Genomic DNA, 144,179 nt, shown 5'->3' with positions numbered 1-144,179 from the left:
AGCCGCTGACGCGGCTGGGTATGACATAGTTATGGGGGATCTGTGGAGGGTGCTGTTATATGGGGGATCAGTGGAGGACGCTGTTATATGGGGGATCTGTGGAGGGCGCTGTAATATGGGGGATCTGTGGAGGACGCTGTTATATGGGGGATCTGTGGAGGGCGCTGTTATATGAGGGATCTGTGGAGGGCGCTGTTATATGGGGGATCTGTGGAGGACGCTGTTATATGGGGGATCAGTGGAGGACGCTGTTATATGGGGGATCTGTGGAGGGCGCTGTAATATGGGGGATCTGTGGAGGACGCTGTTATATGGGGGATCTGTGGAGGGCGCTGTTATATGGGGGATCTGTGGAGGGCGCTGTTATATGGGGGATCTGTGGAGGGCGCTGTTATATGGGGGATCTGTGGAGGGCGCTGTTATATGGGGGATCTGTGGAGGGCGCTGTTATATGGGGGATCTGTGGAGGACACTTATGGGGGACCTGTGAATGGCACTGTTATAGGGGATGTGTGGAGGACACTGTTATATGGGGGATCTGTGGAGGACACATAGGGCCATGAGGGGGGCCAGCTTAAGACATATAGCATCTTATGCTGGTCCCCCTCATGTGTCCTAAACTGGGCACATAACTGCCTTTTGCGTGTAAAGTGTTTTACTAGTGTGTGTGTGGGTGAAACAATCTCTCTCCTAACGTCACTTAGTAACGCTCCTGCTTCCTGAAGTGGGAGGAGCGTTACGAGGAGCGTACTAAGTGACGTCAGTCACGCGCCGGCCGGCCACCTCGCTGCCGCTCGCTGCAGAGCATTGCATTCATAGTGAGTACAGAGGCCGGACCTGTTAGGAGAGAGATTGTTTCACCCACACACACACTAGTAAAACACTTTACACGAGCTGGCCGGCCGGCGCGTGACTGACGTCACTTAGTAACGCTCCTGCTTCCTGAAGTGGGAGGAGCGTACTAAGTGACGTCAGTCACGCGCCGGCCGGCCACCTCACTGCCGCTCGCTGCAGAGCATTGCATTCATAGTGAGTACAGAGGCCGGACCTGTTAGGAGAGAGATTGTTTCACCCACACACACACTAGTAAAACACTTTACACGAGCTGGCCGGCCGGCGCGTGACTGACGTCACTTAGTAACGCTCCTGCTTCCTGAAGTGGGAGGAGCGTACTAAGTGACGTCAGTCACGCGCCGGCCGGCCACCTCACTGCCGCTCGCTGCAGAGCATTGCATTCATAGTGAGTACAGAGGCCGGACCTGTTAGGAGAGAGATTGTTTCACCCACACACACACACACACACACACTAGTAAAACACTTTACACGAGCTGGCCGGCCGGCGTGTGACTGACGTCACTTAGTAACGCTCCTGCTTCCTGAAGTGGGAGGAGCGTTACTAAGTGACGTCAGTCACGCGCTGGCCGGTCACCTCACTGCCGCTCGCTGCAGAGCATTGCATTCATAGTGAGTACAGAGGCCGGACCTGTTAGGAGATTGTTTCACCCACACACACACTAGTAAAACACTTTACACGCAAAAGGCAGTTATGTGCGCGGGGCCCCTTTTATATATAATCGCGGCATTTTCCGGTCGGCCAAATCGCCATATCGCATTTGCCGATTATCGCGATTCGATTATTTTTTCGATTTATCGTGCAGCCCTACTCCAAAGATGTTCTATTGGATTTAGGTCTGGAGACTGGCTAGGCCACTCCAGAACCTTGATATGCTTCTTAGGGAGCCACTCCTTGGTTATCCTGGCTGTGTGCTTCTGGTCGTTGTCATGTTGAAAGGCCCAGCCACGACCCATCTTCAATGCTCTGACTAAGGGAAGGAGGTTGTTGCTCAAAATCTCACAATAAATGGCCCTATTCATCCTCCCCTTAATACAGTGCAGTCGTCCTATCCTCTTCGCAGAAAAGCACCCCCAAAGCATGATGTTGCCACCCCCATGCTTCACAGTAGGGATGGTGTTCTTGGGATGCAGCTCATCCTTCTTTTTCCAACAAACACAACAAGTGTAGTTTAGACCAGAAAGTTCTACTTTTGTCTCACCTGACCACATGACCTTCTCCCATGCCTCCTCTGGATCATCCAGATGGTAATTGGCAAACTTCAGATGGGCCTGGACATGTGATGACTTGAGCAGGGGAACCTTCCGTGCAATGTATGACAGCGTAGTGTTCTACCGACAGTGACCTTTGAAACTGTGGTCCCAGCTCTCTTCATGTCATTGACCAGCTCCTCCCTTGTAGTTCTAGGCTGATTCCTCACCTTTCTTATCATCAGTGATACACCAGGTAAGATCTTGCATGGAGCCCCAGTCCGAGGGAGACTGACAGTCGTCTTTAGCCTCTTCCATTTTCTAACAATTGCTCTAACAGTTGATGTTTTTTCACCTAGCTGCCTGGCAATTCCCCTGTAGCCCTTTCCAGCCGTGTGGAGGTACACAGTTTTGTCTCTGGTGTCTTTTGACAGCTCTTTGGTCTTGTCCATGGTAGTAGTTGATATCTGACTGACTGTGGGGTGGACAGGGGTCTTTAAATAGCTCAGGCAGGTGCTACTAAGTTATATTAATGAGTGGAGTTGAGGTGGACTTTTTAAAGGCACAGTAACAGGTCTTTGAGAGCCAGAATTCTTGCTGTTTCTCAGGTGTTCAAATACTTATGTTCAGCAGTGCAAGACAAATAAATTCTTTAAAAATCATACTATGTGATTTCCTGATTTATTTTTTTTATTCTGTCTCTCAGAGCGGGAATGCACCTACAATATGAATGTCAGACCCCTCCATGATTTCTAAGTGGGAGAACTTGAAAAATCGCAGGGTGTTCAAATACTTCTGTTCCTCACTGTAAACAAGACGAGTTACAAACTGGTACAGAAGGAGAGAAGGCCCTGCCCGTGAGGGCTTACAATCTACATGGTATGGGAGAAGGACACAGTAGGTGAGGGTGAAGTTAATGATGGCGGTATAGAGGCAGCAGGGTCACTGGTTGTAGGCTTGTCTGAAGAGGTGGGTTTTCAGGTTTCTTATGAAGGATTCCACTGTATGTGAGAGTCTGATATGTTGTGGTAGCGAGTTCCAGAGTGTGGGGGATGCACGGGAGAAATCTTGGAGGCAATTGTGGGAAGAGGTGATAAGAGGAGAGAAGGAAATCTTGTGAGTATCGGAGATTGCGTGTGGTGATGTATCGGGAAAGTAGCTCAGAGATGTAGGGAGGGGAGGTGGGGACAGGTTGTGGATGGCCTTGTATGTATTTTGTATTTGTTAGTATTTTGAACTGAATTCGCTAAGCAATGGGGAGCCAGTAAAGGGATTGGCAGAGGGGAGAGGCAGAGGAGTAACATGGTGAGAGGTGGATTAGTCAGGCAGCAGAGTTGAGGATAGATTGGAGGGGTGCGAGAGTGCTAGATGGAAGGCCACAAAGGAGAGTGTTGCAGAAGTCTAGACGGGAGATAATGAGGGCATGTACAAGCATTTTCGCAGATTCAAAGTTAAGGAAAGCGCGGATACGGGAGATGTTTTTGAGTTGGAGGTGGCAGGTGGTGGAAAGGGCTTGGAGGTGCGGTCAGAAGGTGAGGGCAGAATCCAAGGCCACTCCAAGGCAGCGGACTTGGTTGACCAAGGAGAGTGTGCAGCCATTGATCGTGAAAGATAGGTCTGTTGGGGGGTTGAGCAAGATGAGGGAAAGATGATGAATTTTGTTTTATCCATGTTAAGTTTTAGAAAGCGAGAGGAGAAGAAGGATTATATAGCAGATAGACATTGTGGGATTCTGGATAATAAGGTGGTGAAGCCTGCAACAGAGAGGTAGATTTGTGTGTCGTCAGCATAAGAGTGATACTGAAAGCCATGGGACTCTATGGAGAAGTAGAGAAGAGCAGGGGTCCTAGGACAGGGCCTTGCGGGACACCAACAGAAAGGGAATGAGACGCGGAGGTGGTATGAGAGTGGGAGATGCTAAATGTCCGGTCTGTGAGGTATGATGTGATCCAGGAGAGGGCCAGGTCAGTGATGTCAAGAAATGAGAGAGTTTGCAACAGAACGGAGTGGTCGACAGTGTCAAAGGCAGAGGACAGGTCAAGTAGAAAAAGGACAGCATAATGTTTTTTGGTTTTGGCTGTTAGTAGGGCATTGGTGACCTTGGTAAGGGCAGTCTCAGTCGAGTGGTTGGGTCGGAAGCCAGATTGTATCCGATCAAAGAGGGAGCAGGGGGTGAGGTGAGAGGACAATTCTGAATGGACATGTTGTTCAAGTAGCTTTCAGGCATACAGAAGAAGTGATATGGGGCGATAACTGGACAAAGAAGTTGGGTCAAGTGAAGGCTTTTTGAGGATGGGTGTAATGGTAGCATGTTTAAAGGAAAAGGGGAAGATACCAAAGGTTAGTGATAGGTTTAAGAGATGAGTTTGGACTGGGATAAACACTGTGGTGAGGTTAGAGATGAGGTGGGATGGGATTGGGTCAAGTGTACAGGTGGTGAGATGTGATCTGGAGAGTAGAGTGGAGAGTTTTTCTTCTGTAATGGTGGAGAAGCGGGTTTTGGGAGAAGAGGACCGAGCAATTGTGTAGAGGGTCTGTGGGGACCATGTACTGAAGCTTTCTCTGATGTTGACTATCTTTTGTTTGAAGTATTTGGCAAAGTCCTCAGGCGAGATGATTGCAGAGGGTGGGGTCGCTGGGGGACAGAGAAGGGAGTTAAAAGTGTTAAAAAGTTGTTTAGAGCCAGGGAAGATATGAGAGATGAGAAGAAGGTCTGATTTGCATCAGCGAGTGAGGATTTGAATATGAGGAGGGATTGCTTGTATGCGGTGAATTGATCTTTAGAATGGGATTTCTTCCATTGCTGCTCAGCAGCCCTGGAAGCTTGTCTGAGTTTTTTGGTCAGGTTGGTGTGCCAGGGTTGTCTGTTGATTTTTCGGGTTTTGTTGTGTGTGAGGGGGGCAATGGTGCCCAGAGCTGTATTTATTGTGGTGTTATATAGGGTGGTGGCAGCATCTGGGTCTTGGAGGGAACAGATGGTAGAGAGTGGAAGAAGAGAGTCAGAAAGCAAACAAAAGTCGAGATTTTTAAGGTTCCTGCGGGGGTGTGCTAGTGTGTGGACTGGGGGAGCAGCAGAATGTGGCTCTTAGATCCCCTGGATGTGATTTACAGCTATAGAAACGTTTCAACACTAGCAGCACCAAGGATGCCATAGCACTCAGTCCTTGGATCAGATCACATCAAGGAAGTTGTCAGGACACTATAAAATACCTTGCTAAGTCTACAAAGTTGGGGACCACTCTACTACAGGAAGTTTGTGGACTTATGTTGGCAGTTTATATAAACAAGTACTGTAATAAAAATGCATTGCTTAGTTTATAGACGGGTCATAGACCTTCTGGAGGCACCCAAAGGGTTCTTATCGCAAGCGACTACAGGGACAAATATCCAATCATCTGTTTGGGTGAAACATTTTCACATGCCTTGTCATGGCCCTAAAGTTGGTAAAGTAAGTATTACCAATATGAATGTGACTTACTGTACATGCCATTTATTTTCTTCAGTGATGGCAGGTTTTTGTTTCTACCATCTAGGGCTGCAGCTTCTGCTGCATTGTAAAATGGAAGCCCAGGATCATAGTAATCCATTTGCGGCCTCAATCACATTATGGAAGCCAGCTATCCTGCAACTAGCCAGAAGTGTGGACCTCAAGCAATGTGGATTGTGTGCCTTTCCACTCTTCCTCCAAACTCCTGGACCTTGCTTTCCAAATTAAATGCAAAATTTACTTTAATCGGAAAACAGGACCTTGGACCACTGTGCGACAGTCCAGTCCTTTTTCTTCTTATATGGGGGTTATTAAAAATAATTGACCATCCATATTATGTGTGAATGGTCTGGGGCCGCTAGAGCTAATGACATACAGGTGCATCTCAATAAATTAGAATAGAATCAAAAGGTTAATTTATTTCAGTGAAGTAATTCAAAATGTGAAATATATATTATTCATTGCACACATAGTGATCTATTTCAAGTGTTTATTTATTTTAATGTTGATGATTATGGCTTACATCTAATGAAAACCCAAAAGTTGGGGTACTTTCACACTAGTGTTTTTCTTTTTTGGCATAGAGTTCCGTCACAGGGGCTCTATACTGAAAAATAACTGATTAGGCATTCTGAATGGAGAGCAATCCGTTCAGGATGCATCAGGATGTCTTCAGTTCAGTCATTTTGAAGACTTGCCTGAATGCCGGATCCGGCATTTTTCCCTATAGGAATGTATTGGTGAAGGATCCGGCATTCAAAATACCGGAATGCCGGATCCGTGTGAAAAAAGATACAAGACGGATCTGTCTGTCCGCATGACAAGCGGAGAGACGGATCTGTTCTTGCAATGCATTTGTGAGACGGATCCGCATCCGGATTCATCTCACAAATGCTTTCAGTCACATCCAGATCGGCGGATCCGGCAGGCATTTCCGACGACGGAACTGCTTACCGGATCACAATGCCGCAAGTGTGAAAGTAGCCTTAGTATTTCAGAAAATGTGATTATATAAGAAAAAATATAATTTATTTTTAATACAGAAATGTTGGCCTACTGAAAAGTATGTGCAGTATATGTTCCTTTTGCAAGAATAACTGAATCAATGCAGTGTGCCATGGAGGCGATCAGCCTGTGGCACCGCTGAGGTGTTATGGAAGCCTAGGTAGCTTTGATAGCGGCCTTCAGCTTGTCTTCATTGTTGGGTCTGGTGTCTCTCATCTTCCTCTTGACAATACCCCATAGATTATCAGGAGTGTTTCCTGGCCAGTCAAGCAAAGTGATACTGTGGTTATTAAACCAGGTATTGGTAATTTTGGCAGTGTAGGCAGGTGCCATGTCCTGCTGGAAAATTAAATCAGCATCTCCATAAAGCTTGTCAGCAGAGGGAAGCATGAAGTGCTCTAAAATTTCCAGGTGGATGGTTACACTGACTTCAGACTTGATAAAACACAGTGGACAAACACCAGCAGATGCCACTGCTCCCCAAACCATCACTGACTGTAAAAACTTCACACTGGACCTCAAGCAACTTGGATTGTATGCCTCTCCACTCTTCCTCCAGACTCTGTGACCTTGATTTCCAAATGAAATGTAAAATTTACTTTAATCTGAAAACAGGACCACTGTGCAACAGTCCAGTCCTTTTTCTTCTTAGCTCAGGTAAGACGCTTCTGACATTGTCTGTGTGTCATGAGTGGCTTGACACAAGGAATGCGACAGTTATAGCCCATGTCCTACATATGTCTGTGAGTGGTGGCTCTTGAAGCACTGACTCCAGATGCAGTCCACTTCTTGTGAATCTCCCAAAAGTTTTGAATGGCCTTTTCTTGACAAAAATCCTATCAAGGCAGTTGTTATCCCTGTTGCTTGTGCTTTATTTCTACTACACTTTCCACTCAACTTTCCATTAATATGCAACATCTTTCAAGTGCAACTCTTTAAATGCACATACCGAATTGAACCAGAAGGGGACCACAGGTTAGTACAAAGATAGTTCCTGCAAACAATGTTTAAATTTTTCATCTTACTCTTCCCACTTTTCCACAACCTCCTGAAATACCCCCACATCTATTCACCCAGCAAGGAACTATTCATCTCTTCCTCCATCTTACCTTCTCATCTGACCGCTTGCACAAACCTGTTTGGCAGCATAAAACACTTCCTTCCCAAACACACACAGATACCTCCTGCTCTCTCTTATTCTCATCTAGTAACACTTTCTCTGCTTCTCCTTACTGCTGGTGATATCTCTCCAAATTCAGGCACCACCATCCCCAGCAAATCCCCACTATCACCTCCATGTCCCACTACAAATCTCAGTCTACAAATTTATGCAACCCCTTAAACCTAATAACCATTCCTCTGACCCCTGCTCCTTTGGTTCCTCTTGCAGGAGCATTATGGAATGCACGCTCTGTCTGTAACAATCTGTCCTACATTCATGAACTTTTCATCTCAAAAACTTTCCTTTCTGGGTCTCACAGAAACATGGCTAACACCCTCTGACACCTCCTCCCCTGCTGCACTCTCATATAGTGGATTTCAATTCAGTCACAACCCCCGCCCCGGCTTCAAACATGGTGGAGGAGTTGATCTTCTCCTATCAGACACCTGCTCCTACAGTCCAATTCCATTGCCACCCTCCATTACGCTCACCTCATTTGAAGTACCCTCTGTTCGCATCTACTCTCCCTCCAACTCTCAAGTAGCTGTTATTTACCGCCCCCCAGGCCCAGCCACCATCTTTCTTGACCACTTTAACACCTGGCTACTACACTTTCTTTCTGCCGACATCCCCACTATCATCATGGGTGACTTCAACACCCCTATTGACACCTGCCACTCGGCCACCTCTAAACTCCTATCACTCTCTTCCTCCTTCAGCCTATCACAGTGGTCTTCAGCTCCCACCCACAAAGATTCTCACACTCTGGATCTTATCTTTACCCTCCTCTGCTCCCTATCTAACCTTTCTAATTCGCCTCTCCCCCTATCGAACCACAACCTACTCAGCTTCTCTTCGTTGGTCTCTTCTGCTGCTCCCCCGATCCACACACTAGCACACCCCCACAGGAACCTTAAACATCTCGACTTTCGCTTGCTTTCTTACTCTCTTCTCCCACTCTTTACCATCTGTTCCCTCCAAGACCCAGATGCTGCCACCACCCTATATAACACCACAATAAGTACAGCTCTAGACACCGTTGCCCCCCTCACACACAACAAAACCCTAAAAATCAACAGACAACCCTGGCACACCAACCTGACCATGGAAGAAATCCCATTTTAAAGATCAATTCACCGCATAGTCAAATTTCTCACTCACTGATGCAAAACAGGCATACTTCTCATCTCTCATATCTTCCCTGGCCCTAAACAACTTTTTAACACTTATAACTCCCTTCTCTGTCCCCCAGCGCCCCCACCCTCTACTCTCATCTCAGCTGAGGACTTTGCCAAATACTTCAAACAAAAGATAGTCAACATCAGAGAAAGCTTCAGTACACAACTGCTCGGTCCTCTTCTCCCAAAACCTGCTTCTCCACCATTACAGAAGAAAAACTCTCTACTCTCTAGATCAGCTGTCCCCAACCGCCAGGCCGCGGCCCAGGACCGGGCCTTGGAGGATGGTTTGCCGGGCCGCGGCGATCAGGGCCGTCTTTAACGCTGTACTAATGAAGCGCTTCAATTATGGAAGCGCTTCATTAGTACAGAAGGACCAGGAAGTGGTGAAGGATCTGTACTCACCACTTCCTGGTCCTTGGCTCGGCTATCGGCTGTGCAGGGCTGCGCACAGCGTGAGGTCGCTCTGTGACCTCACACTGTGCGCCGCGATACACAGCCGACAGCAGAATGAATGAAGAGGATCGCGATGGTGACTAGGAGCAGGAGAGGTACGTTTTATTTTATTTTATTTGCACTGGGGGCTGATAGCTGACCTGGGGGACATTGGGCAGACATGAGGGGCTAATGGGGGACATTGGGCAGACATGAGGGGCTAATGGGGGACATTGGGCAGACATGAGCGGCTAATGGGGGACATTGGGCAGACATGAGGGGCTAATGGGGGACATTTGGCAGACATGAGGGGCTAATGGGGGACATTGGGCTGACATGAGGGGCTAATGGGGGGCTTATGGCTGTAATGGGGGGCTTATGGCTGACATGAGGGGCTTATGGCTGACATGAGGGGCTAATGGGGGCTTATGGCTGACATGAGGGGCTAATGGGGGCTTATGGCTGACATGAGGGGCTAATGGGGGACATTTGGCAGACATGAGGGGCTAATGGGGGACATTGGGCTGACATGAGGGGCTAATGGGGGGCTTATGGCTGACATGAGGGGCTAATGGGGGCTTATGGCTGACATGAGGGGCTAATGGGGGCTTATGGCTGACATGAGGGGCTAATGGGGGCTTATGGCTGACATGAGGGGCTAATGGGGGCTTATGGCTGACATGAGGGTTAATGGGGGCTTATGGCTGACATGAGGGGCTAATGGGGGGTTTATGGCTGACATTGGGGAGGTTTATGGCTGACATTGGGGAGGTTTATGGCTGACATTGGGGGCTAATAGATGGCTAAAGGTTTGGGGGTCTGATTGCTGGTTTGACCTGAGGTGTAATGAAAAAAATGTTTTTCTTATTGTTCTCCTCTAAAACTAGGTGCATCTTATAGGGCGAAAAATACGGTACAGTGCAGCAGAGACCAGTGCAGCAGAGACCATAGTCAGTTTATATAGTCGTTATATAGTGTTATATATTTTAATATGCACCTTGTGTTTTGTTATGCGCGTGAATCGGTCAGCCCCGCATTATCTTGTTGAAAAATGCAGGGTCTTCCCTGAAAGAGATGACGTCTGGATGGGAGCATATGTTGTTCTAGAACCTGAATATATTTTTCTGCATTGATGGTGCCTTTCCAGACATGCAAGCTGCCCATGCCACACGCACTCATGCAACCCCATACCTATCAGAGATGCAGGCTTCTGAACTGAGCGTTGATAACAACTTGGGTTGTCCTTGTCCACTTTGGTCCGGATGACATGGCGTCCCAGATTTCCAAAAAGAACTTTGAATCGTGACTCGTCTGACTACAGAACAGTCTTTCATTTTGCCACACTCCAATTTAAATGATCCCTGGCCCAGTGAAAACGCCTAAGCTTGTGGATCTTGCTTAGAAATGGCTTCTTCTTTGCACTGTAGAGTTTCAGCTGGCAACGGCGGATGGCACGGTGGATTGTGTTCACTGACAATGGTTTCTGGAAGTATTCCTGAGCCCATTCTGTGATTTCCTTTACAGTAGCATTCCCGTTTGTGGTGCAGTGTCGTTTAAGTGCCCGGAGATCACGGGCATCCAGTATGGTTTTACGACCTTGACCCTTACGCACAGAGATTGTTCCAGATTCTCTGAATCTTCGGATGATGTTATGCACAGTCGATGATGATAGATGCAAAGTCTTTGCAATTTTTCGCTGGGTAACACCTTTCTGATATTGCTCCACTATCTTTCTGCGCAACATTGTGGGAATTGGTGATCCTCTACCCATCTTGGCTTTTGAGAGACACTGCCACTCTGAGAAGCTCTTTTTATACCCAATCATGTTGCCAATTGACCTAATTAGTGTTAATTGGTCTTCCAGCTCTTCGTTATGCTCAAATTTACTTTTTCCAGCCTCTTATTGCTACTTGTCCCAACTTTTTGGGGATTTCCTTTAAAATTATACATTTACTCGGATTAAACGTTTGATCTGTCATCTACGTTCTATTACAAATAAAATATTGACATTTGCCATCTCCACATTATTGCATTCAGTTTTTATTCACAATTTGTTTAGTGTCCCAACTTTTTTGGAATCCGGTTTGTAGAACATGTGACTGTCCCAGGGATCCTATATTCCTGCTGTGTGTTTGCGCATACCTCTGGTTGTGACCTACAACCCACAACTCGTGGTACTGAGGAAAACTGCCCAAAAATGAAATCATGTCCTACGTAAGGATGAACGAATAAAAACAATCTTCCCAGACTCCCCCTTACTACTTACCGAAAACCTCCAAATCTAAGGAACATTCTGATCAGATCAAGTTCAAGGCCATGTACCACAGAAAAAGGAACCCATCCCTGTAATATAAGAAGATGCAAAACCTGTTCCCATATAATGACAACAGATAAGATCCGGATCCCAAACACACAGCAAGACTATAGGATCCCTGGGACAGTCACATGTTCTACATGTAATGTTGTTTATCTGATTCTCTGCACTAAATGTCCTGTTGGAGGCTAGTGATGAGCGGGAGGTGCCATATTCGATTTCGCGATATTTCGCGAATATTCGAATGAATATTCGTGTTATATTCGTCGAAATCGAATATTCGTAATTATTCCAATTATCGCGAATAATATACGAATTTTTTTTCGCGTATTGCGATTATTTATCTTGATAGTATAAGGCAACGTTCCTATGCTAATTGACTATGGCTAGGCTAATATGTGTATTTTACGAAATTTCGTGATTTGCTCTAACTTCGTCTCTTAGAATATTACGAATATTCTAAAAGACGAAGTTAGAGCAATATTACGAAATTTCGTAAAATACACATATAGATTGTAATTTAGCTAATATACTGCTATAATCCCTTTTTTTGCCTCTAATTTTTTTTTTGCCTCTTCTGAACTTAAGTTTTGTAAAATATGTACACTATTAAAAAATAATACTATAGCAGTATATTAGCTTAAATACAATCTATGTGTATTTTACGAAATTTCGTAATATTGCTCTAACTTCGTCTTTTAGAATATTCGTAATATTCTAAAAGACGAAGTTAGAGCAATATTAAGAACATTTGCAAAAGCCGAAATTGCGATGCGAGTAATATAATACGAAATAATCGCATGAAGATTTCAACTTAGCACTGCTATATTCCATATTCTAGCCTAATATGGAATATAGCTGTGCTAAGTTAGCACTGCTATATTCCATACTAGGCTAGAATATGGAATATAGCAGTGCTAAGTTGAAATCTTCATGCGATTATTTCGTATTATATTACTCGCATCGCAATTTCGGCTTTTGCAAATGTTCTTAATATTGCTCTAACTTCGTCTTTTAGAATATTACGAATATTCTAAAAGACGAAGTTAGAGCAATATTACGAAATTTCTAAAAGACGAAGTTAGAGCAATATTACGAAATTTCGTAAAATACACATAGATTGTATTTAAGCTAATATACTGCTATAGTAATATTTTTTAACAGTGTACATATTTTACAAAACTTAAGTTCAGAAGAGGCAAAAAAAATTAGAGGAAAAAAAAGGGATTATAGCACTATATAAGCTAAATTACAATCTATATGTGTATTTTACGAAATTTCGTAATATTGCTCTAACTTCGTCTTTTAGAATATTCGTAATATTCTAAAAGACGAAGTTAGAGCAATATTAAGAACATTTGCAAATTTCGCAAGTTGCGATGCGAGTAATATAACACGAAATAATCGCATGAAGATTTCAACTTAGCACTGCTATATTCCATATTCTAGCCTAGTATGGAATACAGCAGTGCTAACTTAGCACAGCTATATTCCATATTAGGCTAGAATATGGAATATAGCAGTGCTAAATTGAAATCTTCATGCGATTATTTCGTGTTATATTACTCGCATCGCAACTTGCGAAATTTCGTAAAATACACATATAGATTAGATTGTAATTTAGCTAATATGGAATATAGCAGTAAGTTGAAAACGCCACTGACTGGAGCAGCCAGGAAGCCAGGAATCCAAAGGACAGGTAAGAACAACTTTAGAGAAGTGGGAAAGAAAAAAAATATTATAATAAAAAAAAAAAATACGAATATTCGAATTCGCGAATATATAGAACGATATTCTAAATATTCGCGAAATCTCGAAATTGCGATATTCGAGAAAAAAATTCGTAATTCGAATATTCGCGCTCAACACTATTGGAGGCCTCTACGTTGGAGAAACAGGACAGAGCCTCAATGCAAGGATGAGGTCCCACGGCCACACAATTAAAGAGAAGAAGCTACACTTTCCTGTGGCTAAGCATTTCTGTAGCCCAGGACACAATGTAGAACACATGAAAGTTCTCATATTAAAAGGTAACTTCAAATCCCAAAAAGCTAGAATTTGGGAATACAAATTTATAACACTGCTTGACACTTTGAATACTGGACTGAATTTGTCCCCGGGATTTATGACACACTACAAGATGTAAAGAGTCTTCTATAGACATAGTCGGGGCACCAGGTCTCTGAGATAACATCAATTTAGAGACCATAAAACTATCACACACCTTATCTGTAAGATAATTAAGGACTCATTCTCAAGATCTTTAACTTGGCTGGCGAATGGCACCGGAATAAATTTGATTCATATATGGTATCCAACAACAGACATTCCATATCGCATCTGTACAGCAGTTTGCGGTCCCTTTGGCAAGAGTCTGTTTCGCAGGGATTGTTTCAGAGATGGGGGAACAAATTGGATCTTGTAGAGATACAACAGACTGTTAGAAGTGGCATAGCAGCCCTACATAAAGCAGTGGTAAACAAGAAGATGAGGGAAACACATTTTAAAATCATACACCATGCATTGTATGGATTTGATCTGCCAGTAACTGGGGCAAAACCAGATAGGATAGTAGCTTGTCCAAAATGTTCTATACCTAAAACTGACCTTCTACATGGTTTGTGGAGTTGTGCAAAATTGGAGGAATATTGGAAGATAGTGGGTCAGGTTTCACGGGATGGTAGTAATTATAGGGAAGAACTTAATATCCAAGTAGCAATATTTCATGCAGAAAAGCAGGAAGTGTTGACTGAGGGGGGAAGTAGAACGAGCAGAGGCCTCACAGCAATGGGGCACAGGATAGTCTTGGAGGCTAAAAGGTGCCTGCTATCTACCTGGCTGGAGCCAAGAATCCCATCAAAAGAAGAGCTACTGAGACATTTACGCCATATGTTTAATTTGGAATGACTCGAAGCTATTGGTAAAAAGGAAACAGCTGGGAAAAAGTTCATGTTGAATTACATGGAGGAGGCAGAAGCATTTGTGGCTATGAAACCCTTTACTCTAACAGCCTGGTATCTGCAGGAGGACATTAAGGGACAGCTGGGAAGCCTTAAGGTCTGTGGTTGTTAGTGTCTTAAGAAAGGGTGGGACAGATGAGGTAATGGCATATCACGACCAGGGGGTAGAGATAGAGGGGAATAAGAAAAAGAAGCCCAGAGAGATTTGAATTCCCTTGGAAGTTCTGTTTTTGGTTCATTTTTGTTATTACTCTTGCCTATATAAAAGGGGGGTGGGGGGGGGGGGGAGAATGGGAGGGAAATAAAATAAAAAATGTATTGTGCTGAAATATCTTAAAGGTAACCTGTCACCAAAAAATCGCTCACTAAGCTGTTAATAGTACCTTATAGTGCTGCATAGTAGTGTCCTAATGCACTTTTTCTTTGTTTAGCCGCATTTAGCCTTCTTGAGAAATCAATGTTTTATTCAGCCGCTGCCCCGTGCTTTAAGTCAGGTTTGAAGTTACGGGGGCAGCGGCCTAGGCGTCTCCAATCCTGCTCTCCCCGCCTCCCGCCGCCTTTATTGACACGCCGTATCTCAGTGCTGGGACCTCCCAGCCCGCATGCGCAGTAAAGGGCTGCTGTTACGCGATCCCAGCTCGTACACTCAGCCAACTTCAGTTTCGCTACTGCGCATGCGTCCGCCAGCCTTACATACTAGCGCAGTTACAGAAGATGCCGGGCGCATGCACAGTAGCGAAACTGAAGCCGGCTGAGTGTACGAGCCGGAGCCGGGATCGCGCTACAGCAGCCCTTTACTGCGCATGCGGGCTGGGAGCGCGGTCCCGGCACTGAGATCCAGTGTGTCAATAAAGGCGCCTAGGCCGCTGCCCCCTTGACTTCAAACCTGACTTGAAGCAGGGGGCAGCGGCTGAATAAAACATCGATTTCTCAAGGAGGCTAAATGCGGCTAAACAAAGAAAAAGTGCATTAGGACACTACTATGCAGCACTATAAGGTACTATTAACAGCTTAATAAGCGATTTTTTGGGTGACAGGTTCCCTTTAACATTGATGTGTCATTTACTGTGTATGGCATGTAATTTGTCTCAGAAGGCAATGTAACTAATATGGAAATGTGAAATATGGAAAAAAAAATATTTCCTATGTGGTGAACGCCATAACAGAAAATTAAAAACGCATGATGATTTGTTAGTTTTTAGTCACCTCGGATAGGATAGGACTGTACTATTATGGGCCGAACGTTCCATAAAATATGGATTGCACACATTTTTTTTTGTGTTTTATTTTTTTCGCGTGGTTTCGAATGGTATCAAGTATTGCAATACTTTTTTATGGTATTGAAATTGAATAAAATTTTTGGTATCTTGACAACCCTATACTCATACAATTGTTGAACTTTTTTGCTATGCCAGTTTATAATGAGTAACAGGAGCTGTCTTACAACTACAGTCCCTGTCCCTATGTGTACTATGACTAATGGACAGAATGGTGAGGGGGCAGGGAAATGTATGGGCACTTTCTTTTATTTTGTGTTGACCTTGTGAAACATGCCATTAACACATACCAGTGAATAACTTTTTCTCACCTATATCATATAAGAGCAATTTAGTTTACATAGAATATTGCAATTATATGGGAGATAAATTATAAAAGCTCTTGAGAAAATTCTTTTGTTGACCAATTGTTTTTAAGTGGTCCTTTTTTAAAGGATGACATTACCAATGTCCAAAAACATTTGCTTATTTAAAACAAAATATATTTTTTTAGGGCCAGGGGAGGAACTGCTCCGTGTCCTTCATCAAGAAATGGAATCCTGGCTTTCTCCCCAACTGAAAATCGGAACCATGCCGACTGACAAAAGGAAGAACATTGTGTCGGTGCTGCGTCAAGAAGGGCTGAGACATGTGCCCTGCATGGCACACGTGTTCGATCTGGTTGTCAAGTGGTTCCTGAAGTCTTCCATCCATCTGCAAGCCATCCTAAAAATGGCCAGGAAATTTTGCATGCACTTCAGCCACTTGTACACTGCAAAGCACACCCTCCTTGAGCTGCAGCGGCAGAACGGCATCCCCCAACATAGGCTGATTTGCAACGTTTCCACCCGTTGGAATTCCACTCTCCATATGTTGGACCGACTATACGAACAGAGAAAGGCCATCAACTATTTCTTTATGATGCAAGCGGATAGGAGTACTCCCCTGTGTAACATTGTGACATTGGAGTACAGGCGATGTGTAGCAATATGGTTTTTCTACTTAGGTGACAGGAGAGGAGGAGCAGGAGCAATAGGGTGATGAGGAAGACAAGACAGAGGACCCAGACACACCGTGGCAGTATGCAGTGAAGATGGAGGCAGGGAGTCACTTGCATAAATGGCCCAATGCATGCTCACTTGCTTGCGTAGTGACAGCCGAATTGTCACCTTTCGGCAGAGGGATGACTTCTGGCTCGCCACCTTGTTGGACCCTCGCTACCGGTCCAGAATGGGGGCCTTTTTTACACCCACTGAGAGGGAGGACAAACTGAACTACTACAGAGACATCCTATGTAGTCAGTTAGCCGTTGCCTATCTGAGCCATCATCCATCCTCTCGCAGGTCTGACCAGGGGGGCCCTGTGTGCTCACGTTTCACTGCCATGGCTGCTGGGGTGGGGTGGCAGGAGCAGTACCAGCTCCATCAGCAGCAGTCTGAGTCTACAGTCGCTGATGAGTAGGTTTCTTCACCCGCATGGTGAGGAAACTACTCACCAGCAGCAGCAGGTAGACCTGGAGCAGGACCTGAACCAGCAGGTGGTGGCATACTTGGACAGAACCCTACCAACCCACATTGAAGATCCGCTGGACTACTGGGCAGCCAAACTGGATTTGTGGCTGAAACTAGCAGAGTTTGCCCAGGAAAAGCTGTCCTGCCCGGCAGTAGTGTGTCATCACGGCAGGTGTTTAGTGCGGCGGGGGCCATAGTTACCCCAAGGAGAACTTGCCTGTCCACTGAAAATGTGGACAAAAACTGACCGTTGTCAAGATGAATCAGGCATGAATCAGCCAGGATTTCCACCCACCAATGCCTGATGCATCTGATTAGATTATCCATGCAGCCTCACCCAAACCTTGAAAAAAAGAGACCAGTTTCTTCTGGCTACCTGCCTTAGCTACTACTCTGATGCTGCCACCTGCCTGATGCCACACATCTGATGCCAAGTGCTCCTTTTTTCACCAACCTTTATCAGCAGTTACTGGTATTGTCACCCACCGCCCTACACTGTTACCGGGTCACTTTGTGGTCTCCTGATGCTGCTACTGCCATCTCCACATTATATCACCTTGCCACTCTGTGGTATCCTCCTGATGGTGCTGCTGCCGCTACCTCTAGACTCTGTCATTTTGCCACTCGGTGGCCTCCTCATACTGCTGCCATCTCCAGACTCTTTCATTATGCCACTCGGTGGCCTTCTCTTGATGATGCCAACTCCAGATTCTGTCATTGTGCCACTTGGTGGCCTCCTGATGCTGCTGCTGCCATCTCCACACTATGTCACCTTGCCACTCTGTGGTATCCTGATGCTGCTGCCATATCCACACTATGTCACCTTGCCACTCTGTTGTATCCTCCTGATGCTGCTGCTGCCGCCATCTCCACATTATATCACCTTAACACTCTGTGGTATCCTCCTGATGCTGCTGTCGCTACCTCCAAGCTCTGTCATTGTGCCACTCGGTGGCCTTTTGCTGATGCTGCTGCCGCCACCTCCAGACTGTAATTTTGCCACTCAATGATCTCCTCATACTGCTGCCAACTCCAGACTGTGTCATTGTACCACTCGGTGGCCTCCTCATACTGCCATCTCCAGACTCTGAGGTAACGGCCAAAGGGTGAGAGAGGCGCTCATAGGGTAAGTAAATCAAGGTACAACAGCTTCCTTCAAAGAGCTCACCTGTTTTGGTTGCACCGGAGTTAAGTGCAACCTTATTGTAGGTGGGCTGTGAGGTATAAAAGTCGCAGGTCGGGGCTGCCAGATGCGTCAGGAGATCCCTTGGGGCGAAGGCCAGGTCGCAACTTGGGTATATATAGGAAAATGTATCTCAGCTTGTCACTAAGGAGTGATCCAGCTGGTAGACAATCATAGGGCGCAATTGCCACAACCCGGAACAGGCTACATAAAAATGTATTATGAGAATGCGTTTCGGGGTCTCGACGGCCCCTTTATCAAGTCTGTTTCACCCAAAACGCATTGTCTCATAATAAATGTTGATGTATCCTGTACCGGGTTGTGGTAATTGCGCCTTATGATCGTCTACCAGCTGGATCACTCCTTAGTGACAAGCTGAGATACAATCTCCAGACTCTGTCATTGTGCCACTCGGCCTCCTCATACTGCTGCCACCTATATATGGAGTATGATTTCATTCCTGCCATTTGCTCCAGGAGTGGCAGAGGAAATCAAACTCCACAGGGGGGGGGGGGCCCTGCTTCAAAGTGCAGCCAGATAGCAGAAAACTCCTAGCAGGCTACATTTAGTTACATTTCACACCTCCATTCAGACAGACGGATCCTGCAGGAAAACGTCCCTGCAAGGGGTCTAACTCATTCCTCAGACATTATGGAACCGGCCATTCATAAAGAAATATGAATCGCCCGTCTATCACAGGCATAAACCAGATATATATTTGCGACTCTGTGGCCAAGATGGAGACTTCTGCTCGTAGTTGGGTGGTAGGATGCCAGGTAGGGGAGATACGGAGATCTCCCCACAGAAACCTAATAACGCTACCATGTGTGGACTCTACCTGTAGCCCGACCCGTTGGTACCAGAACCATCTCCGTGACCTTCTGGTCTGGAGCTATGGGCCCCAATCGGTTTTGTGGGTAGTTTGGCTGCCAGGACCGGGAGGGAGGGGGGACCCCTCCCAGAGGCAGGAAGGGAGGTGGTCAACTACAGGTGAAAAGACCCATGCAGGCAAAGTCCAGAATCTTTTCTCTGAAGGGGGGGGGTCACGCTGAGCTCGTGTTTGGAGGGACCTTTAAAACTGCTGACATCACTGCCTCCCATGTGACGACAGCTAAGGATTACAGGAACCATTATTCATCAACCCAAAGGACTCATCCATCTGGTAAACTGACTTTTTGCTCTGTTTAATCCAGTTTGTACCATACCATCTGAACTCTGCACATCGGACCACTGTATATATTCTCTGTTATATTGTATACCGTCTAGTGAGCCCTTAAGGTGATTAAATATATAATTTAATCCTGTGCTGTCCTGTATCTTGATTACGAATCCCCACATCCGGGTTTCGGCATAGTTATATACTACCGTGGGTTGGTTTCTCACTCTATATAATCCCGTTAGCAGACCGGGCTTATATCAAACGAGAAACTAGTGGCAGTATACCCAGGCTGAGGAAGTGCTGTTTCACTGGGGCAGTGAAAAGGATTTCTCAGCTTGTCAGGGTTGTGAGCAAGTGTCTCTAACCCTCTGCCTCTCTGTGCCCGCGTGGACAGGAGGAAACTGTGTAAACTGTACTAAGCTTACATTACCTGCTCTTCTTCTGAAACGAAGTGCAGTGTAATGAAGAGGAAGTGGTGCTCGCATGGAGCACCACCTCATCTTCAAACAGCTGATTGGCAGGGGTGCCAGGTGTCAGACCCCCACCGGTCAGATATACTTAGGATAGGTTATCAATATTAACGGCGGGACAACCCCTTCAATATGTTGTATAAGCAATATTTTTCATTTTGTTCCAAAATAGACCAGTCTCTCTATTTGGAGTCCTAACATTTTGTCATGTAAAATCCAAATTTCATGTGTTTCAATGCCCCTCTAAAGAAGCCATTTCCATCCTGATGGAATTTAAGGTCATCTGATTATCACTGAGTACCAAGGTTGGTCTTAAAACTGTATCAAAAATGTATTTTCTCTGGTCTTTATGTGTGATGGCCATGTGTAACAAATTTCTGTAAATTGTTACAGCTCCCAGCAAACCAACAGCACTGAATGCAACCCCTGAATCTCCTCTACCGGAGAATATCTGCTAGCAGAAAGCTTGACTAAGAACTCTAAGTACGGGTAACTGAGTCCACAAGTCTAATATGACGTCTCATGGATATTGCATTCTGGAGAGGACATTGTGGCTGACATCTCAGTTGCCACTCCTGCTTTTTAGTGGAGCCTACATAGTGTATGAGGACAACCTCAATCCAAGGAAACCTGGAAGGAGAACATTGTGAAACTGAGGATTTTGTAACTAGCCGATAATTAATTACACTTTAGATGAACAATCCAATTTGCCTCTTATGCAAAAACAATGCTTTAATGAAGGAATATACCTTCTGCTTAAAGTAATCAATCTTTGTATAATGTCAGCTTTTCAAATTTGTAAACTACCTATTCAGATCTTTACTATTTTCAAGATCTATGTGCAGTCATTGAATGGAAGCATTCTTGTTTACCGCAGCATTTACATGCTTGTCATAGGGGTGGTTGCAATTCTATCAAATCTGTGCACTATATAACCCCCAGGCTGATCCATTTTGCCTACACTGATATTTTGTAGCAAATGGCCTCAAAGGGATGACTGAAGCCGCTTTTTATTTTATTTATTATTTAACTGTGATATAGATAAAAACAGAAAACTAACAATTTAACTTTGTGAAGCAATACGAAATAATGGGGGCCAGTTGCGTAGTTTTAGCTGCCTAAGAAAGAATAGACAGTAACTGCTATGGCTCAAATATGCAACCCAATGTTCTCTAACACTAGAGGATAATGAACAGTTTCGACTTATTTGGGGAAGCCTTACTGCAGCTGACGTTATTGGTCATCCTGTTATGTAGATTTTTATACAAACTATTATATTAATTTTATATCTTCTGAGTTAATAAAGATTTCTTCTGTATTGTTGTGTGCTAATAGGCTGTCTGCACAAAATCCAATTTTGGACAGTCTCATTCACACGGCATTTCTTGCTTCTTACTTTCTCATCTGTTTGATATACAGTGCATTAAAACCATGGGGGAGGCATTTATTAAAAAAATGGCATTTTACACACTGATCTTAATTTATCCCCCACTGATGTGTGATGCCCTATAATTATTAAAAGGCACATGCCTCTTAATATCTGTGGAACATTGGTGCAGGTCTGTGTGCTAAAACTGAAAAATGCCAGTAGGGGAGCTGGTGTAGAGTTGAGATATAATATACACCAGTTTCCTAGTGTAGTATATAATATGCTGTGCTATACCCCCTACCCATTCCCCACCCACATTTGGAAGTTGTGAGTGGATCTGAAGAACCCCAAACAGTTGCACCTCTCTCCTATTATGCAGGTCTTCTGTTGGACTTGAAGTCTCTTGAAGCAATACTTTTCTCTACCCCCCAAGACAAAACTTCAAGTTCACGTAATTCAGACATAAAAGATTGGAAGGCGGGGATGGTGTCTGGCCACTCTATGTTAATAATCATACCACCTTTTTCTTGGTATTGGTAGGAGTCCATGACTTGTAGTTTTCGCATTACTTTGCATAAAGTGACTAAACTTCTAATATAGCTTATCAGAGAAAAAAAATGTTGTGTTCTAGAGTTATCAGCTGTTACCTCCCTCCCTTTTTCTACAATGACCTTGTCTCTGAAATATAAGATGAGGCCAGGATGACTGTCAGCTAACTGAAGGATCAGATTATATTATCCCATACAAGTCTATGGAGAGGAAAAGAGACTGCTGCAGCTAAATAGGGAATTTATATCTCAGCCCAAGTAATTTATTCACATACATACAGGTCAGTGCGTCTTTGTAATGTGCTCCATGATCCTGGGGCTGCTTCTGCATGAGAGAAAGTTAAGAAGCAGATTCTCCTCTACTTTCTGCATGCAGTGGATGCCAGCTAGTCTCTCCTCACCAAATTTGGAAGACCTGCAAACTAAAAGATGTAGCATACAGAAGAACAAAAATGCCAGCTACAAGTCATAACTGCCAGAAATATAGTTGTTCTTCATGTATACATACTATACTATTGTACTGTAAATTAATGCAAAGTTTGTTGAAAGGTTAGGTCGGCATCCTTCTGACTGTTAAAAAGTGTGCATGTGCATCCAAAGTTAGTTAGGAATAGCGTTTTGCTGACAGCTATTAAAAGGCACATGGGTTGCATTTATGCTCTGCGAAAATCACGGTCTATCCATAGAACCCATTCAACAATATATTCTAATTTTGAATCGATTTTACTATCAAAAGAGAGCAGAAAAATCAAGATCCATGAAACTTTCTGGCAGCTGCACAACAAAGTCTATTTGTGGACAGCACAAGGCTTAATTCAGACAGCAGTGATGCAGCCACATTTTGTATAAAGGATGCAACACCCGGGCTTGTGTAATGACCTGCACTAACTGTATCAGAGATCCCTGTGATGCTCCGAGTGCTAGGCTTTAGACCCACTTTTGGGTCATTATTATTTGCAGCTGTAATAGGGATGCCAAAATGTGGTTGCATTGCACCTGTCTGAACTAAGGCTAGGGCTGCAAGATGACATGTCACAGAAAAGTCATGTAACTTATTTTTTTTTATAGTGATAACCACACACGTCGCAAAAAATCCATCCAAGTTTTTGTGCGACACCATTCACTATAATTACAAAAAAAGTCTCACATGTCAGTGTAGTTGTACCCGATTTGTTACGCAACTTGTTGTTTGCAGTGTAGCCCTAGCCGCACTGGCTCTGGATCTCTACTCCTCTTCAGCAGGAGCCAGATCAAAATGCATGAAGGGTAACTACCTACATCTGTTCTGAAAAAAGAAAAACAAAAAAAGGGCCAAAATAATTATAAAAACATTAACAGTCCAACCACATGAAGGTGCATCATTCCTGGTCATTTACAAGACATTAATAAAATATATATCAGCAGTAGATTTAAAAAGTAAAAGCCAGTAAACCAGACTGTGGTGCCACAAACACAATTACAATCCAGTATACAGACGAAAGGATGAGCACCTCTGCAAGGCACCCCTAAACTGCTCATCCTTTGGTCTGTATACTGGATTGTAATTGTGTTTGGGGTACCATGGTGTGGTTTACTGGCTTTTACTTTTTACATCTACTACTGATATATATGTTACTAATGTTTTCTTAAATTACCAGGATTAATGCACCTTCATGCGGTTGGACTGTTGATATCATGTATTTGTTTTTTCTTAAACTGTGTAAATTGAATAAAGTACCTACTTTATAACCTTTTAAGCAGTTTATTATTTATCTGTGTTATATACAGGTGAAAATTAGAATATTGTGCAAAGTTAATTTATTTCAGTAATGCAACTTAAAAAGGTGAAACTAATGAGATAGACTCATTACATGCAAAAGGAGATATTTCAAGCCTTTATTTGGTATAATTTGGGTGATTATGGCTTACAGCTTATGAAACCCCAAAGTCACTATCTCAGGTCCCCTTCGCTCAGGGGGTATGGATTATTAGCTGACTAGAGGGTGACACTTTGAGCCTAGAATATTAAAACTTTTCACAATATTCAAATTTTAAGTTGCATTACTGAAATAAATGAACTTTTGCACGATATTCTAATTTTTCACGTTTCACCTGTAGTGGAGGCTAGAAGGTAAAACTTCCTATGTGTTTCATGGAAGGTTACAATTATTCAATTATTTTGTTCTTCACAGTTTAAATCACTTCAAATAATTTTAAACCCCTTAATTTATTATTGATTTATTGTAGTACAGAGTATACAAATATTTTATGAAATTTGTTCTAATACCACTTATCCAAGATTAAGGCAGTAATGTATAAACTGTTTAATGCACAACACTGTATTTGAGAGTTAATGTATTAAGCATCCACGTGCAAGTCTTTGGCCACCAGCATTTCAGTCACTGGATGCATGGAGGATCTATTCTTGAGGAAAGTGCTTACTGCTTGATCCTGAGCTTTATCAAAGTTGTACAGGTCCCTAAAGAATTCACACAAAGTAAAAGTTAGTTTCTTAAAATTTCCTTGTAGCAGAATATAAAGTATAACATGTCGTCTATTTTGTGAGGAAGAAGGTATGCAAGCTCTGCCCCTGATGCCACCAGATGTAAGGCAGCTATCCTAAAAGGCAATGTTTGACCCTTTAACAGATGCTACTACCATTTTTCTTTCTCACATATTAAAAAGGTAGTCTCACCAGCAACTTCCTTATCCAAATGTTTGCATAGACACGCCATACAGATGTTAATAAGTCAGTAGATAATTTCAGATCAGTTAAAGAAATCAAATGGTGTAAGGCCACACGCACAAAGCAATGTATTTTATGCACCTTTTCTGTCGCATTATCTGATCCGTTACATGCTGATTGCAAGGAATATCCTCACAAATAACTCATGCTATGTATTGCTAAATTGCATCGCAGGTCCATTTCCGTGCAGAAAATGTCTGCACTGTATTGATGAGGTTTTCAAAATCTCATCTACTTAGCTGGTACAGTATCATGCTGTGGATTTTTCTCATAAAAATTCACGCTTAATATTAACAGTGTGCAGACACCCTTAAAGGTTGATGATCACTGATGCTGGTAATACTCTCCAAGTGCAACAAGCACAAAACGTTGCCATTTCCAGATTTCAGGTAATTGCAGCAGAATCATTATATCTTACCGATACAGAGGACGAGTAAATTTCATCCGGCCCTGCTCTGTTGCCATTTTTAAAGCCAAAGGAATAACTTCTTCCCACTTAGAACGAATACAAAGTCGTAACCACCTACATGTGAGGAAGAAAAAAAAACAATCAAAATGTTTGTAAGAATTCGATAAAGTATTCCGAAGGGAAAAATTAGTGTAATTATATAAATCCAGATAGTCACAGGTATAAGTTTTACATCAGCCTTGCCACTTAAAAAAAATGTCAGTAAGATAGCAGGTAAAGGCGATAGACAACAGTATATTAATGAAATGACAATCTCTCTGGACAGAAAACTATAACCACACATTTTTAATTGTCCAACCGCTGGGGAAAGAATGTTAAAAATGATCCCAAAACACATTTTGCCATCAAATTTTGGTATAAATTAAACCAATATATAAACTACAAATTGGCGTGGTAATGAAAAGCAGGAATTGCTGAACCCCATATGCAGTGGCGCATCTATACCGGGGGCAGGGGGGGCAGATCCTGCACTTGTGGTCCGCTGCTAACGGCAATCCCCAGCAAAAATGCATAAAAGAAGGATGACCACAAGTACCACAATAGACATCCTACACAGGATAGTGAATGTGATAAATAATAAAACAAAATAACAATAACTTTCACAAAGACAGGTGCACACTGCGGTCTTACTAAACCCTCTGATTTAAAATTGATAGATTAGCCAACATATCCTGCTTGGAGGACCTGTCTGAGCCTGAGCACCGCGCCAAGGTTTCTCAAGTAGCTCGGGACCTAACGATAAACATACCTGTGCCGTGTGGGCAATACCAGGAGCCAGTGGGCAAAATGAAGGAGCGCAAGGTCCGACTCACAGCAAACTCCCAGTTACCTCCAGCATGCAGCCATGCTTACAATGGGAGGAGGGAGAGCACTCTGAGTCCCACCCAAGACTGGCTGATATAGCCCAGGCCTCACATGTGCACCAGAATGCTGCCTGTGGATGGAAATATAGGCGCATTCAGTCTAGGAGTTTTTACACCTCTAAATATAAAACTACAAATTGGCGTGGTAATGAAAAGCAGGAATTGCTCAACCCCATATGCAGAGGCGCATCTATACCGGGGGGGATCCTGCACTTGTGGTCCGCTGCTAATGGCAACACCCAGCAAAAATGCATACAATGGAGGATGCCAGCAGCGGACCACAAGTACCACAATAGACAGTAGGATATGTTGGCTAATATCAGTATGAGGGTTTAGTAAGACCGCAGAGTGCACCTGTCTTTATAAAAGTTATTGTTATTTTATAAATTAAACCAACCAATAGGTGGAACAGCACAAAATACTGATAAATTTGGTACATCTTCAGACTGCCTGGTCCAAAATCTTGCATACTGCCACTAGGGCTATAAGATATGTCAAATCTAAAGCTAAAAAGTTACCAGCAGATGGCAGAATACCTTCACTAGCATAACAACTGTTTTTGAACGGCTACATTATGAACAAATTGTAGGTCTTTGTCTTACATACCTAAATAGAATTTCAGAGTTCTTGACAGCATTGAAGTTGTACACCTCTTGCATACGCTTCACATGAGACACAGGCAATGGATCCTGCACAGAATGAAAATGTAAATGGAGTCCATATTCTATCAATATAGTATTTGATGAAAAATGTATATATTCGGACACGGGTCATTTTAAGAGTATACAGTTTGCTAACCAATGCAGAAAATCAAGAATCTGTCCTTTAAAGAGTTTGCTCCACATTTAAAAATATGACCTAGGGGATAAATTATCATGGGGTCTGACCTGGAGAACAGGGATCCTGTATCTTTCAGGACATACAAATGACATGCATGAAATTTTGTTACTTTCGGTCTAACAAAAAAACCTTTCAAATGTTTAAAATGCCACAATATTACAAAACATACATTTAAAACATAATAAAAGCCATCAATACAAAAGGTTCCATTAATAAATACTTGTAAATAAGACTTGAGAAATGATGGGATTTTTTTTCGTTATGGTGCTTAGCACCAAGGGATGCTACTCCAGTAAAAAATAAATTTAAAAAAAAGGTGCATGTGCCGTCCCCTGCCATAACTAAGCAGCAAGAATGGTGGAATGGAAAAGTTGTGTGTGCACAGTCTCTGCTGCTGTAATAGCAGATACACGGTGTTCTGCAACGTCACCCTTTGCCCCTATATCTGTATTCATGGTGGAGTGCATCACATATTTTTTATTGTTTGTTGACTATATATTGACCTTAGAAATCCAGCTTGTCTGTTCTAGTGGTGACATTCCTGAGGACCTGCTCCCACAGAAGCATTATAGCCAGTGAATGACCTTGTATGAGTACCTCACCTACAGTGAGGAGCAGAAGTATTTGAACACCCTGCGATTTTGCAAGTTCTCCCACTTAGAAATTATGGAGGGGTCTGAAATTCACATTGTAGGTGCATTCCCACTCTGACAGACTAAAAAAAATAATAATTATATACAGAAAATCACATTGTATGATTTTTAAAGAATTTGTTTTGCACTGCTGAAAATAAGTATTTGAACACCTGAGAAAATCTGTGTAAGGCCGAATGCACACGGCTGTGAGCGGGTAGTGGAATCCCGGCCTGGCATCCTGCTGACAGCAGAAGCGCACAGCGTCATTGGTTGCTATGACGCCGTGCGCTTCATGCCGCCACTGCACTACAGTAATACACTGGTATGATCTATACGAGTATTACTGTGGTGCAGCGGCGGCATTAAGTTCACGGCGTCATAGCAACCAATGACGCCGTGCGTTCCTGCTGTCAGCAGGATGCCAGGCCGGGATTCCACTAACCACTCAAGTCCGTGTTCCACGGCCGTGTGCATTCGGCCTTAATATTTGGTACAGAAGCCTTTGTTTGCAATTACAGAGGTCAAACGTTTCCTGTAGTTCTTGACCAGGTTTGCACACACTGCAACAGGGATTTTTGCCCACTCCTCCACACCGATCTCCTCTAGATCTGTCAGGTTTCGGGGCTGTCGTTGAGCAACATGGAGTTTTAGCTCCCTCTAAAGATGTTCTATTGGATTTAGGTTTGGAGACTGGCTAGGCCACTCCAGAACCTTGATATGCTTCTTACAGATCCATTCCTTGGTTATCCTGGCTGTGTGCTTCTGGTCGTTGTCATGTTGGAAGACCCAGACACGACCCATTTTCTGTGCTCTGACTGAGGGAAGGAGGTTGTTGATCCTCTTACTTTATACACGATAACTGCGTATAAACAGAAGGTCTACCCCTCAAACGTCACAAAAACTCCTTCGAATAAAAACCTAGGCTGAATATATAGAAGCCGAGTACATTTAAAACATAGCTTTTACTAGTAATAATTAAAAGATTAAACCCACAAAGTGCTCAAATAAACGGTGAGAAAAAGTATAAAAAATATTAGGTACTTTATTACACATGGATTCATAAAAAAAAAAAAAAAAAAAAAAAAAAGAAGGTTTGCCAACATGCTATTGACAGATTCCCTTTAATGCCCTAACCATTGGTTGGGATAGGGGCTACGACATCCCTACCTAGCAATACGGAGCACCTGCCCCGATAGGGACGAACCCCGCCCGGAACCTTTCCCTTATAGGGGCCTAGTCCCTAAAAAAAAAGAAAATCCCTCAATCTCATGTCCCAATATGACATGTTTCATCCCTCTCTGGGGCATATCAGGGGATGGGTATACAAATGGAGGGTAAACAGTTTGAAGATCAGAGGCGTCTTGATGAAAAAAGAGCATTCCTCAACTGACGGACATAAAAGACGCAGGTCATGTTGAGACCGGAGATTGAGGGATTTTTTATTTTTTTTAGGGACTAGGCCCCTAAAGGTTCCGAACGGGGTCATCCCTATCGGGCGGATGCTCCGTATTGCTAGGTAGGGACGTCATAGCCCCTATCCCAACCAATGGTTAAGGCATTATTTGAGCACTTGGTGGGTTTAATCTATAATTATTACTAGTAAAAGCTATGTTTTACATGTACTTGGTAATATATATATATATATATTTTTTTATTTATTTTTTCAGCCTAGGTCTTTATTCTAAGGAGTTTTTGTGACGGTTAAGGAGGTTGTTGCTCAAAATCTCACAATAAATGACCCTACTCATCCTCTCCTTAATACAGTGCAGTCGTCCTGTCCCCTTCGCAGAAAAGCATGCTTCACAGTAGGGATGGTGTTCTTGGGATGCAACTCATCCTTCTTTTTCCTCCAAACTTGATGAGTAAAGTTTAGACCAAAAAATTCTACTTTGGTCTCATGACTTGGGTAGGGGAACCTTCCGTGCAATGCATGATTTGAAACCATGACGGCGTAGTGTTCTACCAACAGTGACTTTTGAAACTGTGGTCCCAGCTCTCTTCATGTCATTGACCAGCTCCTCCCTTGTAGTTCTGGGCTGATTCCTCACCTTTCTTATCATCAGCGATACCCCACAAGGCGAGATCTTGCATGGAGCCCCAGTTCGATGGAGACTGACAGTCGTCTTTAGCCTCTTCCATTTTCTAACAATTGCTCCAACAGTTGATCTATTTTCACCTAGCTGCTTGGCAATTCCCCCATAGCCCTTTCCAGCCTTGTGGAGGTCCACAATTTTGTCTCTGGTGTCTTTTGACATCTCTTTGGTCTTGCCCATGGTAGTAGTTGGCGTCTGACTGTGGGGTGGACAGGTGTCTTTAAAGAGCTCAGACAGGTGCTACTAAGTTAAATTAATAAGTAGAGTAGAGGTGGACTTTTTAAAGGCACAGTAACAGGTTTTTGAGAGCCAGAATTCTTGCTGTTTCTCAGGTGTTTAAATACTTATGTTCAGCAGTGGAAGACAAGTAAATTCTTTAAAAATCATACAATGTGATTACCTGATTTATTTATTTTATTCTGTCTGAGTGGGAATGCACTTACAATGTGAATTTCAGACCCCTCCATGATTTCTAAGTGGGAGAACTTGCAAAATCGCAGGGTGTTCAAATACTTCTGTTCTTCACTGTATTACATCCATTATCCATTTTTACTAGCTGTCTAACTTGGGATATCCTCTTTAGTCTTGATAGACAAACAATAGCACTGTAATGTGCTGTAAAGAAGAGTTCAATAGATAATTTTTATACCCTGGCATTAGGTGAAACATAACTTAGAACACGATGTGGAGAGAGGAAGGTAACAGAGTTGCGGCACTCACCAGGATGGAGATAGTTATCTTTATTGAAGCTTCCTTGGAAGTCGATACATTAAGGATCCAGGGGCGGACACAGTGTTGCAGGCGGCGACGGCCGTTTCGCGCGTAGGATCACGCTTCCTCAGCGGCCTGAGGAAGCGCAATCCTACGCGCGAAACGGCCGTCGCCGCCTGCAACACTGTGTCCGCCCCTGGATCCTTAATGTATCGACTTCCAAGGAAGCTTCAATAAAGATAACTATCTCCATCCTGGTGAGTGCCGCAACTCTGTTACCTTCCTCTCTCCACATCGTGAACTTCTGCCTGACGTTTTCTATTGCTGAGCACCACGCTTTGGATACTTTCATACCGCACGTACGCTGACCTGGATACCTAAACGGTTTCATTAGTGGGGGCAGTACCGCCGTGTTTCTTCTTCTTCTAGCGTTTATAACTTAGAACACCCCTAGCTTCTAACTTCCTATGTCACTCAAGAAAGTCTGGCTGACTGTTGACCAGATGCAAGAAAGTCTTCCCAGCTATCCAATTAAAAATAGCTTCCAGTCTAAATAGATTCAAATTTCTAACTCTTCTTGATCTAACAGCTGGAAATGTGAGTGTGCCCTGGTCCCGCTGCTCTGAATCAGGAGAAGAAAAAAAACAAAACAAAAAAAAAAAACAAAAAAAAAAAAAACACAAAAATATACTATTAAAGTTTACCTTTACCACAAGTGACTTGTTACAGTAGGTAACAATGAAAGAAAGAGGGGCAGATGGAACTTACCATTGCAGACTGTAAAGGCCCCTGTACACTGCCTGATGGAGCAGGCGATTGTCGGGAAGGAACACTCACCTGCTCGTCGGTGGAGGAGAGATGCATTTACATGCTGCGATCTCATCCCCATAGAGAATCATTGTTTGTGGGCAGCAGATTGTGCCGTCTAAACAGTCTCTGCTGTCCACAAACAATTTAGGTGATCACACAAAAAAAATTAACTATTACCCGATGGACTAGCGTTTCGCTTATTCATTGGGTAATCAGCAGCACCTTTAAACGGGCAGTTTATCCCTAATGAGCACTTGTACAAACGCTAGTTAGCAATAATTTGTCTGAATACTGGGCAGTGTAAAGGGGCCTTACTTTTTTTTTTTTTTTTTAAGACACATTTTTGCAAACTCCCCTCTTTTCTATGCAGTGGTGCTACAATTCCTGACAAAAACAATGGACTCATCACACTTAGAGGATGTTCACTCGCTTTTCGCTTTTTTGTAACTTTGTTTTGTAAAATCTGCGATATGCGTTTTTGCCATGATGTTAAAAAAAATGAACATTCTGGCTTCAGGGAACATTTCTTTAAAGCAATGAAATTCTATAAAAATTGTATATTTGTATATTCACATTAGTCTGGGGTTAAAAAGGAATGCTTACAGATCTCATCGAGCTGTTGGCCTTGATAAGAGAACTGTCAACTGAACAAATGGAATGAATTCTAAAACTCCTTCAAGATGGAAGTGTGACAAGAGATGTTAGTTGTTCCCGTACACCTCTGTGCAAAATATCCAGCAAATATAAACAATATGGGAAGGTTATAAAAGGATAATATACGGGCAGACCAAGGAAGACCTCAAAGCATCCGGATGGAGAACTCAAAAGACATACGCCTTGAAAACAGAGAACGCACAACAAACAAATTAAAACCGGAGTCTGTGTTGTGACAGAACTGTAAGGTATGGACTGAATGATGGTGCAGACTTTCACTTGGCTTTTCTACATTAAAATCCCATAAAATCACTAGTCCTAGAGTGTGAATGATTGGATTAAAGTGATATGCAATAAACTATTATAATATTGTGATGAATCAGGTACAATGCTGGGATTTTTAATTTGGTGCCATTCTAATGACACATAATGATGACTGCCTGAAGAAACCAATAACATTTTCCCACTGTTATGATACTGGGTTGCATGTTAGGTAAAGGACAAGGGAAGATCACAAACAGAAGTTTTGGATGCTTTTATGATGCCATCATTATTCAGAATGATCATACATCTTGCTACAGAGCAAAGAGTTTTACAGTTTTAGTGTCCATTCACACGTCTGCAAAATTTGTACAGTCCGCAATTATGGGGAACAGATGCGGACCCATTAATTTTCAATGGGGCCGGAATGTGCCATCCGCATTTGTGGATCCGCACTTTCGTTCCACAAAAAAATAGAACATGTCCTATTCTTGTCCGCAATTGCGGACAAAAAAATAGAACATGTCCTATTCTTGTCCGCAATTGCGGACAAAAATAGAACATGTCCTATTCTTGTCCGCAATTGCGGACAAGAAAAGGCATTTTCTAGGAGAGTGCCATATTGCCGGTGTCTGTGTTTTGCGGATCCGCAAAACACAAATGGACATGTGAATGGACCCTTAGGCTAAATGCACATGAACACAGTTTATTTCCGTGTCCGTTCCGTTTCTTTTTGCTGATAGGATTTCATTTCAACGGGTCCGCAAAAAATGCGGATTGCACACCAATTGCTGTCCGCATCAGTATGTCCGTTCCGTAGCCCCGCAAAAAATAAATAAAAAACATGTCCTATTCTTGTCCGTTTTAGGCAATGTTACAATAGATCCACCCAAAAAAAAAAAAACGGATGTCATCCGTTAATTTTTTTTTGCGGACCGTAAAACACATACGGTCGTGTGCATGTAGCCTTATTCTGGAAAGGCATGGCCAGCAAACTGCCTAGGTAGCGAACTGAACTGGCCCATAATACGGCTCCATTTCCCAAAACTGACCTATCAAACCCCTCTAAGAGAACATTGGAACCAGCTGTTATAATCAGTGGATGCGGAACCACTGTGTCAACTAATCAGTTTGACTTTGGGCGAGACCTAAGGGTGTTATCCTGGCAGTCCCCTAGTATTCACCCTTTAACCCCGTACAGGGATCTGAATGTCGCTGCAAGGGAGCCACCAGGCTGCTACCTCCTAGCTAAGTCCCAGGGTGGTCGACAGCTGACCCACCAGAAGAAGACACTGATGCAGAGCACTGAGGGATCAGGCAAAACTTGGGACAGTGAATACCGGAAAGAGGTCCAAGTTCAGAGCTGGCAGCAGAGAGTTAGAATGTCAAACACGCAGTACTGCAGAATTAGGTAAGGTTTAATGAAGAATATTCCTAACAGACACACAGGAAACGGTGCCTCGTGGGCACAAGCTGCTGACATAACATCAGCTTGACATTGTTTATCATTGGTGACGTCCTTGCTTCTAAGAATTCATGCCACCATTAAAGCCCAAGGGGGAGCCACAAAGTATTAATTAGGAAATTTATGTTGATAATTCCATCATTTTACCTCTACTTGATCTGTAAGACATATGTCATCAATTAAAACAATTTACTTTTATTTGTTGAGGTATTTTTCAGAAGCAAGAATGTTCAGCTTTTAAACCACCATGGTTTTGTGTCATATCATAAACCAAAAAACACATTGTCTAGGTGTAGAGATTCCATAGTTTTGACAGGGGTTGCGCAAAAATCTAAAGAGTAAAAGACTGATTAAAGGGGTTTTCTGGGATTTTAATATTGATGATCTATCCTCAGGATAGATCATCAATATCAGATCGGAGGGGTGCTTGGTGTCGGACGAGAGAAGGCTGCGCAATACGGATACAAGAGAAAACACTTTGCATAATAGAATGTGACCTTATCTCCATAGCAAAGCAGAAACAATTACCTTAAGAAGCAAGATAGTCAGAAACTCAATTTGCTGATGAGATGATAATTCTTTCAGGTCTGCTGCAGTGAATGAACTCAGATCACTCTCCTTAGCCTAAAGAAATGGCAAACAGGATGCTCAGTTTTGTGTTAAAATAGTGTTAAGAATATAATATACATGACACACAAAAGGTCAACATGGATTAAAAATAAATATAATCATTGTCTCTAATATTGCATTTTTTAGGTCTACTGATTGTTCTCAACCAGTTTATTTTAAAGACACTTTTTTAGGAGAAGTTTTAAGGGATTGTCCAAGCACTAAAAGCACATTTACACAGGCCGTCTTAGCAGGCAACTATTGGGAAGATGTATGGAGATGTGTGGTCACTGCTGCAACCACTCGTCCTCACACAGTTAGTTTCCGGGCAGCAGACCACCACTGATTACCAAGCATGATCTGCTGTCCTTAAACGATCATTCAGGTGTCCGCACCAATGATACTTTCAACAGAAGAATGAGCATTTGCTTGTTCATTGGGTGATTAGCGGCAGCTTTATACTGGCCGAGCACTCGGATGAGTTCCCAGGGCCAGGACCACCCATCTGTCACCCAGAGTGATCATAGATTGGGTACCACTAAGGCTACCTTCACATTAGCGTTAACAGGGTCCGTACTAGCGATAGCCCATGTGTGCCGCTTGAAGTCTGCTCCAGCCCCATTCTCTATAATGGGGGCGGCCCAGAGGTCCGGCCGCAGCACGGCAAACATGCAGAGAGGCGGCCGGACAAAAACTCCAGCTGAAACAGACCTGGGTGATCAACGGGTCATCCAGCCAGTCATTTCTAGAAGGGGAATATCTTCATCAGAACTGTTATAAAATTCTTGCCAAAATTCCAGTGGCGGCTGCATGTGTTCGTCCTCCCATTGTTTTCAACAGAGCGCTGGCATTCACAGCCTGGCAGTTAAAAGCTGGGACCGCACCAAGAAGGGATGTGTCCCTCCTTGGCATGGTGTGTGGACAGCTGCCGCTTGAGGCCACAGCAGCTGTCTGCTCATGGCTTATCTCTATTTAATGGAGCAAAGTAGCAAGTGGGTCCATGGTCCGTGCACAAAAGCAGCAGACACCGCTGTTTCTGCCGCAGCATACTGTACATGGTGGATTTTGACAGTGTCAAAGTACACCATGTGAACAGTCCCTGAGGGCACAGCCAACAGAGCATATGTCGCAGTTGCAGCGTGGTTGCGCTGTGGTCGAGTACTGAAGAGCTGCAGCAGGTTGCCATTGTTAATGGATGAGCAGCACCGGCGATACCTCATACCTTGAACCTATTAATACAGACCCTCTAGAGCAGGCATGCTCAACCTGCGGCCCTCCAGCTGTTGTAAAACTACAACTCCCACCATGCCCTTCTGTAGGCCGATAGCTGAGCTGTCCAGGAATGATGGGAGTTGTAGTTTTGCAACAGCTGGAGGGCCGCAGGTTGAGCATGCCTGCTCTAGAGAGTGTGGTCCTACTTTGTTTCATTAGAGCAGTCGAGTCACAACCACGACAAACCTTGCGGTTTGGTAGTATCATTATCTGTTCTATTTAAAGCCAAGACCAGAAAGGATCTGCATCTCTTACCTCAATCCATCTGTCCGCAAGTTTGATGCAGGCATTGGCAAGAGTCATATCATACCTGCAGAAAGTTCAGAGGGGAAAACTGTTAATTTTATGTCAGAATGATGCAAAAAGAAGCAGAAATGCATTAAACTGCATCAGGACTCAGGCTCAAGGGAAACACAAAAGAGTTGCATATGGCACATTTTATTATACTGCTGCATTTTAATTAAAGGCTTTTTTTTTGCCAGTACCCTAATCTAATTTTTGAAAATCGTCCTTCCCTACCTCTAATCTAATTCTGAACAGCTCCAAATACGTGCTTATTTTTTTATCCAAATTTACTGTGCTCCCCCCCCTATTCCCAATGTCACATCCATTTGGCCTAGTGCTCATTTCCAACCCGGCTTATGATTATTTGCACTGACTGCTGGTCAACCAATCCCTGAGCGCAGTACATGGCTGTTACTGTGCATGCATCAGGGAAAACGCTGTTTCTTCCGCTGGCGCTTTCATCCAACAATGTACCAGATGTCGGTGATGATGCCCATACATTGTCCAGCAGGAAAGGAACCAGAAAGCCAAAAACTTGAGTCATGTAACCAGATCAGAGATGCAACAGTTGGTGGAGTATCAGGAAGGTACGTATATTAGAAGTACTATTTCGTCAATGGGTTACAGCCATTTTTTTTTTTTATTGTTCCTAAAATCGACTTTATTATGGATCTTACTTGGGCAAATTTTAATGGAACATCCATGTATTGATAACAGGGTTTTCCAGAACTTAAAGGGGTAATTCCCATCTTGTGAATCAGGTGTAATTAAATGCCAAATAGCATAAATGATAACTTACAAAATATATTCAATTTTCAGTCTTCGATCCTTTTTCAGATATCTGGACTTTGATTTTTGTTGTGTTTACACTTGGTAGCCTATAGTTATGGCCACCACATCGATACAGCAGTGGTGGCCGCGATTGCGCAGTTTCTTGTAGCTGTGCTGTTTTCCCATGGGTGGCTGGCACCTTGGGAGCGTGCACATCAGAGCTTTCTACCCGGCCACCTCTACTCAGCTGCATAGATGTCTATGGAAGGCTTCAGGGCAGGGGCGTAGCTAAAGGCTCATGGGCCCTGGTGCAAGAGTTTAGCTTGGGCCCCCCATCCCTCATTGCTTTGTGGCCAGGGGCAGGGAAGCACTTAGCCTTCCGGCTGCCTGAGGCAAAAATTTAAACTGCACCCCCCCCCCCCCCCCCCCAACCATGCCAAATTCTTGACCTAACACCTTCTCTCCAGCCAGAGGTGTAACTTGACCAGCATGCACCTTCTATAAAACAGGTGTCTTCTCATGTGGTACAAGGGTCTTTGGGGCCCCTCAGGCTCCTGGGCCTGGTAGCGAATGCTACCTCTGCACCCCCTATATCTACGCCTCCGCTTCAGGGCATGTGCTGATGCTGTTCCATAGAGTTATAGATCTGCTTGCCGCACCATCCTCCACTGATCAAAGAGCACGTAACTGTAGATAAGATCCCGCAGTGAGTCTGTCACTAAATTACTGTTATAATAACAGCGTTTAGTTCAGAGACTGCTCACTCTCGGACTTGGCAGCACCTCTGCAGGGTCGGAACAATATAACTGAGTGATCGCGACAGCCACACTTTTCAACGCTGGTTGTCACGATCCAAAACCTGCTACACTATTCTTGTTTTACCACATACTGCTACACTACCAGCAGCAGGAGCATGCACGATCTGCCAGACAAACTGTCAATCAAAAGCAAACATCCTGCCCACAGCACAAGTGCAGGCAAGAGGAGGATGCTGGAAGAGCAGGGAAAACCCCTTTAAAATATTGGGTATGGAAATGGGAATAGGAAAAGACTGTACAATACTACAGGTGGAGGGGTTGCTTATTGCAGCACATTGGGTCACTGCTTACATTTTATATCATGCACTAGAACAGAAAGGACAGCTGCAATATGCCTGGATACCTTTCCCCTGCACTAGATAGCACAGATTATCTGCATTAAGATGTTGTGTAAATTAAGTAATGTCATAGTAAGGCAAGTTCACACCACATTTGGGTGAACTTGTTCACCATATGAAAGCACATATGCCAAGCACGGTCATAGGCAGCAATTACCCTGTCGGAGGCTAAAGGTGTGTCCTTTATGACTTTTTATTACAGTAGTGGAAAGTTCAGCAGTGACTTTTTAAAATATATAAGTAGGGGTCTTTGGTCACCTCCTGAGATGATGCTTGTTTATAGCTTCATGTCAGAACTCCACCTCACAGGGCCTATTCATAGGTTGCATGTCCTGGGCTACTGTATTTTTATTCTACAGCTACTGCGCATCTTTCAGGTAGTGTACAAGGGAAGCAGAGCAGCTGTATTGTACCCAATGGGAACACGTCATGCTATAAATGTTTGGACAGAGAGAGAGAGAAAATCAAATTAAAGACGCAACAAGCAGAAACTCACTTTGGTTGCACTGGTGGCATGCCAGGCGTGTGCATCCACCCATTCCAGTCAACTTTATCAAGAATCTCCACCTAGATACACACAAGCCAGATACATATCGTTAGCCAGTGCACAAAACATAAAACACCATGTAAACAGTGCAGGCAATACATTTACATTCATGTGATCTATGATTGTTATGTCAAACTAATGAAACAAAAATATATCTGCATATACCTTGTCTGAGAAGTATGAATAGAGGAACGTTTTCCACTCCTCAGTGGTTACAGTCTTATAAGCAAACACCTGGATGTACGCTTTCAAGAACCCCAGAAACACATCTATAGAATACAAAATGCAAAAAATGCAATGAAAAAGATCTCACAATGTGCAGTCAAATGTCATAAAAAACACATGTTCAACTCAGAGCACTAAGACGAGATAAAGTGGTCAGCTCATCCTCCACTGCTCTGGACTTGGCGCGATCGGAACTCCTGGAGTAAGGCAATTGTCAGGAGCAACAAACTTCCAGCATCAACCACCATCCAGTAAAAACTTATTATCTTTTAAGAAAATTCTAATAAAAATAAGTCTAATAAGCAGTGCAGTAAATCCAAGTTTATGTGTTTCGGCTGAGCCCCTTAATCATAACCGGACCTCACATGGATCTCGAAAACTCCCCATTCATTGCTCCACTTGTTCTGCTAGATCTATTTCAACCTGTCAGCTAAGGGGATGTGACCTTTCTGCTGCAGCTGGTGGCAGTTGAAGGATGTAACTAAGCAAGTGCTTCCATCTCAGTGAGCAGGACTGAGAAATTATAAAAAGAGCAAACAGCAGATGGCGCTATACAGATAGTTTTTATTAAATAACTCAGTAGCTAGAATACATATTTAATTACATGCAATTACAAGTATCCAGGTGCTGGTTTGAACTCTGTAGAATATTTTTCATGGGACAATCCCTTTAAGGGCCACATATTATAAAGGACAGCTTTGCTGTACTGTTAGCCCAAACAACACAGAAAAATATTGTGCATTTTGGCTAATAGCACCTATGGGCTCTTTCACACGAGTGGATACTGTGCAGGTAATCCGCTGCGTGAATGACAGCCAAGCCCCGCTCCTAACAGCGGAGACACGGAGCAGTAACATGACTGATAATGCTCCGTGCCTCTCTGATCTTTTTACTACAAAATCTCGGGGACAACTTTATCTCACCGTGATTTTGTAGTAAAAAGATGACTGATAATGCTCCGTGTCTCTGCTGTCCGGAGCAGGGGTTAGCTCTCTCTCACGCAGCGGATTACCCACACTGCATCCGCTATTGTGAAGGAGGCCTAAAAGTTCCTGTACACCTTGAATAGCAGTGGATGCTGCCTTTAAATCCAAAAATTATGTTACATACCTGGTCCTCCAAGAAGCTGCTCTAAGTAGAACAAAAGGGCAAATCCTTTTTCATAAGGGACAGAGGAGAAAGCCGCATCCACATCAACTTCATGTAGATTGGGGACCAAGTTTGTGAGAGGATTAGTGGCACCAAAGGTGTTAACCTGCATCCAAGGCAAAATGCACAGAATATTAAGAGAACTCTCAACACCATGATAAGCATTGGTATAGATAAATGTGTCATGTGCCAGCTATATACATGTCATCACTGCTGGCCAATCAATGACCACAGTGATGACGCGTTTAGGCATGGCACATAACTTCTGCCTCTGGCTGTGGCTAATGTTTGACTGGCGGAGGTGACGTGCATGTACATGGCACATTACACTTCTGGTGTGACGTCACAAATCCAAAGGAACCGGAAAGGGAGCTCATCGCTGGATTTTGTTTTTTTAAACTTTTGCACCCTGCCAGACCATCTCAACAGGGATTCCCTGTCTTGGAGAAAAAATTAGATTTTTGTAAAACTTACCAGTAAAATCTTTCTCGCTCTTCATTGGGGGACAGAGAGACTGTGGGTATCGCTATGTCCTCTAGGAGGCGTTGACACTAGTAAAAGCCGTTAGCTCCTCCCCTGGCAGCTATAACCCCTCCAGCCTGGAGAGAGAGCTTCAGTTTGTGAGAAGCAGTAGGAGAAGCAAGTAAACCAACAAAAAACGTGGAACAGCAACAATGCCAAGAACCGAACCAGGTTCTAACCAGCAACAGCCACACTGTGGCCGAACAATAATACTGTGTGGGTGCTGTGTCCCCCAATGAAGAATGAGAAAGATTTTATTGGTAAGTTTTACAAAAATCTCGTTTTCTCGCCCATATTCATTGGGGGACACAGAGACCGTGGGACATCCTAGAGCAGTCCACAGGGAGGGAAAACCACAGACCCATGGGGCAAGCACCCCTGCAGACAACTAAGAACTGCTGCCTGCAAGATCATGCAGCCCAAGGCGGCACCTGCCGATGCATAAGCGTGCACCTGGCAGAATTTAGCGAATGTGCATAAGGAGAAGTAGCCGCCCTGCACAACTGTTCAGCCGAACCTTGAATCCTCCGAGCCCAAGAGAGCCCACCACTCTGGTGGAGTGAGCCATGACACCGAAGGGCGGAACCCTGCCCCGGGTGCAGTATGCTTAAGCAAATGCAGACGTGCAATTGCCACCCTGGAGGCCGCCAATGCCTAGCGAGGACCCTCCGGGATGACAAAAAAGGAGAGTCCGTACGCCGGAAGGAACTGGAAGCTGGCAAATAGATCGCCAGAGCCCTGACAACGTTCAAATGACCCAACTCCCTTTCCCTAGGGTGTGAAGGGGAGGGACACAGTGATGGAAGGAGTTTCTTCATTGAAATGGAAACCAGAGACCACCGTCGGGAGAAAGGAATGAACGGGCCGGGGAACCGTATATGCCTGTCAGAACTAGAAGGTTCCCTGCAAGAGAGCGCCCCAACCCGGACACCCGTCTGATGGATGCGATAGCCACAAGAAAAAAAACCACCTTCCAGGATACATAGCACCAAACCTGACACAGCAGTGAAATAATGGCCAAACCAAAAACCTAGGACCGCAGGATCCACCCCTGCTAAAGGGAAGCGCTCAACGGAAATAAGTGGTCCACCAATGTCCCCCGAGCTGAAGAGGCTTGTGGGAAGACTGAAGCTGGCTGATAAGCCACTGAGAAAAAAAAATGCCTGAATGAGGCATGTTCAACCACAAGCCAAGTAATCAACACATTGGAAAGGTAAAAGTAGAGACAATATGAGAATCACCGGCGGTGGAGTTCCGTCAGTGACCGTGTTTTGACGGTGTAACACTGCTCGACGGAAATTTCGACCAGACCAAGATGAGAGAAAAAACTCCTGCCTCGAGGAGGAAGAGCAGAAGGGGTGTTCCGTTCCAGGAACGAAACTTCATCAACAGTCGTGACAGCACCCCTGCTCATCCTGGCGTGGAGAGTCTTGTAGTCTAGCCACGGAATGTGCAGTGAAAAGTCACGACTACATCGGACTGACATGGCAGTCACTAGTCAAGTAATGAGAGAGGTAGTTGTAGATGTATAAAAAACACATGTTCAAATCAGAGCACTAAGACAAGATAAAGTGGTCAGCTCATCCTCCCCTGCTCCGGACTTGGCGTAGTACACCCAGGACCGACGGGTAGGATTTGAAAGAAACGTCATAGCCCAACAGTCGGGCCCAACAGACTTGGAAGAAAAAAAAAACACAGAACCAATACCGTGCATCAACATAGATGAGGGGAAGTAGTAACGTAGAAGCTACCAAGGTTTGCGGAGTGGCCGTGAACCCCGAGCCCAAGGAAAAAGTGCCAGGGCGAAGCCCATTCCTCATCCGAGACTGGCACTACACAGAAGTAGCCACCGGATGATAGTGGCGGTACCATACTCCGCCTAAGGAGGAGGCCATACAGCATACGCCACCGAATTCGGCGGTAGAAGAATCAGTCACCTGACGAAGGAACCGTGCAGGAGGAGCCAGAGTATGTAAAGGCTACTCCCGGACCTCTGTACCGTAGGAGCCGCAGCATGCCTCGCCAGCACAAACTGAGGGGCAGACTAGGAGTCCAGTAAAAGTCATGGTACCATACTGCCTCAGGGAAGGAGAGCTCATCTTAAACCCTCCACCTGAGAAGGGCGTTGAACAGGAACAACCGCCAAGCCAGCATCAGGGTAGAGCGCCTACCTGATGGAATGCCACACTGCAGCGACTGCGAACGCACTAGCAGAGGAGAAAACGCTGCAAAGCTGAACCAGAGTGCCAGCACAACCACTTCCCACATCAGGACTGGTGGATAGCAGGGCCGTCTTTACCAAGGGGCAAAAGGGGCAGCTGCCCTGGGCCCAGTTGCTCCTGGGGGGCCCAAGGCAGCTGCCTCTTGAGCCCTGCTAGCTACTGCCCCGGGTGTCAGGCTGTCGGCTACACAGGCATTATGATCGTACTGTGCTAATGATCTTAATTCTAGGACCTTAATGAGTTTTGATCTAGGACCTTAATGACATCATTACCATGTGACCAGTAACCTAGCAATTACTGGTCACATGGCTATGAGGTCATCACAGGTCCTACAGAAGTTAACTGTGGAGCTTTTTTGTGTAAAGATTACATCAGAAAAAGGTGACAGGGGCTGTTATGTTAATATACTGTAAACTACTGTATAGTGGGGTGCTGTATACTGTGTGGTGGGCTGTATATTGTGTGGTGGGCTGTATATTGTGTGGTGGGCTATATATTGTGTAATGGGCAGTATATTGTGTGGTGGGCTGTATACTGTGTGGGGGCCTCTATACTGTGTGGTGGGCTGTATACTGTGGGGGGCGTGCTATACTGTATAGTGTGGGGGGCTGTATCGTGTATAGTTTGGGGTGCTGTATACAGTGAGGTGTTGTATACTGTGAGCTGCTATACTGCTCTACTATATACTGTGGGGTACTGTATAGTGTGGGGTGCTAAACTGCATACTGTGTGGTGCTGTATACTATAGGGTGCTATACTGCATACTGTGGGGTGCTGGGGTGCACTGTAACAGTAGGGTGAGCCGAGCCCTGGTCTCCTTCCTGCAGAGCGGTGCCCACTTCCAGCCCAGAGCACTGATCCTGAGCCGCTGGAGTCTGTAAATACTTCCAGTTCTGAAGTCATTCACTGTACTCTACCAGATATGTGGATTTTTTGTGTGTGTGTTGTGGTGGAGGGCGTGATTGCCTGCTAAGGTGTGGGAAGGCGGGATCCAGGGGGCCCAAGTAAATTTTTGCCCGGGGTCCAATCAATATTAAAGACGGCCCTGGTGGATAGAGAATAAAGAGTCAGTGCAATACTCAACTCGCTGAGACGTAATCACAATATTATGTGCCATGATGTACGCACTACACATTGTTGAAGACACATTGGTTCAATGGAGGACCCTGGAGATAGGGGACGCTAGGACACATGAGTGGGGCTGGGCAACCCAGTGAGGAGAGAGGTTGTCATATTCATGCCCCAACCGACACCGAAGGAAAAGGACACAACGTGGAAACAGCCACAGTATCCACTGGTGGAATACTAATAAAAGGAAGAGTACAGGGCACCAGCGTGTATTGATACTCGCTACGCTCCACTTGTAGAAGAAGCTAATGCCTATATAGCCCAGGATTAGTTGAAGTGCAACATCCAAGATGTGTACTCATTCCCCACAGGAGTGGATCACTGTGGAAAGGGCAATGTTGCAATTATCCCACCAATGAAGGAGGGTAATGCTTAAGGCAAGCACTGCACTCAGTGGTAGTGCAAGTACCCCACCATGAAGGGTGGCAATGCAGTAATGCATCTAGCAGGAACTGAATCCAAGTAGAGAGAATACGCCCCTTACGGAAAGGGCAAGGCATATGGAGAGTCTTGTAACAATACCCCATCTACATAAGGGGGTAAGATATACAGTAAACACTGAAGCAGGGACAATGCCATAGCGTCACCTATGGAAGAGACTAATGCATACAGTCAGTACTGCCCCCAGTGGGAATGCAGTTCCGCCACCTACTAAGAGGGGGAACGCCGACTGCCGGCTCTGAAACAGCTCTAGTGCGGTTAGACCCCATGGAGGGAGGTAATATCCAAGGGAGTACTGTATCCAGTAGTAGTGCAAATACTCTGCCTAAGGAAGGGGGTAATGCATACGACAAGTACTGCTGTCTACCTCGGACGCCACCTTGGAAGATTGCACCGGAATCACGGCAGAGACTGAACCCCCCCTTCAGACCAAACCTCTCCAGGGAGAGGAGGGTGCGTCTGAGCGTGACCCTAGGGAGGAAGGGTGGGGGTGTGGAGGTGACCAAGAAGGAAAATATGCTGCTCTGGCCCGTTGTGTGCAGTCTTAACTCTGTGAATGTCGTCCATGGCGGTCGCAGACTCGCCGGAGGGAGTTAACCAATCTACTCGGGGGTGGAATGGAAACTTCTAGAGGTTCACTCACCGGATTGCGTAGTAGGGCGGCAAGAATTTGCGCCAGATGAAGCCTTCACCCCCATCCCCCCACCCCCCATACCCGGGGATGAAAGATTGCGGCCTAAGTCATGGACACGGCCGACCGGAATGCATCACGCTCTACTGACAGGCGGGCCGGGGCACAGACGGGGAAAGTACGCCGCCCGGGACGTAGTGACATTAGAACCGCCCTCCGGCCGTGAGATGCATCACGAGCCGGGGGAAGGAAGGAGTAGGCCCAAAGTGAAGCCGGGGCCTAAATTTAACGGCGCCCGGACACAGTGCTGGCACCAAACGATCCCACGGTTCTCTTCTGGAGCAGCGCGCTTAGTGCCCGCTCCCTGGAAGGGCGGATTATGGCGCTGGGGAGCGGGAACCTCCTCCGCTCCCCTCCAGTAGCGAGGTAAAAAGAAAAAAAATTCAGAGCACAGTGCTGTGCTCGGCCACCCGCTGTGCCTAACAGTCCCTGCAGGAGATGGTGGCAGTTAACCCCCTATGTGCCTGTGCAGTGTCGGCACATAGGGAGGGGGGAGAGAATCCACCGGAGGTCCAGGGCTAGGATAAATGAAGCCTGGTGCCTAGCCCAGAGGGAGGGGGAAGGAGGGAGCCCAGTGAAAGGGGTTTTGAACACAGAACACTGGGTATGAGGCAATTGCTTTTACCACTGAGCTATCAGCTATGTGCTCCTTTGCCAAATAGGGAGGAAGGGAGAGAGTTAACATACTCACCTAGTCCCGTGTACCCACCTTATCTTCCTCCTCTTCTCTTCACCCTCCCTAAGTGGGCCCATAATGGTACCTTCTCGAGCAGGGTCACCGCCTCAGCAGCTGGCACCGGAGTGGCAGGAGTCTGGCAGGAGGGTCTCCTCTTTGGTGGACCTAGGTGACCCCTTGGCTGGCGGGAGCAGGGGAGCGAGGCTGCCCTGGTCCACCTTGTCTTCTGTGGGGGAGGCAGCAGCAGTGTGGATGACCGACACTGGCGCAACTCTACCCTGGGAGAACAGGGAGGCGAGGTGACCACTGTTGTCCCATCTGAAAAAGAAGGAAAAAATAATAAATAAAAAATCTTCAGGAGATCCCTGAGGAGAAAAAAACTGAAGCTCTCTCTCTAGGCTGGAGGGGGTATAGCTGCCAGGGGAGGAGCTAACAGCTTTTACTATTGTCAATGCCTCCTAGAGGACATAGCTATACCCACGGTCTCTGTGTCCCGCAATGAATATGGGCGAGAAATAGGCACTGATCCTGCACCTACAAAAATAAATTCCAATCTTTATTTATGCCAAATAGGAAGCGCCATGGACTATAAAACTCTAATGCAATCATCTATCTATCATTATCGAACTACATATAAACATATGGTAATTTGCCCCGTCCATTTCAAATGTCAGAAAAAGCCGAGGAGTAAAACGTTTTGGGGTCTGAGGTGCAGGTTACTACCATCATGCTACAACATATAGGTTGGCAACTTGTAATATTTGTTGTCCTGGTATGTACTCTATTTTGCCCATTGTGGTTGTGTAACCAGTTATCAATACACGTTGCCAGTATTAGTGTATATATTTTGATGATATTTCATGTTTATTTATGATTTAAGTCATTAAAACATGTTGCAGATCACAATGGTAAAATGCGAACTGAAACGAGTGTGGTGGCCCACATTAGATACACGGAAAGGATGTGGTTAGCATATGCTATTTTTCTACCTGGATTAAATGATAACTGCTTATATCTACATTACCAGGTGTAAAATTACCACAACTCCTAATATACACACATCTAAAAATACAGTTTTCTACATACTGAATTCTGAAGCTCTTTCCATCCCCCCAAAGCCTTGAACTGTCGGAACTGCTCCCCATAAAGAAGTCCATCAATTCTCCTCTCCAGATAGACTGTGTGACCTTCATTTAACCTGAAACAAAAAAGCTGCAACTAAAATATATTCTTGAAAATATTACAGAGGTTTTCCGTAATTCGGTAAAGGGGGTGTTTTTTCCCCCCAAAACAGTGCCACTCTTGTCCATGGGCTGTGTCTGGTATTGCAGCTCAACCCCATTAATTTCAAAGAAGATGAGAGTCAATATCAGGCAGTGCAGCGACAGATGGGTCCCTGTTTTTTAGATATAGCACCACATTTACTGATCCTGGACAACCCCTTTAAAAAGACAGACAAATAAGAGTGTCCATAACTTAGAGACACAATGCTATAACAAGGGCATGGCCAGGAACAAGAAAAAGGTTTATGCAAGTGTTATATCTTGCCGTATAATTGAAACACCTACAATAAGCTCCTTTTTTATTCAATCAGCCCACAGATTTCACACAGGCACCATGCCGAATTTTCCAGCCTATGGAAATATCAAATCAGTCGCCAAAAATAAATTATCCGCGGGACCTAAGTGAATGTGATCAGTAGGAAAAGACCGGATAAAATACTAGTTATCTGGGACAAACACTCATTTTTATGAGCAAGGCGGAATTCCCTTCGATTTACTACCTACAGAAAGTGAGTCAATATAACTGCAGTCCCATAAGGTAACATGGAAGTTGATATACTTTCCTCAGCTAAAAACTAGTTGCCAGGGATGACAGAGACAACCATGTAAGGAGATAAATGAATCAGAGAAATGTACATACCAGAAGTTTTCCCAGGTTCTGTTTGTAACCAAGTTTCCTGTCCAGCTGTGTGAAATTTCATGTGCAATGACCTACAAATTAGACGGGCAGGAGCTACGTTACTGACGTCCGGTAGAATAGACATTTGTACATATTACGGAGTCATCACTCAACAAAACCTCCGTACACTGGAAAAAGTTGATATGTTCTGGGGGAGACTATAAAGCTTAATCATTGAAACCCATCATAATGCTTTTTGTTTTTCAATATTTGTTTTCGTGGTTGCAATTTTTCAAAAGTTACAATTGTAGAAAAAAAGGTTATATCTGCAACTCCAATGACAATTAAATGCAATGCATGAACCTTTAACGCACTGCATATGGGGTTATAACGAGTTCTTGTGCGTTATGAATTTTAGAGAGCTGGAGAATGAATTTAAATCCAGAATATAGTAACTACAGTTTTTGATATGTCATAGGGACAGAAGTGTTGATCGTCTGGGGTCCCAGCTCTGAGACCCCCCAACGATGACTAGAACAAGCTTATTCTCGCTGCTGAGCGCGAGACTGTAGTTGGTTTCAATAAAAAAAGTCTATAAGCTCGTCTAGAGTCTCTCGCTCAGCAGAGATGAACACTGGAGCAGTTTAATATTGTATTTATGAGCTCCTGGCTACTTCCGCCAGATAATGAGGGAGGGGGGGAATGCCACACCCTGAGCATGCTGCCTAAACGCAATGCAAATGAAGAAAAAAAAAAATATATAATACATTTGACTTTAATCTTCATAGGCTTCCATCTAATGTCTGTATTAAAAATGCAGCAAAAAATAAAAATAAAAATAAAAAATGGCTGGAAAAAAATAAAAATAATAATTACAAACAGGAGTGAAAAGTTGCAAATGTTGGGTGTACCATAATTTGTGACCTTTTTACACAGGTGGTGCAATTCATTTGATCCATTCCCCCCTGACATTTTTTTATGGCATTAGGATACTCACACTTGCTAGAGATCGATCACCAGCCTGAAAACAGAATACAAAAAACAGACTCAGAATGATCACCATTATGGTCAGAAAACAAAAAAAATAGCTGCTAACCAGAGAAAAAAAAAAACAAAGTAAAAACCTTAACCACGGTTTCCAGGACCAGTATATTGATGATCAGTAATAAATATAAAATCAGTGGGGGTCTGACACCTGGCACACCCAAAAACCAGCTGTTAGGAACATCTGCTGCAGTACCCAAGAATAGCCACTATTAGGGCTCATTCACGTGACTGTATTTAAATGTCCGCATCTGTACCGCAATTTTGCGGAATGTATGCAGACCCATTAATTTCCATGGAGCCAGTGAGCTGCCCGCATCCGTACTTCCATTCCACGGCCCTGCTAAAAAGATAGAGCATGTCCTATTCTTGTCTGTAATTGTGGACACGAGGCATTTCTATTGCAGGGCTGGCCGTGCAAAATGCGGAACGCACATGGCCGGTATGCAGATCGCAAAAAACACATACAGTTGTCTGAATGAGACCTTAAAGTGAATGGATCGGAGCTGCAAACCCAGACACAACCCAAGGGCAAGAACGAAAGAAAAAACAAAAACAAAAAAAAAAAAAAAACACCCTCTCTCATTTCTAGGTGTTCAATGGATTTACTCAGTTAGAAAAATCAAAACCAGCAAAAAATTTATCCAAATGGAGATGTGAAAAATTAAAGACTATGTAAAAGAATATAGAGGGCAATTACAGGGCAATAGCCTGGCACTCATTTTGGCATGTTAAAGGGTCTGTCTCACTTCAGCAAATAGTATTCATTATATAGATTAAATTAATACAAAACACTTACTAATGCATTGTGTGTCCATATTGCCTCCTTTGCTGGCTGGATTCCATCACAATACTACCTTATGTGCCCTCCTACAGTCCTGGCCACCACAGAAAGGCAAGCACTATTTTCTATAGTGTGCAAGCACAACCACCACTGATGGATTGCAGGGTGGTAGAACCATAGAAACAAGCAGTGTATAATGTGATGGAAAAATGAACCCAGCCAGCAAAGGACGCAATATGGACAATCACAATACAGTACATTACTCAGTGCCTGGTATTCACTTCTTCTACATAATAAATGCTATTTGCTGAAATGAGACATCCCCTTTAAGTAATTTTCCTTGAAAGTCAGCAGATTTGTACCTATGAAACTGGCTGACCTGTTACATGTGCACTTGGCAGCTGAAGGTATCTGGGTTGGTCCCATGTTCATATGTGCCCGGATTGCTGAGAAAAATGCTGTTTTAATATATGCAAATGAGCCTCTAGGAGCAACGGAGGCGTTGCCAGCCGTGATGACGCTTACACCGCCAGCATTGTCGGTGGATTGATTTGTCTCATTAGCCAGAGTTCTACACCTGTAAGTGGCTGTCCTGATAGGTGAAGAAGCACCCACTTGCCTGTTGATTGACAGGGCTGGACATATCGCCCACCCCAGACTATCTGGGCCCTACACCGCTTCTCTGAGTAGTGTAGCAACACATGCGCATTTGCTGCTCCTGAAGACAAATGCAGACTTCTGCACCCGAGCCACTACTCTGAGTAAGGGCTCAGGCCCACGAACGTAAGGGCTCTGTGCCCGTGCTGCGGACTACATACGGCTGTTCCGCAATACACAGGTGACTAGCCGCAAATTCGGAGATGCGGTGCAGGAGCACGGATTGGAACCCCCACGGAAGCACTATGGAGTGCTTTTGTGGCGTTTGTCTGTGCCTCCGCACCGCAAAAAAGTAGTGCATTCAAGTGAATGGGTCCGCAATCCGCATGCGGCTGCCCCATGGTTGGTGCCCGTGCATTGCGGACTGCAAGACAGGCACGGAGCCCTTACGTTCGTGGGTATGAGCCCCTCCAGTGAAGGGCTCACATTGTCAGGGCCAAGCGATATGTCCAGCCCGATCTATCAAGAGACAACTGAGCGAGGACAGCCACTCACAGGTGAAGAACTCTGGCTAATGAGACAAATCAATTCTCTCATCCTCACTTCAAACCACTGCTACCAGATCCTAGAGATTTCATAAAGTGACATACAGTTAGGTCCATATATATTTGGACACTGACACAAATTTTGTTTTTATTACCCGTTTACTAAAACATATTAAAGTTATATAATGGACATTGACATAAGGTCCAGACTTTTAGCTTTCATTTGAGGGTATCCACATTAAAATTGGATGAAGGGTTTAGGAGCTTCAGCTCCTTTACATGTGGCACCCAGTTTTTAAAAGGGACCAAAAGTATTTGGACAATTGACTCAAAGGCTATTTTATGGGCAGGTGTGGGCAATTCCTTCATTTTTTTTCATTCTCAATTAAGCACATAAAAGGCCTGGAGTCGATTTGGAGGTGTGGTGCTTGCATTTTGAAGATTTTACAACCCATCCGAGAAACTGCTACACTATTAGGAGTGGCAAAATCTACAGTTTGGTACATCCTGAGAAAGAAAGCAAGCACTGGTGACCTCAACAATGCAAAGAGACCTGGACACCCACAGAAGACCAGTGGTGGATGATCGCAGAATAATTACCATGGTGACGAGAAATCCCTTCACAACAGCCAACCAAGTGAACAACACTCTCCAGGATATAAGCATATCAATATCCAAATCTACCATAAAGAAAACTGCATAAAAGTAAATACAGAGGGTTCACTGCACAGTGCAAGCCACTCATAAGCCTCAAGAATAAGAAGGCTAGATTGAACTTTGCTAAAAAAAAAAAAAAAAAAAAACATCTTAAAAAACCAGCACACTTCTGGAAGAACATTCTTTGGACAGATGAAACCAATAATAACCTCTACCAGAATGATGGAAATAAAAAATAATGGCTAAGGCATACTACAGTGTGATGCCTTGGGCATGCATGGCTGCCAGTGGCACTGGGTCCCTAGTGTTTATTGATGATGTGACACAGGACAGAACCAGCCGGATGAATTCTGGGGGTTTCAGAGACACTGTGCTCAAATCCAACCAAATGCAGCCAAACTGATTGGTCAACGTTTCATAATACAGATGGACAATGACCCAAGACATAAAGCCAAAGCAACCCATGAGTTTATTAAAGCAAAGAAGTGGAATATTCTTGAATGGCCAAGTCAGTCACCTGATATGAACCCAATAGAGCATGCATTTCACTTGTTAAAGACGAAACTTCAGACAGAAAAGCCCCACAAACAAATAGCAGCTTAAAACCGCTGCAGTAAAGGCCTGGCAGAGCATTAAAAAGGAGGAAACACAGCATCTGGTGATGTCCAGGAGTCCAAGACTTCAGGCAGTCACTGCCAACAAAGGGTTTTCAGCCAAGTATTAGAAATTAACATTTTATTTACAATTATTTAATTTGCCCATTACTTTTGAACCCCTGAAATGAAGGGATGGAGTTTAAAAAATGCTTTAGTTCCTCACATTTTTGTACAATCATTTTGTTCAACCCACTGAATTAAAGCTGAAAGTTTGAACTTCAACAGCATCTGAATTGTTTTGTTCAAAATCCATTGTGGTAATGTACAGAACAAAAATTAGAAAAATGTTGTCTCTGTCCAAATATATATGGACCTACCTGTATCTTATGGCACCTACATCTTCCAATTAATATGATAATGTACAGTTTTAACACAAGGACCACACAGTACACCATTATAGAAGTAAATGTCTGCTATACACAAAAGGACTTACCAGCACAGTCGGAGTCACAAATGTAAGGCAGGGGTTCTCCATCCCACCATATGGGAATGATGGAGGCAAAATGAGCAGGTCATATTTCTCCCAGACATAAGGGCCGACCAGAGATTCTGCATGTTTAAGCATTTTTTCTGTCTGTAACACACACACAGAAAAGATATAATAGATTACTTAATCTCTATACAATTATCATATAAAAATGAAGCAGCTCATGTTGGTCTTCCAATAGGCCTACCATTTGACCAAAGCTACCTCATGTGTAGGAATTTATCAAACTGGTGTTAAGTAGAACTGGCTTAGTTGTCCATAGCAACCAATAAGATTCCTCCTGTCATTTTCCAAAGGAGCTGTGAAAAATGAAAGGTGGAATCTGGTTGCTATGGACAACTAAGCCAGTTCTAGTTTACACTAGTTTGATAAATCCCTCCTTGATATTTACTTTCTTGTCTTTCTGGAATTTTAATACAACTATGAGAGCTTTAAACCCCTCTTTTACAAAAAAAAAAAAAAAACCAAACACACACTAGTAAGACCCACCTCAGCAAATTCATAGACAGAAGCCTCCAGGAGCTCTTTCTCAGTCCATACTGTGGTCCTAGGACCGATCTTCCTAAAAAGAAAAGAATGCAAAACGAAATAAAAATCATGAATATAGCATTAGCATAGGATTGTTAGGTTACAGAATTTCACAGTACAAAAGGGTAAAATCCCAAAAATTTGGTAGAAAAAAAAAAATGAAATGGAAAAATATATTTTTTTTGTCATCGCTACAGCATACTCTAAACTTCCACATAGAGCTTTGTCCACATGGTGTGAATGACACATTTAACCACTTGCCATCTGGGCCATTTTCCCCCTTCCTGACCAGGCCTAATTTTGCTAAACTGACATATCTCACTTTATGTGGTAATAACTTTGGGATGCCTTTACTTATCCAAGTCATTCAGAGATTGTTTTCTCGTGACACATTGTACTTCATGATAGTCATAAATTTGAGTCAATATATTTCACCTTTATTTATAAAAAAAAAATCCAAAATTTACCAAAAATTTTGAAAAATTCGCAATTTTCGAAATTTCAATTTCTCTGCTTTTAAAACAGAAAGTGATACCTCAAAATATTTATTACTTAACATACCCCATATGTCTACTTTATGTTGGCATCATTTTGGAAATGTCATTTTATTTTTTTAGGACGTTAGAAGGCTTAGAAGTTTAGAAGCAATTCTTAAAATTTTTAAGAAAATTGCCAAAACCCACTTTTTAAGGTCTTTAGTCACTTTGTGGGGCTTACATAGTAGTTACCCCCATAAATGACCCCATTGTAGAAACTACACCCCTCAAGTTACTTAAAACCGATTTTACAAACTTTGTTAACCCTTTAGGCGTTCCATAAGAATTAAAGGAAAATGGAGATAACATTTTTTAATTTCACTTTTTTGGCAGATTTTCCATTTTAATCCAATTTTTTCTTTAACACATCGATGGTTAACAGCCAAACAAAACTTAATATTATTACCCAGATTCTGCGGTTTACAGAAACACCCCACATGTGGTCATAAACTGCTGTATGGGCACACGGCAGGGCGCAGAAGAAAAGGAACTCCACGTGGTTTTTAGATGCCATGTCCCATTTGAAGCCCCCTGATGCACCCTTACAGTAGAAACTCCCAAGAAATGATCCCATTTTGGAAACTAGGTGATAAGGTGCCAGTTTAATTGCTACTATTTTTGGGTACATATGATTTTTTGATCATTCATTATAACACTTTATGGGGCAAGGTGACCAAAAAATGGGTTGTTTTAGCACAGTTTCTATTTATTTATTTTTACAGCGTTCACCTGAGGGGTTCAGTCAAGTGACATTTTTATAGAGCAGATTGTTACGGACGTGGCGATACCTAATATGTATACTTTTTCTTATTTATTAAAGTTTTACACAATAATAGCATTTTTGAAACAAAAAAAATTATGTTTTAATGTGTCCATGTTCCGAGAGCTATATTTTTTTTATTTTTTGAGAGATTTTCTTATGTAGGGGCTCATTTTTTGCTGGATGAGGTGACGGTTTTATTGGTACCATTTAGTGCGACATACGCATTTTTGATCACTTGGTGTTGCACTTTTTGTGATGTAAAGTGACAAAAATTGCTTGTTTTGACAGTTTTTTTTTTTACGGTGTTCACCCGAGGGGTTAGGTCATGTGATATTTTTATAGAGCTGGTTTTTACAGGACGCGGCAATACCAGATATGTCTATTTTATTATTTTTTTTTTTTCCTTACTTGGGGAATTTTGTGAAACCTTTTTTTTATTTTATTTTTTCAACACTTTATTTTTTTATTTTACACTTTTCGTCCCCCATAAGGTCATACAAGACCACTGGGGGACATTTACTTCACTTTTTCTATTTTTTTTCACTGTTGATTTCTCCTGTAACTGGGGCTGACATAGTAGCCCCAGTTACAGGAGAAATGCACCCCCCCCCCCCAGAGAGGCTGTACAGCGTAATACAACGCTGTACAGCCTCAGTGCAGGGCTGATCGAGGTCTCTAAAAGACCTCACACAGCTCCTGCACTCTCTGGTCCCAGCGGTCACATGACTGCCGGGCCGGAACAGGAAGCACATAGCGCTTCCTGCTCTGCATACACAGCGCTCGGTGAGCGCTGTGTATGCAGCGATCTAGAAGGCAGGGACACCTGGGAACTGTCCCTGCCTTCTCTCTGGGTTGCCCTGCTGTCACTGACAGCGGGCAACCCGATCAGCAGCTGCACGATTAGCGTGCAGCTGCAGTTTCTGAACGGACGTTCAGAAACGTCCGTTCAGAAATAGAGATCCACCCATAGGACGTTTATATCCTATGGGCGGACGGGAGGAGGTTAAAAACATTAAGACCATTTACTGTAAGGGGCTGTGCACCTTTTATTAAGTGATGACCTGTCCTAGGGGGGTTGCCAGGAGTCCAACATTCCTTGGTCAGCTGTTCGGCAGTAGCTCTGGTGCCAGAAGCAAACAGCTCCATCTACCGAGTTAATGTCCAATGTCTGTACTGTCCAATCTGAAGTCAGCAGTAACTGTCTTTGAATACTGATGTAAAGTGTGCATTGGTTAGGGCTCATGAACACAAACATATTTTTGTTTCATTCTTCTCGGACAGTATGCGGAAGCATTCATTGCAACGGGCCGCAAAAAAAAAAAAAAAAAAAAAAAAAAAAAAAAAGAAGAAGCAGTTGCCTAGTATGCATTCTGTTTCCATATGTCCGTTCCGCAAAGAACTAGAGCATGTCCTATTATTGTCCGCATTATGGACAAGGATAGGACTGTTCTAATAGGGGTCATCCGTATTTTTTCAGATCCGTTTTTTTGCTGACCTAAAAATACATACGGTCGTGTGCATGAGGCTTTAGTGTGAGAAACAGGAATGTCATCCTAGAAGAGAGGCCTGTTGTGCCTTTTTCACAGGTATATAACATTTATGTCTAAATATCATAATTATAGTGGATTTGATAACATAAGAGGCCCTATTGTGATATATTCACCATTTTGTACGTATTTTAAATTCAGCTAAGAGAAGTTCATAGAAAAGGACAATGTTCATAAGGTTTCTTCTCTATAGATGTACCAGTCTCAGAAGAGTCATTCTTGTCTCCTTTAGAGAATATCCTTATCTCAGTCATAAATCTAGATGTATCTGGTACTAATTACCCCTACAGTTGATCAGAATCAGAAAATCTGTGGTGTCTGTATACACATAAAAATGAACCCTAGTTTTTTTTTTGTATAAGATAATCAATAGGACATATGTATTGTTTTATATTGTTAAATATTATGAAGGAAGTCAATGCATCTATTATCTTATATATTTCTCACTAGGAACGCATGTACTCCTAAAATATGATGAGAAGAATTTTAAGTATAGATTTTGTTAATAAGTTTCCGTTCAGGGAAAGCGGTGTTATTTTAACTAACAATAAATCACCCGTTGAAGTGACAGGGGAGACACACATGTCTGTGATGGTACAAGGTCTATGTTATTCTTATCGGTACCATAAATTTGATAGTTTGTGAGATGTCTAAACTGGTACCTTAATGTCTATGCTTTAATTAGTATATGTGTCAAAGTCAATCCCTTTAGCTCTGATTTAGGATTTCATATGTTATGTGTATGGAATGTAAGATGAAGTCAGACCTGGTCATTTAACCCTTACTATAATAATGCTGTTAGTAGCTTATGCAATAGTGCCACCTAGGGATGAATAAGTAACCTTACACTAACAACCGAAATGCATTCTGGGTGATACAGTGACATCACAGTCATTATCATATGTACACGCCTAACCGGCAATGATTGGAAAACTTCAAGCTAAGAAGGTGTGTCTAAACCACATACAAGGGGGGGGGGAGAGAGGAAAAGAGAAATAAAGAAAGTAGGGACACCCCAGGAGAGAAATCCCAATGATCAGAACGGACATTAGAGCTGGAAGATGATAGAACAGGCGGCACTCACCAGCGTTGATGGACGGTTCTTTTTTGTTACAAAAGTTTAAAAGAAAGGCACTTCAGGCTGGAGCGTATGGTGCGGTAAAACACACCTGAGTTCAGGACTTTAGAGCCGACTTCCCTTAGACTCTGCATGCCATCTGCATTCTCGGGTAACTTATAACTTTATTATGTGTAGTATTGATTGAATTAATTGGCCTGATATTTAGTAACTTCCCGCTTTAGTGCAGATGTATAATATTAAAAGTGCTACATCAATATTATCACTATTCAGTAAAGATGCATATTACTGAATAAAATATCAAATATTGATATCGGACAAACTCTCCGATTGGAATATTCACATTCTATAGTCAATATCAGGCCTGATAATTTATAAGTTGTGTAGCAATACTACCCGATATCAGAGATTGGTCATAGTTTGAGCAGAGCAAGGGTTCGTATCTATCCTTATTATTAAGTTACTGTGTATAGTCAACCGATAGTATATCTCATAATTGTGGTCGAGACGGTTTCATACATTATATGTTTGAGAGTTAATATGGAACGCTGGTATTTGTGTTAGAGCCATCTAGTGGCAAATTTAGGGCATTGCATATCACTGTGTACTATTGCGTTTTATATTGATTAAGCTTTGATTGTATTTTAAGTTATTGTATAATAAATCATGTATATTTTTGCATAGACACTTGTACCAGGTTTTACTGATTGCACAATATAATCAAATTAACGACAAACTCTTTTTGAGAGGTTTTATATGTCCACCTTTAGGATCGATTCCCTTTGAAATTTTTCCTTTGATCCTTTCTTTTATATAATGCATTTGCTTTATAGTTCCGACAGGCCCAGGAATCAGTGGCTAAAAAGATGTTCACTCCATTCCCCAGTTAGGGCTCGCTCACACGACCGTTGGTGTCCCGTGCCTATGCTGTGAACCGCAAATTGCAATCTGCAATGCACGGGCACCTTCCATGGGGCAGGCGCATGGGGATCGCAGACCCATTCACTTGAATGGGTTCGCGATTCCTCGGTTCCGCAAAAAGATAGAACATGCTATTTTTTGCGGTGCAGAGGCATGGAACGGAACCCCAGAAGCACTCCGTAGTGCTTCCGTAGTGTTCCGTTCCGTATCTCTGGATTTGCGGACTCATTGAAATTAATGGGTCCGCATCCGTGATGCGGAATGACAACGGAACCGAGCCTGTGTATTGTGGATCCGCAATACGGGAATGAGACACCAATGGTCGTGTGAACGAGGCCTTTTTGCTAATTTTACTTCTTGAATCAGGGAGTGCGAGTGACTTTAGAAGGGTATTCAGGTAAAAAAGAAATGATCCCCTATCCACTGTATAGAAGATAACTGTTAAATCACTTTATGTCTGACCACAGGACCCCATAGCAAACTTAGTATATGAATTTACCATTTTTATTTTTATTTATTGAACTGCAGTCGTATCCCACCTCACGCAGTTTACCCAACTTATATGTCATCCTCTGAGTTGTCTTGCCAGGTATCATTAAAATGGTATGGCTAGTTTAAATGCAACGACCAATTTGCACTAAAATGTGTATGACTGTTGCCAAAATGATCATTCAGCAGATATATATATTTTTTTTAAACAGGTGTCCATTAACCAACTTCTGTCTAAAGTGTATGACCATCTTTAGACCAAAGGTATTGCTATTGCCATTTATTAGAGCATAAGGTTTAAAAAGGACAGGTGATTGCACTGGCACAAATGCCATGCCCACATAATGACTGCACCTTGTAAGTCCCAGCTACCAAACAGTTTTTTTTTTTACTGGCAACTACCCCAATTTTAGCCTTTGCCCTAGATTATACCCCCATTGTGAATAAGTTAACAATGAATGTACCAGAGGATAGAACAGTAAGTGTTTATAGTATATTTGCAGCCCTCGGCTCCCTTTCAGAAGGAAGAAAGGAAAATTGTTTGCATACTGGCCTTGATGATAAGCGCGGTCCGAACTCTATACATTTTTACCTGCCTAAAGCGTGACTGATCCCACAGCACTTTTCGGACCTGCTGCATAGCATTGTTGCGGACTGGTGATTAATTTCTTTTATATAGGTCATATAGAATAATGCGAGGACCTGGTGGGTTTTCGCTTCATGAAGGACAGCTAAAGTCTGATGATCGTATAGGTCGAGACATGGTGTACTTCATTCCCATACGAACCAATCATACACATCGCTAGTGCAGTAAAAATAAAATGTTGGAACTTTAGAGGAGTTAAGGAAGCTAATAAGAGAAAGGCAGTAATGGATATTGTGGGGCAGTATCAACCCTTGATTTGCTGTCTCCAAGAGACCCACTTGCTGTCAGATCAAACTGAAATTCTTACACCGAGATTGCCTGGGCATTGCTTTCACGCTACAGGGGTGAGCATTTTAGTGCATAAGTCCATACCGTTTAATTGTATTTCCCAGAGAATTGATAGGGAGGGGAGATACATCTATTTACATGGTACAATTTACCCAGTTTAATGTGTTATTATTGGTGTTTATATTCCCCCGCCATATTCCTCTCATGTGATGAAAACGATAATCTCCTCGATAGCAGAACGACCAAATATCCCAACGATTATTTTAGGAGATTTTAATACTATACCACGTTTGGCATTGGATAAATTTAAGGCTTCTTCACAGGTTGTCAGCAGAGATCTCACTCCCTTTGGCAGACTGCTATGGGAAGCTACTGGACTTCTGGAGGTTGAGGTACCCCAACACTAAACAGTTCTCCTGTCGTTCCAGTACATATGGTTCCTTGTCCAGAATTGATTTTATTCTGGGCAATGAAGAGAGTATTAGATATCTGCCTAGGCGGATATCGGACCACTCTCCGGTGGTGGCAACTTTCCAATTGTTGCCATCCGTGTCGCGCAGATCCAAGCACTGGAAATTCAACCCATACTGGCTGAATGTCCTAGTAGATATGTCAGATATGAAAGAGCAACTCCGTGAGTTTTTTGACCGAAACTTAGTATCTGCCCATAGGCTAGTAGTGCAATGCAATGAAAGCCTTTTAAAAAAAAAAAAATGCAAAAAGCAAAAATCAATGGTCGGAAAAAGGAAAACAATGCAATGATTAGGAAGATGATATTGGAAGTGGAGGCAGCTGAGAATAGATATGTAGAGACCCCATCATCAGAATATGAAACTCGGTGGAAAGAGGCGCAGCAGCTAGATGAACGTCTACTCCTAAATGCACAGAATAAAAGATTTTTCCTGAAGCAAAAATATTATGAGGAAGGGGAAAAGGCGGGCAGATTATTAGCTTTAATTACCAAGGCTCAGCAGCAATCCAACTATATAGCGGTGCTGCGTGACGCGGATGGCAGGGTACAGGTGACCACAGAAAAGATATCTGAGATTTTGAAGACTTTATCAACGCCTATATATTTCCAAAACTAAAGCCTCAGAGACTGACATTAGGGATTTCCTCAACCCCCAACAACTTCCCACTCTAGATCAAGAACAGAGAACTCTTTTAGACAGTTACCCTCAAGGAGCTAGAAATAGCGCTAAGTGCAATGGCCAATAACAAAGCCCCCGGGAAATGATGATTTACCGGCCAAAATATATAAACAGGTTGCTTCGGTTCTCTTGCCCCAACTGTTAGAAGTGTATAACAAGGCTTTGCTGATGGGCAAACTCCCTGACACTATGAATGAGGCGATTATAGTAGTCATACCAAAGCCGGGGAAGGATGCGTTAGAGGCGGAATCCTACCGACCCATTTTGTTGCTACAGGCTGATGTTAAGATGTTGGCGAAAGTTTTGGCAAATCGTTTAAACTCTGTCATTGCGTTGCTAATTGGCATGAATCCAGCCTGATCCGTGTTTAACATGTCAACGGCTGTGAATATCAGGAGACTGTAATTGAATGTCCAGATGGGCCAGAGTCACGCCTTGGATGCGGCGGTCGCGTCCCTAGACGCGGCCAAAGCATTTGACAGCATGGATGGCAATACCTACTAATTGTATTAGAGGAGATGGGGGTGGGGACGATCTTTATTAAATGGATAAAATTGCTATATGCCAGTCCCAAGGCCAGAATTCAGGCTGAATGGGTACCTTTCCGACTCGTTCAGATTGCATAGAGGCACCTGACAGGGCTGCCCGCTGTCGCCGCTTCTGCTTGCAGTGGTGATAGAACCCCTGGTGGAGGCTCTTCGTAAAGACAACGCAGTGCGGGGACTCAAATATGGGGTACTGAAAAGGTAGCTCTTTACGCGTATGACCTGATCCTGTTTTTAGAGGAGTGGTCGTCTTCCCTACCAGCTGCAATTTCAATTATTAATCTGGTTTAAATATCAACTGGACAAAATCGGTCCTGATGCCGCTTGACGGGTCAAAGCAGATAGATCCCAATTTAGCTGGGGGACTTCAAATAGTATCGACTTTTAAATACCTGGGGATACAATTTTCTAGGAATAGCAAGGATTTCATAGACCTGAATCTGATGCAGTTACTAGATAAATTCAGAAGGAAAGTCCAATTATGGACAAAACTGTCATTGTCCATTGTGGGCCGCACAAACTTATTAAAGATGATTCTTATGCCTCAGCTCCATAACGCTCCAATCTGGATACCTCTTAAATTGTTTTACACCATTAACGCAATATTTAGAGACCTGATTTGGAAGAAGGGAACCCCTCGTATAAAGCTGGCTACTCTGTGTAGACCTAAAACGCAAGGGGGATTGAGCGTCCCCGATTCCTTGGCATACTATTTGGCAGCTCAAATGCAGCACATTAGGGGTTGGGGTGAGAAAGATAAGATTAATAAGACAGGCAGGATAGTGCAAAACCTATTGACTAGGAAATGTCTCCTGTCGGCTTTAGAAGATGGTACGTTTAAAGAAGGACAGAAATATGGGGTACTAGGTATGATACATGAGGTATGGTGGAAAAACAAAAAATGGCAGGAATCACAGGATATACGAAATTCATCCCGATATGGCCAAATATTATGTATAAGGAAATTAATAAAATCTCCAGTGTTATGGCATGGAGGAAATTTGGATTGGTAAGGATATGTCAGATATTTGATGATGCGTCCCTCAAAGATTTTACTAAGTTACAACAAGAGTTTGGATTGCCCAAATCCCTATTCTATGTATACCTACAATTGAGACATGCAATACAGGTGCAGGAATGACAGGAGAAAATGGTGACTGCTCCGAGACACCTAATTATAGACCTCACGGCCACTGGTGGTGGTTCCGGGGGAGTGATATCGCTGCATTATCTAAGCCTAATGGAACCCCTGCATAAAAATAATCCACTACGTCTGCAAGATAAGTGGGAAAAAGATATTCCTGGATTGCAGAAAACCCAATGGGAAAATGTGCTTGCCGACTTCCCTGTCATAGCGGTGAGCGAGGCACATAGAGTGTCGCAACTGCTACCGCTTCATAGAGTGTATAGAACCCCAACATTGTTATATAAGATGGGATATCGTACTGATGACAAAATGTCCAAAATTTAGATCCACATCTGCTGATCTCATTCACTCAATGTGGAATTGTCCACGTTTGCGTAGATATTGGAATGATGTGGTGGCCCTTATTACACGGGTCTATGGGATTGCAAAGTTCTCCATTGATATGTATTTTAGGTTACATTCGTGAATTAGCGGGGACACGAGATGTTAAAATAGCGATTCAGCGTATCCTTCAAGCTAGGAAGCGGATAGCATATTACTGGATCGCACCGGACCCCCCAGAAATACAGGAACTGGTGGGCAAAATACATACATTAGTGCAACTGGAGGGATATGTATACCAGAAAAGGGGAAATACAATTTTACAGAATATGGTACACTTGGATTGAGCATTTTCATATCATGATTTAGAGGTATATACTGTGAACGGAAAACGGATTGTGGTTGAAAAATACGGGAATATGAGCGCAGGAATAAGATGGAGTATACATATTCAGGAGTGAAAGGAGTATTAATAGTGCCTGGGATGTATCATATCATGTCGCACAAACTCTTTCCATAGCGGATGGTAACCTGGACTGCAGAGCTGAAGGGGGGAGGGGTATTTACTATGTTATTTGTGTTGTAAAAAGCAAAAAAAAAATAGATTTGATTTAAAAAGAAAAGAACAGTAAGTGTTGTCATACACAAAGGGCTACATAAAATCTGTAGGCACAGCAACAGTTTTTTTTTTAATATGGATTTTGTTTGACAATACGCTTTGCTGGTGACATGTCTCATAATAGTATTTGTCGTATGTACATGAGGTCTGACAAAGAGTACACTTACCTCCCCTCCAAAGCGCCAACCACTAGAGCAATTAAATAGCTTGGTATTGGCACCTATTGAAAAACAAATTAATTTTTTTTTACAACGGCTGATTTGTCCTCACAGAAGTCATGATAAATGTTTTTCTTCTAGTTTCCATGTTTCCATTATGTATAGCCACGGACTATATCATCTTGCAGAATTAATAAATGGTCTTTCTACTTTATGACAACTTTGCATAAATCAACAGTACAAGGACTATAGGAAACTTTGTAATGTATACCATCATAGAAACATGCCTTGTTCCAGAGTTATCAGCTGTTTCTTTCCTCGTGCCCCCCCCCCCCCTTTCTAAATTTTCTCTCTGAAGAAGACTACCTGCTCACTGAAGGATCAGGTTACCTTGTCCCATTGAAATCTATGGATAGGGAGCAGTGAGCAGGTGAGACTAAAGAGACTGCCAGCTAAAAAGACAGTTTCTAGCTCAGCCCAAGTGCTTTATTCACATCCATAGAGGTCAGTACTTCTCTGTTATGCCCTCCATGATCCCGAGGATGCTTGCGAGTGAGTGTAAGAAGGTTAGAAAGCAGATATAGCAAAGAGATGAGAAAACCACTAAAAATGCTAGATACAAGGGATATAATGGACAATGTACACACACACACTGCACTAATGATTAATGCATAGTCTGATATTGTAAACCAGGGTCCCAGAAGGGACATCTGTGCTGCAACTTATAAAAAAAATGTTATATATATATATATATATATATAATTAATTAAAGAGAAAACCTACATTTTGCTTAAAGCGAAAGATCTTCCTTTTGCAGTCCTGTGGGTCAATAAAATCTCCATCACTCAATGCGCTCATTAATGCCACCAGCTCCTTTGGAACAGACACCTAATGGGGATAAATAATAATTCAAGGATATTTCTTATGCATCAAAAACACACCAATTGGCATAACATGTCACACAAAAAGATATTACACACACATATATATATATATATATATATATATATATATATACACACATACATATATACACATACATATATACACACACACACACACAGTACATACACATATACATACACACACACACACTACAATGCAGAAAAACAAAACACAGCATTTTCTAAAGCCTATTCAAAAACACAGGATTTAGTCACTAAGGTAACATGGGATTTACAACTGGGCTGCACATTGCCGCTGTCAGTGTCCACGGATCCGCAAAACACACACGGATGTGTGAATGGACCCTAATTTGACACTCCATGGAAGCGTAGCCTACATACAATGACATTTAGTCAGCATTACCTACGAAACAAAAACAGATGCATGTTTTTGTACTGCAGCACAACGTATGTGCACATTTATATGGTTTGTTAGGATGTGCTAATACTGACTTTTTTGCACTGTACATATGGGGAATGGCTGATTTTAGTGCAGACTACAACTGGATCTCACTTTCCCCGAGTTAATTTAGAAGCCTAGATCAAAGGAGACAAGTCATTTTAGTACAATTTCCAATCTACTAAAAGGTTGCCTTGCTGGCACAGATGGGCAAATACACGTTAATCAATGATAAAACCTAAAATGTATGTCTATAGTGAATATAGCAATACAAGGGGTTATCTGTCTAGGAGCCTACCAACCCAATTCTCAGAACCAGTGCCCAATTTACCCCTTAAGGATCTTCGCTGTACATCTACGGCAGAAATCCATGTTTTAAACATAGCGTCCGCTTTGAAGCTGAGCAGGTGCTGGTTTAGACCTAGTTCACACAATTGTTTTTTTTGCGAGTGTACTGTTTTTTTGTGTTCCGTATACGGAACCATTCATTTCAATGGTTCCGCATTAAAAAAGGAATGTGTTCCGTAAGCATTCCGTTTCCGTATTTCCGTTACATTGAAAGATAGAACATGTCCTATATTTGGCCACAAATCACATTCCGTGGCACCATTCAAGTCAATGGGTCCGCAAAAAAAAGGAACACATACGGAGATGCATCCGTATGTCTTCTGTATCCGTTGCGTTTTTGCTGAACCATCTATTGAAAATGTTATGCCCAGCCCAATTTTTTCTATGTAATTACTGTATACTGTACATGGCATATGGAAAAACGGAACGGAAGCGCAAACGGAACAACGGATCAGTGAAAAATGGACCGCAAAAAACTATAAAAGCCATACGTTCGTGTGAACTAGGCCTTACACAGCAGATATCCAGAAGAATTGTCAGTGATCGGTAATAATGCTGATCACAGGCTTTTAACCCCTCAGAAGCAGTGGTCATTTGTAACCACGGCATCTGAGCAGTGAGCCCCAGAACGGCTCCTGCATGCAGAGATTGAATGAGCTGTTTGGTTGCGACGGCAACCACAAACCTTCTGAAGGCTCCAAAGGCCTGCCACGATTGCAAGATAAAGTCCCCTAGGACGACTTAAAATACGTGAAAAAAGTCCTGAAAAGTTTTAAAAAAATATATATAAAAACCGAATCTAAGATCTTTGGTATCGCTGCATCCCCAAATCCCCGTACTATTAAAATGTAAAAGTATTCAACCCGTACATCCTGTTCTCAGCTGCTTCATGTCCCCACCTAGCAGTGACATAGAATTCTATCAGATGTGACCGCTGAAGCCAGTGACTGGCTGCTGCCATGTCCTGCAATCAGCAAGGATGTACTGAGATACAGTACTGTGCAAAAGTAAAAATAAATAAAAATGAAAGCATTTGTGAGTCGCATCCGGATCCGGATCAGTCTCACAAATGCATTGCAAGAACGGATCGGTCTCTCCGCTTGTCATGTGCAGACCTGAAGGACGGATCCGGCATTCCAGTATTGGCACTAACACATTCCTATGAGGAAAAATGCGCATAGAGATAAAACCGTTGCATGCTGTGGTTTTATCTTTTGCCTGATCAGTCAAAAAGACTGAACTGAAGATATCCTGATGCATCCTGAACGGATTGCTCTCCATTCAGAATGCATTGGGATATGCCTGATCAGTTCTTTTCCGGTATTGAGCCTCTGTGACGGAACTCTATGCCGGAAAAGAATAACGCTAGTGTGAAAGTACCCTTATTCCTTTGAAAAGTGTAGACTAAACTTTTTAATCCACTGGGTTTTCCACAGCCAGGTGACTATGTTCATGTCATTTTTTAAAAGGGGACCTAGAACTCCGAAACATGTCGTCTAAGAAGTCCTTTTGTAACAATACAGAAATTCAATCATTCCAAGTTGGTCATGGTTTTGCTCCCCAAAAATGTCCACCTATGGTCAGACCATCCAGTTCTAATCACTCCTGATGATTTCTATATGGTCTTCTATTTCTCCTGTTGGTTGGCTACTACTTGTGGAATACACTAAGGCTACTTTTACACTAGTGGCAGGACGGATCCGACATGCTTTTCACCCTGTCGGATCCGTCCTGCCGCTATTTCGCCGTGCCGCCGCTCCATCCCTATTGACTATAATGGGGACTGGGGCCAAGCTCCGGCGCAGCACGGCAGTTAGCGGTGAGAGGCCACCGGATTAAAAAGTCGGACATGCAGTACTTTTAGTCCGGCGGCCTTTCGCCGTGCTGTGCCGGAGCTCCGCCCCCGTGCCCATTATAGTCAATGGGGACAGAGTGGCAGCACAGCAAAATAGCGGCAGGACAGAGCCGACAGGGTGAACAGCCTGTCGGATCAGTCCTGCCGCTAGTGTGAAAGTACCCTAAAGGACATTGGCTGTACTGACTAGTTTATTCAAGCCATCTGCTCCCCACAGTGTTCTGACCTATATTTGTACAACAAACTGATGAGCACAATTCATCTCATTGGGGATCTTTATACCAGACTATCTTGCTCTACGAACAACTTTCTTTTCATTTGCCACTATTGCTCTCAACATCAACAAATCTGTCTGGCATTAAATAAAGAGACAGAAGGATTTGAGCACGCCTACATCCACAGATAATCTGTGGTTAGGTTGTTCCAAACATCTTGGAGAACTATCTACAGGAGTTCCTTAACTCCTTAAGGACACAGCCTATTTCACCTTAAGGCCGAATGCACACGGCCGTGAGCGTTCCACAGACCGCTTACGGCCATGAACAACGGCCGTGTGCATTCGGCCTATGGACCAGGCCATTTTTTGCAAATCTGACCAGTGTCACTTTAAGTGGTGATAACTTTAAAACACTTTGACTTTTCCAGGCCATTCTGAGATAGTTTTTTCGTCACATATTGTACTTCATGACACTGGTAAAATGAACAAAAAAAAAATAAAAAAAAAATTATTTATAAAAAAATAAATACCAAATTTACAAAAAATGAAGTAAAAAATAGCAAATTTACAAGTTTCAATTTCTCTACTTCTATAATACATAGTAATACCTACAAAAGTTATTACTTTACATTCCCCATATGTCTACTTCATGTTAGGATCATTTTGGGAATGACATTTTATTTTTTGGGGATGTTACAAGGCTTAGAAGTTTAGAAGCAAATCTTAAAATTTTAGGGACCAGTTCAGGTCTGAAGTCACTTTGCGAGGCTTACATAATAGAAACTACCCAAAAATGACTCCATTCTATAAACTACACCCCTCAAGGTATTCAAAACTGATTTTACAAAACGTTGTTAACCCTTTGGCCCCTTTCACACGGGCGAGTAATCCGCGCGGATGCGATGCGTGAGTTGAACGCATTGCACCCACACTGAATCCCGACCCATTGATTTCTATGGGGCTGTTCACATGAGCGATGATTTTCACGCATCACTTTTGTGTAAATCGCAGCATGCTCTATTTTGTGCGTTTTTCACATAACGCAGGCCCCATAGAAATGAATGGGGTTGCGTGAAAATCGCAAGCATCCGCAAGCAAGTGCAGATGCAGTGCGATTTTCACGCACAGTTGCTAGGAGACGATTGGGATGGAGACCCGATCATTATTATTTTCCCTTATAACATGGTTATAAGGGAAAATAATAGCATTCTGAATACAGAATGCATAGTAAAATAGTGCTGGAGGGGTTAATAAAAAATAATCTACCTCACCTTCTTTCTTTGCTTTGTGCAGGAACAGGACCTGTGGTGACGTCACTCCGATCATCACATGATCTTTTACCATGGTGATGGATCATGTGATGGACCATGTGATGACACCACAGGTCCTGTTCCTGCACAAAGCAAAGAAAGAAGCCAGAAGAGATGCCGGCTGCGCGATCAAGTGGATTAAGGCAAGTTAAATTATTATTTCTTTAACCCCTCCAGCGCTATTGTACTATGCATTCTGTATTCAGAATGCTATTAATTTCCCTTATAACCATGTTATAAGGGAAAATCATACAATCTACAGAACACCGATCCCAAGCCCGAACTTCTGTGAAGAAGTTTGGGTACCAAACATGCAGATTTGTAACGGATTACAATTTTTTTTGCGCTCCCGCTGAAAAATCGTGCATGTTCCTGCAACGCCCGTCTGAAAGAGGCCTTTAGGTGTTCCACAAGAATTAATGGAAAATAGAGATACAATTTCCAAATTTTCACTTTTTTGGCAGATTTTCCATTTTAATGATTTTTGTCCAGTTACAAAGCAAGGGTTAACAGCCCATATGTGGTCGTAAACCGCTGTACGGTCACACGGCAGGGCGCAGAAGGAAAGGAATGCCATACGGTTTTTGGAAGGCAGATTTTGCTGGACTGGTTTTATTGACACCATGTCCCATTTGAAGCCCCCCTAGAGTAGAAACTCCCAAAAAGTGATCCCATTTTAGAAACTACAGGATAGGGTAGAAGTTTTGTTAGTACTAGTTTAGGGTACATATGATTTTTGGTTGCTCTATATTTCACTTTTTGTGAGGCAAGGTGACAAGAAATGTTTCGGCACAGTTTTTTTTTTTTTTGTTATTTACAACACTCATCTGACAGGTTAGATCAGGTGGTATTTTTATACCGATACCTAATATGTATATATATTTTTTTATTTTTTTATTTATGTAAGTTTTACACAAGGATTTCATTTTTGAAGCAAAAAAAAAAAAAAAAAAAAAATATAATAATAATAATAATAATAATAATAATAAATCATGTTTTAGTGTTTTCATAGTCCGAGAGCCATAAGTTTTTTCTGTTTTTGGGCAATTACCTTGGGTAGGGTATGATTTTTGCGGGATGAGATGATGGTTTTATTTGCACTATTTTGGGGTGCATATGACTTTTTGATCGCTTGCTATTACACTTTTTGTGATGTAAGGTGACAAAAAAATGGTTTAGCACAGTTTTTATTTTTTACGGTGTTCATCTGAGGGGTGAGGTCATGTGATATGCTTATAGAGCCGGTCGATACGGACGTGGAAATACCTAATATGTATACTTTTTTTCCCCCTATTTTTTTTTTTTTACTGTATTTTGGAAAATTACGTTTTTGTTTATTTTTACTTGAAACTTAATTTTTTTGGGGGGGAAACTATTTTGTCAACTTTTTTTTTCACTTTATTTTTGTCTCACTTTGGAACTTTAATCCTTTACAATGCATTCCAATATTAGAATGCATTGGCTGTTTGAGCAACACTGTGTGTATTACTCATACAGCTTCCGGCCTGTGAGATCCAGGGAGCATTGCGCTGCCTTCCATGCCATCGGGTCCCCCCTACAGCCGTACGGGTAACCGAAGAACGCGCACCGCAATAGGTAAAAGCCGCAAACCGCAGGTCTGAATTGATTTGAGCAGGCGGCGCTGATCAGAAATACACAGGGCGTACTGGTATGCCCTGTGTCCTTAAGTACCAGGACATAAGGGCGTACCTGTACGCCCTGTGTCCTGAAGATGTTAAAGGGAGTCTGTCACCTCCATATGGCCATATACAGTCGTGGCCAAAAGTTTTGAGAATGACACAAATATTAGTTTTCACAAAGTTTGCTGCTAAACTGCTTTTAGATTTTTGTTTCAGTTGTTTCTGTGATGTAATGAAATAGAATTACACGCACTTCATACGTTTCAAAGGCTTTTATCGACAATTACATTACATTTATGAAAAGAGTCAGTATTTGCAGTGTTGGCCCTTCTTTTTCAGGACCTCTGCAATTCGACTGGGCATGCTCTCAATCACCTTCTGGGCCAATTCCTGACTGATAGCAACTCATTCTTTCATAATCACTTCTTGGAGTTTGTCAGAATGAGTGGGTTTTTGCTTGTCCACCCGCCTCTTGAGGATTGGCCACAAGTTCTCAATGGGATTAAGATCTGGAGAGTTTCCAGGCCATGGACCCAAAATATCAACATTTTGGTCCCCAAGCCACTAAGGCTACTTTCACACTAGCGTTCGGGTTTCCGTTCGTGAGCTCCGTTTGAAGGAGCTCACGAGCGGACCCGAACGCAGCCGTCCAGCCCTGATGCAGTCTGAATGGAGGCGGATCCGCTCAGACTGCATCAGTCTGGCGGCGTTCAGCCTCCGCTCCGCTCGCCTCCGCACGGACAGGCGGACAGCTGAACGCTGCTTGCAGCGTTCGGGTGTCCGCCTGGCCGTTCGGAGGCGTGCGGATCCGTGCGGATCCGTCCAGACTTTCAATGTAAGTCAATGGGGACGGATCCGTTTGAAGATGCCACAATGTGGCTCAATCTTCAAGCGGATCCGTCCCCCATTGACTTTACATTGAAAGTCTGGACGGATCCGTCCCAGGCTATTTTCACACTTAGCTTTTTTTTGCTAATATAATGCAGACGGATCCGTTCTGAACGGAGCCTCCGTCTGCATTATTATGAGCGGATCCGTTCAGAACGGATCCGCCCGAACGCTAGTGTGAAAGTAGCCTTAGTTATCACTTTTGCCTTATGGCACGGTGCTCCATCGTGCTGGAAAATGCATTGTTCTTCACCAAACTGTTGTTGGAAGAAATTGCTGTTGGAGGGTGTTTTGGTACCATTCTTTATTCATGGCTGTGTTTTTGGGCAAAATTGTGAGTGAGCCCACTCCTTTGGATGAGAAGCAGCCCCACACATGAATGGTCTCAGGAAGCTTTACTGTTGGCATGACACAGGACTGATGGTAGCGCTCGCCTTTTCTTCTCCGGACAAGCCTTTTTCCTGATGCCCCAAACAATCGGAAAGAGGCTTCATCGGAGAATATGACTTTGCCCCAGTCCTCAGCAGTCCATTCACCATATTTTCTGCAGAAGATCAATCTGTTCCTGATGGGGTTTTTTTTGGAGAGAAGTGGCTTCTTTGCTGCCCTTCTTGACACCAGGCCATCTTCCAAAAGTCTTCGCCTCACTGTGCGTGCAGATGCGCTTACACCTGCCTGCTGCCATTTCTGAGCAAGCTCTGCACTGGTGGCACTCCGATCCCGCAGCTGAATCCTCTTTAGAAGACGATCCTGGCACTTGCTGGACTTTCTTGGACGCCCTGAAGCCTTCTTCACAAGAATTTAACCTCTTTCCTTGAAGTTCTTGATGATCATATAAATTGTTGATTGAGGGGCAATCTTAGTACCACAATATCCTTGCCTGTGAAGCCATTTTTATGCAACGCAATGATGGCTGCACGCGTTTCTTTGCAGGTCACCATGGTTAACAATGGAAGAACAATGATTTCAAGCATCACCCTCCTTCAAGTCTGCAATTTTAACCCAATCAGCCTGACATAATGATCTCCAGCCTTGTGCTCATCAACATTCTAAACTGAGTTAACAAGACGATTACTGAAATGATCTCAGCAGGTCCTTTAATGACAGCAATGGAATGCAGTGGAAAAGTTTTTGGGGGATTAAGTTAATTTTCATGGCAAAGAAGGACTGTGCATTCATCCGATCATTCTTCATAACATTCTGGAGTACATGCAAATTGCTATTATAATAACTTAAGCAGCAACTTTTCCAATATTTATGTAATTCTCAAAACTTTTGGCCACGACTGTACAGTGCTTACATGGCTCTGTAGCACACCTATACAGGATTGTAACGGTACCTTTGTTCTTTTCTCTAGACTTGCACCATCAGGAAAAACGAAGTTTAATTAATATGCAAATGAGCACTCGCAAGTGTATAGGTGTGCTGCAGAGCCATGTAAGCACTGTATATGGCCATATGGAGGTGACAGACTCCCTTAAAAAAATGTGCGCAAGTGTACTTAGAAGAACTGATGCTGTGTTGAAGGCAAAGGATGGTCACACCAAATACTGATTTGATTTAGATTTGTCTTTTGTTAATTCACTTTGCATTTTGTTTATAAAAAAAATATTAACACATATCTTTGATAGCATTCTTACTTTGAAGCATTTTTTCCACCCATAAAATTTGCACAGTACAGTACAACCTTGGCTACTGAGGTTCATCTGACAGATGGCCTTGCAAGGAAATAATTAATAACATTTAAAAAAAAATATAAAATCATATATTAAATGCTCGATGAATACCAAAAAAAAAAAAAAAAAAAAAGGGTAATATTATAATTTAATATACCATATAATCCATAGCAGGACTTGGTAATTCCATAGATGCAAGACAGTGATACCATGGGCTATGGAATTCTGTTATCCTACTGGTAATTTGTTCTCTATGGATTGTCGCTATGGGGTTATCTTTTCTAAATTAGTAACTGGGGATTAGATATAAAATATTGATAATGGTAATAACAGAAATAGAATATTTTAAGCATGATATCTTTAAAATAAAATAAAAAATATAAGTATCTTGAACAGTGTAAGCCCCATACTGAAAATATACTCAGGAGAATAACCCAAGGAGGTGCCACAAACAGGTTTTTGCGGCAGTTTTTTTGAGTGGGTTGGAAGGGAATGAGAAATATAAAAGGAAGAATTTATACTTCGTGCTGGAGCCACTTCTGGCAGTGGCTCACAAATCTGAATCGAAAACATATGGTGCACTATTCTCCACCAGGTACACGAGGGAGATTCCTATTAAGGAATTGCAGATTCCCTAAATTGGGAGGAACTTGACGAATGGAACCCTAGGAGACGTTACGACAACAGAAATTCCTCAGCTCATTGTTCCGAATCAGAGTGCAGAGACTGCTGTTTGCTTCTTCCAAAGTCCCCGACAAAATGACAAGCGATTTAGGTGGACAACCCTGTCAGTAGCTGCCTCAATCGGTAGTGCACCTTAAATGCTGTTCAGTATTTCGAACATGACAGCAGCACTTTAGCAGCGATATAAAACACACGAATATTCATTCAACGGTGTAGTTTACTTTACAAACTAGTGCCATCATGAGGCAATTTCTAGAAGCACCTTCAATACCAATCCTTCTAGAAGCACCTTCAACACCAATCCAGCTTCTACTCTATATCACTTCTTTCCCTGACAAAAAAGAGGGTTAGTCAGCACCTCCCAGTGCGCAGGTGCACGCCGCCATGGCAAAGACCTAGAGGGAAAAAAAAATAAAAAAAAAATAAAAAAAAAAAATAAAAAATGCAGCAGCACCCTTCTTTACCTGACAGTAATAGGTGAACTTCACTGATGGAGTATCTTGACAAGGAACTATAGTTCTGCAGTGTGTGGCCTGGAAAACAAAATATCAAAAGGTTATTGTTACTCATTGTAAAGCATGCTTCGGCTAAGGTCTACTTATTGATAAAAAACTGAGTACAAGTGGACATTAGATCTGGTGAGAAACCAATGTGTTCCGTCCAGATTTATCGGCAAAGTCATATCAGAAGGGGAGAGTCACCGATGAATGATTTATAGCATGGGTCTGACAGCAGCCTGTTTAATACAAGCTGTAGACTCTTTCCACATAGAACCCTTTAAAGATTTGCTGTAAAAGCAATCAGATTTTTATGCAAATTTTCAAAACTCAGGATGTATGTGAAAGCTGCAGCAAATCTATGGCAGAACAGAGCATCTGCTGTGAGGCCTTCAGCTTGCTCTCAAGTCATTGTGGATTTTTTACACTGCACATGAACAGGTTTTCTAAAAGTAAATCCAATTTACAAGCATTGTTTCACAAAGTCTAAATGTGAATGTTTCGGCTTGGTTACACCTAAAACTGTTGTGCTCACTACTGCATTACATTCAAGTACAATGTACATTGGGCCTCAAAAATAATAAAAATAATGCAGAACATAGGAGCTAGATTCCAGCTGAGCAATAGTGATACTTTTTGCCTCCACCAGATGAGTACCAACATCCGCCCAAAACGTTAGAGCATCTCCTGAAGCACAAATATTTGCCAAGAGCTCGAAATGTAAGAAGTTCATCTACTTACCTGGCATTGACTAAACAGATAAGGGTGGCACTTCCCTGCAGTCTGTTCAGGGTTAAGCCACTGAAGAGCTGATGATTTTGGGGAGGTTTCACAGCAGATTTTTAAAATGGCTTCTTGTCCTCTACGAAAAATCCACCAAAAACACAATTATTGATTGTAAATTATTAAATAATGAGCTTACAAATGTCAGGGTTTGACAGTGCAATTATAGACTTAATATGCTAATATCATCAAAGCATCTCCATAATGTTCGAGAAGTGCCTGCAGGAGCTTCATTTATATCCTGTAGACCTCATACATGGTGGAAGATCCCATCTCAGGGACTGAAGAAGCACTGCCAGCTTTCCTATTATACAGGCTTAGGGTCCATTCAGACGTCTGTAGGCGTTTTGTGTGACGCAAATTGAGGTTCCGTAAAATACGGACACCCGCAATGTGCGTTCAGCATTTTGGCACTATAATAGAAAATGCCTTTTCTTGTCCGCAGTGGCGGACAAGAATAGGACATGTTCGATTTTTTTCGGGAAAGGAATTGCGGATCCGGAAGTGTAGATCCGTAAATGCGGATGAAAATGAATGGGTCCGCACCCATTGTGCAAAATCTCTGAACGGAGCCGGACCCAAGTTGCAGACATGTGAACGGACCCTTACTGTGTGGTCCTCCAGCTGCTGTCAAATTGCTCGGCATTCTTTTTTTTTCTTTTTTTGAGGGAAAAAAAAAAAAACGACAACCTGCCATCATATTGACTGCCACTGTCTGATATCTTAAAAATAGTGAGGATCTGAAATGCAGAGGATGTGATGTTTTTTGTAGGCACCGATTACAATCAGAGGACACCTTTAACTCATGGGTCACATTGTGGCTATGTATTTTTTTATTTTTTTAAAACATAGCAAAAAAGGTACACTCCATGCAGTCCCCTCTACAGCCCGATATGCTTTGAATTGGTTGTCAAACTTTTAGATATTGATTGTCTATCTTCTGGATAAGTCATCAATATCAGATTTGTTAGGTGGGGTCTGACACACGCCAGGTGTGCACCTAGCCTTTCTTGCTGCTTAAGGCGAAAACTGAAACGTTGTACCTCCTTCCCAATGCCAATTTCTTAACCTAACCCCTTCCCTTCAGCCCGTGGCCCTTCTGCTGCCCCCCTGCCCCTACCTGGTGCTGCCTGAGGCGATCGCCTCACCTGGCCTCATTGATGGTGCACCCCAGGCTGGCACCTCCACCGATCAGCTGTTTTCGGCAACCACCAGCGCTGGAAACAAAACAGTGGATGAAGCTGGAAGAAAAAGGCTCTGTCCACTGTGTAGTGGCCATGCTGGGGTACTGGAGCATCCAAAACAATGGGAACTGAGCAGTACACTGACACGGCCACCACACAGTGGACAGAGCCTTCTGCTTCCGGCTTTTTCCACTTATGTTTCTGGCACAAACACCTTCCTAAAACAGCTGATCAGTGGAGATGCCACATGTTAGACAAGTGCCCAGGGGCGGCGTTTGGGCTGTAAGTGCCCAGGCCGCTCTTCCTTCTTCTCACATAACCCCTCCTAAGCCTGTTGCTTGGCCCGCCCTGTATGCCTCTTAAGTCATCCAGTGTACTGGCCGATATCCTGCCCGCGCATGCGCACTTCATGGAATGATGCTGCTGCCCACAATGGTCATCTCAGTGTGCATGCGCGGGCGGGATATCGGCCAGTACACTGGATGATGTAAGAGGCATACAGGGCGGGCCAAGCAACAGGCTGGGGAGGGGTTACGTGAGAAGGAAGAGCAGCCTGGGCACTTACAGCCCGAACGCCGCTCCTGGGCACTTGCGAGCCCTCATTTACATATGAATAAAACTCAGAATAAAACCCCTGGTGAACATCCAAACAAAAAGACAAAGGTACCATTTGACTGATCTATAGTTATGCTATAGTGCTATGTAAGTGGTCTATAAAGGGCAAATTGTGGTGACAGACTCCATTTAAGGATAGTGTGTTACAAGGAAGACCGGCACTCGCAATGGATAGTAGTGAATTTATTGGTTACATATATCATAGTGACGCGTTTCAGCACCAATGTGCTTTCATCAGACTGTGGATATACATCTCTACTTCAATTCTTTAAATAGACAAGTGATATACAAGGGAACTGACGTCATGGGTAAGGCACCTCCCATTATGCAGGTAAAGCAAAAGAAAAAGCGGTAATATACAATACAATGTAAAGTATGAAAAAAAGGATATAACCCAATTCATCGGGTCATTCAATTCCGCTGTAAAGGAAAAAAAATAAAAATTTAAAAATCGATATACTCAGTTATAGTCAATAAACGAACAGGATATAATCAGAGGAAACAAGATACATTGTATTCACAGTTAAGGCCCCTGGGCTCCATCGTTTGTAAACAATGGATCCAGTGGGCCTCTCTCTTTAATAGCAGTTTGTTTCCATCACCCCCACGGCGGGGTAACGGAACACCCTTAATAATTTGATAGCCCAATTATGCGATATTATGTTTCTGTTGGTGAAAGTGATTGAGACTTTTGTGAATTTAGTTCAGCGAGACGTTGACACGTTGTTGCAACAATGTAAACAAGGAATGTTCCATATACAACATAACTTAACTGAAAGAAAAATAGGCCCTTGACCATCTGTTAGAGGAGAGATCACTGATATTAAAACCTGCTGATAAGGGGGGCTATTGTTGTCCTTGAAAAAGAATATTATGTTACTAATTACAGGACAGTAGTACTTACCCGATATTACAAAATGACCCTGTTTATTGTATTAAAGAGATTTTACAGAGGGTGATTGATGAAGCAAAAAGGAATGGAGTTATAGATGCCAAGTTGGGCGATTTTCTTATTAATCAACATCCGATTACTCACGTTTTTTATACTTTACCGAAAGTGCACAAGTCACTCATAAAACCTCCAGGTTGCCTTATGGTGGCATCTACAGACTCCATTCTCTCTCCTCCTGCTATTCTTCTTGAGAAGATATTAACACCTTTAACTCAACAAACACCATCGTATATATACGTGACACTGGTCACTTTCTGTCTGAAATTGGCTCACTCCAGGTGGATGATGGCTGCATACTTGTCACTCTTGACGTATGCAGCCTTTATACATCAATTACACATGAGAAGGGCATTAGAGCGGTCGCAGGTCTCCTAGACACTACTAGCTTATACAAAGAAAAAAATCTTTCTCAAATTTTTTTAACACTTCTGAGAATAGTACTTGAGCAGAATTATTTTTTGCTTCAAGATTCGTCCCATCAGCAGTGCCACAGGACCGCAATGGGACCGAACATCGCACCGCCGTACGCAAACCAAACACCTATATGGCGCAATTTGAGAGTCAGTTTATTCTAATTTAATGTACCAGCAACATTGCATTTTTTGGCATCGTTTTATCGATGATATTTTTTGCGTATGGCGGGGCGACGTTCGATCCCTCACGGAATTTATCACATATCTGAATTCCATCTGGGAGGAGTTACAATTTACAGTACATTAGGATGTAGACAGAATTTCATTTTTGGACACCCGGGTGACAAAGGGGGGCTGACGGTAGGATACATACTGACCTATTTTCTAAAAGCACGGACAGGAAAAGTCTATTCACCTTCTCTAGTAGCCATCCAGCATCTATAAAACAATCTATTCCCTATTCTCAATATCAAAGGGTGAAACGTATTGTTGGCACATGTCAAAAAAGATTAGATGAGATGACTACGAAGTTTAGAGAAAGAGGTTACCCCTTAGAATTATTACAGACAGAGAGAGATAAAGTGGAGAATTTACAGGTGGCCAGAGACAAAAAAGAATCACGGATTCCTTTAGTGGTTAAATACCACCCATGGACCCAACGCCTGAGGACTATTGTTAAAGGGGTTGTCCGGGTTCAGAGCTGAACTCGGACATACCCTTATTTTCACCCAGACAGCCCCCTGAGGCTAGCATCGGAGCAACTTCCGCCCGGCAGTGTGTTCGGTGACATCACCGGCTCTGAGGGGCGGGCTTTAGCTCTGCCCTAGCCGTTTTACTGGCTAGGGCAGAGCTAAATCCCACCCATCAGTGCCGGTGACGTCACCGGGGTTCCTGTCAGCCCTATGGAGAGCCCTGGTATGTCACCGGAACTCCTAAAAATGCCTTTGCCCTGCGCGATTTAGCGCAGGGCAAAGGAGAGCATCGGAGCATGAACTCCTCTGATGAACTCCTCTGATGCTCAAGTCAGGGGGGCTGCCCAGGTGAAAATGGAGGTATGTCCGGGTAAAGCTCTGAACCCGGACAACCCCTTTAATAAACATTGGCACATTGTATCCAAATTGTATCCACAGATAGGTGGTCTATGAAATTCACCTATGATGTGTTTCAAACGAACTGATAACATCAGAGATAAAATAGTTCGGGCTGATGTGGGGAGTAAGGCTACTTTCAAACTAGCGTTTTTCTTTTCCGGCAGAGTTCCGTCACAGGGGCTCTATACCGGAAAAGAACTGATCAGGCATATCCCCATGCATTCTGACTGGAGAGTAATCCGTTCAGGATGCATCAGGATGTCTTCAGTTCAGTCATTTTGACTGATCAGGCAAAAGAGAAAACCGTAGCATGCTACGGTTTTATCTCCGGCGAAAAAAAACTGAAGACTTGCCTGAATGCCTGATCCGACAATTTTTTCCATAGGAATGTATTAGTGCCGGAATGCCGGATCCGCCCTTCCGGTCTGCGCATGCGCAGACCTTTAAAAAATGAGAAAAATAAATAAATACCGGATCCGTTTTGCCTGATCACACGCGAAAAACATCCAGTATTGCAATGCATTTTTCTGACTGATCAGGATCCTGATCAGTCTGAAAAATGCCTGATCAGTCTGAAAAATTACATGCGTTTGCATACAGTTTGCCTGCCGGAATCAAACAACTCAAGTGTGAAAGTACCCTAAGGGAACAGAAATGAGACAAAGTGCATTGTCTTCTCCTAGACAAGGTACATTTCCCTGCCTTAATTGTGTGAATTGCTCTAGTGTCATCAAGGGCTCGTATTTTTCTCACCCACATTCAGGTGGAAATATTCAAATAAGGGGCACATTTACATGTGATAGTAGATTTGTGATTTACATTCTTAAGTGTCCGTGCCGTTTGTTATATGTGGGGGAAATCTCAATGAGAATGAAGGACAGACTGAGTTAGCACAAATCTACTATCAGAAAAGGTAATTTACTACTCCCTGTGCCCTTTCCTTTTCACCAACAGAAACATAATATGGCACAAATGCGCTATAAAATTATTGAGGGTGTTCCGTTACCCCGCCGTGGGGGCAATAGAAACAAACTGCTATTAAAGAGAGAGGTGTAATGTTCTTTGTGTTTTTATTTTATTTTGTTTCAAAATTGAAGCATAGTAACATACGGCAACACGTGTAAACGTTTTCGGCTATGCAAAGCCTTCCTCAGACACTGTGCCGTAGAGTGATGTGGATTTGGTGAAAAAATGGTGATAATTGGTCCAGTAGAAACGAAGCTATGCTCCAAATACACCAATAATGGGTGTATTTGGAGCATAGCTCCGTTTCTACTGGCATAGCTCCGTTTCTACCATTACACGTATTGCCGTATGTTACTATGCTTCAATTTTGAAACAAAAGAAAAGAAAAACACAAAGAACACTACATTTATCTGCTGTGATTTTTGTAAAAATATTACCTGGGGTGGGAACCCTATGCACAGCAGCAACCGACTGTTTACGAAACAAATTTTTGTATAAAATTAAAGAGAGAGGCCCACTGGATCCATTGTTTACAAACGATGGAGCCCGGGGGCCTTAACCGTGAATACAATGTATCTTGTTCCCTCTGATATATCCTGTTCGTTTATTGACTATAACTAAAATATCGATTTTAAGTAATTTTTTTCCTTTACAGCGGAATTAAATGACCCGATAAATTGGGTTATATTCTTTTTTCATACTTCACATTGTATTGTATATTACCGCTTTTTCTTTTCCTTTACCTGCATAATGGGAGGTGCCTTACCCACGACGTCAGTTCCTTTGTATATCACTTGTCTATTTAAAGAATTGAAGTAGAGATGTATATGCACAGTCTGATGAAAGCACATTGGTGCTGAAACGCGTCACTATGATATAATATGTGACCAATAAATTCACTACTATACATTGTGAGTGCCGGTCTTCCTTGTAACACAGTTTCCTTGGACGCCAGCCCACTGACACGTGCACCGCATATTGAGAAATACTGAAGCAGTGCCGACCAGTTATCTACTTGGACAATCTTAAGGATAGGTCATAAATATCTAAAACGTGGGAAATCCCTTTTTTAAAGTGGACCTGTCAGGTGATTTCTGCTGCCTGGAATGCAGAATATACGGGAGGGATGCTGCATGATAAATAGCAGTGCTCCAGACAAAAAAACAATACCTAGTAGACATTGGCTCCTAAACTGAAAAATGTAGGAGTCAAATTACATTTTTAGTCGCCAAATCGAAACAGAATCAAAATGTTGGTATTGTGACAACGCTACGCCGATCAGATGGGCGTAGGGTTGTTTCGATACCAAAATTTTGATTTGCTTTCGACACCATAAAAAGTATTGCGTTACTCAATACCATGCAGAAAAACCCCCCACCAAAATTATATTTTTTTTTAAACGTGTGCATTCCTCATTTTATGAAACGTTCGGCCCATAATAGAACAGTCCTATCCTATTTTTTGGGGTGACAAGGTGACTAAAAAAAATGGCGTATCGCATGGTTTTGATTTATTTATTTCTGTTTCAGCGCTCACCGCATAGGAGATATTTTTAAATAATTTAATAGTTTGGACTTTTTGGACGCAGCGCTATGTAATATGTTTACATATTTTATATGTAAAATTGGTTAGGCGGGGATTTAAAACTTCATATTTTAGAGTTTTTTTTTTACTTACTATTAGCCCCCTTAGGCTGAGTTCAGACGGGCGAGATTTCCGCACGGGTGCAATGCGTGAGGTGAACCCATTCATTTCTATAGGGCTGTGATCACTTATGCGTTGCGTGAAAATCACATCATGTTCTATATTGTGTGTTTATCACGCAACGCAGGCCCCATAGAAGTGAATGGGGCCGAGTGAAAAATCGCAAGCAAGTGCGGATGCGGTGCGATTTTCACGGTTGCTAGGAGACGATCGGGATGGAGACCCGATCATTATTTTTTTTCCCTTATAACATGGTTATAAGGGAAAATAATAGCATTCTTAATACAGAATACATAGTACAATAGCGCTGGAGGGGTTAAAAAAAAATAAAAAATGTTTTAACTCTCCTTAATCTATTTGCTCGCACAGCCGGCATCTCTTCTGTCTTCTTTGCTGTGTACAGGAAAAGGACCTGTGGTGACGTCACTCCGGTCATCACATGATCCATCATCATGTGATGGACCATGTGATGACCGGAGTGACGTCACCACAGGTCCTTTTCCTGTACACAGCAAAGAAGAAGACAGAAGAGATGCCGGCTGTGCGAGCAAATAGATTAAGGAGAGTTAAAACATTTTTTTTTTTTTTTTTTTTTTTTAACCCCTCCAGCGCTATTGTACTATGCATTCTGTATTAAGAATGCTATTATTTTCCCTTATAACCATGTTATAAGGGAAAATAATACAATCTACACAACCCCGATCTTGGATTTGGGTACCAAACATGCCGATTTTTCTCACACGCGTGCAAAACACATTACAATGTTTTGCACTCGCGCAGAAAAATAAATCGCGCATGTTCCCGCAATGCACCCGCAACGCCCGTGTGAACCCCTATTCACTTTAGGAGAGATCCATCAGGGTGAATAGGGCATCACACTCTCCCCTGCTGCCGTGCTTTGTGCACACGGCAGCAGGAAGCCGACTATGGCAGCCAGGGCTTCAGTAGAGTTCTAGCTGCTATGGTAACTGATCGGAGCCCCGCAATTACACTGCTGGGGCTCCGATCGCAACTGCCACTGAACCACCAATTACTTTAATACTGAGGAGTTGGGGGGGGGGGGGGGCGCACTGCGCCACCAATGTTTATTATATTGGGGGGGGGGGCACTACGCCACCGATGTTTATTATACTGAAGTGCTGGGGGGGAAGGGGGGGCACAGCGCCACCAATGTAGATAACTGACCTGTTAATACAAATACAGGAGGCGGGTGCCAGAATCAAATAGCCGGCACCCGACCTCTATGACAGGGAGCTGCGATGCGCTGTAGTTAACTGCACCTGAGGGGTTAACTGCAGAGGATCGCAGCTCCCTGTCAGAGGTCAGGTGCCGGCTATTTGATTCCGGCACCCGCCTGCTGTATTTGTATTAACAGGTCAGTTATAGTCATTGGTTATGCAGTGGCCACAACCCCTCCCGTCTCTCTTCTCATTGGCGGCAGCAGCACAGAGGGCGGGAGAGACTCCTTCTCCACTGCGTTGCTGAGAAGAACATTGGCGGCAACGGCAGAGGGTCTAGTCACAAATGGCGACAAGACTAAAAAGTCTTGTCGCCATTTGTAAATTCTAAGTCGCATTGGTAACCATTTTGGTCGCCATTTGGAGCCCTGAATAGGTTTATATAATTTGGAGCAGGATTTAGTTATTTTTATTCCAAATCATACACAATATAAAATTGAGCTCAGCATCATATATCCCGCTTTTAGAGCAGGAGAACTAACCTGATTATTTCACTTAAAAAGGTTGAAAGGGAATCTGCTACCCCAAGTTTGGACTATTATCTACACTAACACATGGATAGTACTGCAGATAAGGAGTCCAGATCACTATGTTTTATTCTCCTACTGCCCCCTACTGTCAGTGCTCAAAACTGCACTGAAAAACACAGTCTGGACTGCTGTGCATGCACAAATAGTGGAGAAGACTCCTGTGCACACACACAGCAGTCCTGACGATGTATTTCAATGTAGCTCTGAGTGCTGACAGCGGAGGAACAGGGTGCAGCAGGAAAACAAACAATAGTGATCTGGACTCCTTATCTGCCATACTAATCATGTATTACTGTAGATAATGGTCCAAAATTGGGGGTGACCGATTCCCTTTAAATGTTACTTATGCTACAATAAATGCACTGAACCTTCTAGAAGCACAAGTCCAAAAAAAAGATATATATAAACTGCCAAGCAAGAAGCACCTGGGTCTTCGTACTTAGCGCAGTCATTAGATATACCTTCCAGAGAACTGCGATATGAAGCCAAGCAATAAAACTGGTCAGAGTCTTCACAATGTACAAGGTTGCAAAAATGTAATCATATTTTCAAAGTTTCAAAAGTCAATGAGCAACAAGGATCTGAAGTCCAACCAGTTATCAGGATTTGCTACCGTGCATGAACTGAAGAACCGGTCTGCCAAGACCATTCCGTGTCACCTCAGAGGTGGAGCAGATGATCCCCACCATGAATGGAGCTCACAAATGATGGCTGTTACCTGGTCAGGGGGGAAGGAAGAGTGATTTCCAGTGGTGTGCCTTTAAAACTGTGAGCTGCCCCAAGGGAGAATTTGGCCTCTTGTCCATTTAGAGAAACTTTCTTGATTGTGAGGTCTTTGGTATCCAAAATCTATGGAGAATCAAAAGTACATCAATAAAAAGCCATCTTTCCCACAAAATATCTGCTCTTGCTTCACTATTTTAAAGATTATGACTAGAAATAGCATGTGTGAGCATGCTACATGCAGCACATAATGTGCACTACACGTGTTTGTAGTCATAGATCTATCCAGCTACCTACCAGTATAAGTGCATATCATCAGTGACCAAGGAAGAGAAACTAGGGCAATAACAAGAGACATCCCGCACTGAACGATTAGGAAACTAACCTGCTCGAGTTACCTCCAAAGTGTTACATTACACGTTCCTGGCCAGAGGCGTACCGAGGCACTCACTAAAATAATGTCATAAGTTATACCGGTGAGAGGTCTTTATATAGGTCTGTAAGCCAAGGAACAGCAAAATGTGCACGGTTTTTTGTAGTAAAAAAACAAACAAAAAAAAAACACTAGCGCCACATTTTAGCTGAAGGTGTGTGCAAAATAAGAAACGCAGGACACACAAGTGTTATTTTATTTTTTTTGCTACTGTTTTTTTTTTTTTGTCTTTCTAGCATCTTTTCAAAATGGCAGCTTGCTGGAACTTTTGGCGTTTTTCAGGAATTTATAGAAGAAAACACCAGTGGTAGGACACACTGCTTGCAAAAAACGTACACAAAAAAAAAAAAAAAAAAAACACATGCGGTTAGTCGGTTCCTTTTTCTTGCACACATTGTGGATTATGCATGTTTTTTTGGTGCGGATTCTCTTGCGGAAAAGCTGCAGCGTAAAAGAACCAGCAAAGTAAATGAGATCAGACAAATGTGATGTACACTTTGCCTTCTTCTTTTGAAAACCACAGCATGTCAATTGTTTGGGATCTGCAGCAAAACCGCATCAAATCCACACCAAAAACTGCAAGTAACATGCGGTTTTTGGCATGAAAACATACTGAAATCAACATAGAGATTTGTGCCAGACACAGCGGTGTGCAGGTAGCCTAACCGGTAACAGAGAATGCATGCCTCCTGGAAAGGAACAATGCAGCCCCATGCCAGCTACGTATTACACAGTCCTATGTAGGATGGATGGGGAGACAGAAGATAGATATGAGAGAGAAGAGGGATAGATAGATAGATAGATATAGGAGTGATAGATAGAGAGATAGATATAAGGAGTGATAGATAGATATAGGAGTGATAGACAGACAGAATGTGAGTCTAGGTGGCGGTGAGAGATGTGGGGGTCCGGGTGGCAGTAGGAGGGGTGAGGCTCAGGTACCAGGCTGGTGAGGGAGTCCTGCAGGCAGCGCACAGTCAGGGCGGTGGAGGCGGAGATGACTCGGGCAGAGAAGTCCACTCTCAGGTGCAGGTTCAGGTGCCTGGTGGTGAACTGCTCCGCGGAGCAGAACGAGCTGGGGTCAGACATGATGACTGAGATCCTGGAGCTGCGCACACCGACCGCACTGACGGCAATGTGACGGCTCACACACCAGAGAGATTAGAGAACCAGCAAATGCCTGCCTGCAGACGGAGCCACGTGACCGCGAAAGCGCTTGTGGGAGATGTAGTTTACTCTGACGCAATCCCAGCATTGTGCATTGCCCCTCCAGGAAGTGCGCGTAGTTTATCCTTGCAGCATATCTGGAGCCAGGCACAGCCTGGAGGTGAAGCAGCTCCAGTCATCCGTGTGCTGCAGACATTACACCAGATAGATGGGGAACTGAGACAAATGTATTTACTTATTTATTGGGGGGGGGGGGGGGGGGACAAAAGAATGTCTTTTTTGTCCACATCTGATCTGCATTTTCTGCGGTCAGATGAGGACACATTCATTATATTAGTCACTAAAAAGAATTATTTGAAGAGGAACTCATAATGTTGCATAATAGTACCGTTTTGTCGGATTAGCATTTAGGGTATGAGGCAATTAGGGAATACATAAAGTTGCAAAACAACATCTATATCAAAATAAAAGGAACAGGGCGGTTAGGTTAGGAAAAAAAAAGTTTGTTGAAAGACTATAAGAGGACAATAGGGGACATTTATTAAGACCGGCGTTCTCCACACTGGTCTCAAGTCCCTCTGTATTTCATGTCTCCTCATGAACTCCATTCCTACAGAGATTCATCGGAAGTTCTTATCAGCTGTATTCAGGATCATAATCCATGGCAAGTAGAGCAGAGAGGAGGCTGAGGCAGCTCTTTACCTCAGTGTTGTGAAGTAACTTGTCCTCCTGTGTTATTAGGACAGGTCTTGTGTGCACTAATAGGATGGCGGCCATTTTATTTCTCCTAATGATTGCTTCCTAGACAAAACATACCAATATAACAAATGAAAGGTATTTGGAAATATATTTATAATAAAGTAAAAGTTAAGCATTTTCATTTTATTAATTCCCGAAGAACCCCTTTAAGTGGAGGTGAAGCACTGCATTTACGTCCAGCGATTACCTCCACGGTATGAGGACGAGTGATGGCTGCTGTTGGTAGATGGCTGCTGCTATCACTCGTCCTCATACAGCTGCACTGTTTCCTGGCAGCAGAGTGCTGTTTAGATGTGTTTCGACCTGATATGCCAGTGATGGCTAACCTTGGCACTCCAGCTGTGGTGAAACTACGACTCCCAGCATGCTCCATTTATTTCTACAGAGTTCTGAGAGCAGCCAAGGAAGGGGGGCATCTTGGGAGTTGTAGTTTTACCACAGCTGGAGTGCCAAGGTTAGCCATCACTGTGATATGCATTACTCATAGCATGTTCATTTCAGAGGAGATTCCTGTTTAAAACACCTCAAACCACAAGTTACACAGGTGATTGAAAATAACACAAATACCCAGTTAACTCTTCATGGGTGTTCAATGTATTAAACAGAAACACACAATGCAAAATGAGGAATTATAAGTTTTTCTTTATTACACACATAATGGGTAGATGCCCCTAAAAACTCATATTGTCTGTAATGGACTGCAGCAGTGCTCTTCAACCAGAGGCTCAAGAGCCACATTATTATTTATTATTAAAGCGCCATTCATTCCATAGCACTGTACATATGAAAAGGGGTATACATACATAATACAGACAATTGCTCTAAGCATACAGTGAGGAGCAGAAGTATTTGAACACCCTGCGATTTTGCAAGTTCTCCCACTTAGAAATCATGGAGGGGTCTGAAATTCATATTGTAGGTGCATTCCCACTCTGACAGAATAAAAAATCAGGAAATCACATGATTTTTAAAGAATGTATTTGTCTTGCACTGCTGGACATAAGTATTTGAACACCTGAGAAAATCAGTGTTAATTTTTGGTACAGAAGCCTTTGTTTTCAATTACAGAGGTCAAACGTTTCCTGTAGTTCTTGACCAGGTTTGCACACACTGCAACAGGGATTTTGGCCCACTCCTCCACACCGATCTCCTCTACATCTGTCAGGTTTTGGGGCTGTCGCTGAGCAACACAGAGTTTCAACTCCCTCTAAAGATGTTCTATTGGATTTAGGTCTGGAGACTGGCTAGGCTACTCCAGAACCTTGATATGCTTCTTACGGAGCCACTCCTTGGTTATCCTGGCTGTGTGCTTCTGGTCGTTGTCATGTTGAAAGGCCCAGCCACGACCCATCTTCAATGCTCTGACTGAGGGAAGGAGGTTGTTGCTCAAAATCTCACAATAAATGGCCCCATTCATCCTCTCCTTAATACAGTGTAGTCGTCCTGTCCCGTTCGCAGGAAAGCACCCCCAAAGCATGATGTTACCACCCCCATGCTTCACAGTAGGGATAGTGTTGTTGGGATGCAGCTCATCCTACTTTTTCCAACAAACACGACAAGTGTAGTTTAGACCAGAAAGTTCTACATTTGTCTCATCTGACCACATGACTTTCTCCCATGCCTCCTCTGGATCATCCAGATGGTAATTGGCAAACTTCAGACGGGCCTGGACATGTGATGACTTGAGCAGGGGAACCTTCCGTGCAATGTATCACAGCGTAGTGTTCCACCGACAGTGACCTTTGAAACTGTGGTCCCAGCTCTCTTCATGTCATTGACCAGCTCCTCCCTTGTAGTTCTGGGCTGATTCCTCACCTTTCTTATCATCAGTGATACACCACGAGGTAAGATCTTGCATAGAGCCCCAGTCCGAGGGAGACTGACAGTCGTCTTTAGCCTCTTCCATTTTCTAACAATTGCTCCAACAGTTGATTTATTTTCACCTAGCTGCCTGGCAATTCCCCTGTAGCCCTTTCCAGCCGTGTGGAGGTCCACAGTTTTGTCTGTGGTGTCTTTTGACAGCTCTTTGGTCTTGCCCATAGTAGTAGTTGGCGTCTGACTGACTATGGGGTGGACAGGTGTCTTTAAAGAGCTCAGGCAGGAGCTACTAAGGTAGATTAAAGAGTGGAGTAGAGGTGGACTTTTTAAAGGCACAGTAACAGGTCTTTGAGAGACAGAATTCTTGCTGTTTCTCAGGTGTTCAAATACTTATGTTCAGCAGTGCAAGACAAATAAATTCTTTAAAAATCATACTATGTGATTTCCTTATTTTTTAATTTTTTTTATTCTGTCTCTCAGAGCGGGAATGCACCTACAATATGAATTTCAGACCCCTCCATGATTTCTAAGTGGGAGAACTTGAAAAATCGCAGGGTGTTCAAATACTTCTGTTCCTCACTGTAAACAAGACGAGTTAAAAACTGGTACAGAAGGAGAGAAGGCCCTGCCCGTGAGGGCTTACAATCTACATGGTATGGGAGAAGGACACAGTAGGTGAGGGTGAAGTTAGTGATGGCGGTATAGAGGCAGCAGGGTCACTGGTTGTAGGCTTGTCTGAAGAGGTGGGTTTTCAGGTTTCTTATGAAGGATTCCACTGTATGTGAGAGTCTGATATGTTGTGGTAGCGAGTTCCAGAGTGTGGGGGATGCACGGGAGAAATCTTGGAGGCAATTGTGGGAAGAGGTGATAAGAGGAGAGAAGGAGGTCTTGTCAGTATCGGAGATTGCGTGTGGTGATGTATCGGGAAAGTAGCTCAGAGATGTAGGGAGGGGAGGTGGGGACAGGTTGTGGATGGCCTTATATGTATTTGTTAGTCTTTTGAACTGAATTCGCTGGGCAATGGGGAGCCAGTAAAGGGATTGGCAGAGGGGAGAGGCAGAGGAGTAACAGGGTGGGAGGTGGATTAGTCAGGCAGCAGAGTTGAGGATAGATTGGAGGGGTGCGAGAGTGCTAGATGGAAGGCCACAAAGGAGAGTGTTGCAGAAATCTAGGCGGGAGATGATGAGGGCATGTACAAGCATTTTTGCAGATTCAAAGTTAAAGAAAGCGTGGATACGGGAGATGTTTTTGAGTTGGAGGTGGCAGGTGGTGGAAAGGGCTTGGATGTGCAGTCGGAAGGTGAGGGCAGAATCCAAGGCCACTCCAAGGCAGCGGACTTGGTTGACCAAGGAGAGTGTGCAGCCATTGATTGTGAAAGATAGGTCTGTTGGGGGGTTGAGCAAGATGAGGGAAAGATGATGAATTCTGTTTTATCCATCTTAAGTTTTAGAAAGCGAGAGGAGAAGAAGGATGATATAGCAGATAAACATTGTGGGATTCGGGCCTGTTTTGCATCAGCGAGTGAGGATTTGAATATGAGGAGGGATTGCTTGTATGCGGTGAATTGATCTATAGAATGGGATTTCTTCCATTGCTGCTCAGCAGCCCTGGAAGCTTGTCTAAGTTTTTTGGTCAGGTTGGTGTGCCAGGGTTGTCTGTTGATTTTTCGGGTTTTGTTGTGTGTGAGGGGGGCAATGGTGCCCAGATCTGTACTTATAGTGGTGTTATATAGGGTGGTGGCAGCATCTGGGTCTTGGAGGGAACAGATGGTAGAGAGTGGAAGAAGAGAGTCAGAAAGCAAACAAAAGTCGAAATTTTTAAGGTTCCTGCGGGGGTGTGCTAGTGTGTGGACTGGGGGAGCAGCAGAATGTGGCTCTTAAATCCCCTGGATGTGATTTACAGCTCTAGAAACGTTTCAACACTAGCAGCACCAAGAATGCCATAGCACTCAGTTCTTGGATCAGATCACATCAAAGAAGTTGTCAGGACACTATAAAATACCTTGCTAAGTCTACAAAGTTGGGGACCACTCTACTACAGGAAGTTTGTGGACTTATGTTGGCAGTTTATATAAACAAGTACTGTAATAAAAATGCATTGCTTAGTTCATAGAAGGGTCATAGACCTTCTGGAGGCACCCAAAGGGTACAGGGACAAATATCCAATCATCTGTTTGGGTGAAACATTTTCACATGCCTTGTCATGGCCCTAAAGTTGGTAAAGTAAGTATCACCAATATGAATGTGACTTACTGTACATGCCATATATTTTCTTCAGTGATGGCAGGTTTTTGTTTCTACCATCTAGGGCTGCAGCTTCTGCTGCATTGTAAAATGGAAGCCCAGGATCATAGTAATCCATTTGCAGCCTCAATCACATGATGGAAGCCAGCTATCCTGCAACTAGCCTGAAGTGTGGACCTCAAGCAATGTGGATTGTGTGCCTTTCCACTCTTCCTCCAAACTCCTGGACCTTGCTTTCCAAATGAAATGCAAAATTTACTTTAATCGGAAAACAGGACCTTGGACCACTGTGCGACAGTCCAGTCCTTTTTCTTCTTATATGGGGGTTATTAAAAATAATTGACCATCCATATTATGTGTGAATGGTCTGGGGTCGCTAGAGCTAATGACATACAGGTGCATCTCAATAAATTAGAATAGAATCAAAAGGTAAATTTATTTCAGTGAAGTAATTCAAAATGTGAAACATATGTTATTCATTGCACACAGAGTGATCTATTTCAAGTGTTTATTTATTTTAATGTTGATGATTATGGATTACATCTAATGAAAACCCAAAAGTTAGTATTTCAGAAAATGTAATTATATAAGAAAAATAAAAAATACATATGAATACAGAAATATTGGCCTACTGAATAGTATGTGCAGTATGTGTTCCTTTTGCAAGAATAACTAATTCAATGTAGTGTGCCATGGAGGCGATCAGCCTGTGGCACTGCTGAGGTGTTATGGAAGCCTAGGTAGCTTTGATAGTGGCCTTTAGCTTGTCTTCATTGTTGGGTCTGGTGTCTCTCATCTTCCTCTTGACAATACCCCATAGATTCTCTATGGGGTTTAGGTCAGGAGTGTTTCCTGGTCAGTTAAGCAAAGTGATACTGTGGTTATTAAACCAGGTATTGGTAATTTTGGCAGTGTAGGCAGGTGCCATGTCCTGCTGGAAAATGAAAACAGCATCTCCATAAAGCTTGTCAGCAGAGGGAAGCATGAAGTGCTCTAAAATTTCCAGGTGGATGGTTACACTGACTTCGGACTTGATAAAACACAGTGGACAAACACCAGCAGATGCCACTGCTCCCCAAACCATCACTGACTGTAAAAACTTCACTGGACCTCAAGCAACTTGGATTGTATGCCTCTTCACTCTTTCTCCAGACTCTGGGACCTTGATTTCTAAATAAAATGCAACATGTACTTTAATCTGAAAACAGGACCACTGTGCAACAGTCCAGTCCTTTTTCTTCTTAGCCCAGGTAAGACGCTTCTGACATTGTCTGTGTGTCATGAGTGGCTTGACACAAGGAATTCGACAGTTGTAGCCCATGTCCTACATATGTCTGTGTGTGATGGCTCTTGAAGCACTGACTCCAGATGCAGTCCACTCCTTGTGAATCTCTCCGAAAGTCTTGAATGGCCTTTTCTTGACAATCCTTCCAAGGTTGTTGTTATCCCTGTTGCTTGTATTCTATTTCTACTACACTTTTTCTTTCCACTCAACTGTACATTAATATGCAACATCTTTCAAGGTGCAACTCTTTAAAGGGAATCTGTCACCATTAAACTAAAACTATTGTCTTGTAGCACTTGCTACCTCCTTTCCAGATGTGCTTTTCTTTCCTTGCTGCTTGGTTTCTATCTTGAAAAAATCCAGTTTATTCCTTATGCAAATGAGCTAGTAAGGTTCCCAGAGGGGCGTTATTTTTGTTCAAAGGCCCCCAGGAACACCCTCATTGAGTGCCCAGGCCCCCTCTCCAGCAGAGCCCAAGCACACCTCTCCCCGGCTCATATTCTACACCCCCAGCAGCGCCGTTGTCCCCCCCACTATATCACTAACAGCAGAGAACCCCACCCACCCTTGCCTTCAGTGCCACTGACAAATCTCGCCGCGATCTTCCAGCAGAGGATGAAACGCTAGGCTTGGCGCATGCCCAGTGAAACATTTGAGGCTGATGCCCTCAGTTCCGAACACTGCCTGCGCCTCCACTCTTCCGGTTCATCTGAGGGAATCAGCCTCAAATGTTTCACTGGGCATGCGCCGAGCCCAGTGACGGTTTCATCCTCTGCTGGAAGATTGCAGGAGCATTATGGAATACACGCTCTGTCTGTAACAAATTGTCCTACATTCATGAACTTTTCATCTCTCAAACAATTTCCTTTCTGGGTACCACAGAAACATGGCTGACCACCTCTGACACCTCCTCCCCTGCTGCACTCTCATATAGTGGATTTCAATTCACTCACACCCCCCGCCCCGACTTCAAACATGGTGGAGGAGATGGTCTTCTCCTATCAGACACCTGCTCCTACAGCCCAACTCCACTGCCACCCTCCATTACGCTCACCTCATTTGAAGTACACTCTGTTCATATCTACTCTTCCTCCAACCTTCAAGTAGCTGTCATTTACCGTCCCACAGGCCCAGCCACCATCTTTCTTGACCATTTTAACACCTGGCTACTACACTTTCTGTCTGCCGACATCCCAACTATCATGAGTGACTTCAACATCCCTATTGACTGCCACTCGGCCGACTCGAAACTCCTATCACTCTCTTCCTCCTTCGGCCTATCACAGTGGTCTTTAGCTCCCACCCACAGAGATGGTAACACTCTAGATCTTATCTTTACTCTCCTCTGCTTCCTATGTAACATTTCAAATTCACCTCTCCCCCTATCCAACCACAACCTACTCACCTTCTCTTCATTGGTCTCTTCTGCTGCTCCCTTGGTCCACACACTAGCACATCCCCGCAGGAACCATAAACATCTCGACTTTCACTTTCTTTCTGACTCTCTTCTCCCACGCTCTACCATCTGTTCCCTCTAAGACCCAGATGCTGCCACCACCCTATATAACACCACAATAAATACAGCTCTGGACACTGTTGCCCCCCTCACACACAACAAAACCCGAAAAATCAACAGACAACCCTGGCATACCAACTTGACCAAAAAACTCAGACAAGCTTTCAGGGCTGCCTTGCGGCAATGGAAGAAATCCCATTCTAAAGATCAATTCACCACATACAAGCAATCACTCCTCATATTTAAATCCTTACTCGCTGATGCAAAACAGGCCTACTTCTTATCTATCATATCTTCCCTGGCCCTAAACAACTTTTTAACACTTAACTCTCTTCTCCGTCCCCCAACGCACCCACCCTCTCCTTTCATCTCAGCTGAGGACTTTGTCACATACTTCAAACAAAAGATAGTCAACATCAGAGAAAGCTTCAGTACACAGTCCCAACAGACCCTCTACACAACTGCTCGGTCCTCCTCATGCTGCGATTTTCACGCAACGCACAAGTGATGCTCACCGCTCATCTGCACAGCCCTATTGAAATGAATGGGTCTGGATTCAGTGCGGGTGCAATGCGTTCACCTCTCGCCCATCATCATCAACATTAAAAGAAAAAAATGCTTGAACTAGATCCCACTGTGTATAATGAATCTATTAAATAAATGAGTTTCACTTTTTGAATTGCATTACTGAAATAGATTAGGAGAAATAGGTTTTCAGGTGCACATGGGGGAGATTTATTAAAACTAGAGTAAGGAGAAACTGGCTCAGTTGTCCATAGCAACCAAATAAGATTCCACGTTTCATTTTCCAAAGTAGCTCTGAAAAATTAAAGGTGGAATCTGGTTGCTATGGGCAACTAAGACAGTTGTCCTTTACACCTGTTTTGATAAATCTACCCAGCCAGAATGTAATATAGGAGTATGCAGCCAAGTCCTGGCTTTTATTTGCAGAGCAGTTTACTATTAAGCAGCATTTCTTATGTTTCCGAATGCTTGTGAAATCACGACCCAACCGGTTTAGAATTTACTGAGAAACGATTCCCTCTATTTAATCTGTCACTTGTTACTACTTATCTTAATCCACTTCCTACTAAGTGAAGAAAAACATTGGCGAGAGTCATAACGTACCTGTAAATTATAAGCAATTCATTTTCATCTCTTAGGTTGAGTTTTCATGTTCAGTTTTTTTAAATGCAGTCTGACCAATGGGGCACCTGCTGCTTATGAACAGTGATGGTCTTCATCGGGCTGTTCTCGGAACTGCCTGCTCCGGATGACCGCATTTGTTTCAGACCGGCTTGTGCCTCGCCGGACTTGTGAGTTAAGATGGCAGCCCGCAAGTGTTCGCAGGTGAACACGGCGAACTGGCCGTCACTGATTATGAGTACTGTGGCCGTGTTCCCCGGTTTGAATGGAGCATTGGTCTGGTATGCCCACTGCTGCTCCATCCAACTCTACGGGACTGCAAGAGATAGCTAAGCGCTTGCATTTGGCTATCTCCAGCCTCCTTTTGCTTGTGACTTTTAAACGCACCCCCATTTTGGTTCTGTGAAATGGGGGCGGGAGGTTGCTGCTGAAAAACATTTTCTGTAAGAAACAGAATACCAAATAATACATTATATTTGTCGTGTGTGAAGCAATCTAAAAGCAAGAATATGAATTCTTAGATATTATGTGAACTATATTTTTTTAAGTGAATATTTTTGTGTTTTTTGTTTAAAAAGAATAATAAAATTGCATAATATGTACACAAAATATGGTATTAAACAATTAAAAGGGTTTTACAGGAGTTTAATATTAATGGCCTATCCTCAGGATAGATCATCAGTATTTGATTTGTAAGAGTTCGACTCCCAGGACCCCCACCATTCAGCTTTTTAAACATGCTGCAGCCTCTTCCTAGGCCAGTGATGTCACTTTCATTAGTCACATGGCCTTTGCAGCTCAGTCCCATTCAAGTGAATGGGGCTGAGCTGCAATACCAAGCAGATCCAATTACAATGTATCGGGCTGTGCTTGGTAAGCTGTAAGGAAGCCGCAGCACTCACTGGGGCGCCATGGCCTCTTCAAACAGCTGATTGTTGGGGTGTCAGGAGTTGGACCCCCACCATCAGATATTGATGACTTATCATGAGGCTAGACCATCAATAATAAACACCTGAAAAAACTCCTGGACATTTGATACAGCTCAAACATAAAAAGAAAAAGTCCAGCTCACCAGATATCCAACGAGCCAAGGCCAGCTCTATGTAATGATCTTAAAAAAAAAAAAAAAAACTTTCAGCACGTAGTAGGTATAAAAGATTGCTTTGTCTTTATTCCATGGCACTCGCAACAATATTGATGCTGTGGAATATATTTATATTTATATTGCAGTTGTCTGTCTGGGTGTGGGGGTTTAGATAAAATATGCATGAGAGATTTTCCTTATGCTTCCCCCCTCCCCGATGCGTTTTTTTCCTCGTTTTCATGTTTTGCAAGTTATCTCATCAAATTGTGCGGTTTATATAATTTTCAGTCTGATGTTATTTTACACAGCCTGTTTGTTATCTTACTATCTAATATACATACAGTATAATGTTGTGTTCTTTGTGTATGTTCTCCAACTTTGATTTTAATTGCACTGGAGATTATTATGTGATGGTGATTTTATATATATATATTTGTGGTCATGGCTGCGGATGTGAGGTGAAGTGAGAAGTGGGGAACAGGCCTGACCTGTTTACTTACCTCAGACCTGGACTGAATGGCTGGTGGTGTGCCATTAGCCATGAACGAGGGTAGGCCTATAAGAGGGCAAAGAATTAGCCAGGTAGCGTAGAAAAGGAGTTTATTATACACGCAGTACATCATAAAACCAGACTACAGAAAGCCTCGGATATCTCTCTGTGCGGGTTCGGAATGTACCGCCCGTAGCATGCAGAGTGCGGGTGACCCATTTTTTGGATGATGTGAGCTGGGACATTATGCTTTGATGCTGCGGAAGCAGCCCCAATGCGGAAGGAATTTCCCAAAAAGGTTTTCGGATCATAACCTAAACCCGCCACTAGTGAACGGATGTGCGAAATGAACTGGGATGACGTGATTGATCTGACTTTGAACAGGAGCAAAGGGCTGTCTTGGGCCGAATCGCCCAACACCGCCAAAAGCTGCTGGAAGACCAGAAAGGGCACCTTTCATCGAAAGTCGGGAAGTACCTGATTCCTACTGGTGGACCGATTTGGGATGTTTTGGAAGAAGCGAGGTACAGGATGAACTGGTCGTCTTGCCGGACCAGTTGGCCCTTAGTTAAACTTTTGACTCTGGCAGTGGAGCTGGTGAACTCCCCTGGCCTTAAAAAAACATAAAAGCTGAGGTACATGGCCGCTTTGACAATAGTACTAGCAAGGAGCCCAAAAGGATTGCCATCTAGGGAGGTGGATAACTTCCTAAAGAGTTCTCCTGATACCGGCTGTCTAAGAGTGCTTGTCCCCCCACTGCTCTTTTGTATGCCCCTGAGGGTGGCTTTTATCACTGGTGACAAGAAAATCGACCTACAGTCTGGATCTTCCAACGTGAGGAAATGCTGTACCCCGGCCAGGCATAACTTTATGGAGTTGTAGGAAAGTTTGATCTCCAAATGGCAGTATGCCAAGAAAGCCATGATGTATGCAGTCTTGCCGGTATCATGTCTTGGGTGAAGGAGTGTGAACTTGTGGAACACATTCCAGCCTGTTCTATAGTTTCTGGATGTGTGGACAAAGATTTTTGCACCAGACTTTTTGCTGAATCAATGTAAGATTTTAATCCATAACCAATGTTTGGAACGCTGGAGGGGATAAACCCACTTGGTCCGCCTCCGGCATTGCCTGGAAAAAATTACGAAAATTAAATCGTGACAAGGCATCTGCGGCAATATTTTGTGTGCCCTGGATATGCCTGCAAGTTACATGAAAATTGTGGCACAGGGAAAGCCAGACTAACCTGCGGACGAATGACATGATGAACGGTCACTTAGATCTGCCTTTGGCGATGATGTCTACCACCGCCTGATTATCGGTGACAAAAACTACAGACGAGTTGGCCCATTGACTGCCCCAAACTTGAGCCGCTGCTACAATTGGGTACACCTCTAGCAAAGGGGAAGACTTCAAAGCCCGCTGCACAGAAGACACCTCTGTGGGCCAGGAACCAGCAAACCACTGATTCCTGCTGATTACTGCGTATCCTGCAGAGTCCACGGCGTCCGTGAAAATCGTGGCCGATGTGGGACTCCATTGAGGAACAACTGGCAAGGAACGTGTTCCACATCGCCAAATCCGCGATCGCTTGGCTGTCTAAGCAGATGAGGCTATCCTGCTCGGGGGCTGATGGAAGCAACTGTAACAACCGGGAGGCGAAGGCCCTGCCCTGTGGCATAATTCTGGTGGCAAAGTTCAACAAACCCAGCAACGATTGTAACTCCACTTTAGTAAAACTTCTGTAACCCACTGCCTTGGATATCTCTTCCCTGATTTTGGTGAGCTTTTCCTCCGGAAGCCTAGCTTGCCTTTTTATGGTGTCCAAAACTATCCCTAGGAAGGTGATTACCGTTGAAGGGCCTTCTACCTTTGAAGAGGCGACGGAACGTTGAGCTCAGAGAAGATCTGGAGAAGGGACCTGAGCTTGCTGGGTCTGCAGCCTGGAGATTCAACCAAGAGGAAATAATCCAGGTAATGAATGACCAATGAGCAATCGCAGCAGTTTGACTAAAATCCAATGCAGGGCCTGCACAAATTGATGAAAAAACAGCCAGGGACTGCTCTTGGACCCGAAGGTCAGATGGCTAGCAAAATAGTAAAGATTTAGCCATAAAACCTCCAGAGCTGCGGGTGAATGGGAAGCAGTTTGAACACATCTGCGATATCCGCCTTGGATAGCCAAGCCCCTCTGCCTACCTGGAGGATATATAACAGTATAGTGGGGCGCCAGTTACATGTGACCGGTGTTACAAGGATAGCAGTAGAGGAATATATGTATATAATATAATATACAGATTATCTACAACCGCTCAATTGGCGGGTCTATTGATGTTATGTCAAAGCAATATAGAAAAGTATGCTATAATCATAGTGGAATAATATTAAAATAAGAAATAAGTTGAGTCAAGGGACTTACTTCACCAGGGAGGAGGATGAACAGGATAAACTTAAGACACCTGTCCTCCTTACCTCCCTCGCCGAGGTCGCCTGTAAGATGGATACACACCCCGTCCTCGTGATGGAAGAAAATTTGAGGGCTTCAACCAAGGATGCTTGTTTTATTTCAAAAAAAGCTCGACGCGTTTCGGGGATTACAACTAAATCCCCTTTATCAAGAGCACAAATAAAAGCACAAATAAAAACCTGGAGGATGAGATGGATGGCTTCATCGACTGAGGAGTACCGCATGAAGAACTCCTCAGAGGGAATCAGAGAATTTAAGCTCGGGATATCAGAACCATGAGGCGCAGAAAGATCGTAAATGAGACGTTTTTTATTGGATAACTTTTTAGCCACAATGCAGATAGGGCTGACCCTCCAAGTATCAAAGGGGACAATAGAAAATGGCCCTATGAGGAATCCTTTTTCTAACTCCGATTGTATTAGGACTCCTACCGACTGAAAGGAGATTAGGACCCTCCCAAGTGAACTGGGGAAGAGCGACCAGACCCGTATGGAACCCTTTGGCAAACCCAGCTGCAAGAAAATGAACGAACCGGAGATTGGGATGGTCATGGAGCTGCCAGGAGGTTCACGTTGACCCCGACAAGTCATGAGGTCCTAGAAGAACGCTGTGGGCAGGTTGTCAGGGGGTGGGCTCTAGAGCAACCAGAGCAAATGTGCAGGGTTCTACATTTATTGTAATTGCAGATGGCCATATTATAATTATTGCAGATTTGACTATTACCCAGTAAAACTATGGGGCGGCCTAATTTATCGGTGGATGGAGCAGGTCTCTGCGGGAAACCAGAAGTGCTGGGAAGGAATCTGCCCTGGGAGACGGGAGGGACCACGTTGGGCACCAATCTGACGAGTGGAGGATGGAATTGCAAGAAGCACATGCTAGAGCCTTGAGACCAGCGAAATGGCGACATAAGAGCTCCATATCTATGGACGCCCAATTGGTGGTGTGCTGGAACTGGGCCAGAGTGGCGGCCACCTTGGCAAAAAACGAGCGATGGTAGTCATAACAGGCGTGGCCGCCATACTTGTGGCCCAGATCCGTGACCCTGTACAGATAGGTATCCAGTTCCTCCCGTCTCCCAGGGTGGGCAGAACAGATGATGTCCCTGTATAAACTGAAGGCCAGAACAAATTCTGGGATAGACAATTTTTTGTTGAGGCGGATGTCCCTGGCCTTTAGAGTGATGGAAACGTCGCCGCAAGCAATGGTCCTATTATCGATGGTGTCATGGGTAGCTATGAGAATGGAAGCTAAATTGATGTCCTTGCCCTCTAGGATATCCCTCCTGATGTTATCAGGTGCAAAATGTGCCGGAGCTACCTCAGGTGTATATGAGGCCCTACCTGGGGAATAAGAACAAGAAGCGGCGGCCACTGGAACCGGAGGGGCGGAGGGACTAGGTGACAGTCCTCTGGACTCTACCGCGATCAATCTAGCCTGCATGTCTGAGACAGAAGTGGCGATGTTGTTAATTGTGGCATGTAATTGTGCCAAAGACAACTGAATGGTTGACATGGGCACTTGATCCGCCGGAGGAGCCGTTGGCTCGGACACCAAGAGTCTGTATAGCTCCGCCTTCCAAGCTGACGCTGGGTAACGAATCCCTCGGCTGTTGAGTTCCCTAATCAATTTTGGAATTGTCCAACTTCTGAGGGACATAGAGCTGCCATGGCCGGAAGCGGAAGACTCAGGGATTGATCAGGATTTCTCACGGTCTGATAGATGAGACATACTGTGAGAGTGAGAAATGATGACAGAATTAAAGGACGGAAGGCCCTGGAGTAAAGAGTGACCCGTGACCGTGAAGTGTTTTTTTTTGTGCTGGTGAAGACCGGAGTGTGAGCGCTTACCTGTGTGGACCCCTGGAAAGAAAGTGACAGCTGGCGATGACGTGACTTAACCGAAGAGGGAGTGTACTGTGAGAAAGGTGCGCACTGAAGTGATAATGACTAGACGGTACCTGAAGAATGACCCAGGAACAAACAAAGATGCAACAACAACTGGCCCCGGACCTGAAGTGTACAGGACGATGAAGTTAGTACACATGAGGCTTGCAGTGGTGTACCGAGAACATTGTGTATGCCTATAAAAAATTTTTTTATTTTTTTGCCAAGCACAGGAAGGAAGAAAACCTAACCACTACAATAGGCCATGGATATTTAACGAAACAGAAACGTGAGCCAGCGTTAACGGATAGGCAATGACAAATTAAAAACGTAAGCCTGAAAACGTACCAGGCAACAGAAATTATCAAATTAAAAAACGTAAGCCTGCATGACGTACCAGGCCACAGAAGTAAAATCAGAGAGTTAAAAACGTAAACCTGGATGACGTGACAGGCAGCATATTTAGGTTAAAAACGTAAGCCCGAAGACGTAGCAGGCAACATAACTTATCAAATTAAAAACGTAAGCCTGCATGACGTAACAGGCAACAGAAATAATAATCAGAGTTAAAAACGTAAACCTGAATGACGTTACAGGCAGCATATTTAAAGGGACACTGACAGGCCCAATAACCATAATTAGCTGTACATATCCATGCACAGGTCTTCTAATGTGCATTAAAAACATATAAGTATCCCCCCTGTCCACATTATGAATACAGTTAACTCACGTTTTATAACCTGAACTAATCGCTGTTCTTTCTGCCCAAGGGGCGGGGTTTCAGCTTCTCTTGCGCCCAGCCAGCATCAGCCCAACCGCCGTTTTTGAAGCGCCGCCCAGCTCATCAATATTCACTTAGCTGGGTGACGCTTGATGAGCTGGGCGGCGCTTCAAAAACGGCGGTTGGCTGATGCTGGCTGGGCGCAAGAGAAGCTGAAACCCCGCCCCTTGAGCAGAAAGAACAGCGATTAGTTTAGGTTATAAAACGTGAGTTAACTGTATTCATAATGTGGACAGAGGGGATACTTATATGTTTTTAATGCACATTAGAAGACCTGTGCATGGATATGTACAGCTAATTATGGTTATTGGGCCTGTCAGTGTCCCTTTAAGTTAAAAACGTAAGCCTGAAGACGTAGCAGGCAACATAAATTATCGAATTAAAAACGTAAACCTGGATGACGTGACAGGGAGCATATTCAAGTTAAAAACGTAAGCCTGAAGACGTAGCAGGCAACAGAATTTAAGTATACATGGGTGTTTTAAAGACGTAAGCCTGCATGGCGTAGCAGGCAACAAAATAAATGAAATGCAAGTTGAAACCGTAAGCCTGGAAAAACGTGACAGGCAATATTAATTTAAATTTTTTAAAACATGAGCCCGAATGGCGTACCAGGCCAGGACGTTGTGACTGTGACCTATGGAGACGGTGGCCGGCCACAGACCTTGGAGCAAGCTTGGGGCTGAAAGAAGCTGGAGGAACCAGGCCTACTTAAACGCTGACCATGCCTGAACTACGTCGGGTCCCTGAACTACTGAAAAAACGTGGACTAGCATGAGAATAAAGGGCCAGGCCCCCTAATTATACTGGAGCCTAGGTAACGCTACCGGCCGTGTGCGAGTGTAGTGTTAAAGGAAAAACCGCCTGACGGTTGGAAGACTGGCTTAGGTGTGTATGCGTTTTTTTTTTTGCTTTATTTGTCCCCCTCGTGTTTCTTATGATGTCCCAGGTTTTGTGGGGGTTTTTTCATGCTGCAAAACTTGGGAGGACTCCGTGACTGCCAGCAGATGTGAGGGGAACAAAGGAGGCCGGAATCTGACCTGTCCGAAGTGGGAGGTGGTGCCGAGATATCGCAAGATTTGCGGCACTCGTGAGGGAGAGAGAGGGACGCTGCGACGGGGGAGACTTACGCCTGGATCGGGACCCGACGCCCAAGCTCTCCGCTGATGAGCCTAGGCGTGCAGTGCTGTGAGGGAGCGGACCGTGGGAAGGTAGAGGGGGCAGGCAGACAGGGAAGGGAATACATGAAGCCGGTACAGGCTCGGCCATGTTACCTGAGGAGCGTTCGGCTAAAGCGCTCTGGAGCTGCTTGCAGGTTGTAGGGAGCAGCGGCCCCTGCATACTTACGGGTGAATGTATCGGCGCGTGTGTTGGCGACGTGAGCTTGGCAGGATTGCAGCAAGTAAACTCCTCCTCTCACAGATAGCTCATGGGCATGGAGGGAAACGCGCCTTGGCTTTTTAAAGGCACCTCCGCCCCTCCAACAAATAGAGGCTGACACGTCAGCCTTAACTACATATATATATATATATATATATATGTAACGTGGGGACTGTTTTGGTTTCGAGTGCTTTTTGTTTTTTCACCGCCTTTCAATGGTTTGTGTTTCCTTTGTCCCCCCCTTTCCCCTCCCCTCTTCCCTTCCCGATGCACCCTTCCCCATGCACCTGATTGGGATAGATCGCCATAAAGGTACTCAAACTCAGTTAGTCATCAGATCATGAGTAAGAACCTTATGGTTCGAAACATGTCGTCTGACAGCAGGTATCGGGCGGTTTTGTTCACTGCACCTGTATTGTTGTGAGTGCCAGGGAATAAAGACAAAGCAATCTTTTATACCTACTACGTGCTGGAAGTTTTTTTTTTTTTTTTGGGGGGGGGGGGGGATTTGATACAGCTGTGTCTTCTCTGTTGATTGCAAAATATCAGCATGTCAATGCAAATCCCAGTACAGGACAGGTACAACTAGTTACAGGCTGCATATAGACATAATAACTAATAACCTCTGTATCTGAAAGCTAGAGAAAAGGGTTTACATAACTCTGGAGGAAAACATGGGGGAGGGGGAAGGAAATGGTTTCCACATGGTCTTTGAAATAGAATGAAAATACTTATGTAGAACTTCAGAAATCCCAACAACACATCTGCAAAGGAAATAAAATAAAAATGTGCTCTTATATTTGTTCCAGAGATCAATGAGAACTATTATTTTCCAAAAGTTTTATTGTTTTCCAACAAAGTGAGTACAATTATCCATTGATTCCTTACTGCGACATCACAAACATTTACGTTTAAAGCACATATTTGATAGTACAAAATACATACTTCTCAATAATTGTGGTCAGTGATCTACCGCATATACTGAGAATCAATAGTGAGATGTTAATTAGGTAAGGATTTATGGCATAGGTTCGTCTTGGTGTATAAACAAAAACAAAAAGAGAAACAAAAGCATAGACAGGCACATAGAGTTTCCAAGTGTTCGGTACCTTGTTTCTAGGATCTAGTGGCTTAACATGTAAGGTCTCATCTTTTAATGTTTCCTCTGGATTTTCTCATCAAAGTGATTTGGTTAGTATGCATACCAACGGCTAGCTATCCATGTCCTCCAAGCTTTTTGGAAATTTGTCATAGAAGGCTGTTGTGAGTGAAACATTTTCTCATACATACAGGTGGAGTTTACTAGAGTGATCACCTCAGACAGCGGAGGGGTATGAGAACTTCTCCAGTGTCGTGTGATGACTAGTTTAGCCGCCATAAGTATGTGGGCAACCACTAGTCTATAAGGGGCCGCTATGTTATTGATGTCATTAAAAAGAAGAGCCATTTCTGGGGTCAACATTGAGTTGAGTGAGGTAAATTCGGCTATCAGGTTTTTAACGCTATCCTATAATGGGGAAATTCAAGGACAAGCCCATAAAATGTGGAGGAGAGACACTCTACTTCCGCAGTTCCTCCAACAATTGGGAGACGAGGTGGGAAACATTGTGTAAAGCTTGGTGGGCGTATAATAGCATCTTAGGCTAGTCTTGAATATCACTTCCTGGTGTGTTACACAGCAGAAAGCATTAGTGACAGTTCGGAAGGCAGATTGCCATTGGTAAAGGTTTGTTGTAGGTCTATCTCCCACTTAAGTTGGGATTGTGTTTTATTCTCCTCCCTCTCCTGAACAAGGAAATTATAGAACAGAGATATACCTCCTTTTTTGGGGAACCCGTCATGGAGGTATCGCAATCTTTCTTTAGGGATACCTTTTGTTATTCTTTCAATTTTACTCCATGGGGATCTAATTTTCAGGAATTTATAAAATTCCCTATGTGGGTTTTGATAGGTATTATGTAGATGAGAAAAGGACAATGAGAACTATTAAAAGCAGTATGTCACCAGCAAATTCACTTTTAGGCCTCATGTACCCAATAGTGGCTGTATTGCGGCTCGTAAAGAGTGGGTCTGCTATATGCGGGCACCGTCCGACCTATTTACTTTAATGGGTCAGCCATCAGGAGCAATGCGGAATAGAGGCACGGAACCCCACAGAAGCACTACAGAGTACTTCCGTGGTGTTTCTGTCCGTGCCTCCGCACTGAAAAAAATAGAACATGTTCTATTTTTTTTGCGGTGCGGACAGATCACGGACCCTTTCAAGTTGAACGGGTCTCGATCCGTCCCGGCCACCACACAGATGTTACCTGTGCATTGGGGACCGCAAATTGTGGTCCCCGATGCATGGAACGGCTGTGTGCATGAGGCCTTAAACTAGACATTTTGCTGTGTAGAGCTAGCTCAGCTAAATGTAGTGATTTCACTTAGGGATCTGTTGGTTTTTTCTATAGTGAAGGTACTTAGATATCTAAATAAGCAGTGACGTGCACCGATGGAGAGCCAAAGCCAATCTGTGTGTCTTTGCTCCTTTGCCTGCCTTTGCCAGATCTTCACTCTCCTTCTTGATTGACAGGGCCAGGCAAGATGACTATTCAGAAATCTGACCCTGTCAATCAAGATAAGGGAAGGTCTGACAGAAGACGTAGTGGGAGGAAGGGTGCACTTGGGCCGGCCCTTGGTACAATAAACTGCTCATTTTTTGTGTGGCAAAAAAACGCAACAATAAAACACATACAGTTTTTGCAACAATATACCTGCGTTAAAGGTACATTTTCTCCAGTTAAGGGAAACGCGCAGTAAAATTGAATTACATTAATTACAATTTTGCTAGAAGAAAACGCACCATAAACGCTTTTAGGGAAAATGAGCTAAGAGGAAGATGGATCAAAGGTCAGAATATATTAGGTATGTATGAGTTGTACGTGCTGAAAAACTTTTGCCCAATCAAGAATTGCTAAATTCATCAAGAGGTGTAACTTCCCCTGTGCATAATAATGTGGTCATCACGTGAATGTATTGATGATATAATCTATGAAAGGCATTGATGTCTTCACTGCAGTTATAGAAATATGTGATCTGCACTCCAATGTTGTGGTCTGGGTGCTCATGAGAGAGGAATCATCTGACAGTAGGAATATCCACAGCACTCCAGTTAAAGTATATGGAATTCTTTTTAATGATCAGAGAAAGGTTAACATCACTTATATTTCCATACAGTATTATTCATATCCAGGAGTAGAACAAATATTATAGCCACATTATCTTCCCCAGATGTTTCGGCCTGTAATTAGACTTTTCAGGGGGATCTCATTGGTGGCAGGAGGGCGAGGACAATCCTGATTGCCCTCACCCTCTATTCACTGCAGTTGACTGTGGCATTTTAGGTATTCTAATATTATGCCTTTGTCATCTGGGGTATATGAATCTTCTGTTTGAGAGACATGTCACTTTTACCATTTTGCCATTCAACCATTTCATTGCCATTCCTTTTTTGCCATTTTACCATTTCATTCTGCACCCAGTTTCCCGCTGTCTGCCTGAATTTTTAGCTTACTCTGAAACTGCTCTATCGATTTATCTCAACAAAAACGTGAATTCCTTTACAAGAAGAACTGTCTCAAGAATCTATTTCAGTTGCACCCAGAGTCCAACAAATGGAACCATGACCCAGATAGATAGCCCACATGGGGGTTTCTCTTAAAGAGCCTGCTGAAACTTGATACCTGAGAACAGGGGCGGACTGACCGGTCGGGCACTTCGGACGTGGTCCTAAGGCCCGGCCAGGATAGGGGCCCGCCGCAGCTGTGCTAAAGAGCTATTTTTCACTCCCTATTTCGCGTCCCCTCGTCACGTGACCTATTCCTCCCAGGAGCCCATACATTAGAAGCTTTTTCTAGTTGGAGTTGGAGGAGGTGTAGCGTTATACTACCCTACCTCGTGAGATTTCCCTTGAGGCTAAAATACCTTTCATGATGTCACGACCACGTGATCCTGCGTGGGTGGAGTCAGTCTCCTGGCTGTTCAGCTGGAGGACCTTTACGGACCTGTGATGATGTCAAGACCATATGATCCTGTGTGGGAGGAGTCAGGCTCACAGGCTGTGCAACTGGAGGAGGTAAAGGACCTGTGATGCTGTATGTCATTCTTTCCCAATTCTTCGTAATTTTGAAAGGTCTTAACTTGCTGTCAGTAATTGGGAGCTTTCCTGGTTACATCCAGGGGCTGAAAACCTGAACATTGCACTTTTTCACAGCTGAAGGTTCATTTTACCTGCACTGACACATTGTAACAAACTCTCTGGACAGGAGAGAGATTTGTGCTGCCTTTACCTCGCAGAGGGTTGTCAAGACAGGGTGCAACTGTAGCAAACCCTCCGCTGTGGGAAGTATCAAGCTGGTACCGGTTTCCAGTCTCTGCGTATAAACTTGTCTAGCCACTGACAGCAGGCACAGATGTTGAAAAAGGGCGAGAAATTGATGTCAGAAAGTTCACTGGCAGCAAGCAGAGAAAATGAGAGATTTGAGACAAGGTAGAAAAGACTGATGCAGAACAGTTATGATGTCAGATCTACATACATAGCATTAGGGCTCATTCAGACAGCCGTATGCTGTCCGCAAAAATACTGAATGCTATCCGTTTTTTTTGCGGATCCGCAAAAAAACGGATAGCATTCAGTATTTTTGCGGACCCAAAGACTTCAATGGGGCCATTTCCTGATCTTCACGGACAAGTATAGGACATGTTTCATTTGTTTTGCGGAGCCGTGGAATAGAAAAGGGCCCCATAGAAGTGAATGGGTCAGCATCTAATCCGCCAAAAAATGGATCAGCGGATAGCATATGGCCGTCTGAATGAGCCCTTAGAGCAGGTATCCTCAAACTGTGGCCCTCCATATGTTGTAAAACTACAACTCCCACAATGCCCTGCTGTAGGCTGATACCTTTAGGCCGTTCGGGCATGCTGGGAGTTGTAGTTTTGCAACAGCTGGAGGGCCGCAGTTTGAGGATGCCTGCCTTAGAGGGATGAAGTGGCCCTGCCAGAATACAGGAATCCTCCTGCGGGGGCCAGTAGAGCCTCACTGAGGGGGCAGGACAGGCAGATCCTCTCACCGGGTCCATCTGAGGAGTTTTCCTGCCGGTGTCACAGGGAACATCACGGCTACAGTTATACTGTATATTTGCCCCCCAGGATTATCAAAGTATCCCATTATGGATTCCGCTACCACGGACCATAACGGAATTTAGAATCCATAACGGGATACTTCGATAACCTGAACCCGAACTTTAGACGCCGAACTTAAAACACAAGTTCTCTCAACACTAATAGGGAGGCACACTAAGGACGTAGGTAACACTACCACATTATCAGCACTAGTGTTATCTGTAGTTTTACATAGGACTGCAGGTAACACTACTACAATTTCTGTACTCAGATAGCCATCACTGTGTTATCTGTGGTGTTACATAGGACTGCAGGGGACATCTACTATATTTTCTGTACTCAGAGAATTATCACTGTATAGGGGGACCCACTGAGACTATATCGCCCAAGGGCCCACATGAGCCTGAAGCCGGCACGGTGCAATGTGGGTGTGGCTTGAGGGTGGTCGGGGACACAGGGGCCCCATAATCTCCTATTGCCCGGGAGCCCCATGAGTTGTCAGTCCGCCCCTGCCTGAGAAGGAACTTACATGTAAGAAGAATAAGTACTTTGTGCTGGGGAAATCAGTGCCTGTGAATATGCATGGAACATGCTGAAAAAATACATACTCACAAGCACCCCTTGCCTGCCTCTTAGTAACTTTGTGAGAAAATCTACAGGGGATTGATGCTGATATACTGTATGCCTACATGATATTCTTTATCAGTTGCACACAGGGTCCAACAGTGATAAATATTAGATTGGTAGTGGTCCGACACCCCCACTATTCTGCTGTTTGCCTCAACCGCTGGAAACAGAATGTGCAGTGGCCATGATGGTGTACTGCAGCTCAGCTTCCATTCAAGTGAATGGTAGTGATGAAGGATTCTGCAAACAATGAATCGGTGAGGCTGCCCCTCATTGCTGAGGTTGTGTGACAGCACATGAATTCCCATGTGTTCTGTACTCCATACAACTCCAAGCTATGATACCTCTGTGTTCATGAAGGCCTGAAGGCATCTTGTCATCAGGAGGAATATCTTTAGCTCTTTAGTTGAGATGAAAATAGAAAATGTTCCTTCTCAAAAATTTTTCCTTTTTGACCATATAGGAAGAAAGTATAAAGTGTAAAATGTAGCCTGTTGTCATTATGGTTTATGTGAATCCCCAGGACAGCTTGTTGAATTAACAGGTGAAAAGCTGATGATTAGTCATTAACAAATCAACATCCATTAATATATTCTAATGGGGGTTCTGGGGTAGGAAAGGGGAAGATGATTATATTATATTGTACTATAAAAACTTTTATTAAGTTACCGATTGTGAAATTTAATAAACAACAATAAAAATATAGCTTTTCCTAGGCCCTTATAAAAATTACAATTGACTACTATCAATTTTTTTATAGCATATTTTTATTCTGAAAAGCATAAATATGGTTACAGATACAACAGTTGGTTAACATGACCTATCAAAGGTAAATTCTAGTTGGAGGGGGCAGTCCTCTTGAATAGCACCAAATAAAAGTCATGTACAGTTAGGTTTAAGATCACCTAAATAAGAGTGAGTTAGCCAGAACAAGAAAGTTGAAGGTAAAAAAGGGTAAGTGGAGCGGGGGAGGGAGGGGAGTAGGTTCCTGTCTAAATTGTCACTTATGAGGGTCTTAGAGAATGGGGTGTTCCCACAACCAGGAGGTCATTAAGTCTAGACCTCTGTATTTCCCAATTTCCCAATGGGCCAGTGTGAAATTGCGGGGGCCTCAGCCTGTTTCCAAAAACTGGCCACAGATCCGTCCGCTCCCAAGAGTATTTGGATTAGATGTACAGCAGGGGTGGGAATTTGCGCCTCTGCCATAAGGCCAAGTAGGCACAACCGAGGGGATACTGGAAATTGGGTATTGCATATGAGAGATAGCTGCGCGCACACCAGTGTTCTAAATTCTTTGATCTTGGGGCAGTGCCACCAGACGTGGACATAGGAACCTCTCTCTCCCCTGCACCTCCAGCACATGGGGTCGCTATCTGGAAAGAGGGCATCAATTTTAATTGGCATGTAATGCCATCTCGTCACTACCTTGTAATAATTTTCCTGTAGTTTTACACATCTAGAGCTTTTCGGAGATGAGGACAGTAGTTGCGTTTTTTCTCTGTCTGAAAATTTCACTCCGAGATCTCTCTCCCATTTTGGTATAAACCAATATTCACTCTGATTTATCTTGGGTAGTAGTAGAGTATAGAGAGTCAAAATCTTTTTAGTCTGTTATTTCTGTTGTATAGCCAATTTTTCAAAAAGAGAGTGCTCCTCAAGAGTGGTTAGGGTGGAAGCGAATGGTTTGAGGTAGTGAATGAGGTACTGTATATGAAAGAGAGAAAGGCCCCTCAACTGGGTACATGCCCTGAGCTTGGAGAAGCTGGGCAAGGACCCCTGAGGACATAGGTCCAGTAATGGGAATCGGGTATTAATGACCTCCATAGGAAGAGTATCCCTGAAAGTTTGTGGAGAGTCTAAGAGGGTGTCTGCAACCTGCGTTACAGCTAAAGGGTCAGAAGACAGTGTTTTCCTAAGTCTGCCTTCGTGCCAATGGTGTAGGGTGTTTTTGGTGAGTTATATATGGTGCTGTTTGTGAGTAGTGAATGTTTTTTTTACTAACTAGTGCTGATCTAAGGGGTATGGAATGCATGGCATTTTCAGCCTGGATATCCAATCTCTCACTTGAAGCCCACAGCCAGTCAAGACATCTAGTCCCTTGTATCACTTTATAGTATGTTTTTGAAATCTGGAAGGCCCATCCCCCCCTCCGCACATGCTGCACCAAAAACTTATGAGTGAGTCTGGGTCTGAGTTCCTTCCATAAAAAGGATGAGACCATTGTTTTCAGTTTTTGAAAGAATACCTTGGGAACTGGGATAGGTAAGGCCTCTTTCACACTTGCGTTGTCCGGATCCGGCGTGTACTCCACTTGCCGGAATTACACGCCGGATCCGGAAAAACGCAAGTGTACTGAAAGCATTTGAAGACGGATCCGTCTTCAAAATGCTTTCAGTGTTACTATGGCACCCAGGACGCTATTAAAGTCCTGGTTGCCATAGTAGTAGTGGGGAGCGGGGGAGCGGCATACTTACAGTCCGTGCGGCTCCCGGGGCGCTCCAGAATGACGTCAGAGCGCCCCATGCGCATGGATCATGTGATCCATGCGATCACGTCATCCATGCGCCTGGGGCGCCCTGACGTCACTCTGGAGCGCCCCGGGAGCCGCACGGATGGTAAGTATGCTGCTCCCCGCTCCCCACTACAGTTTACCATGGCTGCCAGGACTTTAGCGTCCCGGCAGCCATGGTAACCATTGAGAAAAAGCTAAACGTCGCATCCGGCAATGCGCCGAAACGACGTTTAGCTTAAGGCCGGATCCGGATCAATGCCTTTCAATGGGCATTCATTCCGGATCCGGCCTTGCGGCAAGTGTTCCGGATTTTTGGCCGGAGCAAAAAGCGCAGCATGCTGCGCTATTTGCTGCGGCCAAAAAACGTTCCGTTCCGGAATGGAAGACATCCTGATGCATCCTGAAGGACGGACTGTCCATTCAGAATGCATTAGGATAATCCTGATCAGTATTCTTCCGGCATAGAGCCCCGACGACGGAACTCTATGCCGGAAGACTATAACGCAGGTGTGAAAGGGCCCTTAGACTTGCATAGTGTACAGTATTTTGGGGGGGCAACGGTTTTCAGCAGAGCTCTTTGTCCAAACCAGGAAACATATGGAATATCCCATGAGTTTAGGCTTTTCTCAATCTGTTTAGGGAGATCTTGATAATTTGCCTTGTATAAAGCAGATACTTCAGTGGCTATATTGACACCTAGGAATTTAATTGACTGCGATGTCCATATAAAGGGGGTTGAGTGCTGGCGCATAATGGCTGGTTGGGCAGAGAGACATTTAATACTTGGGACTTACTAAAGTTTATTTTGAAGTTAGACAAAAACCGAAATGGTCTAATATAGACGTTACCACAGGGAATGCGTCTGACGATTTTGTAAGGAGTATGAGAACATCATCGGTAAATGCCGCTAATTGGTGATTTGTATTTCCCAAGGTGAACCCCTTTATTCTCTTATCTTGTCGTGTAGCTTGTAGGGCTGTCTCCAGTATAAGAACGAATAGGAGAGGGGACAAAGGGCATCCTTGTCTAGTTCCATTACTGATGCCAAATGGGGGGGGAAACTGTACCGTTGACCCAGACCAGGGCTTAGGAGGAATCATACATGGCCGTAATTGCTGTGATAAAGCATAATGGAATCCCAAAGCGGAGAAGGGCTCTTGTCATAAATAGCCAGTCCACCCGGTCAAAGGCCTTTTCCGCATCAGTACTAAGTAGAACCAGGGGCGTAGATAATCTTTTTGCATATTGGAGTAAGTGAAGTAGGGGAGATGTGTTCATCTTACACTCTCTACCCGGGAGACTCTGCAGCATGTTGTATGTGTAGGACTACAAGTCCCAGCTGTATAATGACACTGCTAAGGGAGTGGATACAAGAGCTGCCCTGAGTGCTGGGAGACTCTGCAGCATGTTGTATGTGTAGGACTACATGTCCCACCTGTATAATGACACTGCTAATACACACAGGATCTTCCCCCTACCTTCTTGTGTAATGCTCTCTCTAGCATATCAACTCCAGTGTCCAGCATTATCTCTTCACTGCCTGCAAAGCTGTGCAGCTGAAGGGGTTAAGAATCCTAGCAGAGAGTAGACGACAGTGAAGGGGGGGCGTGGCCAGCACAGTGACGTCTCGTTTACAGGCTTGTAAACAACCTTTATCAGAGCAGGGAGAGAAGCTGACATCACAGGTCATGTGACCCTCAGTGAAATCTGAGAAACCAGCCACTGGAGATAAAGTGAGTGAATTGGAAAGCTGTTACATTTGCTTAGTTAGGAACATAGAAAGAATAAAAAAATAACTCGGATAACCCCTTTAAGGCCTCATGCACACGACCGTTGTGTGCATCCGTGGCCGTTGTGCCGTTTTCCGTTTTTTTTCACGGACCCATTGACTTTCAATGGGTCCGTGGAAAAATCGGAAAATGCACCGTTTGGCAGCCGCATCCGTGAGCCGTGTTTCCTGGCCGTGAAAAAAAATATGACCTGTCCTATTTTTTTCACGGCCAACGGTTCACGGGCCCATTCAAGTCAATGGGTCCGTGAAAGAACACGGATGCACACAAGATTGGCATCCGTGTCCGTGATCCGTGGCCGTAGGTTTTAGTTTCATACAGACGGATCCGAAGATCCGTCTGCATAAAAGCTTTTTCAGAGCTGAGTTTTCACTTCGTGAAAACTCAGATCCGACAGTATATTCTAACACAGAGGCGTTCCCATGGTGATGAGACGCTTCTAGTTAGAATACACTACAAACTGTGTACAAGACTGCCCCCTGCTGCCTGGCAGCACCCGATCTCTTACAGGGGGATATGATAGTACAATTAACCCCATCAGGTGCGGCACCTGAAGGGGTTAATTGTACTATCATATCCCCCTGTAAGAGATCAGGGCTGCCAGGCAGCAGGGGGCAGACCCCCCCCCCTCCCCAGTTTGAATATCATTGTGCGGCCCCCCCCTCCCCTGTTGTTAACTCGTTGGTGGCCAGTGTGCGCACCCCCCTCCCTCCCTCCCTCTATTGTTTTAATACATTGGGGCCAGTGTGCGCGCGCCCCCCCAACCCCCCCTCCCTCCCTCTATTGTTTTAATACATTGGGGCCAGTGTGCGCACCCCCCCCCTCCCTCCCTCTATTGTAATAATAGCATTGGGGCCAGTGTGCGCACACCCCCCCCCCCCCCCCCGATCATCGGTGGCAGCGGAGTAGAAGATTTTCATACTTACCTGGCTGCTGGCTGCTGCGATGTCTGCGTCCGGCCGGGAGCTCCTCCTACTGGTAAGTGACAGCAATGCGCCGCACAGACCTGTCACTTACCAGTAGGAGGAGCTCCCGGCCGGACACAGAGATCGCAGCAGCCAGCAGCCAGGTAAGTATGAATCTTCTACTCCGCTGCCACCGATGATCGGGGGGGGGGGGGGGGGCACACTGGCCCCAATGCTATTATTACAATAGAGGGAGGGAGGGGGGGGGGGTTGGGGGGGCGCGCACACTGGCCCCAATGCTATTATTACAATAGAGGGAGGGAGGGGGGGGGGGTTGGGGGGGCGCGCACACTGGCCCCAATGCTATTATTACAATAGAGGGAGGGAGGGGGGGGGGGTTGGGGGGGCGCGCACACTGGCCCCAATGCTATTATTACAATAGAGGGAGGGAGGGAGGGGGGTGCGCACACTGGCCACCAACGAGTTAACAACAGGGGAGGGGGGGCCCACTGGCCACCAATGAGTTAAAAACAGGGGGGGGGGGTCTGCCCCCTGCTGCCTGGCAGCACCTGCCAGGCAGCAGGGGACAGTCATGTACACAGTTTTTTTGTATATTCTAACCTGAAGCGTCTCCATCACCATGGGAACGCCTCTGTGTTAGAATATACTGTCGGAAATGAGTTTCACGATGTAGCTCATATGCGACAGTATATTCTAACATAGAGGCGTTCCCATGGTGATGGGGACGCTACAAGTTAAAATATACGATCGGATTGGAGAAAACTCCAATCCGATGGTATAACAGAACTCCAGACTTTACATTGAAAGTCAATGGGGACGGATCCGTTTGAAATGGCACCATATTGTGTCAACATCAAACGGATCCGTCCCCATTGACTTGCATTGTAATTCAGGACGGATCCGTTTGGCTCCGCACGGCCAGGCGGACACCAAAATGACTTTTTTTTCATGTCCGTGGATCCTCCAAAAATCAAGGAAGACCCACGGACGGAAAAACGGTCACGGATCACGGACCAACGGAACCCCGTTTTGCGGACCGTTAAAAAAAACGTCCGTGTGCATGAGGCCTAAGTCATTGTTCAATAATGATATGGACCTATACCTCGTGTATTGGGTAGGGTCTTTTTGTTCTTTTGGTATTATGGTTATATGTGCTGATAACATCTGCGGAGGGAGGGGTGAGCTCCCCAATGCCGTGTTACACACGTCCAGCAAACGGGGCAAGAGGACGGCCCGAAGGACTTGTAATAAGGAATCAGCAGTTCATCAGGACATGCTGATTTGTTCACTGGTGATTCCTTAAGGACTACCTCCAGCTCAGCCATAGTAAAAAAGCCTTGTTAAGAGTGTAGCTTGTTTATCTGCAATAGTGGGCAGCGAGAGGGAGGAAAGCCAGGTGTCAATGACGTCTCTGCGGGAATCCAAGTCTGCCTTCGTGGCCTGAGCCCTGAGGTTGTATAAGTCACTATAATAATTGCTAAATTGTTTGGCTATATGTTCAGTTGTATCTAGTAGTTGTGCGGTAGGGGTTTTAATTGCCGAGATATAGGAGTTGGCCTTCCTCTTTTTGATTTGCGCCATCAGAAGCTTAGAGGCCTTGTTCCCATGCGCATAATATTTGAACTGGGCGGTGAGGAAAAGTTTGGCAGTTTGAACATTAAGGAGGTTTTTAGGTTCTGTGCATGCTTAGGTTAGTTGCCCAAGCACGTCAGGTGACATAAGATGTTTATGGGACTTTTCAAGGGTTGGAATTTTCTCTTGTAATTCCAATATGGTCTGTTGTCTGATTTTGTTAATGTGGGCTCAAAATGCTATGAAGTGACCTCTAACCACTGGTTTGTGGGCCTCCCAAAGTAGGCCTCTGGATATTTCTGGAGAGTCATTAATTTTAAAATAGTCCTGTAGGGCTCTCTCTATTTGCAAACACTGTGATCCTGGTATTGCCCATACGGCACAGCTAGATGAGTGTTAGGACCCAAGCTACTTGAGAAACCTTAGCGCGGTGCTCGGGCTCAGACATGTCCTCCATAGTAGGACATGTTGGCTAATCTCTCAATTTTAACATCAGTTTGAGGGTTTAGTAAGACCGCAGAGTGCACCTGTCTTTGATACTATTATATTACTCTCTCTATTTGCTGCACGTGTTTTTCCGCACTCAAGAGAGTACAGTTAATTCTCCACCTATAAGCTGCCTTAGGGAGGTCTTGTAAGTTGTAGGTCAGAAAAACTGGAGCATGGTTGGATGTTACCAATCTCAGATTTTTGGCATAGGTGGAGTTGTTGGGGTGAGACAAATAGATAATCTAGCTGACGATAGGACTGATGAAGATGGGAAAAGAAAGAATAGTCTCTATCTCCTGGGTGCATTAGTCGCCAGACATCTACCAATGTAGAGTCCGCCAAGGACACCCGCAGCTTATCCAGAACCACCCTAGAGATGGATGTAGAGAAGCTGGAGGAATCCAGGGTCAGGTCTACCGCCACATTTAAATCACCTCCTAGAATAGTACAACCCTCTGCAAAATCCCTGAATTGCAGTAACGTCTTACACAACCATTCAATCTGGAGGACATTTGGGGCATATAAGTTTCCCAAGGTATATATTTGGGAACCCATCACCGACTTGAGAAAAATATATCTCCCATCAGGATCAATTTGGGACGAACGCAAGGCAAAGGGCAGCGTCTTGTGGATGGCTATACTAACCCCCTTGAAAGCTGACTGGGGGAATGTAATGTGAAACCACTGATTATAATTCAGGTGAGAGAGGTTAGGTTAGGTTATGTTTATGTCTAAAGTGCATTTCCTGCAACAAAGCTATTCCTACTTTTTGCTTATTCAGGAATTTGCAGATTTGGCTACTCTTTGCTGATGCGTTCATTCCTTTCACATTGAAAGTGCAGAGGAGAGAGAACATATGTCCACACAGCCTATAGCCACTGCACCGGACCTGCAAGTAATGGGAGGGTAGTGATACCACGACATGGGCAGTTCGATGCGAGAAGGCAGGTGTAGGTTTTGAGCGTCATTTTGAGGATCCTCTTGCGCTGGTTGTAGTCTCCTCAGTGTCATCTTACGGGCCGTGGTTTTCAGGCGCTGTTGTTTGGCAGATGTAACTGGAATCCAGGGAGTATTCACTGGGAGTGCAGGTAGAGAGGCTATGTTTTGTGCAAAGTTCCAATCGTTAATGTCCAAAGCTTCTATCTCCAGGGCTTCACATACCCTCTGCAGGTCGACAACGGCACGGACTACCAGTTTACAACCAGGTGAATTTATCAACAAGCCGAAGGGGTACAGCCACCGATATGTGATTTTTCTGCTCCTGAGAATGTTCAGCAACGGTCTCTAAAAATGGTCTCCTGTTCACTTCAGTAGGAAGCAGCACTTCCTTTTTTTTTCCACGTGAAAAAAAAGCAGCATGCCCCATCTCTGGGGCAGAATCCATGCAGAATCTCCCATTGAAATGAATGGGAAGTGACAAAAACCACAAGTCGAAAATGCTATTTTGCGCTGAAGTATACTCATTGGTTAAAAGAAAAGCGCAGAAAAACAGCATTAAAAACTGCATGAAAATGATGCTAAAAAATCTGCATTGAATCCACGCTGAATTTTGTAGGGGGATTTTCAAATTTCATTGCATGAACATACCCTTAGCATCTTGCTGCATTACTGTAATGTTTATCATTAGACAGTTTTTAGAGGAAGCTACATATTGCCACTTTGCCTCAGTTCCCAAAAAGGACTGTCCCATCAGCCAAAAATAAAATTAAAGAGGTTTTCTGGGATTTTATTACTGATGACCTATCCTCAGGATAGGTCATCAATATCAGATTGGCCGGGGTACGACACCGCACCGCTGGTTGAAGGGAAGGCCGTGCTCCGTGCGGACAGCACACAGGCGCAAATCACTGACAGTATGTATGGCTCTGTGTGATATCAGAGGCATATGAAGGTACTGTCATAGCTCATACACTTGTATGGGAACCATATTACAGAATCATAAAATGGCTATATGCATCAGCCTTTAAAGGGGTTTTCCGCGATTTTAATATTGATGACCTATCCTCAGGATAAGTCATCAATAGAGATGAGCGAATCCAATCAGACAAAGTGAAATTCGATCCGAATTTCAGGAAAAATTTGATTCGCAACAAATGCTCATTTACTCCCGCTCCGTGGTAACGAATTACAATTTTTCCTAAAATGGAGGCTACACGAGTGAGGACTAAGGAAATGGGGCAAGGAACTCTGGTAAAGCGGGATCACCCAGACTGACATGCATGCATTCAGCCAATCAGCAGCCAGCCAGCCCTGTGATGTCACAGCCCTATAAATAGGGCAGCCCATTATAGATTCTGCCATTTTCAAGCGTTCTGAGTGCAGGGACAGACGTGAAAAGGCGCTAGGGACAACAATAGTAAAACCTAATTGCGAACAAAGAAACTGAAAAAACTATTTATAAGTGCAGGGAAAGGATAGGAAGGGATCATTTCACAGCATCTTAGTGCAGGGAGAGAGGTCAGAAGGCGCTAGGGACAGTGCTAGAAATGCGATTTACAAGTGCAAGAAAAGATGATTTGGGGATCCAAATAGCCATTGTACATCTCTGTCATTCCAGCAATTTGTTCTTGGGGTGCAAGTGCTACGTTGAAAAGCCTTTAGTGGCTTATATCTGTGGAAAAATAAAAATATATACGCATTTCTCTTCTGCAGTTATATGTGGTGAAAACGTCTAGTGACGTATTTCAGTACAAAAAGAAAAAATATATACACAGTTCACTGTTTAAGTTTTTTGCGGTGAAAGCGTTTAGTGACGTATTTCAGTACTAAAATAAAAATATATACGCAGTTCACTGTTGCAGTTATATGCGGTGAAAGTGTTTAGTGACGTATTTCAGTACTAAAAGAAAAATATATACGCACTTCACTGGTGCAGTTATTTGTGGTAAAAGCGTTTAGAGGCCTATTTCAGTACAAAAAGAAAAATATATTCTCAGTTCACTTCTGCAGTTATATGTGTTGAAAGCGTTTAGAGGGCTATTTCAGTACAGAAAGAAATATATATATGCACTTCACTGGTGCAGTTATTTGTGGTAAAAGCGTTTAGTGGCCTATTTCAGTACAGAAAGAAAAATATATACGCACTTCACTGGTGCAGTTATTTGTGGTAAAAGCGTTTAGTGGCCTATTTCAGTACAAAAAGAAAAAGCATACCACATGTGCAGGGCAGTGTCATGCTGTTCTGCATCTCGTTTCCCTGGGCGAACAGAGTCACACAGGGGAGGAACTGCACAGTGTCCTTCAGCAAGAAATCGAATCCTGGCTTTCTCCCCAACAACTGAAAATCGGATCCATGGTGACAGACAACGGGAAGAACATTGTGTCGGCGCTGCGTCAAGGAGGGCTGAGACATGCACCCTGCATGGCACACGTGTTCAATCTGGTTGTCAAGCGGTTCCTGAAGTCTTCCACCCATCTGCAAGACATCCTAAAAATGGCCAGGAAACACTTCAGCCACTTGTACACTGCAAAGCACACCCTCCTTGAGCTGCAGCGGCAGAATGGCATCCCCCAACATAGGCTGATATGCAACGTTTTCACCCATTGGAATTCCACTCTCCATATGTTGGACCGACTATACGAACAGAGAAAGGCCATCAATGATTTCAACGATGATGCAAGCGGATAGAAGTACTCCCCTGTGTAACATTGTGACATTGGAGTACAGGCAATATGTAGCGCAATGGGTGGTTTTTCTACTCGGATGACAGGAGAGGAGGAGCAGGAGCAGTCAGAGGAGCAATAGGGCGATGAGGAAGATGAGACAGAGGACCCAGACACACCGTGGCAGTATGTGGTGAAGATGGAGGCAGGGAGTCCCTCCGAGTCACTTGCACAAATGGCCCGATGCATGCTCACTTGCTTGCGTAGTGACAGCTGAATTGTCACTATTCGGCAGAGGGATGACTTCTGGCTCTCCACCTTGTTGGACCCTCGCTACCAGGCCTTTTTTACACCCACTGAGAGGAAGGACAAACTGAACTACTACAGAGACATCCTATGTAGTAAGTTGGCCGCTGCCTATCTGCACCATCGTCCATCCTCTCGCAGGTCTTACCAGGGGGGCCCTGTGTGCTCACGTTCCACTGCCATGGCTGCTGAGGAGGGGTGGCGTGGCAGGAGCCATGGCATACTTGGACAGCACCCTGCCAACCCACATTGAAGATCCGCTGGACTACTGGGCAGCCAAACTGGATTTGTGGCCGCAACTAGCAGAGTTTGCCCAGGAAAAGCTGTTCTGCCCGGCCAGTAGTGTGGCATCAGAGTGGGTGTTTAGTGCGGCGGCGGCGGCCATAGTTACTCAAAGGAGAACTTGCCTGTCCACCCAAAATGTGGAGAAACTGACCTTTGTCAAGATGAATCGAGCATGAATCTGCCTGGATTTCCACCCACCAATGCCTGATTGTCATGGTCTTACCTTCTTGCTGCTCTCCTTCGTTTGACATGTGCTGGCGGCCATCTTGGTTTCTGGGTTTCTTGTAGCCTCCCACCCTGCGGCTTCTCCTTCCCACTGGGAGGAGCTGGATGCCTAGCTCATATATATAGGAGGTCTGTGGCTCCAGTTCCTTGCTTGGTCCTCCTGTGTTCACATGCTTCTAAGACTGCTGCTGCTTCTGGTTCCTGATCCTGGCTTCGTCTGACTACCCTGCTGGTTCCTGATCCAGGCTTCGTCTGACTACCCTGCTGGTTCCTGATCCAGGCTTCGTCTGACTACCCTTCTGGTTCCTGACCTCTGGCTTCGCAAGACCCTGCTTCGGTTTAGCCATCCGTTTGGACTTTTGCCTTACGCTTGATTTTCAATAAAGCCTTCTTATTTCCATTTATCTCTTATTGTACGTCTGGTTCATGGTTCCATGACATTAGGACCAAGCCATGAATTCTGACGGTACAGGGCCATCCTCGCTACCTACGCTGGTTGCCAGACTTGATCAACAGGATCACCTGTTGGGTCGGTTCGCTGTGGCGTTGCAAACCCTGCTTGAACGCACGGCTCATTTAGCTTCCGTTGCCGATGGGTCGGTTGTCGCTCCTGGGCCCGCTCCTACTGCCGCTCCGGTTGTTGCGCCAGAGTCTACCCCGACACCTGTTGCTGCGCCTGCGGTGTTTCGGGGTATGACCGGTTCTGCCCCCCTTCCACAGCGCTTTGGGGGAGAGCCAACTCAGTGCCGAGGTTTCCTTAACCAGGTGGGCATTTATTTCGAGTTGCTGCCACATGCCTTTCCTACTGAGAGATCAAAGGTGGGCTTCTTGATCTCGCTGCTCTCGGACAAGGCCTTGGCCTGGGCCAGCCCTTTATGGGAGAACAACAATCCGGTGGTTGCCGAGTTTTCCGGTTTTGTTGCTTCTCTTCGGAGGGTATTCGATGTGCCGGCTCGTGCTGCCTCTGCTGCAAAGCTCCTTATGTCCATCAGACAGGGTTCACGATCCGTAGCTGAATACGCCATTGAGTTTCGTACCCTGGCAGCAGAGGTGGGCTGGAATAATGAGGCTCTGGTCGCTGCTTTCTCTCATGGTCTCTCGGAGGCCTTGAAGGATGAGGTTGCAGCTAAGGACCTACCAGTGGAGCTCGAGTCCCTTATTTCTTTCCTGATTTTGATTGACACCAGACTCAGGGAGAGACCTTCCTTTAAGGAGAGCCTGCGGAGGCCTTCTAACAGATTGGCGCCTACGTTTGCTGTCCCACCCGTGCCTCCCTCTCCTCCCACGCCTCCTGGGGATGACTTGTCTGGGGGTGAACCCATGCAGCTGGGGTTTGCTCGCCTGTCCGAGGGAGAGAGGGTACTCCGGAGACGCGAGGGCCGATGCATGTACTGTGGTCTCGGTGGGCATTTTCGGTTGGCATGCCCGAACCGTCCGGGAAACGCTCGCACCTGAGATCCTGTCGGGGGCAGATCTTGGGTGGAGTCTCCTCGTCCCCGGTTTCCCGTGTTGACAAACCACTGATTACTGTTGTCCTCTCCTGGGTCGGGGGCTCGGTGACGACCCAGGCGTTGGTGGACTCTGGTGCTGGTGGTTTGTTCATTGATAGTGTGTTCGCTGCCGCCAATTCCATTCCTCTGCAGCCTCGAGGTTCCCCACTGGCTCTTGAGGCGATAGACGGCAGACCCCTTCTGCCGCCACACGTGACTCAGGAGACCCTTCCAGTGGGGATGGCCATTGGTGCCGTTCACAGAGAGTCGGTCTGTCTCCAGGTTATTTCGTCTCCACACTACTCGGTGGTCTTGGGGTACCCCTGGCTCCAGAAGCATAATCCGACTTTCGATTGGAGATCGGCCGAGATCCTCTCGTGGTCACCGCAGTGTGGGGCTAGTTGCATCCATGGGCCTGTCAAGTTGCTGTGTACTTCCTCGGACTCTCTGTTGCCTCCTGAATACGAGGAGTACCGGGATGTATTCGATAAGGTGCTTGCGGTTGCCCTACCTCCGCACCGCCCATACGATTGTGCCATAGAGTTACAATCTGGTGCCGTTCCTCCTCGTGGCAAAGTCTATCCACTGTCGGTAGCGGAGAATGAGGCCATGGAGGAGTACGTGAGGGAGGCGCTTTCACGCGGACACATTTGCAAATCCTCGTCCCCGGCAGGGGCTGGATTTTTCTTTGTGAAAAAGAAGGGCGGTGAGTTGAGGCCTTGCATCGATTACAGGGGTCTCAATCGCATCACGATCAAGAACGCTTACCCGATACCCTTGATTTCCGAGCTGTTCGATCGCCTCAAAGGGGCCACGGTCTTTACCAAACTCGACCTGAGGGCGGCATATAACCTGGTAAGGATCAAGGCGGGCGATGAGTGGAAGACCGCGTTTAACACCAGGACCGGTCATTATGAATCCTTGGTTATGCCCTTTGGGTTGTGCAATGCGCCCGCAGTCTTCCAGGAATTCATCAACGATGTTTTCCGTGACCTGTTGCAGCAGTGTGTGGTGGTCTATTTGGATGACATCTTGGTATATTCTGAATCCATGGAGGCCCACATTCTGGATGTCAGACGAGTGTTGCAACGGTTACGAGAGAACAAGCTGTTCGGTAAGCTTGAGAAATGCGAATTTCACCGATCCCAGGTAACCTTCTTAGGTTACATCATTTCCGCTGAGGGGTTCTCCATGGATCCTGAGAAGGTTTCGGCTGTCTTACAGTGGCCCCAGCCCAGTGGTCTTCGTGCCCTGCAGCGCTTTTTGGGCTTCGCCAATTATTATCGGAAGTTCATCAGGGACTTTTCCATGCTAGCCAAGCCTCTCACGGATCTGACCAGGAAGGGCAGTAATCCCCAGGTCTGGCCGCTCGAGGCCATCCGAGCTTTTGAGGCTCTAAAGTCCGCCTTTGTGTCGGCTCCGATTCTGTCGCATCCCAACCCTGGGTTGCCTTTTGTCCTCGAGGTGGACGCGTCTGAGACGGGAGTAGGCGCCCTTCTGTCTCAGCGTAGAACACCAGAGGGTCCTCTGCTTCCTTGTGGGTTTTACTCCCGGAAACTGTCTTCCGCGGAGTGCAACTATCAGATTGGTGACAGGGAGTTATTGGCCATCGTGCAGGCCCTTAAAGAATGGAGGCACTTGCTCGAGGGCTCGGTGGTTCCGGTTCTCATCCTGACGGACCACAAGAATTGACCTACCTCTCTGAGGCCAAGAGATTGACACCACGTCAGGCCAGATGGGCTCTGTTCTTGTCACGTTTTAATTACGTGGTCTCCTACCTACCCGGTTCCAAGAACATCAGAGCGGATGCCTTATCACGGCAGTACTCCGAGCTGTCCGGGAAAGAGTCGATTCCGACTTCGGTCATACCTCCGAATCAGATCCTGGCCGCTATTCGCACCAGCCTGACCTCTCCCCTGGGTGAGCAGATTTTGGCGGCTCAATCTGGTGCTCCCTCTGGGAGACCCAACGGCAGATGTTTTGTGCCTGAGGAGTTGCACACTCGGTTGTTGCGAACCTACCATAACTCCAAGGCCGCGGGGCATCCTGGAAAGAATCAGCTGTCCTGGGCTGTTTCACGTCTGTTCTGGTGGCCTTCTCTACGTTCCGACATCGCCGCATATGTAGCGGCATGCTCCGTTTGTGCCCAGAGTAAGTCCCCTCGGCACCTTCCGTTGGGCCTTTTGCAACCCATAGCCACCGGGGAGCGTCCATGGTCACACCTGGGGATGGATTTCATTGTGGACCTCCCTGCATCCCGAGGCCATACGGTCATTCTCATGATTGTGGATCGGTTTTCCAAAATGTGCCACTGTGTTCCTCTCAAGAAGTTACCCTCTGCACAAGAGTTGGCCTCGATTTTTGCCAGGGAGGTCTTCCGGTTGCACGGTTTGCCCAAGGAGATTGTGTCGGATCGGGGGAGTCAGTTTGTGTCCAGGTTCTGGCGCGCCTTTTGCTCCCAGTTGGGGATTCATCTCTCTTTCTCCTCGGCCTACCACCCTCAGTCCAATGGGGCCGCAGAACGATCCAATCAGGCCTTGGAGCAATTCCTTCGTTGCTATGTCTCCGATCACCAAGACAATTGGGTTGACCTCCTGCCTTGGGCTGAGTTTGCCAGGAACACGGCGGTGAACTCTTCCTCTGGGACGTCTCCCTTCATGGCCAATTATGGGTTCCAACCTGCCGTGTTACCGGAGGTATTCTCTCCCCAGGATATTCCGGCTGTGGAGGATCACCTTTCCGTCCTACGTGCTTCTTGGGTACAGATCCAGAGGTCCCTTGAGGTCTCTGCGCAGCGCCAGAGACTCCAGGCTGATCGCAGACGAGCGCCCGCTCCTTCCTACCAGGTCGGAGACCGCGTATGGTTGTCCACCCGCAACCTCAACCTTCGAGTGCCCACTCCCAAGCTGGCGCCTCGCTTTGTTGGTCCCTTCCGAGTGCTTCGCAGGGTAAACCCGGTAGCCTATGCCCTTGCGCTTCCTCCTGGCATGCGGATCTCCAACGTGTTTCATGTCTCCAAGCCACTGGTGTGTAATCGTTTCACTTCCTCGGTTCCTCGGCCTCGTCCGGTCCAAGTGGGCAATCGTGAGGAGTATGAGGTGAGCAATATCCTGGACTCACGCCTGGTCCGCGGTCGGGTGCAGTTTTTGGTCCATTGGTGTGGTTATGGTCCAGAGGAGCGTTCCTGGGTTCCCTCCGCAGATGTCCATGCTCCTGCCTTGCTCCGAGCCTTCCACGCACGCTTCCCTCAGAAACCGTTCTTTACTCCGCGGAGGAGGGGCCCTTGAGGGGGAGGTACTGTCATGGTCTTACCTTCTTGCTGCTCTCCTTCGTTTGACATGTGCTGGCGGCCATCTTGGTTTCTGGGTTTCTTGTAGCCTCCCACCCTGCGGCTTCTCCTTCCCACTGGGAGGAGCTGGATGCCTAGCTCATATATATAGGAGGTCTGTGGCTCCAGTTCCTTGCTTGGTCCTCCTGTGTTCACATGCTTCTAAGACTGCTGCTGCTTCTGGTTCCTGATCCTGGCTTCGTCTGACTACCCTGCTGGTTCCTGATCCAGGCTTCGTCTGACTACCCTGCTGGTTCCTGATCCAGGCTTCGTCTGACTACCCTTCTGGTTCCTGACCTCTGGCTTCGCAAGACCCTGCTTCGGTTTAGCCATCCGTTTGGACTTTTGCCTTACGCTTGATTTTCAATAAAGCCTTCTTATTTCCATTTATCTCTTATTGTACGTCTGGTTCATGGTTCCATGACACTGATGCATCTGATTAGATCATCCATGCCGCCTCACCCAAACCTTGAAAAAAAAGAGACCGGTTTCTTCTGGCTACCTGCCTTAGCTACTACTCTGCTGCTGCTACTGGCCTGATGCCATACATCTGATGCAAAGTGCTCCTTCTTTCACCCACCTACGTCAGCAAGTACTGGTATTGTCACCCACCGCCCCACACTGTCACCGGGCCCCTTTGTGGTCTCCTGATGCTGCTGCTGCTGCCATCTCCACACTATGTCACTTTCGAACTCTGTTGTATCCTGCTGCTGCTGCCATCTCCACACTATGTCACCTTGCCACTCTGTGGTATCCTGATGCTGCTGCTGCCATATCCACACTATGTCACCTTGCCATTCTGTGGTATCCTCCTGATGCTGCTGCTGCCTCCAGACTCTGTTATTGTGCCACTCGGTGGCCTCCTCATACTGCTGCCACCTCCAGACTCTGTAATTGTGCCACTCAGTGGCCTCCTCATACTGCTTCCACGTCCAGACCCTGTCATTGGGCCACTTTGTAGTCTCCTCAGGCTGCTTCCACCTCACCACTATGTCATAGGTCCACTCTGTGGACTTCTCATGCTGTTGCCACCCTCCCCACTTCATGACTGGTCCACTATTTTGGCTTTCAGCCTGGCTGACATCATAATATATTTGACCTTTCTTCTGATCTGCCAGAAGGAAGGAAAAATGAGACGCACAACGGATCCTGTCTGTGTAGCAGCTGTAAGGCCTGTATGGTCCAATCAGATTTGGCTTATGATTTGGTAGCCAAAAGCAGGAGTGGGTACAAAACACAAAAGACATGCAAATATTCCATTCACATGTCATCTCTGTTATAGATCCACTCCTGTTTTTTTGGTATTAGCAATACTGAAGGATTACTGACCAAATGCTGACCGAGTGAAGATGTGTGCTCCACAGACAGGATCCGTTTTTTGTGGGTTATTGTTCTGACGGATCAGAAGAAGGGCAAATTAGCCAGTGACGTCAACACAAACTTACTGCTGACACCCTCTCCACTCTGTCAAGGGGGCTCTACTTGTATAAGCGTTTAATAGAACAGGATCTGTTGACATCTATGTGGAATCAGCTGACTATAGTGTAAAAGGAGTGCGCTTCTTCTTGGTGCTAACATCGACCTATAATGCTGAGTTCATACTTGAGTTATTTGGTCAGTTTTGGTCCCGTGACTGCCCAAATAATTAAAGTGTGCAGTGATTCTAAGAGTGACGCCTGTCATCTGCAAGTCATACGGACTTTCACTACCAAAGCAGACTACTTACAGTTGCAAGAAAAAGTATGTGAACCCTTTGGAATTATATGGATTTCTGCACAAATTGGTGCAGAATGTGATCTGATCTTTATTTAAGTCACAACAATAGACAATCACAGTCTGCTTAAACTAATAACACACAAATAAAAAAATGTGGGGGGTTCAGTCAGCACAACCCAATGCAGGTGCACATTGCTATGGCGAAATACAGATACAAACGCAAAAACACAAATGCAATCGCACTCTGCAAACCAGTACTCTGCCTTGCCTCTATGCTGGATGTTGAATGAGGCATTGGTGTACATTTCAGCCAAAGCATATTAAGCCACTCACCACGTCAAGGTCGCCTCCATGAGTGGTCCCTAACACTAGTTCCTACCTGTTATGGGCCATGACAGCCACACAAAGTCCAGGGAGCGCAGGTACAGCATGCACGCCAAGCACACTCTGCTTTTAACCCTGTCCGGTGCCATTACAGCTTTCATTGGATCCAGGGATGCAAGTTCCAACATGCATGCAGATCCCACTATATACTTCTCCTGGAGCCAAATGGCTACTGGTAGGTTTTAAAGTCAGTATAAAACTGAGTCTGCTTATATAGCACCTACCAGTAGCCATTTGGCTCGTGCATGCTGCACCTGCGCTCCCTGGACTTTGTGTGGCTGTCATGGCCCATAAAAGGTAGGAACTAGTGTTAGGGACCACTCATGAAGGCGACCTTGACGTGGTGAGTGGCTTATTACGCTTTGGCCAAAATGTACACCAATGCCTCATTCAACATCCAGCATAGATAGTGGAGGATGTGAGCGGACATGCTAAGCAGAGCTCCCGCACAGTCTCGAGAGTTTATCCTGTATAGAACCCCCTAAATCCACTCCGGTTTGAGACTTTTCCAGCTGTTTTGCGAGCCGAGATGGGCCCAAAAAGGGACTCTAAAGGCCCGTGCAGGGAGCTGCAAGATAGCGCCGGGCCTGACACGCCACGGCGCAGTGACCACGCGAAAGACATACAGCGGGAAGCGGCTGCCAAGTTAGGGAGATTTGCGCACATAACAGACCCCCTGGAACAGTGGCGTACATAGAGAAGTAAGGGCCCCATAGCAAGGACCAAACCAGGCCCCCCACACCGGACAGAAGGGTTTCCGCCTGAACCTCTTTCAATGACCCTTGCCTCATTTGCTAAAAGTTGTTCCTTTGGAGCAGGCATGCTCAACCTGCGGCCCTCCAGCTGTTGTAAAACTACAACTCCCAGCATGCCCGAACAGTCTACAGCTATCAGCCTACAGCAGGGCATTGTGGGAGTTGTAGTTTTCCAACAGCTGGAGGGCCGCAGGTTGAGCATGCCTGCTGTAGGCTGTTCGGGCATGCTGAGAGTTGTAGTTTTGCAACAGCTGGAGGGCCGCAGGTTGAGCATGGCTGCTGTAGGCTGTTCGGGCATGCTGAGAGTTGTAGTTTTGCAACAGCTGGAGGGCCGCAGGTTGAGCATGGCTGCTTTAGAGGGTAGAGTCCTGACCAAGTTTTCACCCCACAGTAGAAGAGGAGATAATCCCAACTGGGCCCCCTCTCGCCCTGGGCCCCATAGCAGTCGCATGGTCTGCCACTATGGTAGTTACGCCCCTGCCCTGGAACCACCTGAAACAAGCGGGAAGCGAGACAGGCTATCGTCTCAGCCCGACCCTGATCGTAGGGGAGAGGAGGATAGGGAACGTGATATGTCTCCCCGCAGCTCTAACAGGTATGATGCGCTGCGATTGTGCGCAGATCCAGATGGCATGGACACTATGGAGTCGGATATAGAGGAGCCTACTCTAAAAGATGTGCTGAAAGCTATCACGCAATGTGGGAAGTCGTTGACGGCCTTGAGGATGCAAGTGGGCTCCATAAAGGAAGATGTGTCTATAGTGCGGCATGATCTAAAACGATTGGCAGACCGTACAACGGCCCTGGAAGGCCGAGTGGGGGAAATGTAAGATGCTGTACTCCCCCTCAAGAGAGCCTCTGCTGACCATACACAGAAAATTGCGCTTTTAAATGGCTAAAAAAGACGACCTTGAAAATCGGTCGCGGAGGAATAATGTTCGCATAGTGGGAGTGCCAGAGAAGGTTGAGGGGTCTAACCCGACTGATTATTTTGAAGCATGGGCAAGAGACACTTTTGGGAAAGAGACTCTGACCCCTCTCTTTGCTGTTGAAAGGGCTCACAGGGTTCCTACTAGGCCGCTACCGCCAGGTGCTCCACCAAGGCCGGTTCTTATGAAGATTCTGCATTACAAAGATAGGGATATACTCCTGCGAAAAGCCCGCGAACAACCTGATCTTTCCATTGACGGTCAAAGGGTGTCTCTGTTTCCGGACTACCCCATGGAGGTCCAGAAGCGAAGATCGCGGTTCCTGGACATAAAGACGCAGCTGCGTGGATTGAATATCCCTTACTCGATGTTGTTTCCAGCACGGCTGCGGGTAGTCGCTTTAGGCCGAACCAACTTTTTCGAAGATCCCAAGGAGGCTCTCCAATGGGTGGACAGTCACGAAAATCGCTTGAGGAATGCTGATCCGCAGGCAGAGGATGGTTGAAGGGCGATTACAGTGGTTCAGTGTGCATGACTGAATGTATGGTGTGTTTGAGATACGGTGTTTATGTGCGCAGGGTTAGCGTTTCTATTATCTGTTGTTCACTATGCGATTATGTTTTATGCTAACGTGCTTTATGAATATCAGTAGGCAGTTTTATTGAAGAGATGATGCGAGGGGAAGGAAGCATGTGTATTGTGTACCTCGGTGGGCAGTGCATAGCTTTGATAGCCAGAATCAGCCACGCCTCGTCACTAGAGGTTTCACCTGTACCGAGGAACTGGTGGTTCCGACACGGTTGACTCTTTGAACCTGCAGTCCCTTTGGGAGAGTGAGCAGGGACCTGTTGGACACACCGGTGACCTTGTTCTAGACTACTTAAAGTGCAGGTCTGTTTTTTGTGTTTTCTTTCTTTTTGCTGTCTGTCTGTTTTGTCTCTTTTGTCTTTGTTCTAATGTTGGGGGATGATGTTAGTTTTGGAGCCAGGATGTGCAGGAATACTCAATTACCCACTATACTAGTGGGACAGGAAATGCAGCTGAGGCATGTTGATGCGATAGGTCAAACGCGGATCCGCCTCACTCACAGATGGTCGCTTAAGTCTAATGGCTAGTAAGGTGACTTTTTTCAGTTGGAATGTTAGGGGAATTAAGGAGGCCAACAAGAGACGGGCAGTGCTAGATGGTATGGGGAAGTATCAGCCCCTGATTTGCTGTCTCCGGGAGACACATTTGTTACCAGAACAAACTAGCATTCTCCCACCGAGATGGGCCCGTCACTGCTTCCATGCCACCTATTCTGCCTATGCGAGGGGGGTGAGCATTTTAGTGCACAGGTCTGTTGTATTTTCATGTATCTCCCAGATTATTGACAGAGAGGTTAGGTATGTGTATCTACATGGCGCCCTATACTCAGTGGAGTGTGTGATCATTGGAGTCTACATTCCCCCACCGTACTCCTCCCAGGTGATGAAAAAGATCATAGCTTTGATGGCGGAAAGGCCTAATGTGCCTACGATAGTATTGGAAGATTTTAACAATGTACCCTGCTTGTCGCTAGATAAGTCCAGTTACTGGAAGTGTTTAATGAAGCCCGGCTGCTGGGGAAACTGCCTGACACAATGAATGAGGCAATTATAGTTGTAATACCAAAACCGGGGAAGGATCTGATAGAGGCGGAATCATATAGGCCCATTTCATTGTTGCAGGCTGATGTTAAGCTACTGGCTAACTCGTTCAAACTACAGAGGGGTACCAGACAAGGTTGCCCTCTGTCGCCGCTACTGTTTGCGGTGGCAATGGAACCCTTGGCGGAAGCTTTACGTTCATCCACGGAAGTTAAGGGATTTAGATATGGGTCAGTAACAGAAAAAGTAGCGCTATACGCAGATGATCTGCTTATGTTTTTAGATGACTGGGAGACGTCCCTGCCGGCTGCAATGGAGATCATTGATGACTTTGGACAAATCTCGGGCCTGCAAATAAATTGGACTAAGTCAATCCTGTTGCCGCTGGCTGGAGATGTTTCTTCGGATCCTGTTATGACCGGAGGGTTACAGATCGTGTCTAGCTTCAGATATTTGGGGATACAGATCTCCAGAAATAGTGGGGACTTTATAGATCTAAACGTAATGCCGTTACTAGATAAGTTCAGGAAGAAAGTGCAGGCATGGTCTAAGCTGCCTTTATCTATTGTTGGCCGAACAAACCTGATTAAAATAATTCTTATGCCCCAGCTTCTCTATGTGCTGCATAATGCTCCCGTATGGATCCCACTGAAGGTGTTTTACACTGTCAACGCCATTTTTAGAGACCTAATCTGGAAGAAGGGGATCCCTCGCAGATACTGGAAGGATGTGGCTGACCTCATTGGGAAGGTTTATGGGGTCACGGTTGAATGTTCACCTCTATTATGCGTGTTGGGATATGCTGGTGGAATATCGGGGCTAAAGGAGGTTAAGTTGGCAATTCAGCGTATCCTATATCAGGCCAGGAAGCGGATAGCGTCCCGATGTATTGCTTCAGATCCACCGGAGGTGCAGGAGGTAGTGGAGGCTATTCACACTTTGGTCCAACTTGAGAGTTATGTGTATCAAAAGAGAGGGAATAACAAAAAGTTCAACAAAATTTTGTATGCATGGATTGACCATTTCCATTTGGTTGTTTAGGGTAGGGATTTGAAGGTAGGGTAGGAGGAGCCAGTTATAGGTAGCACGTACTCTGGATCTAGAACGATAAATGTGTGGAGTGTGTATGAGCAGGAATGGGTGGGGGGGGGGTTGGGAAGGGGTTTCTTTGTGATGTTCTTGATGTTTGAGATGGAAAAACTAAAAATATGAAGATTTTGTCTTCAAATAAAAAGATTTGAACAAAAAAAAAAACATCCAGCATAGAGGCAGGGCAGAGTGCTGGTTTGCAGAGTGCGATTGCATTTGTGTTTTTGCGTTAATAACACACAAATAATTAAATGTTACCATGTTTTTATTGAACACACCATGTAAACATTCACAGTGCAGGTGGAAAAAGTATGTGAACCCTTGGATTTAAATAACTGGTTGAACCTCCTTTGGCAGCAATAACTTCAACCAAACGTTTCCTGTAGTTGCAGATCAGACGTGCACAACGGTCAGGAGTAATTCTTGACCATTCCTCTTTACAGAACTGTTTCAGTTCAGCAATATTCTTGGGATGTCTGGTATGAATCGCTTTCTTGAGGTCATGCCACAGCATCTCAATCGGGTTGAGGTCAGGACTCTGACTGGGCCACTCCAGAAGGTGTATTTTCTTCTGTTTAAGCCATTCTGTTGTTGATTTACTTCTATGCTTTGGGTCGTTGTCCTGTTGCAACACCAATCTTCTGTTGAGCTTCAGCTGGTGGACAGATGGCCTTAACCCCTTAAGGACTCAGCCCTATTTCACCTTAAGGACTTGGCCATTTTTTGCAAATCTGACCAGTGTCCCTTTAAGTGCTGATAACTTTAAAACACTTTGACTTATCCAGGCCATTCTGAGATTGTTTTTTCGTCACATATTGCACTTCATGACACTGGTAAAATGAAGTAAAAAAAGAATATTTTTTTGCATAAAAAAATACCCAATTTACCCAAAATTTTGAAAAATTAGCAAATTTAAAAGTTTCAGTTTCTCTACTTCTGTAATACATAGTACTACCCCCAAAAATTGCGATGACTTTACATTCCCCATGTGTCTACTTGATGTTTGAATTATTTTGGGAATGATATTTTATTTTTTGGGGATGTTATAAGGCTTAGAAGTTTAGAAGCAAATCTTGAAATTTTTCAGAAATTTACAAAAACCCATTTTTAGGGACCACTACAGGTCTGAAGTCACTTTGTGAGGCTTACATGATAGAAACCGGCCAAAAATGACCCCATTCTATAAACTACACCTCTCAAGGTATTCAAAACTGATTTTACAAACTTTGTTAACCCTTTAGGTGTTGCACAAGAGTTATTGGCAAATGGGGATGAAATTTGAGAATTTCATTTTTTTACCAAAATTTTCCATTTTAACCCATTTTTTCCACTAACAAAGCAAGGGTTAACAGCCAAACAAGACTGTATCTTTATTGCCCTGACTCTGCCGTTTACAGAAACACCCCATATGTGGCCGTAAACTACTGAACGGCCACACAACGGGGCGTAGAGGGAAAGGTGCGCCTATGGTTTTTGGAAGCCAGATTTTGCTGGACTGGTTTTTTGACACCATGTCCCATTTGAAGCCACCCTGGTGCTCCCCTAGAGTAGAAACTCCATAAAAGTGACCCCATCTAAGAAACTACACCCCTCAAGGTATTCAAAACTGATTTTACAAACTTTGTTAACCCTTTAGGTGTTGCACAAGATTTAATGGAAAATAGAGATACAATTTCAAAATTTCACTTTTTTGGCAGATTTTCCATTTTAATATTTTTTTTCCAGTTACAAAGCAAGGGTTAACAGCCAAACAAAACTCATTATTTATGGCCCTGATTCTGTAGTTTACAGAAACACCCCATATGTGGTCGTAAACTGCTGTACGGGCACACGGCAGACCGCAGAAGGAAGGGAATGCCATACGGTTTTTGGAAGGCAGATTTTGCTGGACTGTTTTTTTTGACACCATGTCCCATTTGAAGCCCCCCTGATGCACCTCTAGAGTAGAAACTCCAAAAAAGTGACCCCATTTTAGAAACTACGGGATAGGGTGGCAGTTTTTTTGGTACTAGTTTAGGGTACATATGATTTTTGGTTGCTCTATATTACACGTTTTGTGCGTCAAGGTAACAAGAAATAGCTTTTTTGGCACATTTTTTGTTGTTGTTATTTACAACATTCATCTGACAGGTTAGCTCATGTGGTAATTTTACAGAGCAGGTTGTCACGGACGTGGCGATACCTAATATGTATACAATTTTTTTTATTTATGTAAGTTTTACACAATGATTTCATTTTTAAAACAAAAAAATGTTTTAGTGTCTCCATAGTCTAAGAGCCATCGTTTTTTCAGTTTTTGGGCGATTATCTTAAGTAGGGTCTCATTTTTTGCGGGATGAGATGACGGTTTGATTGGCACTATTTTGGGGTGCATCTGACTTTTTGATCGCTTGCTTGTACACTTTTTGTGACGTAAGATGACAAAAAATGGCTTTTTTTACACCGTTTTTTTTTTTTTTTTACGGTGGTCATCTGAGGGGTTAGGTCATGTGATATTTTTATAGAGCCGGTCGATACGGATGCGTTGATACCTAATATGTATACTTTTTTTTATTTATTTAAGTTTTACACAATGATTTCATTTTTGAAACAAAAAAAATCATGTTTTAGTGTTTCCATAGTCTAAGAGCCATAGTTTTTTCAGTTTTTGGGCGATTATCTTGGGTAGGGTATGATTTTTGCGGGATGAGATGACGGTTTGATTGGTACTATTTTGGCATACATGCGACTTTTTTGATCACTTTTATTACCTTTTTTGGGAAGTAAGGTGGGCAAAATTTCTATTTTCTCATAGTTTTAATTTTTTTATTTTTATGGCGTTCACCGTGCGGGGAAAAGAACATGACCGTTTTATAGATCAGGTCGTTATGGATGCGGCGATACCTAATATGTGTAGTGTATTTTTATTTTATTTTTTATTCAGTGATAAATGTTATTTTTTTATCTTTTCACTTTTTTCACTTTTTTTTACATTTTTTTGACCCAGACCCACTTGGTTCTTGAATATCCAGTGGGTCTGATGTCTGTATAATACAGTACAGTACACTATATAGGATACTGTACTGTATTTTACTTACACTTTGTCTGAACAGATCTATGCCTTTAGCATAGTTCTGTTCGGCACCATGGACAGCAGGATACCTAAGAAGGCGCCCTGTTGCCACGGGAACCTTCCCCGTCTGCTCAGTTGTAGCCACAACTGCGCAGACGGGGAAGGGTAAGGACAGGGCTGTCGGGGGGCTGTCTGGGGGCTCTCTCCCTCTCCATCGGGGGGCTGCAAAGGCACAGCAGCCCCCCGATATGAGAGGGAGGGTGCTCCCTGAGCTGTTAACCTTTTCCATACAGCAGTCCGTACGGACCGTTGTATGGAAAGGGTTAAACGGCTGACATCGCATCACCGATGTCAGCCGTTTATACCAGGGTGTCAGCAATGTGCTGACACCCTGGTATAATCACTGTCCACCAACGATTATTCAAGGGGAGGCGGGCGGGGGATCGCAATCCCGCCTGCCGCACCGCCTGCCTCCCGCACCACCTGCAACACCCCCCCTGCACCACCCGCCTACATAATATCATTCAGGGGTGCAGGGGAGGTTAATAAAACATTATTTGGGGCATTTTAAAGTTTGATCCCCGCGGTCAGAGAAGGCGGGGATCAGAATCAGCTGAAAGCGCAGCAAACCGCAGGTCTGAATTGACCTGCGGTTTGCTGTGATCACTGATACGGGGGGTCACATGACCCCCCCGGAATGATTTCAGCTGGTATCCCGTTCGGATTAACCCCCGGGGCGCCGCAATCTTATTTTAAACTCATGACGTACCGGTACGTCATGGGTCCTTAAGGGGTTAAGTTCTCCTGCAAAATGTCTTGATAAACTTGGGAATTGATTTTTCCTTTGATGATAGCAATCCGTCCAGGCCCTGATGCAGCAAAGCAGCCCCAAACCATGATGCCCCCACCACCATACTTCACAGTGGGGATGAAGTTTTGATGTTGGTGTGCTGTGCCTCTTTTTCTCCACACATAGTGTTGTGTGTTTCTTCCAAACAACTCAACTTTGGTTTCATCTGTCCACAGAATATTTTGCCAGTACTGCTGTGGAACATGTAGGTGCTCTTGTGCAAACTGTAAACGTGCAGCAACGTTTTTTTTGGACAGCAGTGGCTTCCTCTGTGGTATCCTCCCATGAAATCAATTCTTGTTTAATGTTTTACGTATCGTAGATTCGTTGACAGGGATGTTAGCATATGCCAGAGACTTTTGTAAGTCTTTAGCTGACACTCTAGGATTCTTCTTCACCTCATTGAGCAGTCTGCTCTGTGCTCTTGCAGTCATCTTTACAGGACGGCCACTCCTAGGGAGAGTAGCAGCAGTGCTGAACTTTCTCCATTTATAGACAATTTGTCTTACCGTGGACTGATGAACAGCAAGGCTTTTGGAAATAGTTTTATAACCCTTTCCAGCTTTATGCAAGTCAACAATTCTTAATTGTAGGTTTTCTGAGAGCTCTTTTGTGCGAGGCATCATTCACATCAGGCAATGCTTCTTGTGAAAAGCAAACCCAGAACTGGTGTGTGTTTTTTATAGGGCAGGGCAGCTGTAACCAACACCTCCAATCTCATCTCATTGATTGGACTCCAGTTGGCTGACACCTCAGTCCAATTAGCTCTTGGAGATGTCATTATTCTAGGGGTTCACCTACTTTTTCCACCTGCATTGTGAATGTTTACATAGTGTGTTCAATAAAAACATGGTAACATTTAATTCTTTGTGTGTTATTAGTTTAAGCAGACTGTGATTGTCTATTGTTGTGACTTAGATTAAGATTAGATCACATTTTACAACCAATTTGTGCAGAAATCCATATAATTCCAAAGGGTTCACATACTTTTTCTTGCCACTGTATGTGTGTTACTGCAAGGCACAGTGTTCTACATCACAATAAAGGCTCTCTGCAGCCAGGAAATAGCAGTTTTTAAAGCAATTTGCCGCAAATTTATTTGGATCGAACCAAATTTTTCCCAATTTTTTTTTCGAACCGTCAAATCGAGTTTTTGAAAACTAGTGGTAGTATACACTTGAATAGGAACAAGCCGTCCCATTGAAATGAGACAGCTTGTAGTTACACCCACTCGCGGCTGCACTGTCAATGGCGAGCAGGTAAACAAACAAGGAAAGGCTACACTAGCACAGAGCCCAGCCTTCCCTTTAACCAGCTGATTGACAGGGGTGCTGGATGTCGGGCCACCACCAATCTTATATTGATGACCTATCCTGAGGATAGGTCATCACTATTAAAATCGCTGAAAACCCCTTTAAGGACTGATGCACACAGCCATATTATGATTCTGTAATATGCTGCCCATACAATTTGCCTCTGATATCACACACAGCCATACATACTGACAGTGATTCACACCTGTGTGCTGTCCATGTTCTTCATGGACTACATATTGAATTTTATGTGTTTCCAGATGTCAGTTTTTTTCTGCAGGCAATTGGCCCGCAGGAAGAAGACAGGAGAATGCACAGTTTTGATCTGGTTTTGTAGACAGGATACACTTATTCTATTGAATAAGGGAACACACATACCCCACATGCGCAACCTCCAGGGGTCCCTGCGGGGTACAGAGCTGCTGTTCTCGGGATCAGAGAGGGTCTCCAACAATTTAATCCCCTTCCTGAGGATTAAGGATAAATTCAAATTACCAGAATACCCCTTTAATGTTACCATATTACCTTTATTTTCTTATAAAAATAACTAAACATTTGATGAAACTTGCACTTTATAAGGCAATAATACATGGATTGATTTTAATTAAAGCCATTCTGAAATTCTGCGGCTGCATAAAACTGTTGGATCTCTGGTACAGTGTTTTTTGGCAGCAGAACATGAAATAGTTTATTGCAAAACCACAGAACATACCCTAAACTACATCCTCATTGAAACTAGCCTAAAAGCTGTAAAAAAAAAAAGAAGAGGAGCTGCCCTCAATAACATTATAGATAGTCAAAACCATTTTCAACAACATATTAGCTTATGGTTGAAAATAAAACCCAGCATTAGGCTTTAAATATATATTGTTGAGGAAGGGTTGAGACGCATGCATATATATACATATATGCATGCAAACACGTGCATGCATGTATGATATATATGCATGCATTAATGGTCACTTTAGGGGAGTATGTGCACAGATGTGCCCAACATCTGCGCACATCTGCCCTTAGTGGCCCACAGGGGCTCATGGTGGCCCCTGTGGGAAATATTTGGTCCCTGGAAGCCGTGCCCCCTAATAATCCCCCTTATAATATATATATATATATATATATATATATATATGTCTAGGCCCCTTATAGGTATATATAACTTCCCTTATAAATATGTAGGTCAGTGTATAGATGTGTATGGATGTGCCCCAAGCATCCATACACATGTATATTGTACTATAACCCCCTTCCTACACCTGAAACCAGATGCATCGGTGTGAATGTGCCCCAAGTATTCACCCAGATGCAATCTGGGTGATTACATCAGAATGACCGAACTAAGGTCCGGTCATCCTGAAGACTTCAAAGGACTCAGATTCAAGAGAATCTGAGTCCTTTGTTGTAATTACCTCCAGCGCCGCTGGAGGTAATTATGCATGATAGGAGGAAGGGAGAAACCTCCCCTCCTTCTATTATGCACATTCTGGCAGCGAAATTAACATCTCGCTGGCCGGAATGCAGAGTGCCACAGGCGGGAGATCAAAGGCTTCTCCCGCCTGTTGGCGTGCAGCGCGTCCCGATGTGCGCGGGCGGGCCGGCGCAGTGACGTCATATCACTGCGCTGGTCCATGTGGTGCTGGAGTGCGGACCGCCTGGTATAAATATCCGGAGGCCCCTGCACCTTAAAGGAGAGTGCATCCGCTCAGGAAGAGGACCCCTGCCGCCCCCCCCCCTCCGGCTAGAGGACCCTGCGACCCCCCCTGGCTGGACTGAGTATCCCCCTCTTATTAACCCCTATCCCACCAACAATATATCCCTGACCCCCTACCAATTAACCCTTACACTATCCCACCAACGATTTCTCCCCCTTGTTCTATGCCCCTGATTTGCCCTTGCACATTGTGGTGTCCCTACCCAGATACCCACACCCCTGGTGATTCTACACCCCTGATGGCCCTGATTAACCCCTGGTGGCAACCCCTGCATAATCCCTGCCACCCCCCCCCCCCCCCCACTGTACACTTGCAGGGTATTAACCCCTGCATTGCTGTACAGCCCTGATCACCCCCATTGTTAACCCTTCCCTGATACTGTATTTGTGTTTGTGGTCTGCTTAGACCCCAGTAAGACCAACAATATTGGTGATTAATATTCCCCCTTTACACATATCCCACCTCCAATTAAATTAGGGGTGGGAGTACACAAATACAACACTGGGAGGAACTCATTGTTATAAGAATGCGTTCCCTCATGTTTTAAATTAACAATCAATATATAATCCAGACCTTAAAATAAGTTTGCAAACATGAAAAATGCTAAATGTGAACGGAATAAAAAGTAGGAAATAAAGAAAAAAAACAACCATTCTGTTGATTTTCTAAAATCACATTGTCAGGACAATATCATAAATTATATCAATATCCTTTCAACAATATATAATGAAGCTTGCTTGATGCTTGTACATGGAAAATATAAGGAAGGAGAAAAAAATAAATTATTTTATAATTGATAATAAATATCAACAAAATTCGATGTTCAATAATAATGCATTAACTCCTTTCTCATATTTAATCCCATGGGAGACCTGGTATTCAGCCTTAAGATCCAAAATGCCTATCTTTGTAAAATTATTTTTTTGATATCTCCACCTCTAGGAGGGACCACAACTATTTCTATTGCAAAGGTTTGAAAACCTCTTAGACTGTGATCATGTAAGGATATCAAATGTTTGGCTGCATTTGATGTACCCAGGCAGGATGGATCTGTTATATAGGTAATATGTTCTAATTTTCTAGAAGAACTGCCTACGTATATCAAATCACAGTCAGTGCAGTGTATAATATACACTATACCCAATGTATTACAATTAATGTAACTTTTTATAGATAATGGTAGATTGTGACTCGAATCATGGAAACTTGTAGTTTTACATGGATAACTACCACATTTTGAAAAACCTGTGTATTTAAGCCAGGTATTAGATGCAATTTTGGCCATAGTTGAAAAAATGGAAGGGGAAAGAGAGTTAGGGTACTTTCACACTAACGTTATTCTTTTCTGGCATTGAGTTCCATCCTAGGGGCTCAATACCATAAAAGAACTGATCAGTTTCATCCTCATGCATTCTGAATGGAGAGAAATCCGTTCAGGATGCATCAGGATGTCTTCAGTTCAGTCACTGAACTGCGTTTTGGACAGAGGAAATACAGCACCATGCTGCGGTATTATCTCCGTCCAAAATTCCAGATCAGTTGCCGTTGCCGGAATACCGGATCCGGCATTAATTTACATTAAAATGCATTAGTGTCGGATCCGGCATTAAAAATACCGGAATGTGCAGACCGGTAAGAATGTGAAAAAAAATTAGAAACTGATCTGTTTGTCCGTATGACAAACGGAGAGACGGATCCGTTCTTGCAATGCATCCAGATCCATCTACAAATGCTGTCTGTTTGCATGCAGATTTCCTGACCCGGATCACTCTGCCGCAAGTGTGAAAGTAGCCTTAGCTTGTGTCAGTGAACGTCTTTATACTATCCTACAACCATCTTTCAGTATGTTATGTAAAATATCATCCTCATATAAAATGGGGAGACTTTTCTATTTCCAAGATTTTTATGGTTTTCCAATAAAGCAACAACAAACAAACATCGGTTTCAAATCATTGAATCTACAGAGTATTCCAGAGTACATGAATGGTATATTGCGGAGTGGGGTTACATTTATGTCTGTATTCCAATATCAGTTAGAAATATACCAAATCAAACTGGGAAAGTAGAGAAAACTGACCCACGATGTGTGTTCTGTTAGACTACTCAATATAAGCTAAACAGAAACACAAGTGAACACATTAAACAAAAAAACATAAGGTGTCCAGGTGAATAATATCAGTACTTTACTGAAATAGAGCACCAGCGATTAAGCTCATATGGGGAGTTAATTTAAGGGGCTTTCAAAGGTTTGGTTTTACACGTTAGTGGGTATGTTATGTCACATACCAGCAGCTAGATATCCATGCTAACCATCTAGTGTAGAATGATGCCATGGAAGGTTGTTGTGTATAGAACATTTTTTCGTACATACAGGTGGAATTAACCAGGGCAGTCACTTCAGACAAAGCCAGAGTATGGGGAGTTTTCCAGTGTTTGGTGATAACCAATTTGGTTGCCGTAAGTATATGAGTGATCACTGTTCTATATGGGTGTGCTAAAGTATTAATACCAATAAAAAGAAGTACTGTCTCTGGGGTTAGCACTGGACTGTTAGGAACACATTCAGCTATCAAGTTTTGGATGCTGCTCCATAGCGGGGATACCTTGGGGCATGACCATAAAGTGTGACGGAGAGATCCCCTATTGCTGCAATCTCTCCAGCCGCAGGGCGATGAGGTGGGAAACATGATATTTAATCTAGTAGGTATGTAATACCATCGTAAGCTGGTTTTGAATATCGCTTCCTGATGAATTACACACCGGAACGCAGTAGTAACAGTGCGGAAGGCATTGTGACATTGTTCCGCTGAGAAGGATTGTTGGAGGTCATTCTCCCACTTTATCAAGGGGGGTGGTTTGTTCCATTCTTTTCCCTGAACTAGGAGGCCATAGAAAAGGGATATGCCTCCTCTTTTGGGGAATCCCTCGTGTAAGTATCTTAATGCTACTTTTGGAATAAGTAGTGAGGTTCCCTCTACCTTCTTCAGTAAGGATATAACCTGTAGGAATTTCTAAAATTTACATTACATTTACTAGACCTTGGGTAATCCATGTCTGGAGGTCCAGATCTGGGATGTGATCTGTAAGGCAGGCAACCGATATGGTAGGGGCAGGTATGGTCCCTTGGTCGATCAATATCTCTAAGTATTTATTCCAGGCTTTAATGGATGTCTGGACTGTAGATAGGGAGTGTGGCAAAACTAACCTTGCCACTGGGTTTTGGAGGGGCCTGTTTGCCAGCCTCTTGCCTGAGGATTATGGCCCATATACTAACTTTGAAGGAGAAGACAGACCGACCGCACAGCCTAAATCTGTGAAACTGTTTTGGGCAGGAAAGCCATACTTGCGGTTGGCCAAATGTGACTTCCATGGAATTCGGGAACCCCTGCTCGGATCTGGGTGATTTTTGGATATGTTGTTCACCCAGATCAGAGTTATCCATGGATGTATAAATTATGGGGATATGTGGGGTTTTGAGGTGGTTTCTGTGTTTTGGGGAAAAATGTGTGTTTTCTGCCTGTGCGTGATTAAGTTAGCCCATTATGTTTGGTAATTGTATCCCAGGCAGAGCCCATTGTGTTTTGGTAATTGTATTTTGTTGATTGCGTCAAAGACAATGCCTATTCTGTTATTTAGTGCGTCACAGACAATACCCTTGTGTTTGTTGAATGTACAGTTTTTGTGTTTAAACTGTAAGGATTGGCTGCTATGTTATGTCCTCAGTTCCCTACCAGGTCCAAGGGGGTGGTACCCTTGTTGGAAAATGTGTATATAAGTCAATGCTTGTGTGTTCAATAAAGAGTTCCTGTTTTACCCTTCATCATGTTGAGGCTGGTGTTTGGGTAACTGATCGACACTGGGGATTGCTATACGCTGAAGATTTGCTATACTCCCCTGGCTATAACTACTAGCTCTTGTTAGAGCTTGTTCATGGTTCCTGCTCTCTGGATTTAGGAGAGGTTCACCCACTGGAAGCTGAAGCCAGGTCTTGGGTCCAGCGTGGGTGGAGGATGGTGAGACCCCATCCAAGCTGCGGTGGTTTGCGGGGTCTGCGGTGGTTATGGTGTCAAGTGCAGTGCTTGGAGTCATCGGGAAGCACTAGGAGCATCCATCAACGGAGGTACCCGGTCGGGGTGCCAGGAGATCCGTTACAGGGAGGATACGTACAGACCCATTTTCCTACTAATGGGGAACGAAGGGTAGAGAGGTTAAGCGAAGGTCTTTCCATGGATACCCAATGTTTGTCTCTAGAATCTTTCCACCAAAGTACAAGTTGGTGTAGTAAGCATGCTGTATGATAGTGTTTCAAATTTGGAACCCCCAGACCTCCCTTGTTTTTATGCATTGTCAGAATTGAGTATGCTACCCTAGGATGTCTGGAGTTCCAAATTAAATCCATCATCTGCTTCCAGGCCTCTCTAAAGAAAGATTCTGGGATTGTGATAGGGAGGGTTTTAAAGAAGTAGAGAAGCTTGTGCAGGAGCAGCATTTTATATGCTGCCACCCTGCCAAACCAGGAGATCAAGCATGATTTCATGCCTGCAATACCTTTATGTAATTTGTCTAACATGGGGGGGTTGTTGTGGAATGTCTTTGATGAGCAGTGGGTTAGTTGGATGCCTAGGTATGTCACACTTTCTTTTTGCCAGTCTAAGGGGAACAAGCTTTTGAGTTGCAGCAGTTGGTCGAGTGGGATGTTTATAGGTAAACGCTGGGATTTTTCTATATTCAACTAGTAATATGAAACTCGGCCAAATATCTCTAATAAGTGAAATAGGTCTTGGGATTAGTGCAGACTACAATAATGTTGTCTGCAAAAAGCACAATTTTATGTTCCGTGGGTCCCATTGTGAGGTCCCATCTCTACGGATCAGCTCCGCTAAGGGCTCAATAGATAATACAAAATATAGAGGAGACAGCGAACATCCTTGTTTAGTGCGATTCGTCAGGCGGAAAGCAGTAGACACTGCTCCATTGGCAAAGACTTTGGCACAGGGATTTGAATATAGAGCGGCAATTGCTGAGTATATTGGGCCAGTGAATCCAAACGTTTTTAGTACCGAGAACACGTAGGGCCAATTAATGCGATCAAATGCCTTCTGAGCATCTAATGTAAGAAATGTAGTTGGGGTGCCCAGGGATTCTGCCATTTGCAGCAGTGATAGGAGTCTTCTGGTGTTATCTTCCCGAGACGAACCCAGTCTGATCTATTGAGATTAAATAGGGAATGATGGATAAAAGTCTGTTGGTTAATATCTTGGCATAGATTTTCATATCACTATTCACTAGGGAGATTGGTCGATAGCTAGTGGTTTGCAAGGGAGACTTCCCTGCTTTTGCAATAGTTACTATAAGTGCCTCTAACATTTCTGACGGCAAGGAGCCAGTTTCCATTGCTGAGGTGCAGACAGGAAGGAGATATTTAATGAGGAAAGAGCCATATTTTTTATAATATAAGGAGGAGAATCCATCCGGACCTGGAGCCTTATTTTGAGGGAGTGAGCGTATCACTGCAGCTATCTCATCAGGGGATATTGGTTTATTGAGAGTCTTCAATTGACCTAGGGTTAGTTTTGGAAGGCTGATTCGCCCCAGAAAAGAGTCTATGTCCTGTTCGGTGGGCTGGAGAGTTTCCTTATCATCATTTAGGTTATACAAGAGAGAGTAATAATCTCGAAAGGCATTTACTGTATCTCTAGGGGTGAAATCCAGATTACCCGATGTGGGGTGGTGGAGACAGTGTATTCTCGATTTTGATGTGAGGGCCTTGAGTCGTTTCACTAAGAGCGCACCAGATTTATTATCCTGGGCGTAGTATTGAAACTTAAGACGTCTGAGGGATTTTTTTATAGGCGTATATGAGGAGACTCCGTAGATGCAGTCTAGCTTTAGAGAGCTCTGCTAAAGGAGTCTCGGAGACTGATTTTTTGTTGAATGTATCGAGTCTATGGATTGTTTGCATCACAATTTGGATGTCTTTGTCTCTTTATTTGCGCCATATTCTGCTCTGCTTAATAAGGACCCCCCTCATAAACGCCTTGTGGCAACTCCATAGGGTGTGGGGTCGAACGTCTGGGGTGTCATTTGTAACAAAAAATTCTTTAAGGGCTGACTCTATCTTCTCACTAACAGACATGGACAAGAGGTAAGTGTTTAATCTTCAAACATAATCTGAAATTCTAGAGGGAGCTTCTGATAGTGATAGTGTTACTGGAGCATGATCTGACCATTGGATGGGGCCTATTTCTACGGCAGAGGTTTTGTCTATGAGAGATCTACCTATCCAAAACATATCAATTCGGGAATAGGTTTTATGAACTCCAGAATAGTAAGTGTAATCTTTTTTATTTACATGCAGGAGAGGCCATACAGGGAGTGCAGAATTATTAGGCAAGTTGTATTTTTGAGGATTAATTTTATTATTGAACAACAACCATGTTCTCAATGAACCCAAAAAACTCATTAATATCAAAGCTGAATATTTTTGGAAGTAGTTTTTAGTTTGTTTTTAGTTTTAGCTATTTTAGGGGGATATCTGTGTGTGCAGGTGACTATTACTGTGCATAATTATCAGGCAACTTAACAAAAAACAAATATATACCCATTTCAATTATTTATT

The 144,179-nt window shown here is 44.2% G+C and overlaps 1 protein-coding gene across 1 annotated transcript; it reads right to left on the bottom strand.

The window, feature by feature from the left end:
- Positions 1–24,281: 24,281 nt before the first annotated feature.
- Positions 24,282–85,162, bottom strand: LTA4H (leukotriene A4 hydrolase). Its single transcript, XM_044280581.1, has 19 exons — positions 84,743–85,162; positions 83,363–83,493; positions 73,910–74,030; positions 73,136–73,204; positions 63,493–63,597; positions 62,719–62,771; positions 52,462–52,534; positions 51,919–52,059; positions 48,200–48,223; positions 47,224–47,294; positions 46,387–46,498; positions 39,582–39,726; positions 38,412–38,515; positions 38,196–38,266; positions 35,743–35,797; positions 34,135–34,230; positions 26,744–26,826; positions 25,224–25,328; positions 24,282–24,538 (listed from the first exon to the last, which is right to left on the bottom strand). The coding sequence occupies exons 1-19, from the start codon at positions 84,887–84,889 to the stop codon at positions 24,418–24,420; spliced, it is 1,827 nt and encodes a 608-aa protein (XP_044136516.1). The 5' UTR covers positions 84,890–85,162; the 3' UTR covers positions 24,282–24,417.
- Positions 85,163–144,179: the final 59,017 nt, after the last annotated feature.

Source organism: Bufo gargarizans, chromosome 2 (assembly GCF_014858855.1).
Source record: "Bufo gargarizans isolate SCDJY-AF-19 chromosome 2, ASM1485885v1, whole genome shotgun sequence".
Taxonomy (NCBI): domain Eukaryota; kingdom Metazoa; phylum Chordata; class Amphibia; order Anura; family Bufonidae; genus Bufo; species Bufo gargarizans.
This window is presented reverse-complemented; position numbering and strand designations above follow the sequence as displayed.

Bases quoted from the DNA above. Each gene is read 5' to 3' on its own strand.
- LTA4H (XM_044280581.1), bottom strand. From the start codon at position 84,889: ATGTCTGACCCCAGCTCGTTCTGCTCCGCGGAGCAGTTCACCACCAGG. The intron at 52,060-52,461 runs GTGGGTCTTACT...TGTGTGTTACAG, and splicing joins CTGTCTATGAATTTGCTGAG to ACAGAAAAAATGCTTAAACA. The intron at 38,516-39,581 runs GTATGTAACATA...TGTATTCTATAG, and splicing joins GCAGCTTCTTGGAGGACCAG to ATGTGTTTCTGGGGTTCTTG.